The following is a 110,982-nucleotide window of genomic DNA, read 5'->3' as shown; positions in this document are numbered from 1 at the left end:
CCATAATACAGGCAGAAACAACGGGAGATTTAGAAGAATGAATATGGACCAAATAGAAGAGCGTTTGGCAGAAGAGATCCGAAAGTATGTCCACTTGTATAACCCATCACTGACTGGCGTATTTGTCCGCCTGAAAAAGGCTACAAGGAGCCGCAGTAGCTATGTAAATAAACAATCGATGAAGAAGAAAGAAGGCGTCTCTCAGGTCGTCTTCGACGAAAAGCATTACTCCGCCTAGTGTTCTGGCGCGGAATTGCTTTGTAAGACGCGCAACGGTTGGGGAAGCATGAATGACAACGAGTCTTGCGCCACAGCGGCGTGAAAAGACACAGACGCAGTCGCAGAAGCATGTTTCAGGCTTTACTCTTTGGTCAACCACCATTTCGACACCCTATCTACATACACACACACACTCACATACACATCTTTGTTAGTTAGTACATTTGTTTAGTAATTTGTGTTTTTATACTTTATTATGTTCATAATGAATGTTTTTGTTCACAAATGTTCTTTCATTAATGTTGCATAAGTGAATTTTGCCAACCGTTACACTGTTAAGAACTCTATAACCTTCACTTTTCAATATATAATCTTCAATAGTAAAATATTGAGATTTCTAATTGGACTAGATCTAAATGAGACTGATCTTAATCAATAAATTGGCTATCTTTTCCCTTCTTTGAAGGATGGTGGCCCGAGAGGTCTTTAACCAACTAAAGTTATGATTTAATATTAATATTAAAAATATTAATATATTATTTTTTATTTTGATAACCATATTTGTTGAAGGCCTAAGGCACACCATTCTATGGTAACACCTTTAAGCACTATTGCACAACAGTATCTTGCACAAGGACACTTCGGCATGCACCTGGGGAAGACTGGGATTGAACCGCCAGCATTTCCCCTATGCACACTACACAATAGCTTCCATATGAGTGCAGGTATCCATAATCATATCCAGGCATCATGCATGAATGAATTTGCCTTTTAGCTTTGGGCAGGAACAACTGTGCTTATTTGTGGGACCTCAAATAAATTAGCTAATTTCATTGCCAATTGAACTTCTAAGTTTGCCTGTTGAATTCCTTCTGTATTATTTGGAATGAGAGTAGTTATTGTTTTTGGATATCCACAAGTGATATGCAGACACAGTTGTTCAGATGTATCCATATCAGCCAATCCCAGCTTGTAGTGTTTGGACTGTTGGCAAGCTGTAAATGACATCTGCAGCAAGGATGTGACTGAATTCAAAGCAACTTCTGACTGCGACTCTTATCCTCCCAGAAAATCCCATAACTCCATGGAACAATGAGAGACAGGCTTGTTACAGACAGCCCGACGCTGTGAGGGTTTCAAAACTTCATCTGTATCTTCCTTCAACACGCTGTGAGGATTTGGACCGAGACTCGCAGACAGAGGATATAAGGTACAAGTACTTAGTGCTGATGATCGGGAAACACGCTGTTACAAGTGATAGGAAGGCAGACATCTGCATCAATTTCTTGAACTGTTCCCTGGACAACATCTTTCACGTCACATCTGTGGTTTTCACCCTTGTTTCCAGAAACTACAGCAGAGCTCCAAAACAGGTCTCAGAAGTGATGTCATTTGGAGGGTGTGGAGGCAAAAAAATATTTTCCCCAAGAAGGGCCATGCCCACTCTGCCTAAATGGAATCTGGTTTATCCCTGGAATCTAGCAACTGCAAAATAAAACAAAAATCTCAAAGAGCATGAATTTACAGGATATTCTGTAAAAAAATTAAAACACTATCATACTTAACTGTACACATGGAAGAAAACAGGGATGTTGTATAAAACTTGTATGGTTAACAACCTTTTCAAACATGTCCTTACAGTCAGAAAAGGGGCAGCTGGTCCCAGTCTTCCCAATTCCACATGCCAAAGTGTCCTATCACAAGATACTGAACCCAAATTAACCCTGACGGCTGTGCCGCTCTTATGCACTAAACGTGAATGAAGAAAACCTGTACTGTAAAACCCTTTGCGTGATCATCAACTTTATGGACTAAGAGTCATAAACTGTACTTGTGGCCCTGAGACAAAGTTCATTAAATGGCACAATTATAAAGTGACACATTCACTGAGAGTTTTGCTCAGTGGCCGTAGGAGAAATGCCTCTGGTTCATCAATCAGAGGACATGAATGTGTTCAGTAAATGTTTTGGAATCCTACCAGTCATATCAAAAGCTAATGAAAACTTTGACCAGACAAAAGGAGTTTCCCTTAGTACTATCATCCTCTATGTTCTATATCCACAGAATATTAAAGTCCAGAAGTCTAAACACAGACATCTACACTTCTATTTTCACAGTAGTTATTTAGAATTATTATATTATTACTTTATATTTAGGGTAAAACCCTTTAATATAATTAAAGTTGTAAAACTAAGGTTCACAGCCCTGTGACAGTGAGTCACTATGAACAGCGTGGACTGAAGCAGCTAAATCGAATTCAGCCATTAGAATACATTTTATTTAAACAAACACTATTTGGTGCCATCTTTTTTAAATATTGAAATTTGCAAATTTACGTTTTAACTTTTAATATTAAATTTCATGTACATGAGAACCCATACACAAATGCACAGATCTATTTCATGTTCATTTAAAAAGGTTCATATGAAACCGACTTTGAAGTTTGTGCGGGTGTAAACCTCAATTCAGCAGGTAGCCTTTGTAAAGTTGTGTATTTTATCAGCAGAAGGAGAGGAATGAACTTTATGACAGTGTAATTAGTGTCTGTCCAGTGGTAAGACAGGTTCCTGGCCTATAAAAAAGGTTTTATGTAAGAGATTTTATGTTTGTGTGCTCCTTGTAGGCCTTCAGCAGATAGTCATCATGTTCAAGAACCTGATGTCAAACTAAAGAACACAAGAGACCAGTGTGCAGCACTCCACAGCACACCACAATCACCCTCCGATGACATCACAATGGAGGACTCATAAACTGTGAAGAAAAGAGGACAGCGGGGCACTGAGGAGTAAAGTGATTGAGCCAATCTGCCCGTAAAGAGCCTCCACACAGACCAGGCAAAAAAGAGTGATGAGAAACCAGCCCGAGCTGATAAGCGCTGCAGCTGTCCGAAGATAGGGGCCCCACGTGGGTTCAAAATATGAGCTCCATAATGACAAAAAACGCCCAAAGAGATACATTTATTGATAACACACAATGAACAACTTCCATTATAAATCCCCTTAATCATATTGGTTTATCCCAACCCTTTCATCAGTGGCTGTCTGAAAGGCAGGGACAAAAGCTAGTCTACCACCAGCAAAAAAGTAACGAGCTTTAACATTTAACATTTCAGAGGGTGATTCAGAATTTAAGGAAAACAGGGGAATGTTTTAAATAGTTAAAACTGTAAATCAATGGAGAATCATTTAATGATGTTTCTGTGATCATCTGGAAAATACATGGGCACACAATGACAGAGTGTGAGCCTGTCACTTTCTGCAAACTGTAAAATCAAACATGCTGACTCTTTTCCCTTCATGGGACATGACCGCTTCAGCTCAAAGAAACTTGATCTGTGTAGACATTCTGCAGTATTCCAGAGGTGTGCACGCGCTTATCGTTCATAGCGTGTTGTGTCTGTGTAGTGTCTTGCTTCAGAGCTTCTCTCAGTACAGAGGTAGCAGATCATACACCACACACTGTGCTCCGGAGAGATCTGGACTCCACTGCTGCTCCGAAAAGGCCTCAGTGCACAGGAGCCTGTCGAAGGGATCAAGACCAGAGTTACCCTTTCAGCTCATGCCACACATGTGAGTAACTCACAACAAACAAAATGATAAAAGAAAGAAAAGAAAAACCTCAAAATAAACAATATGTCATCATACGTCAATATGATACGTGAGATAATAGATTAAGGGAGAATTCTAAATACCAAGTAATAATGATATCATGAAAATAAAAGTACAAAAGTAGTGCTCCAGTAGTAATTATTAGGACTGTGTTGTGTATGTTCTGTAGTATCTTAATGAAAATGTATCTTATTATAGATTCTAGAGCTCATAAGTTCCATTTAGACTCTATTTATTTAATACATTTTATGTGTGTTTATCTAGAATAAATGTCTTATTATTTGTAATTTTGACTCACCATGTGTATTTTAATTTATCATACTTTCATTCGTTTCATCCTCTGGGCTTCCATACGGTCATATAAAAAGTCCATCAATAAAATCGCTCAACAGAGAAAAACACTATTGGCGATCTAGTTTAGGCACTTGTGGAGAACTTCAATGGTCAGTAAATGGTGAAGGGTCTCTATATATGTAGAGCTTTATGCTTGATGGCCAATCAAGGCCCTTTACAGTACAGTTTTGCCATTCACCCATTCACACACCCATTCATACAGAGCATCTCTCCTAGCACAGCCATCAGGAGCACTTTGGGGTTCAGTATGTATATGGGGGGTGACTGTGATCGATCTGCCAATCCTCTGGTCAGTGGATGACCTGCTCTACCCCCTGAGCCACATCCTCTCTCACTTACTCACTTACTGAGATGTGATATACACCATGTTTGTACAGTGAATATGAAGCCACAGGAGAGTGTTACTTCAGACTGAGCAGAGCCTAACACACCTTGTACAGACGCACAAATCCCAATGACATTTGCTGTGGATGTGCATGGTCCCCTGAGGCTGAACAGTAATGATTTTTGGTGACCACTGTGACCTTTTCTTCTAATGCAACAAGATTAATATCTCTGCTTGTCATATTTCCATTTCCATGGCAGTACAAAGACTTTCAATTGTAATTATCCCATGGATATTCTTTTGATACTTGAACTACGACATGCACTTAAAATAATGCACACTAGAATGAGCTGCCTGCTCTAATGTTTACTAAGTTCACCCACGCTTTTCAGAGCATTACCAATGATAAAGTATGCAGCAGCACTGAGGGAGAGGATGATGAGGAAGATGGTGCCTGAACCCAGATCCCCCATGGTACAGGCATTTGGACAAGCACAGGGGCTCTCAACCCAGATATGCAGGGGCTCCTCACTGCTGAGCCTCTGGTCCCGGATGAAGGAGGTGGACTCATTTGGATTACAGTGGTAATGCACCACTGTCAGTGGCTGCTTCTCAACAGCTAGGACAGGAGGAGAAGAAGACTGGGTGTCAGGTTGCACTATACTGACAAAATGATCAGTAGCATTTACTATATGTAGAGTTTTGCTCACCAAAGTATGAGACAGAAAGCATCTTCAGGGTGTCATTGTAGTGGAATTCATTCCCTTCATGTCTTCCATAGCCAATACAGCGACTACTGTATGTGTCGAGCCTTTGATACCTGTTAACACAGACATGAACATATCACATAAAAAGATGTTTGAATTTGTGAGTCATCTGCAAATGAGTAGCCTAATGTAGACACAAGTTTAAGCAATCAAATTATATTTGTTAAGCCCATATTCACAAATCACAATTTGTCCCATAAAGGGCTTTAACAAGGGGTGACATCCTCTGCCCTTAACCCTCAACTCAACTAAAACTACCAAAAAAAACACAGTATAAAGACCCACATATGAGTGATCCCTTTCCCAGGATGTACAGATGCAACAGCTGACCCATGCAGTACAGCACGTCAACAAAATAAAAATATTTACATTGACAAAAACAGCTTCTAACATTAATGGAGAGGTGAATCAATGTTTAAAGGAGAAAACAAACAAATGCCAAACTCCGAAATATGTATGTCGTGTTTAGGGCAATCGGTCAAAATGTTTTGAGGCCTTTTTCGCCCCATCTCAGTATCTCTCACACAGATACACAGAAACTGTGTACACAGTTTCCATATATTTCATAAACGATTTTAAAATCCGCTTTGATAATAGCACAATGTGCATCTCAATCAATTCAAGTAAGTGAAAAAAATTAATGTACCAGTTAAAACTAATAGTCTCATCAGCAATTTTTTTTTTTTTTTTCAATTATTGGAAGCTGCTTTGGATGTCTTCACTTTTCTCCGTTTGTGTGTTTGGGGGCCCCCTGGTGGCTCTTCGACCATTGCCTCAACAGCTGCCTATAATTTGAACACGATGACACTGATGACACTAAGACGCAAAGGGAAGTTATGACACATGACATATGGAGCTTCTCTTTCCAGCTTATCCTTCCTCTTCTTCATCCCTATCACATTGAAGTAAGTCATATCTCATCAGTACATGTTACTGACTTGACCCCTTCCCCGAGTCCCTTTGCTTTATTGCCCGGAGATCCGGGCCCGCTGTGGCTGAGGGGTAGAGTGGTCATCCTCCAACCTTGGGCAAGATGCTGAACCCTGAATGGCCCCCCATAGAATAACTAAGTGCTCCCAATAGATGCACTGTATGAATGTGTGTGTGAATGGGTGAATGTAGAACTGTACTGTAAAGCGCTTTGAGTGGTCATCAAGACTAGAAAAGCGCTATATAAATACAAAGCCATTTACCATTTACCATGGATTACGATTGTGGATCGCGCATCAGAGGTCGCAATGGTGGATCCAGTATGGCGGACTCTATATCTTGCGGGCTGATCGTAGTGGTAATGGCGGATCCTGTGTCACGTTGGCATCATATACTGGTGGTGGACTACGACCGAGGTCGGCGGCTGATGATGGATCCTAATACGCGGCAGTGGACAATGACTGTGGACTAAAGTGGATCCGATCTGGATGGCGGATCATGATCTTGCTGGCTGCTGACCATAGACTATGATTGCAGCAGGACTTCTTGACATATAGTATTGAAGTTATCCTTCAAAATGTTTACCCTCATCAAAGCTGCTAAAAACTTTAATTTTGATGATGTTTTCCTACACTTGACATCTATTGCACATCTGTCCGTCCTGGGAGAGGGATCCCTCACATGTGGCTCTCTCTGTATTTTTACCCTGTTAAAAGGGTTTTTAGTAGTTTTTCCTTACCCTTGCTGAGGGTTAAGGAAACAGGATGTCACACCATTTTAAAGCCCTATGAGACGAATTGTGATTTGTGAATATGGGCTATACAAATAAAATTTGATTGATTGATTGATTGATTAATGAGATCCCAACCTGCACAAGTTTAACCTCATATTTAAATACATTATTCAGTAAGTCTGCTTAGACTGTCAAAAAAACCATTAAAGATCAAAACTGTGGTGTTTCTAATCGGGGTTACAGATGTATTTGAGTTGTTAGCAGTTCCACCAACAAATGATTTAACATCTAAATTTCTTAGGTGTTTCAAAAAAATAAACACTAAAAACCGCAAAGAGAAAAGAAATAATTCAGAAATTCAAAACAAAAGTATCAGAAATTCTTTCACCTTGTAACCTAACAGATTTATCGTTGGCCCCTTTGAAGGGGCCCCATCCTCAGGCTGTGCACCACTGGACTACAGATTCTGAATTATATAAGAAGTAGTTTAAACTAGCTGCACTGCAAATACCATGAAAAATCCAATCCAATATTGTCAAACAGCATATATTAGTCACTGTGTGACTGCATTTTGACTGAGCTGATAAACCTCTGGAACTATTTTACAATGTGGTGTTGTGGATTTATAACTTCCACTGTATTGTCTAAAAGTAGAGGAATGGATACAAGTCACATGAATTTGAATAAGTGATGATTTAATATTTCATCTCTCAGCTTTAACACTAGTTACCATCGACTTCGCTCTGATTTTCCGAGTTATAAAGAGTGAATAAAGAGTAAATTCTGCATTTAAGCCTCATGATTAAAACACTACGTCAATATTAGTCCACTGATGATAAACCTTGCGGTAACATTTGACAACCTTGAGCTCTGAGCATTTGACTGAGGATCTGAAGAGGAATTTAGCTGATGCCTACTGAGCAGAGGCGGCTATAAAAGACACTGAAGAGCCTCCAGCTGTTTCCACTGTCCTGCGTCAGTTAAAAGGAACTGTGGACGTCAAGACAAGAATGTGGAAGACCATGAAACCTGCCAGATAAAACTGCACATCTGCTGGGCAGGCAAAGGCGATTTACATGTGCCTGCAGAGGAGCTGCAGGAAGGTTGGTCTGTCACACGATTGGTGGAGCAGTGCTTCCCTGTCATCAGAGGGAGCCCTCACCTACAACCACATCACAAAAGTCAACATTTGGAAGCTTCATCCAAGGTGTATAACAAGGAGTAGCATGTGATGAGAACACCTTGTCAACTGCTAAGCATCGCATTAGGCTGCAATATTTTCTATTATATATTCTGCTTTTGGAGCAGGCAGGAGACACTGGTCAGACGTAGCGAACAGAAGGATTCCACTAAATGGTGTTCAGTCAGTCAGTCAGTGCAATGTGAGGGAAGGGAGCTTGGTTTCTGCTACAGGACAATATTTCAAAAGCAAAACCTCAAAATCCACTATCAACTACTTCAAGAAACAAGCTGAAAATATCTGTTTCCTCCTGAACTACATCTGTTTAAAACTACACCGCCCCGCTCAAGGGTATTACTGTGTCTATTTTTTTAAACAATCGATTAACATTATTTGACCGGCTTTATTATAATTGTTTAAAGTTCAATCGCCAGTGAGAATGAGAGGGTCAAGATTTTAAGACATGCAAGTGTGTGTTCAAAGCATTAGGCTTTGAACTAAGCTGTGTAAAAACCTTCATTTCCAATGGCAAACTAATCATAGGGAGACGTGTAAAGGAGATTCTCACAATGTCTGCACAGTTAAGGCATTCAACAAAGTCTTCAGGGGCAATTTTGAACCGGTAACACTACACGCTCATAAAGTGTGAATCTCAGCATTACTGTACCTGACGATGAGACATGCAGCGATGTTGGTACAGTCTGCCCCTCTCAGGTCCTCTGGCTGGGAGAAGGGCTGGCAGGGGCTGAACGACAGGAGGATCTCAGTGTTGACGGGGATGTTCTCTGCCGACACCGGCTTCAGATACCCCAGGAAACCATCTGCGTCCCCCATAGAGTTCAGGTTTATCACCCCACTCCCATCTTTCATGATGCATTTACAGTTGTTGACTTTGAAGCAGCCTGACTTCTCTGCGGAGCTTGGATGAGGAGCGAGAGACGGAGAAAACAAGCTAAAACAAAGTGGCAGTGTGAGCAAGACACTCTGAATGCTCATGGTGACAGAGCACCAGAGCAGAGAGCAGTGACTGTTTGTTAGGACACTGAAGAGCAGCTGACAGAATGGTGATGGTAGGAAAGTAATTAGAAGAAAGGTGACTGTCATTCCAGGCATTCCCGAGACCCACTGTGCTCACACATGATGCCCACACAATCCAAGAAGGTATAAGAATAAGCTCCAGTGAAACCTGTAAGACACACAGACATGATGCAGCGAGTTTACACATTGTCAATTCTTCGAGAGAGAAAATTCCATTAGTCTCCACTGAATTGGGATGAGGACAAAAATAAAACCAGACTTATCTGCATGACAGAATTTAATGGTGGCAAAGTTAAAAATATCAGTATCAATATCAGGAACAAACAGAACAAACAACAGTTAAAGATATAGATGCAAAAGTGAAAGGTGTTTGCACTCATTAACTACAGCACTAGTTTGTGCTGTCTCTCTGTTATCATTATAATTATCGTTGTTGTTACCGTTATTATGCTTGTTATGGGGCATTGAGGTGGTGCAGTGGTTAGCACTCTCAACTTACAGCAAGATGGTTCAGGGTTAAAATGTTCATTGATTGTATTATGATACACACATTACAATCCGAACAGCTGCACCTGTTTGGGACTAATAGAAATTCATAGAAAATGAATGGGGTACTTCGGCAATTTATACCGTCAGCAACAACATGACAATCACTTCATATTTTGTAGGTCCCCTGATACTATGAAAGAAGCTCAGTCCATCGAGGTATGGACTCAACGAGACTCGTGGTATCTGGCACCAAGACGTTAGCATCAGATCCTGTAGATCATATAAGTTGTGAAGTGAGGCCTCACATTTGTTTTTCCAGGACATCCCAAGCTTGGTCCGATTGAGGGAAGGCAAATGTGGACGCCAGCACCTTTACAAGTTAGTCAAACAATGATTACAAACTGTTCGCAAAGCTGCTGGTTTCGTCACTGTGCTTATTGACTAAATATAATCTTTCATTACAGACCTAAAGGTAAAGCTCTTCCAGAAATACAGGAGACATCCTACAACTGTCTTCATAGAATAGATAATTATTATCATAATTATTCTAGGTTGATATTATTACTGGGAATACACAATGAATGGGTGCATTTTTTAATCATCATCATTGTTAGCATTATTAATTAGTGCTACATGCTATTATCATAAAATTGCTGTTGTTGATAATAATAGTAGTTAAGCGTCAGAATTATTATGATAAACCCTGGTGGTGCTAAAACACAACAGTTACATAACTGAAAGAACTGCAGACACTTGACAATCTACCCTGAGCACAAGATATCAAGTTTTCATGTCATCTATTTTATTCCAAGAGGTTAAATCTCAGTGTTGGGTGGGTTTGTTCCATGGCTTATCTCAGCACCCTGGGTGTTACTTTGTAATTTGTTCAAAATCTTTGAGACAGAACCAGAGTTCAAATCCAAATAAAACACAAAATAAGTCAAGAGTTTGCACTTTGTTGTACAGGAAGTGCAGTGGATCATACTGTCAGAAATTAAGGTGTTTTATCATAATGTAGAGTTCTTTGTAGTATTCAAACCAACAATGTTAACTTCCTACTACTAGCACCATCATCAAGTCCCACTCCTACGAAATATTTAATTTATCTGGGTCATTTTGGGTAACTTGAATGCCTACAGCACATTCTGTGTAATATTTCTTTTGACGACTCTATCTGATTGAACTGATGGAACAACGCTCCACATTGCAAAAAAAGTTAAATCAAATTTTTAAATGTCCAATTACAGAAATACTGATAAATGTGAGTGGGGGGGAAAAAATCAATGTTATGCTGACATGTGGATGGATTACATAATAAAGTGACATCCCACAGTATCCCAGCATGAGTAACTATCTTAGTTAAGCTGTTCACAAAGTAAAATTAAATAAACAATGGTATATAAATTGTCTTTCCATAAATTAAAACTGCACAGCTTTGTAAGGTATCATAATTAGGTGACATTTACAACAGCCTGTGTGGCATCTGTTAAAATGTATTGACAGGAATATTTTGTGAGTGTAGGTCCGACTGCAATATATTAACGCTTTCTTTTTTAGAAATTTAACATTGGCGAATAATACAGCCATATTTTACTGTCAAATGTCTGGATTGAAAAATCTGTTGATTTCATGTGCTGCCCTCCTGTGGACAGATTCTTTAGCAATAGGAAATTGTTATTTAAATTTATGATCTATATTTGTATCAAGACAAGTCAAACACTTAACAATTCAGGCGGCTTCCCAGGAGAAAAGACTGCAGCTGATGCAGCTACCCCGAATAGTTTTTCATTAAATTTTACATCCAGAATCAAAATGTGTTCTAACAGACCAGGAGTCCAAAGCCACATCGGCAAGGCACTTTCTCCATTCTGCAGGTCAATCCTGCTGATCTGGAGTTTAATTACAACAAATTCTAATAATGCCGACATTTACTTCTGTGGAATTTACCTCCTTTTAAGTGTTTTTGGACAAAATCTTGTAACCAGTCCCTGATGGCTGAACAACAGTGAGTGAATGGAGTGTGATGAAAAAGGTGCTTCCTATAGAATGATCTGAATCTGTAGCAGTTTGAGTGGTTTGCAAGACTAGAAAAGCCCTTAAGTAGAGTTAATTTACCATTGATGCTTTGAGGAAATACTACACAACAGACAGTCTTTTACACAGATTTTATTTTTTCAATAGAAAACGCATCCAAGCTTTGACAGTTAATATGCGGATTGAGTAGAGGAGGTCCTTCCTCTGCCGTTTCTTGGTCCGTAGAGACTTTTCGTGCTTGTTGAGCCGGCGGCACAAGGCTCTGGTCTTCCTTGGCCTCAGATCCAGGGGCTTGTACTTTTTACCCTTTAGGAAATCAAATTGACTTTCAGTACAGCTGAGTGTTATGATTTGGTGCTATACAAATACAATTGAATCATGGCAGTTTTGCTCCATTTGCAGGTAGGCTAAACCCACGTTGGGCAATACATTTTTTAATCCCCTCTAGGAATAAATCATTTTGTCTTGAATAAGTTAATATTTATAATTACTAATTCACTTTTTGTACTTTAAATAAACAGTCTAATTTGCAACCCCAGTGAACATCCAAAATGAGGTCTTATTTAGAATTACTACAGTCAAAGTAAACAGTCGCCCATGGGAACATTCATGGTAACTCGTCTCAGTCTTTTGGTAAGCAGTTGAGAATGCATCAGCAGAACATCAGCTCAACAATATCATCATAGACGAGAACCAAAGAGGAGACATTCCCAAGTAGGCAGGTCAGAGTTTTGAATGAAGAGCTAAGTTGGTAGACACCACGGCTGCTGGCTGATCTTACCTTGTAGAAATTCCTCAGGTTCTCCTTTTATGTCTGGTTGATTACAGTCAGGACTCTGGCGATGGACTTACGGACAACACAGCTGTAAAGACAAGCAAAGACAGACAGGTGGTCTAGTTTATTGGCAAACCACCACAGTAATAGTCGTAGTTACCCAGTTGAGATGTATCAACAAAAATATGTGCTGTATTTTTACCGAAAATGACATAATGAGTGCATAATATGAGGAATTTTAGTCCCAAGCACTTTGCACAAAAGCAGGCTTAACATGTTGTCAATAATTAATTTGCAGTCTCCAGGACAAGTGCTGCACCAGAAGGACAGAAGCTCATCTTTCAGTTTTACATTGACCGTAGGCTCCCAGTGTAACACATTCATCCGAACAGGGCGGTTGCAGGACTTTCTAAACCTTACATCCGTAGTTCAAATTCTATTGGCAAAGCCACGGAACTTATTTTCTCTTGTAGCCTTTTTGTAAATGTGTCCGTTTTTCATGTACGATCAATCATTTTACCCTTCTCTTTAAGGACTACCATCAAACTACAAATAAATGGTCAAAACGACTTTGTGACCTCTGTCTCGAATAATTATTATAAAGTGATGCTGACCTCATCAATATCAAAACATCTATACACACTTTTATTTTTCACTATGACAGCCAGCCTGACAGAGCTCAAAGATCAGAGTTAAATACTGATCTTGGTCTCCCTCCAACTACATCTGTCTTCCAATTTTCTTAACTCACCCCAGCCAGTCGAGGCCGGTGGCCGCTGACATAACATTTGAGTGTTATATTTATTGATATACAAATAAAATTGAATCATGGCAGTTTTGCTCCATTTTCAGGAAGGCTGAACCAAAATAAAGTTGTTTTGAATAAGTTAATATTTATAATTACTAATTCACTTTTTGTACTTTAAATAAACAGTCTAATTTGCAACCCCAGTGAACATCCAAAATGAGGTCTTATTTAGAATTACTACAGTCAAAGTAAACAGTCGCCCATGGGAACATTCATGGTAACTCGTCTCAGTCTTTTGGTAAGCAGTTGAGAATGCATCAGCAGAACATCAGCTCAACAATATCATCATAGACGAGAACCAAAGAGGAGACATTCCCAAGTAGGCAGGTCAGAGTTTTGAATGAAGAGCTAAGTTGGTAGACACCACGGCTGCTGGCTGATCTTACCTTGTAGAACTTCCTCAGGTTCTCCTTTTATGTCTGGTTGATTACAGTCAGGACTCTGGCGATGGACTTACGGACAACATAGCTGTTAAGACAAGCAAAGACAGACAGGTGGTCTAGTTTATTGGCAAACCACCACAGTAATAGTCGTAGTTACCCAGTTCAAATATCCACAGAAGCCTGTTATATGTACTTGGTATACTATTCAGTTAAACAGCGATGTTAGATTCGTAACTAGCTGTGGTATGCTGAATCTTCCATTAGCGTAAAGCTAGACACTGAGCTGAGCGGTGTCGGTCGGTAGCAGCGCTCTGTAATCTAAGGTTATATTCAATTTCTGTAGCAGCCTGCTCATCAACACATGTATGATCGACCATCTAACAAGCTTATGTGTCCGTATGACACATATTTGATGGGATAAATGAAGTTGAGCATGATCAAAATCAAAATTAACAGCAGAGTGTCCGCTCCTCACCATGTTGTCTCTCGATTCCATGTTGGAAAGGGTAGGTGCAGCGCGTGCTGTCAATAAGTAGCTTCCGGAGAATTTCTTCTTCTTAATTTAAATGTAACTTTGTAAAGTAGTAAACAGCGCCACCAGCGGCTGGAGCAGCAACGGACGACACAGGGATCAGAACATCATTTGTGGGTAAATTAATAATCCGTGTATGATTCGTTCTTTTCATATTCAATTACAAAACCAAAATTGGAAAATTGAAAAAAAAATCATTATCCTGTTATTTATTTTTTGTTCCAATTTCCCAAAAATAACGGTTTGTTTTTCGTAGTTTTTTTTGTGTTAGGATCGGAAATACGAAATGAAAAAACAGGTCACGGGGCGAACTTAATTATGATATGTAATGTGTATGATTTCGGTGACCCGGAAGTCAGATTACTCGGGTCATAAATCTTAAGCAAAACTTTGTTAAAACACAAGCCCCTCTTTCTTACCGCAGTAACGTAGACAACAGGCTACAAGCCAGTTTTCGGTGAGTCTTCCTCTGAGCTGGGAACAGACAGGCAGAGTGCACAGGGACCGTCTATAAGTGCAACACCAAAAAGAGATGTTACAAAAATATTTTCTAACTTCACTGTAATACTGCATATTCTGACCAAAATCGAGTCATAGATCTAGTTTATCATGTTGGTTATACTAGTTTACTCAGTTTGGAAACATAAAATGTTGCATAATTCATGGGATGATTTGTTGTGCAAGTTATTTAATAACCTCACCCCGTGTATTCTGGACAACACAGCTGTAAAAACAAGTCAAGTAGACACAGGTTGTCATAGTAGCAAACCACCACAATAAGTCTGCTACCTCTTCAAATATTCACAAAATACAGTGCCTTGCATAAGTATTCACCCCCCTTGGACTTTTTCCCATTATGTACTGTTACTAACTGGAATTCAAATAGACTTAAATAAACTTTTTCCCATTTGATCAACAAAACATGCATAGTACTTTGGAGGTGCAAAATACATTTTATTGTGACACAAACAATAATGAGAACAAAAAAGTTGACATCTGTTGGGTGCATAAGTATTCACCCCCCTGTGTCAATACTTGGTAGAACCCCCTTTCGCTGCAATTACAGCTGCAAGTCTTTTGGGGTATGTCTCTACCAGCTTTGCACATCTAGAGATGGAAAGGTTTGTCCATTCTTCTTGGCAAAAAAGATGAAGCTCAGTCAGATTGGATGGAGACCGTCTGTGAACCGCAATCTTCAAGTCTTGCCATAGATTCTCTATTGGATTGAGGTCTGGGCTTTGACTGGGCCATTTTAAGACATTAACATTCTTTAATCCAAACCATTCCTTTGTAGCTCTGGCTGTATGTTTAGGGTCATTGTCCTGCTGGAAGATGAACCTCCGCCCCAGTCTCAAGTCTTTTGCAGACTGCATCAGATTTTCTTCAAGGATTTCCCTGTATTTGGCTCCATCCATCTTTCCCTCTATTCTGACCAGTTTCCCTGTACCTGCTGAAGAGAAGCATCCCCACAGCATGATGCTACCACCACCATGTTTCACTGTTGGGATGGTGTGCTCAGGGTGATGGGCAGTGTTGGGTTTTTGCCACACATAGCGTTTTGCATTGAGGCCAAAAAGTTCAATTTTGGTCTCATCTGACCAGAGCACCTTCTTCCACATGTTTGCTGTGTCTCCCACATGGCTTCTGGCAAACTCCAAACGGGATTTTTTTATGGATCCCTTTCAACAATGGCTTTCTTCTTGCCACTCTTCCATAAAGGCCAGATTTGTGGAGTAGACGACTAATAGTTGTCCTGTGGACAGATTCTCCCACCTCAGCTGTGGATCTCTGCAACTCCTCCAGAGTAACCATGGGCCTCCTGGTTGCTTCTCTGATTAATTTTCTCCTTGTCCGACTCTTCAGTTTGGGTGGACGGCCTCCTCTTGGTAGGTTTGCGGTTGTGCCATATTCTTTCCATTTTCTTATGATGGATTTTATGGTGCTCAGAGAGATGTTCAAAGCTCTGGATATTTTTTTATAACCTAACCCTGCTTCATATTTCTCCACAACTTAATCCCTGACCTGTTTGGTGAGCTCCTTGGTCTTCATGATGCTGTTTGTTCAGTAATGATCTCCAACAAACTCTGAGTCCGTCACAGAACAGGTGTATTTATACTGAGATTAAATTGCAGACAGGTGGACCCTATTTACTAATTATGTGACTTGCAAATGTGACTTGTGAATGCAATTGGTCGCACCAGATCTTTGTTAGGGGTTTCACAGTAAAGGGGGTGAATACATATGCACTCAACACTTTTCAGATTTTTATTTGTAAATAATTGTGAAATCCATGTAATATTTCCCCCCACTTCCAAATGATGCACTATTTTGTGTTGGTCCATTACATAAACTCACGATGAAATAAATTTTAATCTGTGGTTGACAAAATGTAGAAAAGTCCAAAAGGGGTGAATACTTATGCAAGGCACTGTATGTGTCCTGCAAAACAGACCCGAGGAGTCCAAAGCCACATTGGCACCTTCACCATTCTGTAGGTCAATCCTGCTGATCTGGAGTTTAACTACAACAAATTCTAATAATGCCCACATTCGCGTCAGTGGAATTTACCACCTTTAAAGTGTTTTTGTACATAAAGTCCCTGATGGCTGAACAACAGTGAGTGAATGGAGTGTGACGAAGTAAAAGTGCTTCCTATAGAATGATCTGTATCTGTAGCAGTTTGCAAGACTAGAAAAGCACTTAAGTAGCTCATTTACCATTGATGCTTTGAGGAAATACTACACAACAGACAGTCTTTTACACAGATTTTATTTTTTCAATAGAAAAAGCATTTAAGCTTTGACTGCAAATTTGCGGATGGAGTAGAGGAGGTCCTTCCTCTGCTGTTTCTTGGTCCGCAGAGACTCTTCGTGCTTGTTGAGCCGGCGGCGCAGAGCTCGGGTCTTCCTTGGCCTCAGATCCAGGGGCTTGTACTTCTTACCCTGTAGGAAATCAAATTGACTTTTAGTACAGCTGAAAGCTGATTTTTCAGTGTGAAAGCTTCAGAGAAACTCAAGAAAATGTTTGGCAACTATTAAGATGTAGAGAAGTTTGATATGTATCAACAAAAATATGTGCTGTATTTTTACCGAAAATGACGAGTGCATAATATGAGGAATTTGTCCCAAGCACTTTGCACAAAAGCAGGCTTAACATGTTGTCAATAATTAATTTGCAGTCTCCAGGACAAGTGCTGCACCAGAAGGACAGAAGCTCATCTTTCAGTTTTACATTGACCGTAGGCTCCCAGTGTAACACATTCATCCGAACAGGGCGGTTGCAGGACTTTCTAAACCTTACATCCGTAGTTCAAATTCTATTGGCAAAGCCACGGAACTTATTTTCTCTTGTAGCCTTTTTGTAAATGTGTCCGTTTTTCATGTACGATCAATCATTTTACCCTTCTCTCAAAGGACTACCATCAAACTACAAATAAATGGTCAAAACGACTTTGTGACCTCTGTCTCGAATAATTATTATAAAGTGATGCTGACCTCATCAATATCAAAACATCTATAGACACTTTTATTTTTCACTATGACAGCCAGCCTGACAGAGCTCAAAGATCAGAGTTAAATACTGATCTTGGTCTCCCTCCAACTACATCTGTCTTCCAATTTTCTTAACTCACCCCAGCCAGTCGAGGCCGGTGGCCGCTGACATAACATTTGAGTGTTATATTTATTGATATACAAATAAAATTGAATCATGGCAGTTTTGCTCCATTTTCAGGAAGGCTGAACCAAAATAAAGTTGTTTTGAATAAGTTAATATTTATAATTACTAATTCACTTTTTGTACTTTAAATAGACAGTCTAATTTGCAACCCCAGTGAACATCCAAAATGCGTTCTTATTTAGAATTACTACAGTCAAAGTAAACAGTCGCCCATGGGAACATTCATGGTAACTCGTCTCAGTCTTTTGGTAAGCAGTTGAGAATGCATCAGCAGAACATCAGCTCAACAATATCATCATAGACGAGAACTAAAGAGGAGACATTCCCAAGTAGGCAGGTCAGAGTTTTGAATGAAGAGCTAAGTTGGTAGACACCACGGCTGCTGGCTGATCTTACCTTGTAGAACTTCCTCAGGTTCTCCTTCTGTGTCTGGTTGATTACAGTCAGGACTCTGGCGATGGACTTACGGACAACACAGCTGTTAAGACAAGCAAAGTCAGACAGAAGATCTAGTTTCGTGACAAACCACCATCGGCGGTGAAGATAAGAAAAGAAATCTCCAAGCTCTTTGGTAAAACTGCATATGAATGGTCACAACTACAAATAAGGGACGGCAGCATGATAGGTACTATTGCAAGGTATGGTTGTATTAGCTGTCATTATTTGGGGCTTTAGTATGCAGTCTGGTAAAAGACAACATCTGTTCAACATGTGGTTAACTGTAGATATGTAGTAGGGTTTCAGGCTTTTTGACCCTGCAACTCCACTGTGTCATTCCTTCTCGTGTGGAGGTGAAATGTACCAAGTTTCCTATATAATATGTATATCAACTGAACCTGACACGACTATTAAAGTAGTACTGTATTAAATAAATCAAATTTTAAGACCTTAGTTCTAATCTAATTGATAAAAATGCAGAAGGTACGGAACAGTTGAAAGATGCCTACAGGCTACTTCAATGACACTAGGCTCGACTAACAGCATCTCGCCCTGCCGGGAACTAAACCACCGGGGACTGTTTGGTCCAGCAGTATTTAGGCTCTGTTGGAACCGTCTCTTTCAGTACGTACATCTTTGAGAGCTTGGACGCAGCTCCGCCAGTAACTTTGGCCACGCGCAGCTGGGACAGCTCATTCTTCAGGTCGTCCAGCTGTTTCAGCAGCTCTTCCTTCTTCTTGCCCCGCAGATCTCTAGCCTTTATCTTGGCCTTGGACGAACACAGAAGGAAAACACCTTAGCTGGTGACGGCACATTGATCTCTAGTGGCCCGACACGAGTCTAACAGCCCGTTCGCGTTAACATACAGATTTCACTTATTCTATTCTGCCTGGCCCGACACCGTGTATCCCTGTTAATATTATTTTTAGTTATTAGTTTCAAATATTCACAGATGCCCGTTATATGTACGTGGTATAGTATTCAGTTAAACATCGATGTTAGCATACTAGCTAGCTGTCGCTTCCATTAGCTTAAAGTTAGCAACTGAGCTGAGCGGTGTCGGTCGGTAGCAGCGCTCTGTAATATAAGGTTTTATTCCATTTCTCTAGCAGCCTGCTCATCAACACATGTATGATCGACCATCTAACAAGCTTATGTGTCCGTATGACACACATTTGATGGGTTTATTGAAGTTAGGCATGATAAAAATCTAAATCAACAGCAGAGTGTCGGCTCCTCACCATGTTCTCTCTCGCTGCCCTGTTGGAAAGGCCGGACGTACCTCGTGCTCTAAAAAAGTAGCTTCCGGAGAATTTCTTCTTCGTCACTTAAATGTCACTTTGATAAGCAGCAAACAGCGCCACCAGCGTCTGGAGCCGCACGGACGACACAGTGATCAGAACAAGATTTAATAATCCGTGTATCATTCGTTCGTTTCATATTCAATTAGAGAACAAACATTTTAAAATAAGTCATTATTTCGTTATTAATTTTTAATCTGATCCCCCAAAAAGAATAACGGTTGGTTTTTCTTAGTTTGGATTTCTTGCTAAGATCGCAAATAGGAAATGAAAAAACGGGTTACGGGGCTAACTTTATATTGATATTAAATGTGCATGTTTTCGGTGACCCGGAAGTCAGATTACTCGGATCCACAAGTCATAAACGAAACTTTGTTAAAACACAAGCCCCGACTCTTCCCTACCCCAGTAGAGCAGACTACAGGCTACAAGGCAGTTTTCATCAATTAGTCTCCTCTGAGCTGGAGACAGAACATTGGTCTCTATGTGCAGGCTATGAGACGAGTCTACAGGTGCATCTCAATAAATTATAATATCATGGAAAAGTTTGTTTATTTCGATAATTAAATTCAAAAAGTGAAACTCATATATTATATAGATTGATTACACACAGAGTGAAATATTTCAAGCGTTTATTTCTTTTAATTTGGATGATTATGGCTTAAAACTAATGAAAACCCAAAATTCAGTATCTCACAAAATTAGAATATTGTGAAAAAGTTCAATATTGTAGACTCACGGTGTCCCACTCTAAACAGGGAATTATCTCAAAACACCTGCAAAGGTTTCCTGAGCCTTTAAATTGTCTCTAAGGCTGGTTCAGTAGGCTACACAATCATGGGGAAGACTGCTGACTTGAAAGTTGTCCAGAAGACAGTCATTCACACCCTCCACAAGAAGGGTCAGCCACAAAAGGTCATTGCTAAAGAAGCTGGGTGTTCACAGAGTGCTGTATCCAAACATATTCATAGAAAGTGGAGTGGAAGGAAAAATTGTGGTAGAAAAAGGTGCACAAGCAACAGGGATAACCGCAGCCTTGAGAGGATTGTGAAGCAATGGCCATTCAAGAATTTGGGGGAGATTCGCAAGGAGTGGACTGAGGCTGGAGTCAGTGCATCAAGGGCCACCAAGCACAGACATATTCAGGACAACTGTCGCATTCCTCGTGTATAGCCCCTCCTGAACCAGAGACAACGTCAGAAGCCTCTTACCTGGGCTAAGGAGGATAAAGGACTGGACTGTTGCTCAGTGGTCCAAAGTCCAGAAGAAAGTAAATGTTGCATTTCATTTGGAAATCAAAGTCCCAGAGTCTGGAGGAAGAGTGGTGAGGCACAGAATCCAAGTTGTTTGAAGTCCAGTGTGAAGTGTCCACAGTCTGTGATGATTTGGGGAGCCATGTCATCGGCTGGTGTTGGTCCACTGTGTTTTATCAAGTCCAAAGTCAACGCAGCTGTCAACCAGAACATTTTAGAGCACTTCATGCTTCCTTCCGCTGAGAAGGTTTCTGGAGATGCTGATTTCATTTTCCAGCAGGACTTGGCACCGACCCACACTGCCAAAAGTACCAATACCTGGTTTAATGACCATGGTACCACTGTGCTTGATTGGCTAGGAAACTCGCCTGACCTGAATTCCATAGAGAATCTATGGGGTATTGTCAAGAGGAAGATGAGCGACACCAGACCCAACAATACAGATGAGCTGAAGGCTGCTATCAAAGCAACCTGGGCTTCCATAACACCTCAGCAGTGCCACAGGCTAATCGCCTCCATGCCCCGCCACATTGATGCAGTAATTCATGCAAAAGGAGCCCCGACCAAGTATTGAGTGCATATATATGAGCATTATTTTCAGTAGGCTGACATTTCTGTATCAAAAATCCTTTGTTTTATTGGTCTTATGTATTATTCTAATTTTCTGAGATACTGAATTTTGGGTTTTCATTAACTGTAAGCCATAATCATCAAAATTAAAAGAAATAAATGCTTGAAACATTTTACTCTGTGTGTAATGAATCTATATATTTTATGAGTTTCACTTTTTGGATTTGAAATATCGAAATAAATCAACTTTTCCATGATATTCTAATTTATTGAGATGCACCTGTATAAAGTGCAACACCAAAAAGAGATGTTACAAAAACATTCTATGACTTCAATGTACTACTGCATATTCCCACCAAAATCGAGTCACACATCTAGTTTCTCCTGTTGGTTTAAATACAATACTCAATTTGGAAACATTTAATTTTGCATAATTTTTGGAAAGTTTTATTGTGAAAATTATTCAATAACTTCACTCTAATACTGGTTATCTGGAGCCTAGATTTGTAAAATAATTTTGGTGAATATGCAGTATTAAAGTGAAGCTTTTCTGAATTTGGTTTTCTAATTAATTTTCTAATTAAAAATAAAAAGAACGAATGATACACAGATTAAATCCAGTCATTTATCCTGGTTACGCATCTACTGTATTCACTTATCTTATTGCGATGAGATGTTTTCACGAGCCCACTCACCCAGGAAAAAAATTTCCCCACTATTATAAGAAAAATATTAAAGCATGAATAAATATAAAATAAATAAATAGAAATTATAACGTGAAATGTTTATATACAAGTACAAATAATGTTGAATGTGTGTATACATTACGTTAAAGCCTGAGCCCTTCATACGTTAATATGAATGCTAACATATTTCAACAGTAGCATTCATAAGCATTATTGGAGAAACATAAACCAAACATTATTTTCTCACCAAATACGAAGGATATGGAGACAGAAGAGGTGATTTTATCATTTCAGATTTAATATTAGGAAATGGGAGAAATGAGAATCCAGCAGCCATCAAAAGCAAAATACACAACTGCTTTGGTGATTGTAGAGTTGTGTTTCAGGGTTTCAAGTCAGCAGAATCAATCGGTTAAAAAGTGCATTGATTATTTCATTTGATTCTCATGAAGACAGTATATTACCCAGCAGAGTCTCAGTTACTACATGAGTCTGCTATCTCTCATTAGTATCACGCAAGGAAGACAGTTTTGCATTCACAGATGTTCTCGTGCATCTAGGTATAAGACACAGAATGATGATAAACATATATGATAAAACCACACGTGGAATACACACATGGGTAACACAGTTTTCTGTGATTTATCATTTTCTGCAGACACCCTCAATGTGTTTGTTTGACATTCTATGTATACAACAAGCATGAAAACAAATGCAGAATACCCTGACATTTGGAAACAAATTTAAACTGTAAAGGGGGGCCAGGCTCAGGGAAGGATCCAATGATTCAGCAGGCATGCAGATTCCCTGGGCTTCTCACTGATGTAAAAATAAATATGATAATGTTGTGACTGAAATCCCACTGGGGACAATGGATAGTGATGGGCAGTGGGATTGAGTGACAACCGGAGGGGAAACCGATGTATGGGCTCTGGTAAATGTTGATAAATACTAGAAACTGAAATCTTCAAATCATTTACATCCACTGATTTATAAAGTTCTCGATGCATACCATATGTACATATTTCTATACATATATAGACATGTGGAATGTAATTTCATTTACATTAGCAAAGGCAGGTAAAGGTAGAGCATGTCTTCCAGTCAACACATACATTGCATTCATATATTTTACCACACTGCTATTATTAACTAAATGGTCAGACAAAGTCCACATCATTCATATTGGTGTTAAAGGATTCTAAAACAGTCTACATGAACAGATTGTTTCAGCTGTGGCAGCCATTTTTGTTCCTCGGGTACCAGTACAGACGAGAGAAAGAGAGGAGCGACCCTGAACTGAGCTTCACAGGCACTATCTCCAAACTACAGCTCAGTAGTCAAATCTTTTAGCTTATAGTTGGTTTAGGTTGGAGCGATAGTTAGATTGCAGTCTGCCAACAAAGAGTATGTGAGAGACAAGGTTTGCTGGGAGGCTCAAGTCATAGCAGCAACAGTCCAATGCAGCTAGATTTTGATATCAACTATAAATAATAAATCATCAGTTCTTAATAAAAAGATAGAGCTGGCTACTTCTGGGCTATCACAGATACATCAGCCCGTCAGCTGCTCTACAGAAATACAAAGTATGTGTAATGTCATTTAGAAAAACTTATGTCTCATAGTTGTCTAAAGTGCAGCTGGCAAGTGTAACTTACAACTGTAGAATATCATGTCCTGTCCATCACACATCTTGGCTACATCTTGATTCTTTTTTGGGACCCTTAGCAAAATGTTGGTCTTTGTAATATGTTTATATTATATTAAAATGAATTTTATCAGATTCTTTTAAAACTCTTAAATTTCAGTTTTGGATTTGTGGCCTACAAACCTGTCAATGTCTCTAGTTTAGACCATAGATCTTTAAATGCTGGTTTCAATTACACAGTGAGAAGCAAAATTATGAAAACCTTTTATAAAGAGAGATGAAAGAAATTACATTTCACATTTTTTTATATGATTTGAAACTCGATCCAGTAAATCATGGCTGATCATCAGTCAATCAATAGTCAATCAAATGCCATCACTATCATTTCTCAATTAAACTCTGGGTTTTGATGGTGCTACTGAAGAACGATCCTTGCCTGTTTTCTTTTGATTGTTCACAGAACTTTGTCATTTTGAATCTAATATTTACTGGCTTCAGTTCGGGGGAAACATATAGACATAGTGACATTGATACAGTTTGGGCCTTTTGACATTAGTGTCCATAAATTCTCATCGCTACTGAAACAAAACTTGCATCAGAATGAAAAGGACACTGTTTCATGAGGAGATCCCCTGTGATTTAAAGGATAACCAAGAAACAGACAAAAGGCTCCTTCAGAAATCACAGCATGAACCTGCTGTCCAGTGAAGACACAGCAAAGTCAGGTTGCTTTTTGTTCCAAAACAAACAGATTTGCCTTGTGCAGTTTGAATCTGGGCGGAAACGAGGCATTTCCTGACACAGTGGTCTAGTCAGTTTGTTAGTTCTCTTTGATGATAACAAAGGGAGAAAAATGAAACTTTCTATTCAAGAGCGAATGATGTGTCTGTCATTTTACTCTATAACATTAGGTATAAACACAGTCTCAGCCCTCAACCATTAACAAGAAAATAATGTCATTTTGAAATCAACAACTGATTATAAATAAGTCTTTATCCCATAACCTGTGGAGCCCTTCTGTGTCCCCGAAGAGCAGGAAACAACAGTCCTTTCCACTCAGTTTTCAGAAGAAACTGTGGGAGGCTATTCAGGTTTAAAGCTAGAATCCTGCTCAATGGTGGAAGCCAAGCAGGAAAGCCCTTTTCCTCCCGGAGGGTCCCTAAGTTCCTTTATCTCCTTCACTACAGCTCTTTCTGCTGCTCATCAACTCCAGTTAGTTGAGGCGCCTGAGAGTGAAGGTCGGTTGATGCCTTTAGGAGAAGGCTTGGATCCAAACCAGGACATCTAGAAAACAAAAAACAAACAAACATACCAGTCATCAGGTTAGATTCATGAATATATATAAAAATAAGAAAATAAACTTATAAAGGTGCATTTTGTGTATATTTATTTTAGAGAGGCATTTGGACTTCTACAAGAATGTTCTCCTACTTAAAGGGATAGTTCACAGAAAAATGAACATTCACTCATTCTCTACGCACCACTATGCAGATGGAGGTTTGGGTGAAGTGTTTGAGTCAACAAAACACTTCTGGAGTCTCAGGGGTAAACAGTGTTGCAGTCGAATCCATTATAATTACACACAATCGTGATCTCTTCTTCAGATGTAATAAAACCGAAAAAACTCAACATGTCTCCATACTGCTCCTGTGGTGTCCACGCACACCGAAATTCGGCACGAAACGGTGTCATTTGAACCATGTTTAGCCTAAATGTCCTATTCATGGGCTTGTGGACACTTGGATGACACCAGACGAGCAGTATGGAGGCATGTTATTTTCTTTTTCTGTTGTTTCATTACGTCTGAAGAAGGGGTCGCCTTGGCTGCAACACTGTTTACCCCTGAGGCTCCGAAAGTGTTTTTTGGGCTCAAACACTTCACCCAACCCTCCATTGGCATAGTGGTGAGTTGATAATGAGTGAATTCAACAAATTTTCGTTGAAATATCCCTTTAGCTCATGTTTCAATCTGGATTGACCTGCCAACTCATTTACCTGCATTAATTTGTTGTAAATGGCTTGTGGTGAACTGCACATTTGTGAGTTGTGATTATTATCAGCATTGAATCCTCTAAAACTGTTATATATGACTACCAGTCTCACAAACTTAAAGATAAGTTGTGACACTGCCACAAGTGTGAGAGTTGTAAGAAGTTTATATGTATTTTAGATGGTTGAGTGCTGAATCCTTGCAAGGTTAAACCTCTATCCTCATCACATGTGCTGTCACTTGGCTGTTCTGTGTAGTTTCCTGCTGTCATCACTCTCACAGGTGATTTCTACTGCCAGTTCACATCTGTAAAGAGGGGGCTTAGGAGAACAGAGAGTGGTGAATTGTTTGGGGGATACAGGAGGTTTTTAAGAGAGGAGGAATATGGAAAAGAAAGGATATTTGTTTCTTTTTATTGGTGATATCTTACACACCAGGTATTTGATAATGCAGCGTGAGTGAGGGACCATAACCACTGAGCAGAAGGTTATTTTTTCCCAACTCTTTGTTGGACTGATTTTCCCCTGTTCCTCTGACATCCTGGTAAGTTTGCTTATTTTTGGGGCTTTTTGTTTTTGCAGAGCATTGCGTTTCCTGAGTTATGTTTTAGCATTTTGAAGGGAGGACCTTTACTGATTTGTTTCTTTCTTTTTGTGGACATTTTAAAGGGACTGAGTGAGCTGCCCAATGTTTATTTTTCCCTTGTTGGATGTACCTTAAGGACATTTGAGGGGACATTCATTATTTTCTGTAAACTTAAAAAATTCTCGCTTGACCAGGCCTGATAAACAGGCCTGGTCAAGCGAGAATGACAGGCTCGCTTGACCAGAAATGAAGCAGAGAAACCTTCATGTAAATAAATTAAATTAATTGCTGCCTCAATCCCCCGTAAGCTTGTATTCTACGATGAAGGAAATGTTAAAGACTTTTTAACCCCTTTACAGAAGCAACTTTATACTGACAAATACAGAATTTCAAAGGGCAGTGGTCTCTTTAAAACATATTCGAAGCTGAAGACTTGTGAAAGCGAGTGTGAAACACAAACCTTGTACTCCAGAGTTTGCTTCACCATGTCCTCTTCGTCTCGAGTGAAGTTCAGCAGAACTGATACAGCTCGTATTAGCTGATATGCCTGACAGACCAAGACACACAACAGAGATTCAGACTGCCTTCAGAGCCCATATCATAGATGTATCAACCCCATAGCAGGCAGAGCTGTAGTGCTATTCACAAAATACATGACTGGAGTCAATTTACAAAAAGTGCACTTACCTCAGCTTCTCTGGATGACATAAACTTGAGGACGACATGTTTGAGATACTCAAAGTTGATTTCTCGTGAGTCGTTGAGGTCTGACGTGTTGGTCACGGTGGTGTTGGATGTCGGGGGGCTCAGAGCTGACATTGAGGGCGGCTCTAGACAACCCCGCTCATGTTTTTCTGCTCGGTTTTCTACCAACTTCTCCTTCCCTTCAGATTCTGGCTCAGGCTTTAGCTTCTGCAGTGCAGAAAAGGAAATACTATGAGAGGCCTTGTTAGAAATAATTCATACTTGGTCTCACACAGCATCCTAATCTAACACACACACACCAGTATACTCTTACATAAACACTAGTATACTCCCTAACATGCACCACTATAGTCTTACTAACACTATTATTCCCCTCTGTGTGAGAGAGTATGATTAAAAAGGAAGTGAGTTTGTCCAAACAGGAGGTCAGTTTAATTTCTTATTCCCCGACTGGCTTACAGCCATGATTACAAACCCTGAACTCAGGGCACTGCTAGCTAACCAGGATTAATTATTTCTCATTGGTCCGTTCATAAAATACACACACCAAATGTACCTATATTTACACTTGTTGAGCAGAAAAATAATAAGCTAAAGTAAATTTTAACATTGAAATAGTCTGCATAAGTAAGTAAAAAGGGAATGTGCAGGCCACAGATGCCAGCATAATCCTTAAAGCATATAAAGAGAACAATGAATCATATAGTAAGAAACATGATTGATGTATTGTATGTAGTATCAAAATTATATGAAGACAACACCTGATCTTTCTCAGTATAGTCCAATTTGAGATTATAATTTTTGGTGCCAGGCAGGGTTTGATTGAGGTTTTAAACTATAGGCTGACAGGATAGTTAGTCTAATTAGTGACATTTTTGGTTCAACTGATGAAAACATTTTAACATTTGAAGAGCTAGATGATAATTATAATATCCCCATAAACACGTCTTAAAATTACTTACAATTTAAGAGCTTTATTGGGTCTTCTCAAAAACAAGCTATATAACTGGTTAATGAGAATACTGCACACCAGAAAATCCCAAAGTATGTTACAGGTGTTGTAAGGAAAAAGGGAAATTTTTCCATTGAATATGGAAATGTCCTAAGATGGGAATTTTGGGAAGACTAGTAGATCAAGAGATGTTATCTATTCAATTAGCTGTAGAGCCTAAATTCTTTGTTTTGGCATCTATCCCAAGGGTCATAAAATAAAACGCAGTGAACAGATCCTTATAGACATGTGCCTTTTAAAAGCAAAAAAATATATTATGCTTACGTGGAAAAGTATTCATAAACTAAGAATTGGGCAATGGCTTAACGAATGAAATCACATACAAACCGAAGATAAACAAGACATGTTTCAATATACAGTATATATGACCATTAATTAATCATTTTAGGAATAGGGATTTATCTTGTATGTTTGACGAATCTGGGCATATATAATTATAAGTTCTGCAATGGAATTCTCTTGAATCTCTGGTGACACCCCCTGTGTATTTATATGTTTTTTATTTGTCTTTTTTGTCCGTGTGTGTCTGTGTGTGTCCGTGTGTTTTAAATTATTTTTTAATTGGTTTAAGTTAAGTTCATCATTATGAATATATATATAAGCAAGCATATATTAAATAAAAATAATGGACTTTGTAAATACGCATACAGCACATTTTATATATTTCTATTTTATGTTCTCGGTATTTATATATTATGTTGGAAACTCAAACCGAAAATAAAATAAAAGATTTATTGAGGCACTCTAGTGCAAGTGAGTCGGATGCTATATGAACTTAGATCATTTTATCAGTACGACGAGCAAGGAATCTAAGCAGAAGCTATTGTTTTGGCTACATCTACACTACTACTACTACTACTACTACTCTTGGTTTTGATTAGTTACAAAAAAGACTATGAATGAGGAACAACCATGAGTCATGACAAGAACCATAAAGGAAATTAATGCTTGCAACTTTGTTATCGTTTCCAAATGTCTCAGCTTCTGACCGTCAACTACTTGAATCCAGACATTTCCAGCATGCAGTTGGCTCCCAACAACAATACCATGATTTTGATTTAGTTTGTCTTACCAGTTCTTTCTGCAGCGTCCTCCTCAGTTCTGCCAGTCTTTGCTGCAGTTGCTTGATGGTCTGCAGGACAAAAACCAGCATCACACTGACTCACTTCAATGTCTTTCAATCTAAAAAAATGTATCTACTTGGATGGAAGTGACGTTATTAGAAGCCAGATTAGAAGTGACAAGAACAGGTGGCCGACCTTGTTCTTGTCACTGAGTTGCTGCTCCAGCTCTCTGTTGACTTTCTGAATGTGATCCAGATCATCCACCGTCACGCTGCCATTTTGATCCTCCTCGCTCACTTCCGGACTGTGAAGCTGTTCTGTCAGGGTTTCCACCTCCACCTCCAGGTACAAGATCTAGACACACACAAGTCATGGCTGATAAGAACCAATCAGGAAGCAAATGCTAGTGACTATGTCATAAAACAGGGTTAACAGCAATTCAAAACTTCCCTTGATTTTAGGCATAAACGTAGCAGCAGTGATGTGAGTTAAAACTAAATCATAGTAGTGTGGATGTACTAAATCAGTCAATCAAATTATATTTGTATAGCCTGCATTTAAAATTCACAATTTGTCTCACCGGGCTTTAACAAGGTGTGACATCATCTGCCCTTAACAAGAGTAAGGAAAAACAACAAAAAGAAAGCAGAAACCTCACAGACCCACATGTGCGGGATCCCTCTCCCAGGACGGACAGAAGTGTAATAGTAGAACAGAGTATTTAAAGCATTGATTAGAATAACAGTTTGTAGAATAATGGAAGGTAAATGATGTGATGGATTATTGTTAGTAATGGTAAAGAATCTGAGTAGCCATATTGTACATCAATCAGTCTTGTTGAAAATAATAGTCTGTGGTCAGCTGCCACCACGATCAGGGTCCACAGTCACGATCTAATGCCACCATATTCCACAATCCATCAACATAGGTACAGATGATGAAAGAGCAGTTGTCACCAGTAGTGCTTACAGAGTTTTCAATTAATGTCAGCTGTCTGCCAGATGGCCAGACACAGGTGACTACTTTGTTACTTTTCAAGTCACAGTCACTTTTTATAACCTCAAAAACTCTTACGCCGGGTTGACACCGGACGCGGAAGCGACGCCTAAGCGCAGCGCCAAGCCAAAAAAGCCAGCTAGCTCCCATCCACTCCCCTGTTAAATCTTTGTGCTGTTCAAACCGGACGCTGAAGCGCCGCGCAATGCCAAGGCTGCCTAGCGCCGTGCAGCGATCGTTTCGGCATCGAGTCTATTTTTTCCGCTTGACACAGGAAATACACTGAAAAATGATTTTAAATGATATCGATGACATATATTATATGATATAAATTATCAAATATGCATCCCATACTTTATTATTAAATGTCCCCCTCTGCTCATCCACTGCAGCCAGACAAGCAGTATAGATAAAAAGAGAGAGGGGGGGGCTTCGTATTCTCCACATAGGCTTGAGTGGAGAATACGTAATTTACCCTCCACACCCGACATTGACCGGGGCAAACTGCGGAGAAGTTCTTGAGGATGGATGACATTAAATTAATAATTGAAGAGGAGAAGTACAGTGAGTTGTATGATCCTCAGCACATATGAGACAAAAAGACACATGTTGGGACGCTGTTGCAGTTAATGTTGGAGCAACAAGTAAGTTTAAGCTTGAAAAAAATTATTGAATGCCGTTTTTACTGTAGGCTGATAACAGCAAAAGTATGTGATATTGTTATCTTCAGCGTCCGGTGTGAACAGCCAAGCGCCGGCGCGCTAGGGATTTGCGCATCTCTTTGGCGTCGCTTCCGCGTCCGGCATGAACCCGGCATTACAACTTTAACCTTTATCTGGATGAAGGATTTTAGTCATTGGGTGTATGAATCTTAAAGGATCAGAGAAACAAGCTGAACAAACAGCTCCTCTTGCATCCCCTCTGGTGTCTGCAGAAGAGCATTGGAGGAAGACTGATTCTATAGCATGAAAGTGTTGCTTTTTTATGAGCGCATGTGCAATACTTTCACAGAGTTTTAAGTGAAAGCGTTAATGCTGACCCGCGCCTGGCAGCTATCCAGCTGCTGTGTCTGGCTGAGCAGCTCCTTCCTCAGGTTGATTAGCTGAGAGTCTCTGTCCACCTCCATCTGCTCAAGCTGGGCTTGCACCCACTCAACCTCCTTCTGCAGCTGGACCTGTGATGCCTGTCGACTCTGCACCTCTGCAACACACAGGACAGTAATATTACACATCAGACTACAGCCATTTTCAGACATGAACTCCAGAGAATAGCCATAATTGTTGCCAAACTTTCTCTGGATATTTCCTTTCACATATGAATAACAAAGCAAGAGATTCATCATTCAAGCATGTTTCCCCTACAACACAGAAACCTTTGGTGCGTTCTGGTGAGGGTTGGCACAGCAGGCAGAGGCAGGACCTAACAGTTTTACTCCGCTACCAAAATCACATGGTTTTGTTTACAGTGTTGGCCCTCATAATTAAAAGGACTCTTGACATATTCGTTGGTGTCTTCCATGCGTATGGCACTGATTTTCATCATGAGATATTTGTATTCTTTATATTTATATTTTTTTAGTTTTGCATCTGTAACGTTTAAAAAATCACCATCAACATGACCATTTGCTCGCAGTGATTCTTCCTGAGGATATCCTGTTTTCTCACATGAGCTCACTCTGATATAATTCCGACTTTTCCGAGGTGGCTGCCAAGAGAAACTCCGGAGAATGTCAGGAGATTCTCTGGAGTTCATTGCAAATCTGAAAACAGCTTATAAGAAAGCCAAAATTCAAAGACAATGCTCTTAACTGAAATGCATCCTAATATAACAAACGCACTTTTGTGCTTTCTGCCTTTAAGGCAACATTAACACTGGTCATGTGATACATGCATAAACACAATCACAACTTATCCATACAATATATAATTAAATAGCATCATAATCCCTTATTTTAGCGTTGAACCACATAGTGTGTGATAAAAAAAGTTGTGCTTATATCTATTTTAACCCAATATCCACCATGTTAATTGAAAGCCATGATCTCCAACTTCTGACTTCAGGCTTCTGTGATTTGGTAGAGCAGGGGTTCTCAAACTTTTGCAAGCTGGGCCCCCCCAAAGCTGGTTAGGGGTAGTTGGGCCCCCCCCCCACCCACCCGCCGCCCGCCACCGCCGCCCTCAACTACACCTCCATAGATAGATAGCATATTGTTATTGATAGGCCTGACATGTCAAGGTTAGGCTATTGTTAGGCCCATACAGACAATTATAATTACTTTTTTAACTATTTATTATTATTATTATTGTTATTATTATTATGATTATGATCAGTAGTAGTAGGCCTGTTAATAGGCTATTAATATTAGCAGCTATGTGGGCCTGCATGCTTTCTTATTATAATAATCATAATTATTATCACCATCATTATATTATTATTATCATAATAATAAGTGTTATTATTGCTATCATTAGGATACTGTTATCATTATGGGCCTCTTGTGATCATTGTGAGACATGAGCCGGCTTTGCCTTGCAAAGGTCCTCAAATCTTTGGGCAATATTTGACACACATATCCTCAGGTCATCCTCGATCTATGCGTGGTTGCGATATTTAGTTTTGAACGCAGTCAGTCTTGAAAAGCCTGCCTCGCAAAAATAAGTCAACGCGAAAGGGAGGATCATTTTTAAGGCTATGTCGCAAAGCTGAGGGTATTCCGGCATCAATGCTACCCCTAATGAAGCAAGAGAGGAGGTGGAGGCAGATGCTTTAGTCTACTGTCACTCTTCAGCTCAATAAGCTGCTCCTGCATTTCTATTGACAGCGCGTCTGCTCAGCAGCGAAATGGATCCCGAACCCAGGCGAATAAACGGTGGTCCTCTTTGAAATAGGACCCAAACTGATTCTTCAGCGCTAAAAGGTGATCAGCAGCTGATTGGAGGAGAGAGGAGAAATCAGTGCCACGTGCATCGGCAATTAAGTCTGCAAGGCTGGGAAAAATGTCGCAGTTTCCAGATCTGATGCGACCATGCCAGAGAGCAATTTTTTGCGTGAAGGCATTCACTCTATCAGCGAGAAGCAGAACGTTAGATTTGCGGCCTTGCAAAGACCGGTTAAGGCCATTCAGCCGGTCAAAAATAGCCACCAAATAGGAGAGAGAGGCAAGCCACATGGCATCATCCAGGTGCGTCGCCAGATCTGTTTGACTTTCAGTCAAAAACAATTTTACCTCCTCTCGCAGCTCATACAGCCGTTGTAACACCCGCCCCCTGGAGAGCCAGCGAACTTCAGTGTGCAGCAACAGCTGTTTGTGCCCTGACCCCATCTCCTGGAGGAGGACCCCAAACAAACGGTTTTGCTGCATCGCGAGGCAAGTGCCTCGCGATGCAGTATGTCCATTGCACAAGTGGAGCAACTTGCTGGACGTGAGCTACGAGGCCACGCTCACGCCCTGTCATCGACCGCGCTCCATCTGTGCCGAGGCCAATACACTTTCCCCAGCCCAAACCACTGTCTTGGATGAACGAGTCAAGGACATTAAAGATTGCCTCCCCTGTTGTACGGGTCGGAAGAGGCCGGCAAAACAGGATGTCCTCCTAAATTTCCTTTTCCCGCACATACCTAACGTAAGTGAGAAGCTGGGCCTGTCCAGCGATGTCAGTGGATTCGTCCAGCTGCAGTGCAGAGTAAGGACTGATTTGAATGTAGTGTATAAGTTGCTCTTTGATATCACTAGACATTTCTGATATTCGGCGTGACACAGTGTTATTTGACATAGGTATTGCGCTGACTTTAGCAGCTGCACTCTCTCCTATAATTATTCGGCAATTGCTGAAACACGGCAAAATCAGTGTTTCAGCAATTGTATGGGGTTTGCCAAGCTTAGCAATTCTATGAGCAACTACATACGATGCCTCCAGACACTGCTTGGAGACAGTGCTATGCTTGGAGATGGTGGATTGTTGTGCTGGAGGCCATCACGTTTACCTTTTAAAGAAGTCCACAGGCTTCTCTTTCAAGTCGGGGTGTTTGGTGTCGAGGTGCCTTTTTAATTTGCATGGCTTCATGCTGTCATTTGCCAGCACCTCGGCACACAAAACACACTGAGGACATTTCTCAGTCGTGCCAGTGACGGTGAAACCAAACTGCAAATGGCTCTCGTCATATTTGCGAAGCTTTGGCTTCTTCGCAACTGACTCATCGGTTGCCTCACTTTTACGAATCAGAAACTTGTCCATGGTTGTGTTTGTTTGCTGATACAGTGTGTGTGATGTTAATAAAGTTGTAATTGCAGCGTCGTGGTCTTATGAGTTTGTTTGTATGTGTGGCTGTGAGCGACTTGCACACGAATAATGAATAAGGCTGTGCTAGGCAATGGTTCCTAACAAAACGAACAGTACACAATGTAGACAGAGACAGGACAGAATGGAAATGAAGGACTGAGTCTTTAAAAAGACAATAAAGCAAGCAATGAATATCTGAATAAAAGAGGAAAACAAGAGCAATCGCACAAGCTCTGCAGGGTGTTGTCTCAGTGAGGGTGAGCGCTGACCATGCCTGCAGTTACTTTTATACTCGGAAGCGTACGTCTAACTCGCGTTCAAATGATAACACTCCTATTTGAAACAGTATTTGATTTGTTTGTGTCAGTCCAGACCCTAGCATTTTGCCACTGAGGGAGCTTTTTTTTTTTTTTTTCACCTCTGACATCGCGCCCCCCCTGGGGAGTGTCCACTTTGAGAACCACTGGGGTAGAGGGACAAGAATTGCTGATACACTCAAAGGTTCGTGTGTAGAATTCAGTGACACCTAGTGGTGAAATTGCATGTTGCAGCTGAATACCTCTCACCTCAGGATGCGCTTCCAAATATGAAAGAGAACCTGTGGTAGCTTCAGTTGTTATATAAAATCAAAGGTGTTTGTTCTACTGTAAAAACATGGCGGCCTCTGTAGAGAGGACCCTCTCCTGATGTAAATAAAAAGTTTTTAAATATAATGGGATAAAGAAAACAACAATTTGTTCAATTTAGATGAAACACACCAGCAAAACCAACTCGAGGATTATTTTATATTGAATTTCTGCCAAGAGATCCTTTTCACCTAAATCTTACACAATGAATCTTGAAGAAGTGAACATCTCTGCTGAGTGAGTAAGGGCTTTAGTATGTATTGTGAGAAGGTGTGTGTGTGTTTGTGCACACCGTTCTGGAGAGTTTTGATTTCTTCCTCTCTTAGTTCTAGCTTCTCAGTGACAGTGGACACTTCCTGCTGTGACATCTGAAGGGACATGGCTTGCTCTCCAACCTGACACCAAGAAAAAGATAAACAGTACATGTGTTTACAATCGCACACAGAATTACAAACCAGCTCTGAATTTCCTCTACACTGTTTCACAATCTGTGAGTTAGCAATTTCCAGTCAAAGGATAGACATGTTGAATGTAGTGTCTGTGATTGTTCAAGAGGGAGCTGTTCATAGTATGTTACTGTGAATACTACCTGGTGAGTGTTAATCCACAGACCTGTGTTTGCAGCTCCTCCTTCTGTCGCCTGGTTTCTTCGAGAGCTTTGGCGATTTCTGTGCTCACTGTCTGCCGACTGCTCAGCTCCAACTGAGGGAACACACAGAAACAGGGAGTGAGGACTGATACTAATACTCTCTGCTTTCCTATATGAAAATCACCTTGACAGAGTCCATGACCATTATTACTGAATTTTTTAGAGCAGAGCTTAATTTTTATATTCTTATTGAATCCAATTTTAGCAGATGTTCGTATGTGGCATGTGGTTTCAGCCCATTTCATTGTATACTGGGACTCCATTAGACTCCAGACAAAGGATTAGAATCAAGGGATTTTATATTATTTTCTTTAACATTGTGAGTCAGAGCATTTTTCAACATTTCACTTATTTTCCAGGGCTTTGACACAGGTATGCACTCTCCATACTTACATTATTATTTGAATCTTTGGCCATGTTTTATATGGACATGCAAAATTGTAGCTTGTCTGTTGTTTTAAGATATGAAGAAGAGTTATTTTTGAACTTACTCTGCATTGCTCCAGCTCTTCTATCCGCTGCCTCAGTGTTGAGTTCATGTCATCCTTCTGCCTCTCCAGATCAGCCTACAGCCCAAGAGCAAGAAATAAATTACTAGAATGAGTACATTTATATGGACAATTATTATACTGCTGATTGAAAAAAACAGTGTGTGGGATTTGATGACATCTAGAGGTGAAATTGCAGATTTCAACCTACAGAATACCCTTTCCCTTCCTTTCAAGTGCAAAAAAGAGCAATTCTTCATTTCAGGTATTTAAGCACTAATAAAAACTAGGGCTGTCATAATTAACGTGTTAACGCGGGATGATAAATTGGTGGAGTACCCGCCACCACTCACTCGCTCAAAGAGAGACATGCTGTGAGATCAGAGCTCGTTCACGTGAAGCAGCCGGTCAGTGACTTTGTAGAAGAACAGTGAAACACAGATTTTCTCTGGTCACAGCTGCTCAGTGACCAGCTGCGTCATGATCGGAGCGAGGCTGCAGTTGGTGTGTACCGTTTCCTCGTCCACTCTGCTCTCACTTGAACTAATAAACGCTCATCACTAGTTATCAGGACCTGATCCGTACATGAAGTCACTTAATGTTTGTTTGATTGGCTCCAGAGTTTATGAGGCTGCATTTAAACATGAAGAAGATGACTCATCGGCGAAAGAGAGAGAGAGATTGGGGGGGACATGCATAAATGGCCCCGGGTCAAAATCGAACCCAGGCCTGTGTAGGATAAGGCCTAGCCTCGATGGGGCGGCAGCTCTACCAGGTGAGCTATATGCCACCACATAAATAATTGTTTTTAATATATGAGAAGTGGAGAACATAAGCAGAACAAACCACCGTGTCCTGCAGCGTCTGCTTATCGGTCTCTAAAGCGATAATGCTTTCTTCCAGTCGGCCGACCTTCTCCTCACTCTGCTGCTGTAACAAATACACCTGCTGATCCAGAAAAGCTTTCTCTGCACTCCACACTCCTTCCTGAAGCAAACATCAAATAAATGAAATGGACAATGTTAATTAAATTGTAGCTAAACAAAAAATGGCAAAATGCATGGTGTAAATGACCTTGTTTCGAGTCAAACGTAATTTTTCGGGGCTTGTGGACACTTACAGTGCCTTGCATAAGTATTCACCCCCCTTGGACTTTTTCCCATTATGTACTGTTACTAACTGGAATTCAAATAGACTTAAATAAACTTTTTCCCATTTGATCAACAAAACATGCATAGTACTTTGGAGGTGCAAAATACATTTTATTGTGACACAAACAATAATGAGAACAAAAAAGTTGACATCTGTTGGGTGCATAAGTATTCACCCCCCTGTGTCAATACTTGGTAGAACCCCCTTTCGCTGCAATTACAGCTGCAAGTCTTTTGGGGTATGTCTCTACCAGCTTTGCACATCTAGAGATGGAAAGGTTTGTCCATTCTTCTTGGCAAAAAAGATGAAGCTCAGTCAGATTGGATGGAGACCGTCTGTGAACCGCAATTTTCAAGTCTTGCCATAGATTCTCTATTGGATTGAGGTCTGGGCTTTGACTGGGCCATTTTAAGACATTAACATTCTTTAATGCAAACCATTCCTTTGTAGCTCTGGCTGTATGTTTAGGGTCATTTTCCTGCTGGAAGATGAACCTCCGCCCCAGTCTCAAGTCTTTTGCAGACTGCATCAGATTTTCTTCAAGGATTTCCCTGTATTTGGCTCCATCCATCTTTCCCTCTATTCTGACCAGTTTCCCTGTACCTGCTGAAGAGAAGCATCCCCACAGCATGATGCTACCACCACCATGTTTCACTGTTGGGATGGTGTGCTCAGGGTGATGGGCAGTGTTGGGTTTTCGCCACACATAGCGTTTTGCATTGAGGCCAAAAAGTTCAATTTTGGTCTCATCTGACCAGAGCACCTTCTTCCACATGTTTGCTGTGTCTCCCACATGGCTTCTGGCAAACTCCAAACGGGATTTTTTTATGGACCCCTTTCAACAATGGCTTTCTTCTTGCCACTCTTCCATAAAGGCCAGATTTGTGGAGTAGACGACTAATAGTTGTCCTGTGGACAGATTCTCCCACCTCAGCTGTGGATCTCTGCAACTCCTCCAGAGTAACCATGGGCCTCCTGGTTGCTTCTCTGATTAATTTTCTCCTTGTCCGACTCTTCAGTTTGGGTGGACGGCCTCCTCTTGGTAGGTTTGCGGTTGTGCCATATTCTTTCCATTTTCTTATGATGGATTTTATGGTGCTCAGAGAGATGTTCAAAGCTCTGGATATTTTTTTATAACCTAACCCTGCTTCATATTTCTCCACAACTTTATCCCTGACCTGTTTGGTGAGCTCCTTGGTCTTCATGATGCTGTTTGTTCAGTAATGATCTCCAACAAACTCTGAGTCCGTCACAGAACAGGTATATTTATACTGAGATTAAATTGCAGACAGGTGGACCCTATTTACTAATTATGTGACTTGCAAATGTGACTTGTGAATGCAATTGGTCACACCAGATCTTTGTTAGGGGTTTCACAGTAAAGGGGGTGAATACATATGCTCTCAACACTTTTCAGATTTTTATTTGTAAATAATTGTGAAATCCATGTAATATTTCCCCCCTCTTCCAAACGATGCACTATTTTGTGTTGGTCCATTACATAAACTCACGATGAAATAAATTTTAATCTGTGGTTATACCATGACAAAATGTAGAAAAGTCCAAAGGGGATGAATACTTATGCAAGGCACTGTAGATGACACCACACGAGCAGTTTGGGATCGCCTGGGCTAAACACTGTTTAGCCCACTGTTTTGGACAAAATCACTTCACCCACCCCTCCATCAGCATAGTGGTGAGTTGATGAGGGAATTTTCAGAGACTATGCCTTTAAGGCAGCCCCTCCCGCTAAAGCCCAGTCAGCTCTGATTGGCCAGCTGACTCACCATTTGATTGGTCAAACTCTTTATATTTTTTAGATAAGTACTTAGATAGTGCTTCTTCATAATGAATGTGCCTCAATAATATCACGGTCCTCACCAGTTTATCCATGTGTCGCTGCTTCTCTGTGATCTGGTGCTCTGCACTCTTAAGTCTCTCACTGTTCTCTATGATCTGCTGCTCCAGGTTAGCAACCTGAAACAAGAAAATATTTCAATGACTGACAGTGTACTTCCACATCATGACAAGACTGTCCGTGAATAGTCACATTTTCTTCTTGTTTTTATCACTTTTTCAGGATCTCCTCTGGACTTTCTGCAGACTTTATACTAGGAGGCTAGCCGGAGAGAGTCCGCAGAAAGTCTGGAGGATCTCATGAGTTCAGTCTGACATAATTATGAAAAATAAATGGAGTGAAAAACAACACCTGAAGAACAAACAAACATGATCTTCTACTCTCAGCCTTGAATCCTTGAGTAACACATCAACCATCCAAATGAGAGACATCATTACTTTATGTTTTTCCTCTGACTTGTCTCTAATTACTTACTTGTGTGTCTGTTCTCTCTCTGTAGGCCCTTGAGGAGTCCTCTTTGTGTCGGAGAAGGGTCTGCAGCTCAGTAATGCTGCCGCTCATTCTGGATACCTATGTCAACATACATATACAGTCAAAATTTGGGTATGAAACTGGATTGGAAGTTATATACTATATATCAGGATGGGATTGGAAGAAAGGGTGTACCTGTTTTGTGAACCTATTTTGTTAACCTGTAGCAAAGTTTAATATTTCATATTTATTCATTTATTGAAATTGTGAATAAGATCAAAGTGGGGCTTAAGTGGGCATTACATCATTGCAGAACAATATTCTCTCTGAGTAACATGACTGTCATTCTACTTCATTAACAGAAATTACATCTACTCATATTCACAGGGTTTGCAGATGGGTGACACACAGTATGATAATACATACAAGGACGTGACCTAAGATAATGGTATACACAAGAGCAATTGCACTGATTTACCTGGGCCTCCAGAGAGCTGACAGTATCAGCATGGTTAGTCCGAACAGCCAGCAGCTCTGCTCTGGTCCCTTCCAGAGTTTGCTCCAGACTGGACTTCTGAAAAGCCAACAGCAGCACTGATAAATAGTTGCTCAGCTTCTGTGATCGATCGATCCATCGATCCATCGATCCATCCATCCATCCATCCATCCATCCATCCATCCCTCCATCCCTCCATCCCTCCATCCCTCCTTCCTTCAGACTAAAGTCAGCCCTGGTCTAGATGTTCTTCACCTCCTGGAGAAGCTCCTGAAGATGCTCATCCTGACTCAGGTTCCCATGTAGTCGTCTCTCCAGTGAAGTTACTTTCTTCTGAAGGTCCAACAACACGCGCTCCTTGTCCTCCTCCGTTACAGCAGCCTAATGGTACAAAGAGAAGAAAGTACATAATCCGTGTTTCCTCCTTTATAAATGAAAAAGAATGTTTAAAGCTCTGTTTTAAACCAGGATTTCTTTAATCTTTAACACAAGGCTGATTCCTGATACTGTTCTCAAAACAATCAGCTACATTGTCCTAATTTCCTTTAATGTGGCCAATTTTATTGTCTTTTACTGCCATGTATACATTATCCATACTGAATTATCTGAATTAGGCTAAAAATAATAACTTGTACTGATGTGTATGTTCTCACCTTTTGCTGTTGCAGCTTCAGGGCATCCTGGTCAATCTGCAAATCATGGAGGGACTTCTCTAAAGCTGACACCATACTCTGTGACTGAAAAACAGAATTGCCCACACTTGCATGACCAAAAACGTGCCGTGACAAATGATCAATGAATAAATAGTGTTTTTTCTTAATTATTTTTGAAAACTTTTGAAAAGAGAAGTTGTGTTAATGAAGTGTGATTATTTGTTGAAGCTGACCTTCTGGAAGTCTTCAGAGACCTGCTGGATGACTGACTGCAGCTCCTGGCATTGTCCCTCCAGCTCAAGGATCTTCTTGTCAGCCTCCTCTCGAAGCAGCAGCAGTTCCTCTCTACACAAATAATTTGAAAAACACTCAATGGTATTCTTTCACCAAAAAAACAGGCTATGACCTTTGATAATTATTTTGTTTTACAAACATTTGCCCTATTTATACTTTTAAAATAATTCTTAGTTAACTTGGAAAGCTAAGTCACAATTTGTTCTACATTGTAAAAGTCCTATGATAAAACATGTAATTCTGAAATTCCACTAGGATATTTCCTCCCCACAGAAGCTCATCATAATGGTATAATTCCATAAACCTAACCTTTTTTTCTTTAGTCCACTTACCGCTCTATTTCAAGCTCAGATTTGAGTGTGCAGCTCTCTTTCTGCTGCTGTTCAAGAAGCTGGAGATTCCCTCGAGCCTCAGACAGCTCTCGCTTTGTTGACTGAACTTCTGCCTCTTTCTTTTGGAGCTCTCGCTCCTGCTGGCTCAGCTGCTCCTCCTTCCGTAGCAACTGATAAACATAAATGGGAAATAAATCATAAATGAACATATCATACACAAGTGCTGCTTAGACCCCTGGTCACAACAACAAACAGTGCTTTCAAATGCTAACAGTGCCAAAAAGACTTTCGTATACGTCTTTCCAACTCATCTCCAATTTTCAATTCAGTTAAAAAAAAAAAAAAGTGGCATACAGAATCACTGTTTTTAGTCTAACTAAATCTCTCCACATGAACACACCATGTGTTTAACCTTAGCGAGTTCCTGCTGCTGAAAGCCCTCCAGTTCATCCAGGTCATCCCTTTTCTGGAAGAGTGTTAAGCTTTGCTCCATCATTTCTTCTAGTCGGGCTGAAAGGACCATCTTCTCCTAAACAAACACAGCAGTTATTGCAATATACATGTGCATTGTCCATTTTCAGGATGTGCACGTTAAAAGAAGCAACAGTTTAAGGTTACTATGGAGTTTTCACGTCTAATAGCACTCTGGAGCCATATGATATGAACTGAAATTTAAGAGAAACATATTTTATTCGCAATGTAAAATAATAACTTTAAATATTAACTATTTGTATAGTACTTATTTAAACGAGGTAAGGTTGGGACCTCAAGTTTGTGAGAAAACCCAACAGTTCCCGCAATGAGCAAGCACTATGGCGACTCAGGAGAGAAAAAACTCATCATTAACTGGGAGAAACCTCTGGCAGAACCAGACTCAGTGTGGGCAGCCATCTGCTTCCAACCGTTTGGGGTGAGCAGAGAAAATGGGTAAGAGTGGAGATGGGGGGCATTGAGGGAGTAGAAAAGAGACAGATGGGGGATGGGAGAGAGAGATCAGGAACATCAAACTTTAACTCTGTAAGACTGGTTGTTGTAATGAAAATGGGAGGGCTGCCTGCTAGCTGGTCGGGACCGAACTATTCAGTTTTATTGTTATTTAACTGAAGTAAAGTAACATCCATTCCTTAATGGTGGATAGGGACTCTGTTAGGACACTCATGTGGATGACGTTGTCTGGATTGAAGGACAAGTATATTTTTGTGTCATTGGCTTAGGAATGGTATGATATCCCATTATTCTTTAAATTAGCCGCCAACCTCTGAGCTGTAGCTGCCCGTTCTTGTGTTGACTGGTTACAAACCCAGAACCACAAGAAGCAAGAAAGTACAATTTCTTCAAAAATAAAGCAAAACTACAAAGTGCTATAAGTAAGTGCTATTCAAGTGCTACTAAATTGTTAGTTTAAATTTTTTATTTTTTTTTATATTTGGACAAGTTCGGGGGGCCGGATTAAAAAGCCCAACGGGCCGGATTAAAAAGCCCAACGGGCCGTATACGGCCCACGGCCGGAATTTGCCCATGTCTGAACTAGATTAAAAGACTCTGTAATGTTTCAAAATGTTGTTCCAAATTAGGTTGGGTCATCAATGTGGATATTAAAATCACCAACAATGACAGTTTTATCATAGTTTATAAAAGATAAAAATTCAGAGAGATTGGGGCAAAATTAACATTTGGTTTAGGAGTGCAATAAATTACCAGATCAAGGATTGGAGCAGTGTTGCAAATTCTGAACATAGTCTCAAAACTAGAAAATTTCTCTGTGGTAATGGGGCAGCAAATGAAACATCTTTTAAAAACATCAGCTAGGCCACCTCTCCGGCCATTATCCATGGGAGTGCTTAAATATTCAAAGTTATACGTGTTTTGTTTGGCCTATAGTAGCAACAACAGAGTGATAAGTGCCTGGTGTGTAGGAGAGGGGCAGAACTTGCTGTACATATGTGGGATATGTGGGTGGCTGGCATGGCCGTTTGGGGGAGCTAGTAGGGCAATACTCCCTGCGATGATTGGTGGAGATTGCTGTTACCATCGAAATGTTAACCAAAACCACGTATATAATATTGGCTACAACCAGATGGTTCAGTGTTACATTACTTTTACCATGGAGTAACCAAGATTTCCCTTTCTAACCTGCTGCAGTTCTTTAGATATGAGGAAAGAGTTCGAAGGGGTGAAAATCACTACTATGTTAAATAAGGAAGAAGCGCTGGAAGGAAACTTTGCAAGGATTTATGGGATGTGAGGTGTCTTTGCTTTTGAGATATTTATTCACTGTCGAGTACCTCAGCCTTTTTTCTGCTTGCAAATATTGTTTTCCTTCCAATCAAATGAATGGGAAATTAACATACAGAACCAGACCCATTCTTAATAGTGGTATGTCACTGTTACGCTCTATTCCACTGATGAACAAGAAATGAAGCATTGCAATGGTTTAAGCCATTCTGGATTTCATGTACTTTAAGAAATCATCTTTGAGGATGAGGAAGAAATTAACTCAACACATCTGTTAAAGCTCATGGATGCACACAATATGTTTTGGTGAGAAACACTAAATCAAAACATAACTTTAGTTAAGAAAAAAAAAAAAAAGTCACCAAGAAACTCCTACCTTTTCCACACTGGCCATCTTCTCTATCCATTCCTGCAGGTGAAGGACAGTAAGAGATAAATGCACAAGCCAATAATCAGCACTGCCCTGGCCGGTGGACAGAGTGATTTACCTGATCCTTCTTTTCCAGAGCTAAAGCCATCCCTTCTGCCATTTTGGCTCTGTTGGTCTGGTGAGACTCATTCTGGTCCTGAAGTTTCTTTATGGATGCTGAGTCATAAAAGTGTAAGAGAGAACCAGAAAGGGATACAAAGGAATATGGGAATCATAGAGAAAGGTTTATATGCAAACAAAGACAACAAAAATCACAGACAGTGAAACCATTAGTTGTTATGGGTCAGACTACCACTATGTGCGATTATCTCTGAAGCAAAGACAAGCAATGCATGGCAAACACTAGAATGCAGGCTATTGAAGCTTGAATCACAATATATATTTCAGACAAACAATCCACCCTGGAGAAGTGAAACCAAAAGGCCATTAAGTTCATTACTACTCACAATGTTTACTATATCCTCCATCCCCCCTCCCCGTTGCAAGTCATGTTTAAAATGTATGTGCTTATGTGCTGAGGTGTTTTCTTCCTGTTCCCACACTGTACTCCTCTAGGAGCATAGTCTGGGGGGTTGTTTTTCTCTCCTCCCTCCCCTCATGTTATGCTGTAATCTTTCAAACTTCTTGCCATTTCGTTGCCTCTGTACCTGTACTCTGTGTAATGACAATAAAGTGAATCTAATCTAATCTATCACAGCATTAATACTTGAGGATAAACCTCTTTCCTACATGGCTTTTTGGAAAACAGTATAACACCGCATTAATCTTCTGGCTCAACGGATTTCAACTATCTAGCGGCAACAAAAAAATGAAATGCATCATCAAATATGAATGTCGATCCATTTTAAAGATTCAAATAAATTTCCAGCATTCAAAGATGCTGGTCCAATGTATTAAGATAATGTAGTGTGTAAAGAGTTGTGAAGAAACAATCTGGTTATCCTGTAGACATTGGCTGGAAAGCTAGAGGAGCCATCTGCATAAAAAAAACTGCTGTGAACAGTGGACATGAGGTTTCGAATACAATATTTCTCATGCAAAGATCTAGATTTTAGACCAGAGACAAAGTCAGGGAGTCCCCAAAAACATTAGGGGTCACCCTCAAGACCAACAGTATAGCCCAACATCGACAATCCAGGGGATGTAACAAAAACATAAAAAAATGAAATACCAGTTTCTCCACTAGCATAATGCTCAACAGAGCAGAACAAAGACAGCTAAAAGAGATGTTAACATTTAAATAAACAGGTGTTGTTGTTGTTATACAGATCTTTAGGAGTTGTTATCACTCATCAATGGTAATGTAGGCAACTGTAAGCTAAAGTAGAAGTGTGCAGCAGGTGGAAGGAACCTGACTACACCAACAAAGTGACAGTGCATAAATAACTCTGAAATCGGTGTGCTCAATAAATTGTAAAAGTTCTGAGTGTGGATGTTTACATTTAAAAGGAAAAAAGCATCCAGTGCTCCCAAAGCAAACCTCTGAAGCCCATGATATTAGTATCTAGAAGAAAACTCTGTCTTTGCAGGAGAAAGTGATGATGCACAAGGTGATGCTCGTTACAGCTGTCAGACAGATGATAGAAAGGAAGCTAGGAGGAGAGAAGAGGTACGTACAATCCTGATGGTTTTCTAATGCAAATTCAAGCTTGTCCTTGGTCGTCTGCATAATTCGTAGCTGCTCAGCGTAGTCTAGTGTTGGGAAGTTAGGTGAAAGAATGGGATATTAACAGCACACACACACACACAGACACAAAGACACACACACATACACCCACACATACCAACAGATGACAACACAAACAAAACACAAACAAGAAGGAGGAGGAGGAAATGACAGTAAAGACAGAGTGAACAAAAGGAGAGGGGGGAAAACAAAAGGGAAAACATGATTGAGAAATAATGGAAGGTAAAACTAATAATGATTGTCTTTTCTAAGAAACATACATTAGTTAAAAGGTTGCATGAAATTGTGCAATCTTTAACCATTTTTACTGTGCAAAGTCACATAAGCCTCCCACTGGAAAGAGGAACTAGGGGATAACTAGAATTCCTGCCACACAGTTGAAAGCCTTAACCAACCTATCAAGTGGCAGGAAATATGGTCAACATCTCCCCCTCTGTACCTGCTCTGGCGGCCAAAGCTTTTTTGCTTTAGTTGTAAGGCTGACCTTTGACCTTTTGGATAAAGAATGTCTCGATTTATTCATTTTATTTTGTTGGTCATTTGTGTGAACTTTATGATTAGTGTTATGGCCAAATACATGTTTTCTGAGTTCACGGTGAGCTTGGATTTTTTACCAGTTCATCCTTATCAGATTGCTAGAAGAAAACCCCCCCAGATATCACATTCACAAGAATGGGAGACACAGACACCAAAACAAGAAATTATGGAACTAATATACTATAACTTTGTCCCATTGAACATACACTAAGAGTACAAACAGCAGTACATGATCACATCATTATGAGACATAAATAATAATAGCCGTTAACAAGGAAGATGATAACAACCATGGCTAACACCCGTGCTGCATTTTAGAACATGCAGAGTATTGGTATTTGAAGGTACGACACATAATGTGTAATGTTTGACTACATGTTTAGCTGGTCATTTTTCTCATTATATGCATTTGCAGAGAAGAAAAGATACAGGCCGTGGTTTTATTGTGTGTTTGTGTTGTTTACCATTGCACACTATAGGCAGTATTCTTCATTTATGAAATTAAGTAAAGATGTTAAAAAACTGAATTTCATATAAATGTGCATGATGACCAGGAGGCGAAATAACCAAAGATGCTTTCTCCTCTCAAAAACAGAAAAACGTGATAATTAAAACTGCTAAAATTAAAAATAAAGAACTTTTGACATTTAAGCTCTATGATTGTCAGACAATACTCGACAGGATAAAAGTTTAAATTTTTTAATGGGACATTAGAACTAGGCTGTTGGAATTGCTTTAAAAGGGAATATCCTCGGGTACCAGTGTTGAATCAATTGACCCTGTTGTCTTTACTAAAAGCTTTGTGAAATTAAATTCTGCAGTTTACAACGATACATGTGCTTACATGCATGGGAGATGAGCTATATATCAACCAATCTGCGACAATTCCCCTGTCCAGCAAGACACACTTTCATTCCTGTTTATACATGCTCACTGTAAGTGTGTGGTCACGTGATGTGTGTTAGTATGGACAGGGATTAAAACTGATTACAGACACAAGCTACACATGGATTCAAATTTTCCTCATCCTGGACAATGATTTCTCCTGAAAGCTACAACCTCATTCCTCCAGCTGCTTATACTGTCCTACCTGATAGCTTCGCCTCCAGCTTCCGGATTTGATAGTTCCTTCTGAGGAGCTGGGTTGGCAGGTCATCCCTGGAGCTGCTGCCATCAGATGCCTGAAGACACACACACACACACACACACACAGCATTAGGCATCACTTGTTATTCTATTGATACTGGTTATATAAGGTATGGCCCATTCCAAATATCCGCCCTCAAGGACTCTAAGACTTGCACCATGCTCCTATTTGAGGGCTTTTAGGGCTGTCCCACTGGAAAATCATCCAATGCACGAGGCTCTCTTGCAGACTTTTTGAGGGCCATTATGCACAATTCATCAGCATTTCTGCAGACTTTGCCAAAAGGAATTACCCATAATTCCTAGTGCTGTGACAATAGTAAACAAACCAAACAATCATGGAAGGAGGAACCAATCCCAATTTTGACATTACAATTGACATACATTGACAAATCCACTCTGTCTCCCACCCTACACAATCACAACCTTGGAGTTGTTTGTGACACTAACCTCTCCTTTGAACATCATGTCAACCAAATCACGAGAACTGCCTTTCTTCATCTCAAAAATATACCTCATTCCCAGCCATACACCTGTCCTTCAGGAACTTCAAAGGCTTCCTGTAACACATTAGATCTAATTCATTCTCCTACCTCACTGACATGCTCCATCACCACACTCCCTCCGCTCCTCTGACCTCCAAACAGGACCAAGCACCGGACATGGGGCAACAGAGCATTTCCATAGCTTCCCTCTCCCTCTGGAACTCTCGACCCAAACTTATCAGGAGACTCTATCAACCTGCCAACTTCAAAATACTACTCAAAATCCACTTCTTTAGGACTGCTCTTAATGTATATCCTAGTTATTTGAGCATCATTAAACACACTAGATAAATAAAATGAATTATTAATATGTAAATAATAATCCAAAACACGTTTTCATATAAACAGATAGCTGAGCTATTATTTTTAAATTTTTGCAGATGATGCCATTGACTCAAGTGGAGTAAAGTAAATCTTGAACACTCTGTAAAGCAGGAGCCTGGAACATGGTGATATCAGGCAGCTGGACACTCAGGTGTCTTGGCCATGAAGTACGTAAAGAATGTATATAAAAAGTACTTAATTTGCCAAATTAATCCACATGTTTTGGCATTGTCAAGGTAATGTAATATGGTGCAATATGCTTTCCCATTCCTATTTATATGTTTTACCTTTACCTTTTAAAACTCTTCTACGTTTTGCACATTTTATTGGGCTTTAGATTTCAATTCAGATAAAATTGCACAGCAGCATTCAATATTTTGGTAAATGAAGGCTTTTAATTTTTGATATTAGATTTTTTTTTTAAACATGGATTTTTGAGGGGTAGAATAATGAGCAAATTAGTAATTTAACAATTTACAATTAAATCGACAACACAATAAAGTGCGCAAAAAGGGCTCAGAATACTTTCTGAGGCCAATGTATCAGATGACAGTTCTATTACTCAGCAGCTTCACTTAATAATTTATCCAAGTGCAACCGAGATGCCTCTACAGCCTCAGGAGTCAGGCTTTCCCTGTGAAGTATTGCACTGTTCCTTTTAGCTTCATTGAACACATATACAAATTTCATCTACAAACAATGAAATGAGCATTACTCTTGGAGACCTGACTAAAGATTTACCCAACATTAGCAAACCAATATGAGCACCTTCATATAAACCAACTTCACCGAAAAACACTTTGCAAACAAACTAAATTTCTCTAACCCACTGTCCACCATCAACGACACCATCTCTTTTTTCTCTTATCCTTCTTCTACCTCCTCTTCCTTTCTGATGTAGGCGTACACACTGTTTGGGGTAATCTGAGTAATATGCCCGAGCCATACAAAATAAATCAAGTGCAAATGACTGAACAGGGCTTCATGTTACACTGGTTGGTCTTAAGACTGAGTAACACAGTATCCAGCCTCCATGCATTTAATACAAAAGAAAAAAGTCTCATCACTATTCTTTTGAAGTGTCAGTCACAACCATGCCCTTTTACCTAGAACGTTCTGACTGATGACAGCCAAGGTTCTACTCAATAAGACAGATCTCAGATTTTTCTTTGATTTTTCAGAACCAATCCACAGTGACAACTGTGGGGCTGCTGCGGCTGAGGGTTAGTGCGGTCGTCCTCCAACCAGAAGGACTCATAGAGAAAACTGCTGCCATAGCACTGTATGAATGGGTGTGGGAATGGGTGAATGGGAAAACTGGACTGTAAAGTGCTTAGAGTGGTTATCAAGACTAGAAAAAGCACTATATATATATATATACAGACAGTGAACAAATCACAACTGACCTGTGACAAATGATATGACAAGAAAATCCATATTTGATTACCTTATAATATATTTACTCTTTGTTAAAATTATTTATCATTAGGGCTGGACTGAAAATAGTTTGAATGGAATCAATATATGAACAAAGATGAAATGAAATCTCATACTTTTGCTAGTAGGGTACTGTTCGGACAATACTGTGATATTTAATGAAGCTCTCAAAAAACTAGTCATATTCATGTGTTTATTTTGCCCTTGTGTAATGAAACAACATGCAGAAAGAAAAAATAGAGCTTTCAGATTTTATAAAGTTGGTTGGGATTTAACTCCTGCTGCTTTATTTCATTTGAATTCTCATTCAAGAATTTAAAGTTATTCATCTCATCATGCTGCTATTTATTTTTGTGTGAGAGGAGATTTGATACTGAACACCTGTAAATTTGGAAGTGATGTTGCACAATGAGCTGGTCCCTGGAGTTCAATTACACAGGAGGTAGGCAGTAAAAGGCTCTTATCGAGCCACACATGGGATTACTAATGCAGCTGGACCAAGGCCATCAGCATCATCAGGAGCTGCTGCAGAATCTCTACCATTTAGACAACTGGCCCTAAATAGCACAGAGCTGTCTCACAGCACATACAAACTACATTTACAGTAATCTAAGAATACATTATGGGGTGGTATCAAATACTTAATGCTCAATACAGCGCAGTGGCAATTAAGAGTTATTGATTTGTATAGCTGCAACCAACTAACTATTTTCCCTTGTAATTAATCCATCAATTATTTTCTTGATTCATTGGTTAATTGTTTCCTCTACAAAATGGCAAAAAAAAAGGCCAAAATGTCCAGGAGTTTCATAAAGCCTAATGCGATTAAATCGTGTAATCTTTTCAACGAACAATCCGAAAAACAAAGATATTCGATTTGCTGTCATAAAAAATTAGAATCCCCAAACTTCAAGCGAGAACACACCGTTGGGTACAACCAGACTATGAAGGCACACAAGCAGGAGACATGAGCAGCTGTGGATGTGCAGCCCAAAAGTAAACAAACGACTCAGGCGAGCATCGCTGGAGCATCGCTAGTATCTCTCGCTAGTTGCTCTCGCTAGTTGCTCTGGAACAAGCCCCTGCCCTCTCCTGTCTGCATCGGTGGGACGGATGTGGAGGTGGTACCTGCATATAAGTACCTGGGTGTCACACTGGACAATAAACTGGACTGGTCCACCAACACAGAGTCCGTCTACAAGAAGGGCCTGAGCCGGTTTTACTTCCTGAGGAGGCTCAGGTCCTTCAATGTCTGCAACAAGATGCTGCAGATGTTCTACAAGTCTGTTGTGGCGAGCACCATCTTCTTTGCTGTGGTGTCCTAGGGTGCGGGCATCAAGGCAAAGGACACCAACAGAATGAAAAAACTCATCAGGAAGGCAGAGTCTGTGGTTGGCTCTAAGCTTGTCACCCTGGAGGAGGTGGTGGAGGACAGGATGCTGGCAAAACTACTGGCAATCATGGACAATCCCTCTCACCCCCTCCACAAAACACTGGACAAGCTAAGGAGCAGCTTCAGCCACAGACTCATTCAACCCCGCTGCTCTAAGGAACGATACAGGAAATCGTTCCTCCCAACCGCAATAAGACTATACAACTCCTCTACCTCTGTCAGAGCCACCATCACAGAACTGCACTAAATACAACAACACTCCCCTCCATATAGTGGAACACTTACTTCACATCATATGTGATATGTGTTAATATAAACCATATTGATATTATATATCATTTATACAATAATATTGTCTTTTGCACACTCTGTCTACATATTCTTACACTCATAGTATATTATCTATTGTATAGTCAAATACTTATATTTATACCTCTACTATATATCATATCATATTATATCACTGTCTAACAATAACATTACCATCATATCATCAGTACTATTACCATCATCTTGCCACTGCACCTTATCTACCTATTTATCTTGTGTCTCTGTTTTTTATTATTTCTACCTCAATATTTTTATTTTATTTTATTCTATTGTATTGTATTTTTTTGTATTCAAATATACCGGCTGCTATGACGATTTAATTTCCCTTCGGGGATGAATAAAGTAATCTATCTATCTATCTATCTATCTATCTATCTAGGGGTTATCAATATGACAAGAGAAAAAGCAGTGGATGAAGAGTACTGATGCGGTTACATATCCTTGCCTGCGATGTATGAAGCATGCTGCGACAAAGTAGCATCTGGTGGAGATTTTTGCCTCAACTACGGACCAGTGGTCGAGCCGAACCACGAAAACCATACATCAGCCTGACAGTGCACTACATCGACAACGACTGAAAGCTGCACAACTCCTGCCTCGTGGCTCACACGGGACAAAATATTGCGAGTGGAAGAGGACAAACAGTGTGTGACAACAACATCGGAGCCAACGTTGTCTTAACTAACGCTCTCAATAACTGGACCAGACTGTCAATTCTCTGCCGATCGTCTGTACATTGCTATTGGTAAAAATCTAAACTTGTAATTTATTTTTATGAGAAATGTCTGTCACTTTTCTTCAAAAATCAAGCAAGAACAAATCCAAAATTCATAATCTTCTCTTTTATAACCCTCACGTCTTTTCATAATAACATGCAGTCCGAAAACAATTAATGTTTTTGGACTGGTCATATTTGCATGGGAAATAATTCCTGCCTTAAGTTAATAAAAATGTCTGTTTAATTTTGTCCGATAGATTTTATTGATGTGCTTTCATTTGTTTATTGCACAGACCTGATGCTGAAGCCATGGGAGGAATCTGTGATAAGAATATCTTAAAAATGTGTTCACCTATAGCTTTATGACAATCTGATTTGCTAAAATATCAAAAAAGATCATCGGTCACACTAGTGTGTGTGTGGGTGTGTGTGAAAGGGGGGGGGGGGGCAGAGAGAGAGACAGAGAGAGAGACTAACTATCTTTCTTTATTCCTTCACAGGAGTGTGAAGGACCCCAGGATTGAGCACCAGTGCGAGATGGAAAAAAGATTGTGGCTGCCTTCGCTCAAAGCACGAAGCAGTGGGCACTCCGGGATGCTCAAGTGGAAATAGGCATACCTCAGCACAAACTGGTCACCGAAAGACAAAAAAAATTCCAGAGGATGTTAGAACAAGAAAAGGCCGTCACCAGGTCTTATCTGCTAACAGGTCAACCAGACACCTGGTGCAAATGATGCAAGAAGGAAAAGAGGGATGGGAAATGCCGCTAATTTTGTTCACACTAATAAATGCTGCTGCCTCCAAGTTGCAATCACAGATAAAATGTTGTTCATAATTTTTTTTCATTATCGTCATAAATATTGTTTCCTTGAAATATCGCAATATAATTTTGTGCCTATGTCTCCCACCCTTAGTTTGTTGTACACCAGCAATAAAGCAAACAATCAAAGGAAGCACATGCTTGTGACTGGCAAGGATTTCACAGAGTACTTACAAAGTCATCGCCCAAGTCTGCTCCCACTGAGGTGATGGATTCCTTACTGGTGGTGCGTGGTATACGGACACCACTCCGAGGCGCTGTGGCCGCCTCCTCCGCAATCTTCTTCTTCAACTTAGCAAACATGTCTAGCCTGTCAGTGTCTCTTTTGTGGTACAATTTGCAGTGTCTGTAGAGTAAATTACTTCACGTGACGCATGGAGTTTAAGGCTCTGTGTTCAGAGGGTGGAAACAAAGCCCCGTCCTGGTGCAGTACCACTCAAAGAAAGATTGTGCTGGTTCTTCCATTCTCTTACTTCTAGAGAAAGAAAAGAGACACTTATTAAAATCTCCCAAACAGTGGTTACTTAGCTGCAACAGTCACATTGATGTAATGAGCCCAACAATACCTGCTCTTTTTTGAGCCATTATTATGTGTGCTTATGCATGCAATGCATTGGCCAAATATTACTATTCTTTATACTTATTGTTTGATTACTTTTTATTCTCCTAACGTATACAATTTTGTCCCGCTACACCTCACACAGTTTTCGTCGTACATGCACTCGTTGTTAAAGGGCTTTGCTAGAGTGTAGCCTTCTCTTTTCCAGTGAGCTTGGCCAGGAAAGATTATTTCGATGTCTAAGATGTTGCGATTCAAGCTTGGATTGGCTCCCAAGGATTTGTATCTGTCTCTGTCTCTCTCTCTGAAAGAAATCTGTGTGTTCGGAAAAGTCTTGGGATTCTTATGTCTTTATTTCACAGATAGGACTTATAGTTTTTGAGTAAGAAGCAGTTATTCGAGGACTACGCCTAAGCATAGAGCTGTCTCTGCCCTATTTGGTCTAATGTTAATTTTGAGAGGAATTTTCTGGAAGGAGTCACACTTTTCTATGTTGTGACTATATATTTGTATTTTCGGCAACGTCTTGGGATCCTCATAGAGTTTTTATTTCACAGATAGGACTTGTAGTTTTTGAATAATCGCACATTGTTTGAGGGCTTTGCTAGAGTGTAGCTTTCTCTTTTCCAGTGTGTTTGCCAGGAAAGATTCCTTTGATGTCGTAGATGTTGCTAATAGCAACTTGCTATTCAAGCAGTAGCACGTTTTTAGAAGGTGAATAGTTATTGATGTTGACTATTGAGCGGGCTACATGGCAGTCTATAGACAGTCATACAAGCCAATAGCAAGTTGGATTTATCTTTAGCCTTTGCGTTTGTTACTGTTTTTGTTTGTTGTTGGCTATTTGGATTGGCTCACAAGGGTTTGGATCTCTCTCTCTCTCTGGCACAGTCTCTGGCACAGTCTCTCTCTCTCTCACCAACCTGAATCATGTTATAAACATGCAGCTTTTATTAATCTCTCTCTTGAGCCAGCAGCAAGCACTAGGCACACATTCCAATTTCTCAGCAGGAGGATTTTTTTCTAGTTATGTGTGCAGTAGTGCAATGCATTGCACATATATTATTATTATTATTATCATACAAGATAACAGGCAGGCAATTCTGACATATCCATTACATACAAATGTTAGCAAATGTTTCAATACAAATCCTGTAAGCTGAAAATAAATAGATAGATAGAGCAAGAGCATACAATGTACATACTGTAACCCCCCCATCTCACCCACCCATATTTAGCCATTAGCACGTCTATTTAGTGTATATTTAAGTACTCTGATATTAACACTTTGCCAATACAGCAGATTCTGATTCTGACTATAACTATCATTTGGTCTTTCCGATTGCAACTCAGATCCTGAATTGCCAAAGTGCTGGATCACCGTATCTAAGGGCTCGAAACAGTTCTGCAATTATCAAACTATTGCTGATGATGTTGTTACTCGAGGCAGATGCTCCTCTTGTCATGCAAACGGCACCTGAGTGACAGCCATATGCTCCCACAGAGCTAGGGCGATGCAGCTCATCACACATGACTGCAGTGGAAAGAGCAAAGCCAGATTTTCAAAAGGAGTATTCAGAGTTTGTCACTGGATTTGTTCCTATGGCTGAGCTGCAGTCGATCCCAACTCTTAACTCGATCTTCTTGCTAATGTGTTAAGTAAAGTCACAAACTGCTGCAAAGTAAAAGACTCCAGAATGGTTGCGCCATTAGTAAATATACAAATACACTGTGTTTTGACAGACAGCTAGCCAGCTAACTCTTTTAGCCACAACAATGAGAGTTAACGCTACCACCACCGGCTGTTATTAGCAGTCGTTAGCTTGCTCGTTCTCTGAAGTTGCCTTTCTCTTACCATATTAAGTCCGAACAATATCCGCCTGCGAGGTCTCCAGCTGCTCAGTGACATAGTGCTTCATTTTGTTTTCTTAACACACTCAAAGAGCCGCGGTGGTGACGTTAGGTAGGATCTTGGTGGCGGTGTACGGTTGAACAAGCTAGCTGCTGCTGCTGCTGAGCTACACGTCATCACCCCGACACACGTGACTGCTGACGTCAAGGCGGTGCATGCGCCGCGCACAGGTCGGAGAAGGAACAGCAGCAACACACCCCTCTCAGTTGCAAACGGAAATGTTCAACCCGTTATAGGAGAAGTTATTTATTATTTCCATTGTTTTTACTTTTTCTGCAGAGCTTCATTTAACACTGCCATGTATCCATAATATGACAGAATACTCAACTATTATATAATAATGCTAATTCTAAAATAGGCATCTTGTCAGTATGATGTTGAAAACTTAGTATCTACCCTTAACAAAGCCCACCGTTTAATTGAGAGTCCTGAGCCATCTCCTCAGGAGAACAAATAAAATCCTGTGTTGGTGCAAATAACTTGGAGGACGTCAGATAATCCTTTCTTTCTTATAAATACTGCCCAAGACTATCCTAAAATTCAAACCCTATTTGGCAGAATTTAGGTAAAACTCTCAGAGAACAAACAAGTCACATGACCTGTTCGAAAAATGACCTGTTCGAAACATGAATAATACTTCTTCCCATTACATTTATCCAATTTTAGTCTGTGATGAAGCATGGTGCACTTTCCCCCACTCACCCGGGTACGGCTATCTGACTTTTTACAATTCTTTGATTTCTTTATTTAAAAACAGTATGACACACAGAAAAAAAATAATTAAAAGAGCTGATTCAAAATCTGGAGATTACAGACAATTTTCTTTAAGGTACCACAGAGTTAACAATCCTGAAACGTCTAACTAACGGGTATAATCAATATTTTATACATCAACTCTCAGGTTTACATGTTTAGTTGTAAGATCACTTGATAACACAAACTGTATAACTTCACTGATACTGGTGAGAATCAATACAGTTTTTGCTTTTATGCAGCACCTACACGCAGCTCTAATACATGAACAAATTTAAATGAAACATTGTGCACAACACTGCACCAGCCATTTGCTCAGCAGAGTGACTTTTTATTGCAAAGCATAATTGAGATTTGTAAATATTAACATTTTACAAGTGTTATTTGACTTTTGTGTAACGTTAATCCTTCCTCTCAAACATATCAACAGCACAACGATGCTACTAAGCTAACTTGCCTCACTGTAAAGTCTCAATTTGATTTATGCTTTAGAATAATGGCTCTATATGTACAGACTGGGGAAAACAATTGACAGTTGGCACCAAGAAATGTACTGTAAATCCTCTAAATGCACTGAATTCACATGGGTTCATAAGAACTGATGTCACTATCCTGTTTAGTATCTGTGCACTGACCAAATGGCTGCGTTGTTTTAGTTTAAGTGCTTACAGGAAATACGGTGTTGTTGTTCGGGGTGGGATGACTCTTTCAGAGTCGGGCACTGCTCTGAAGAGCTTCGGCTCTCTCGTGTTAGCATCTTTGAAGACCATAATGGAGGCGATGTTGCCACAGCGATAGCAGTAGTTAGGAGCTGACCACACTGTGACCAGCTTCTCATCAAACATGAACTTGTAGCCTTCATGGACAAGTTGGTGCGCTCGGCAGATCAGCTTAAGGTTATTGATGTGGACAAACTGCAATTTTTGGAAAGAAAAAGAGAAGAAGAAAGTGAAAAAAATGATATCCAGATGAAATCAGTAAACAAATGCTATATTCACATCATATCAGAAGACTTGAGCGAATGGGTCAAATTACATGTGATCATCTCTGAATTTATTTATGTATTTAAACATATTTTTGATTTGTATGGAATCCTGGAACTTTCCTTATATTGTAATAAAAGCTTTTTCTTTACTATTACTATCAGTATATTTTTGTCTAAACTACTCAAGGCAAGATGGTCCACCATTGATTTTGCATTGCCATGTATACATTAGCATGACAAACACAGTTTACCAAGATTGGCTGAACCAATGTTGTTGCAGACAGGAGAAAAAAAAAAAGTGACCTCTGAAAAATAAAATATAAGACACATTTGTCAGAGTAAAACTTTGCTCCGCTTAGAGCAGTTTCTTATTGTTTTACAACACCTGCACGGTAACTGCTCTGAAATCAATGTAAAATTCCCTTTACATTCATATTGCATCAACGTTTTCACATTAAAGACCTTCTCTCTTATTACTACTTTTGCGAATAAGGATGGTGAATGTGTAGGAATTCAACTTATTCAATGCAAATTGATGAAACATTATGTTGAGCTGAATCTAATAGTAGTAAACGCCCCCTACCTCATTTGTGACCTTTGCACCAAAGAGCCAGCCAGCTCCTCTTGGACTGATAGCCCAGGTGTCAACATCTTCAGGGTCAGACCACACCAGATCACAGAATGCTCCTTTGTGGGGGATCTCCTGGTTCCGCTCAATGGTTCGAATTTGATCTAGGGTTTTAATGTCTGGGGACAGGCCTCCGTGGACACACAGGATCTGCTCGTCCATTAGCTGACAGAAAATAACACATGTTAATAGGAATAGGACATCACAAACTATATCATACATTTGATGAGAGCTAGAAGAGCTACTGTGACCTGCTGGTCTCTAGACTAACACCATCCTCTCAAGTAAATGAACAAATATATTAAGTTAAAGCATGTTTAGATGGTTGTGCTATTGTTTGTAAAATAGAAAACATAGTGATCTCTTGGACAACATGACAGGCCATGGAAAACTGGCTTTTTCTAGCAAGAGATGTTTGGTTAAATGACAACACAGTTACAATGATTAGTACTGTGGCTTCTAACAGGTAAGAGATACAGCATCAGGTAAGAAATATGGATAATTTTATACATCTGGCTAAATCAGGTGAGGGACCAGACGGCCACTGTGTTAGCTAAGATAAATGCAGTAAAATGTGCTCGATTGGTGGGTGATACCAGAAGGATTGGTTCCGATCTGATATCAAGTAATTTAGGGCCAATATTGCAGATACCGATACTTTTTATTATTAAAACAAAGGACAGTTTTTAAAGGCAAATGCAGAAAAAAAAAATTACGATTGTAAATTGAAGTACATTCATGAAAAACATTCAGCCATTTTCATAATTATTGTTTGAGGTATATTATTTTCAGAGGTGGCAAGTAACTTAGTGACAACATCGAGACAGATTTCAAGCTAAATGACAGTAAAAGAAAAGACTATTCCTTTTTGTGTATCTATCAGTGCGTATCATGCACAACATACGTACCATCGCTTAAAAGATAAATCAAGACCACATAGACACGATAGGGAGTCTCAACCGCGAAATTATGTATTATGTTTAGATGGCTCTTTTCATCTACTTTTCAGATACAGAAAAGAGAAACTGAAACGAATCCCTTTGTATTGATTCTATTGGTGCTAGTTTCGATCCACACAAGGAGTACTGAGGAGTTGTAGTATCAAACTTTTGGGATCAAACCACCCACCCCTAATGTGCTTTACCCAACATTTCATGACATGTTGTTCTGCCCAAAACTGACAAGATACAATCTGCATCAAAACAAATGGATCTGGGAAACAGATCAGTGGTTACTGAGAAGTAGTAAACATGTAATGTGATAACGTTTATTTTACATTGTCGATCTTTTTAAGACTGACACAGTATGGTGGTCTAGTTCTTGAAGGATTCTTGTGGTGCAGATGGGATAACTGAAGAGTGAATTGTTAATATACAAATACGAATAACGGAACAGAAACCTTACCGCAAAAGACAGAAGCATGAAGTTATTTATAATAATAATAACTGTATTTGTATAGCACTTATCATAATGAGATTACAAAGTGCTTCACACAAAAGTCCACAGTAAACTTAAGATTCAGTCTAATTTAAGAGCCAAATCATAACATAATAAGGTTAAGACCTTAGTTGATAGAGAAATCCAACAGTTACCACAATGAGCAAGCAATTTGGTTATTGTGGAGAGAAAAAACTCCCTTATTAATGGTGAGAAAGCTCTAGAACCAGACTCAGTGTGGGCGGCCATTTGCCTCGACCGGTTGGGGAGAACATCAGCATTATCAGGTCAGATCATCGATCTTATTACGTCAATACAAGGAACAACAAATAACTGTAAGTGCAGAACAACTTCAATACTTACAGCTGCAACGGTTAACATATCGAACACTTTGGTGCAGTAACGCCATGCATTTGCATTCCCATACTTGGTCTGGCACTCATCTGTAAGACAAAGAATCCCCGGTTAATTATTTCTAGTGAAAGTGTGCATTAGTGATAATGAAAACTGCAGCTGGCCAAACACTGAATATAATCGTCCGTAAATCACGTCACCATAAAATCCATAAACTTGGGTGATCTGTCTGCTCTCGTGGTTTCCACGTAGAAGAGTGATGCGGTCAGGCCATTTGGCTTTCAACACCAGCAGGTAGGTGAATGTCTCCAGACTGTAGTATCCTCGGTCAACAAAGTCTCCCTACCAATAATAGACACGTGTTACCAATACTGCAGTTAAATAAATCTAATGTTTCTCAGAATGAAACATATTTAAATATACAAACCATGAATATGTAATTTGTGTCTGGAACTTGGCCGCCAGTTCGGAAGAGTTCGCAGAGATCATAAAACTAAGAGGCAAAGAGATTAGATTCACATTTTATATGTTGTGTCGGATCAATACATGTTGCTTCGCTATGCTAAGGAAAAGAAGATGAAACTTGTAGTGCTCTTGTGCTTCCTGCTCTTTGACATGGTTTTTACCTGTCCATGTATGTCCCCACATACTGTTACAGGAGTAGAGACAGGCTGAACGTTGGACTCCTCCAGCAGGAGATCACACACGTAGTCACATAACCGCTGTACAGAAATAAAAAAAATACACATAGAGACATAAGAGATGATCATTAAGTGACATCATATAATGCTTTGAAATGATATTTCTCCACAACAGTTTTAGATATTCAGTGTTTTCTTTCAAATGCTCTTCTAATCAGGGAAAAACACACTAAAACATCGTATTGGGACAAGACCCTAAATCTCTACACTGTAAGACAGAATGGCAGTCGTCGGTTCTGGGTTTCCACAATGAGTTAATACAGCTGCGGTTTAGGTCAGAATCTGTGATGTGATTTGCACTGACCAACATCCCACTCACTCCAGAGTAAGACCCTGTATCAAATCACAATCACGTGCTGGGTAGATGACACAAATTATAGTCAGGCCTAGGAAATCACGATGCCACTCAGAGTGTCGGGGGAAGGACTTGGGATCATATGAACAAAAGAGGTTCTATGTGTCTGAAGCATAATTACTCACCGCAAATAGTATGTGGAAAAGGTTGGGAAATTAATAATCACTTTCATCACCATGCAACGTTAGGAGACAGAGGGTAAATTCTGATGAAGATAACCAAAATCATTGTTATATCTGCTTGAACTATCTGACTTGGCTATTGGTTCATCCTCTCACTGCTTGCCTGAAACCTTGGAGCTGACTCTACTAGAGTTCACTGGTATCTGTTATATTTCAGAACATAAGACAAGATGGTGAATGTCCCTTGCACATTTAAAGGTCCTAGTTTTGGTAGTCACATATGTATAATACATGTATTTATTATTTTAAATACATTAACCACATTTATTCTGATAATACTGTCAATTATTTACTGATCTATTCAAAGTGACCATAGCGGCGTGTATGGGCTGAACATTATCCCCACATCTCTCTGAGCTGTTCCTCGGAGGGGAAGTTTCTGATCGGGAACTGAAGAGGACTTTGTTAATGGACGACAGGGAAATAATATAGTTATAGAGTAATATGGGTTGTGGCCTTGTTGTCCCTCAACTGGAGCGCTGCTAATAAACAATCCGCTGTCAACCTAACATCAGGACAGTCCGCGTCATCAGGTCACCAGCAGGAATAGGGTCGATTTAACATGAATCGTCCTGATTCCTGCCTCTGTAATAAGAGACGGAGCGACCGGAGTCGTCTTGGACTGCTGCAGCTGAAGTGTGTAACTAACGGTTTGCACTTCCTGACCCACAGATGAAATCATCAGGCTAGCTAGCAGAAGCAACTGTTACCAGAAGCTAACGTTGGCTAATTCCGAAGCTGTAACATCACACTGCCGCGAGCTAACTCCACGGTTACAACGTCATCACACGTCGTCGTCAATTTTTTTTCCATAAAGTCACATTTACCTTGAGGTCATTTTCTGGGAGGTATTTACACTGTTTGGCGATCTCGGCATATTTATCCAGATCTAGAGGCGCCATTGTAACTCGCTGGTCGTCGTGCGCAACTTCCTGAAAACACTCAAGAGGAGAACGATCACGGAGGTGTTGTACTCTCACACTGCCACCTGTCGGCCAATGGACCCAGTGTTCCGTTCATCTCCTGAGAACACAGTGTTGGAGCTGCTGTTCAACTCAGCTCCAGTCTTCTGCTCCAGCCAGCCACACTTCGAATCACTTCTAAACAACCTGGTTCTTCAAAGCGGGATCTTAGGTAAACATGTTGCTGATTGATTAACTACGGCTCCCAATGGAAATTTCGGCAAAACTATTATAATAATACATTTTATTTATAGGCGCCTTTCACATCACTCAGGCAGATATAAGAACAACCCAACAGCACAGTGTCAATGTATCTAAAGACTAATAGAATTCACAGTGAATAAAACATGATGTAGGTTGGCCCCATGGAAAATAATCAGATCCATCTAAAAAAAACTAGACAATCGCAAAACTTAAAATTCTGTCACTTATGGGGCAAACTGAAAACACATCTGCATCTTGAGTAACGTCACCGTTTAATCCCTTGTAAATCAAACTGGATGATGGGGAAAACGGATGGAAATCGTTCTGAAAAAAACGCAGACACATGTTACAACACAATGTAACCACTAGAGGGCAACAAGTACTCACGACAGATGACACAAGGTTTCCAAAGTGGTGTCAAGTCAGAAATAAAAGTATAGAGACGCTTCTGGTAATGAAAAGTAAAGGTTTGAAAAATAAAGGCGTTACCATCGCTGATAGATACGCAACGTGACGTGCATAAAAACCCTCGATAAACACGATAAAAATATCAAGGCACCGTTCAGTCTGTGGAGCTGAGGTGAAACTAACAAAACAGTGATCACAACAGGGTCGGGTTCAGTCTGCTCTGTTGGTTCAAGATGAGATGAGACAATACTTCAGACTTCCAGGTATCCAAATGTAATATACATATATATATATATATATACATATCAAATATATAATTATCAATCAATCAATCAAATTTTATTTGTATAGCCCATATTCACAAATTACAATTCGTCTCATAGGGCTTTAACAGGGTGTGGCATCCTCTGTCCTTAACCCTCAGCAAGAGTAAGGAAAAACTACTAAAAACCCTTTTAACAGGGTAAAAATACGTAGAAACCTCAGAGTGACACTGTTGAATAAACATAGGCTAAGAACAGGTATAAAAGCATCCATCAAGCAGCAGCGTTAGCACGTAGGAGAATATCTGTGCTGTTAGTGCCACACTGCACAATTCATACATGCACACCATCTTTACAACTCATTTAGTTATCATGTTTGTGAATGGGGCCAGTCGTGTTTTGATCATTTTCAGAGGAGTGACAGCGTCTGATGATTTACTTACAGTATATTGTCTCCGTGGGGCGTTACCCCGACCTCCATGTAGCGAATGAACGAGTGCCCACCGGCATTCAGGTCGGACTCCCATTGGCTCCAGAGCACGTCAGTCTCGTGCGGCTGATGGTAGGTTGCAGAGCAGGTGAAGTGTTGACTGTGGTTCACGGGGCAGCAAACAGCAGCGGACCCGCCAGGGGACATCAATGGTGGAGTACGCATCCATTCAGGGAACGGTCTGACAGAGACCATTACTGGGGCTTACATGGAGAGCTGAAAGTGATTATGAGGTTAACGTCCTTAATGATGTACATAGCTCCGGCTCTCATAGTTATTTTCTATGTATATATTGGATTTTCTGAAGCTGCACCTCGCATCAGCCCTTACGATGCGGCAATCTCCAGGAAGCCAGGCCCAGCCCCCGACACCTGGGAGAGCCTCCACACCGACATGCCTCCTTCTTTAGCCGTGAGCAGGTTCGCACCTGGCTCTCATAACGGACCAACGCCGGCGCCTGCCATCGTTTCTGCCGGCCCGGCCGACCCGATCGGCCCCGTATCTAAGATTGCGACCACCTTCCAGCCTCCTACAACGGACCCGAACGCCACCACAGCTACCGCCACCGATACTGGAATAATTTCAGCCAATAAAGAGCAAATAACTGCGCCGATCTTTAGATTAAGCGGTGCACGCAAAAGATCCACCGATGTACAAACGTCACTTTTTGCTCCAGACAAAATGCTGCAGACCATGGTGTCCATGGTTTCCCAGCGCACTGCAAACGATGCCTGGGCTGCGGATAATACTGGCTCCTCTGTTACCTCAATAGAGAATAGTCAAGGTGAGTACCTCAATGAAACCGCTACCAGTCGTTTCATTTTCAGTTTCGGCCCTGCAATCATATACATAAGGAAAAGGTAGTCCACGACTGCATGCTTTTATTTTCTGCATTGATTGAGTGAGAGTGAAAAGAAGGCATCCAGGCTGCTGGATGGTCGCGCTGGGCTTTTGACGCAGAGAGCGACCGAATAAACCTCATTACAACAATAGACAGAGCCTCAGATTACATGGTGCAACCCTTTAGATAATTACCACATCCCCTTCTCATCAAAAGATAAAACTGTTATTCATGAACAAATCGTTCAGAGTGGATGTTGTAATGTGTCCTACATTATATTCCACAGGCCTTTGATTATAGACGGATGTGTGCCACATATTACATAGGGCTTGAAAGGGGGGTGTATGAGAGGGTGTGATGTTGATCCTGTTGTTAAGTGAATTTATCCGTCAGTTGCCATAGCATCCTCACAGACCATGGTGCTTTTGTGTTTGACAAGACATGTTTCATATGAACAAGAAATCGCAAGGAGATTCTAAATTAGCAGCTTCGTCCTATCTATTGTTGTTTGCATGGCATTAACAGAACAAGGCCATCCAACCAAAATGGCCAGGCAGGCAGGGTGAGCCATGAATGACAACGGAGCCCCTCCTCTTACACACACACACACACACACACACACACACACACACACACACACACACACACACACACACACACACACACACACACACACACACACACACACACACACACACACACACACACACACACACACACACACACACACACACACACACACCAGTATCCATGTGGAGGTGTTGTTCCCCAGCCTGCACAGCAGCATAGGCTGAGATGTCCCATCCAAAATTGTGCTTTAGTCAAATATGTGCTGTTAGCAGAGCAGATGAGAGGATGTTTATCCTTATAAATTCTCCAGAACACAATGATGAATTCACATCCTGTCTAAGAACATGAAGGATACAGGTTAAAAAATGGCTCCATGTGTGGTTTACAAAATCTTGAACGCTATTTTCTTACCAAACCACATTGTTTTGTAGGTGCTGCCTCAAGATGTCCCCAGGTCAGATCTAAAATGACTTGCTTTAATTGTTATTTTCCAGAAGGTATTTACCCCTCACATCAGGGTCCAGTCCAGTCATGATCTTTGCATTGTACATTTGTTCTCCTTACTGTTCTACACTCCTGTCAATAATAATCTCAGTGGATAATAATAAACTGATCAAAATGACTGATTGTGATACCGGTATGTGTTTGGATTTGATAAAGAGTGGGGTCGGAAGAAAGAAAGCGGTCCAGCGCGCTGATCGGTCTGTTGACTGTGTAACCTGAAACATGCATTGAGTGGTCCATTAAAGATCCAAACCCACATGTTCAGTGGAATATTTTTTAAACAAGGTTTGACGCTTGTGAATTCAGTTTAATTATGTTTTTTATTCATATGCAGTGATTTAGAAAGTTGATTAACAGTGAAGTCAGTTTGATTCTAGTAAAAATCTTTTTCAGCCTCTCCATGTTGAAGATTTGATGCTTTCCTTTGTCCCATGTGTCAGTGAACACAAATAGAAAACAAGCGATTTGAAGGAAGAGGTTTTAGATGGACATTTCTCAAAATGTTCTCATATTAGCCTAATCGATTTGATGACAATCTCAGACAGGTTAATTGATGGTGAAAATAATAGTCAATTGCTGCTCTGCTTTCAGTTTATTCGTTTATGTGTCAGTATCGTAGATGAACTAAAATGGCTTCGCGTTACGCTGTTCACTCAATGTTATTTATTGCTGTTTATTTGAATCACAAAGACTAAATGGTATTGGTTCCCTGATGCCAGATCAAACATGAAAGCTGTATTGGAAGCTTCCCCAGCACTCCTCATTGTTCTTGTGTAAAGACAACTCACATGATCATTTCAAATCAACATGGGCGTCACCAGGGCTTACACCTCGCCCCGCCACCAATATACATTGTCTGGCAGAGCAGGGGCCTGCCAACGGATACAGTATCAGGTGTACTTTCATAGAGGTCAGGTTCACCTGTTATCGGAACATCTCCAATATAATTCCTAATATCAAAAGCAAGGGACTTTGGTTGAATGCTTGAACCAAAGTAGAAGGGTAATTATTTCTCTGCACCCACAGCTCCTGCTGCACTCGTTTCTCCTGTAGTTGCACAGACGTGCGACTGATGAATTGAGCAAGAGTGGAGTTCTGTGATGTGACTTGTTCTGAAACAACCTGCCAACGTCAGTGTCTGGATACCAGCCATGCTGTCACACCACTTTACGGCATTTACAAAGATAGGAGGTGGGTTGAACTCTGCTACAGGGTCACCCATTCTCTCCCCACTACACACAGATCCAGTCCAATCTACATCAAACCTGTTGTAAAGTTTTATACATCACTCCACAGAGTCCTTAGCCCACACCTAGAGAAAGCCTGCCTTGTGTGTGTGATAAGCTAGATCTCAGACATTCTTATGCCTGATCTGGACCGACAGTTCTTCAGTGGATGTCACTGTAGCAAAGGGTCTAACAATATACTCCACAGGCTTGCATAACTACAGGCTTTTCTTCGTTACATAAAAGTCCAAGCAACGGTGGAAGAGCAGCAAAATCAGAGTGGGACGCCAAGGCAGGAATATATTAAATACGTTCATTTGTCCTGTCTTCTTTGTCTAACTGCTAGATGAGGCACTGTGTTCAGTGTGTGTGCATACCACATTGGGAAAAACATTTTTGTTATTCTCTTAGATCTCTTATCTGCCTGTTTTTCTTTGTCTGTCTGCTAAGCACAGAGTGGAGACATGTCAGGCCTGCAGTCAACAGTCGCCACACCTAACCTAAGATCAGATGAATAATAGATTGCTACTCGCTACTCAACAGGGTCATCCTCAAGTCTCTCGTAATATTTATTTTGACCGTAATACTTCATCTGTAGTACACACATTCTTTTGGAAAGCAAACATGTTTTCTGAAAATCAGCAATATTATTTCTGTACAGTAGAGGAAGCAGGTTGAGGACTTGTATTTCTGACTCCCTGGGTTGGTGAAAGAAATCTGGACAAGGAATGTGTTTTTAGTTTCTATTTTCCCTCTGCTTTTTAATTTGCACTGGGCAGCTCCCATCTGCACAAAAGAAGACTGTGTGACACGAGGGAGCCTTAAGTTAGTGATAATGGATCTCTGGTTGTACCTGAAAGCTCCCAGTGTTACTGTTTCTTGGTATGGTCACACCAACACACTATCCAAACTGAAACTCCCTGTATGCAGCCCTTCAAAGTATGTGATGTCACATTTCCAGTGCGAATAATGACTACATTTTTTATTTTTCTGATGGCATAGCACCAGAAAGTGGACTTCTTCAGTTCCACACAGTGTTTCACTGTTTCTACAGTGCAAAAGTGAAAGTAAACTCACCTGCCTGGAGAGTGCAACAAACAAGAAAGGCTCTGAATTGGACATCCAAAAGTTCAGACATTGCTGCTATTCAGCTGTATTTGCTAACTGTTTGTGTGTTAGCTTGGGCAATTCTATCGATGAGATGGTTTCAGCTAATTTTCCGAATAATGACACCTGCGTACATGACCTCCGGGCAATTTCAATATTTGTTATATGAGGTACGTAACTACGCCACTGCAGCATAACTATGATACTGAGGCTCGTCACTACATTGTTCAGCTGCATGTTCAAGTGCAGTCTATTATATGAGGGCAAGGTATTTTGTTGGACATAAACAAGGACCAACCATTAATGATTACTATAGATTTTAAGGCAATGGAATCAAAACAGATCCGCATGAAACAAGTCTCTTGAACTTTATACAATAAATGTTTAAATTTAAGTTAATGGCAGTTATTGAAATAACAAGCTTTGTTTATGTCAAAGACACTGTTATAGTTTATTTCCTAGAAGCTTAATATTTGCAATTATTTTCATTATCATTTTGATCAATATTTAGTTTACCCTGTTCTACACAATGTTTGACCAAAAGTCTAAAGCCCAAATGTATTAAATTAACAATGATATTTAATAAAGATACCAAAAGTGTCAGCATAGCATATTTTTTTCATACTAGATACCTCCTTTGAGCCCAAAGAGTCATTTTTTTTTTTATAAAACCACCCTAAATGCACACACACATAGACATCAGTCCCCTAAATATGCCTGATTATATTTATCAAGATCCTTCATTGTAATGTGGTTCATTGGTGAAGTGATAAAAAAAAGGGCAATAAGTGTGATTTTAAAGAAAGTAATGATTCTAAATGTTGAAGAAAGTGAAAAAAATATCCTGCATCTGCCCGTTTGTCTGTATCCACGCCAAACTTTAATGGGTTCCAACTTTCCACCAAGTTTTGTAGAAATCCGTCCAGTAGTTTTTGAGCAAATTCTACTGACAAATAAATTAATACACACACACACAGCCAGACAAATAAAACAATGGGTGGAAGTAACATTAAAAGTAAACATCACAATGCCCAAATCCTTAGTTTATATCAATGCCAGTACATGTCACAGTGTACTTACGGTCTCTCTCCCTTCCTTTTCATGGTGACAACCCCGTCCATTCTCTCAGAGGGCCTTTGTAACTGCAGCAGTGGTGCGGAGGGGATTTTGGATTCGTACGAGTGTGACCTGGGCACCGGTCAGTGTTCGTGTCTGTCGGGATACACTGGTCTTCAGTGTGAGGACTGCGAGGAGGGCTACTTCACCAATGGCACCAGCGGCTGCCTGCCCTGCGCCTGCGACTCCTTTGGTGCAGTCAACCACCTCTGTGACAGGTAAGGCTGCTTCCCCTGCTTCCTCTTGAAGAACTTTAGATTGAAGTAAACTGCTGTGGTAGCCGTGTTGGAGCTGTTTTTTTGTTTATTAACATGATTGACATGAGACATTACTTAATTTCGTCTCGCAATACTCCAGGCGGAGGAAAACAGCAGACATTAAGGGATATGTCGTAAATGACCCCGTGCTAAGTAGAATATGAACATTGTGGCTAACGTACACTTGGATGATGGCAGGAGCAGTATGGAGGCGATTTTAGTTTTTTTCCGTTATTTTTTTTTTTATTGAAGAAGTGGTAACCAGTTACTTCAATTGTATTGGATTTGGTTGCAACGCTGTTTACCCCTGAAACACCAAAAGTGTTTTGTGGACTCAGTTTTATCAGTTTTACCAACACAAACTTGATATATTTGAGTATGAGCCTTAGCATATCATTACGTTTAACTATCATAGTAAATGTATCATGTTTAGACATAAACTACCTATCCAAAATACAATGGTGTTTGTCTAACAACTGTATTTGTTATGTATCAGTTTGCTGATCCAAGTTGTTTGAGTCTTTCTGAGTTCGGCAGCTGTGACAGTTTTACACATATTTTCTCCCTGGTTAATTTCTGCAGTAAAGAAGTTGTTTTCCCTCATGAATTTATTACCCTGTGGTGGCAGAACATGTTACAGCAGCCTTCATCAGCTCATGCAGTTTAATATTAACTCAACAAACACTTAAAGCGCTGACTCAACCTGAAAAACTAAACAGAAGATGGACTCTAACATACACACTCACTAGCCTAACAACATGAAACGCTATGAAAAATAACGTAATGCTCGACATTGTTGAAGATTGCCTTTCTCTAATACGCTCTCCATTCACAATTAATATTTAAATAATGACCACATTACTGTCTCGTCCTTAAATATAAAATGACCTCCACTTTTCAAAACAAATTTACAGATAAAGAAAATGTCTTATATTCAGGTCAATACAGTATCCTTTATCGGCAGAGGGGGAGAGAATTCTGAGCTCTCTTTTTATTTTTTTTATTTTGGGCTTATGAAATCACAGAAATGTTGTACTTATGTTGTATTATGGAAGGGAAACTCTCATTTATAGCCTGTTGTAGGTGTTATGTTTTTATGACAAAGATATCCAGATATCCAGATATGGCCTCTGGAAGATGTGCGATACATCAAACTGGTTGCAGTTTTCTAAAGAGGTACAACCTTTAGCAACACAAGTACTGTGGCATGCCATGCCATGCCGAAAAACAATGTCTATTGTCAATCAGTGTTTGTGGTCTTGGCCTCAGCTTTTCTCAGGCATTATGTTATCGAAAGCCCATAGCCCTGCAGAATCATTGATCCACCTAGTTAGCCAAACCATCATCCCACAGGCCACCTTGAAGGCAGCAACATGTTCAGTGCTTACTCCTCAAATTCAAAGCCAAACTAGGGCTACGTTGTAGCACTGGCGGGCCCGAGCACCCGCACGTTGAAGCCTGTTGCGGTCGGTGGAGAGAGCGATCGATGACCAAGCGCATGTCTCCGCGTTGCATCCATTTTGCGCTCTGCGGCAGTAGGTTTGCCAGTAGGTGGCGCCATCACTATTATTACACACAGACATATAGATCTGTTCAAGTAGCCTCTCTGATGTAGCGTGAGCAATTTTGTGTCAATCGGACAATTTTACCACAACGTAATTTTCACACTGATCAGTAGGTGGCGCTATGACCCTGAACTAATGTTTATATATGGAGCTGTTCAGATCAGGATTGTGATCATAGGTCAGAAGTTTGGAGCCGGTTGGATAAGGCAGAGTGGATTAACAAAGTACTTCCTGTTTCATGGATAATCAGTAGGTGGCGCTATGACACTGAGGTAATATTGACACATAGAGCTGTTCAGGCTTGTACTCTTATCATGTGACAGAAGTTTGGTAGTGATAGGACAATGCACAGTGGACTTATGAAAACATCGTGTCCTTTGGCGAAGGATGATCCTTCGCCGCACCTCAATGTTTAAATGGTTTGAGGAAATGTCACAATTCTGACCTTGATTCAATGACTTGACTGAGCTCATTTGAGCTGTATATCGTAAAGCAGCCAGGAGCAGTTCATCAAAGTATAAAACATGTCACTTCATGTTGCCACTAGGGGGCGCTGTGATTTCAAGTCTTAATTTCTGTGTAGATGTCATCAGGCCGGAACTCTTGTCTTACATGTCTAGTTTGGACTTGATTGGACCATGTACAGTGCCTTGCATAAGTATTCACCCCCTTTGGACTTTTCTACATTTTGTCATGGTATAACCACAGATTAAAATTTATTTCATCGTGAGTTTATGTAATGGACCAACACAAAATAGTGCATCATTTGGAAGTGGTGGGAAATATTACATGGATTTCACAATTATTTACAAATAAAAATCTGAAAAGTGTTGAGTGCATATGTATTCACCCCCTTTACTGTGAAACCCCTAACAAAGATCTGGTGCGACCAATTGCATTCACAAGTCACATTTGCAAGTCACATAATTAGTAAATAGGGTCCACCTGTCTGCAATTTAATCTCAGTATAAATACACCTGTTCTGTGACGGACTCAGAGTTTGTTGGAGATCATTACTGAACAAACAGCATCATGAAGACCAAGGAGCTCACCAAACAGGTCAGGGATAAAGTTGTGGAGAAATATGAAGCAGGGTTAGGTTATAAAAAAATATCCAGAGCTTTGAACATCTCTCTGAGCACCATAAAATCCATCATAAGAAAATGGAAAGAATATGGCACAACCGCAAACCTACCAAGAGGAGGCCGTCCACCCAAACTGAAGAGTCGGACAAGGAGAAAATTAATCAGAGAAGCAACCAGGAGGCCCATGGTTACTCTGGAGGAGTTGCAGAGATCCACAGCTGAGGTGGGAGAATCTGTCCACAGGACAACTATTAGTCGTCTACTCCACAAATCTGGCCTTTATGGAAGAGTGGCAAGAAGAAAGCCATTGTTGAAAGGGATCCATAAAAAATCCCGTTTGGAGTTTGCCAGAAGCCATGTGGGAGACACAGCAAACATGTGGAAGAAGGTGCTCTGGTCAGATGAGACCAAAATTGAACTTTTTGGCCTCAATGCAAAACGCTATGTGTGGCAAAAACCCAACACTGCCCATCACCCTGAGCACACCATCCCAACAGTGAAACATGGTGGTGGTAGCATCATGCTGTGGGGATGCTTATCTTCAGCAGGTACAGGGAAACTGGTCAGAATAGAGGGAAAGATGGATGGAGCCAAATACAGGGAAATCCTTGAAGAAAATCTGATGCAGTCTGCAAAAGACTTGAGACTGGGGCGGAGGTTCATCTTCCAGCAGGACAATGACCCTAAACATACAGCCAGAGCTACAAAGGAATGGTTTGGATTAAAGAATGTTAATGTCTTAAAATGGCCCAGTCAAAGCCCAGACCTCAATCCAATAGAGAATCTATGGCAAGACTTGAAGATTGCGGTTCACAGACGGTCTCCATCCAATCTGACTGAGCTTTATCTTTTTTGCCAAGAAGAATGGACAAACCTTTCCATCTCTAGATGTGCAAAGCTGGTAGAGACATACCCCAAAAGACTTGCAGCTGTAATTGCAGCGAAAGGGGGTTCTACCAAGTATTGACACAGGGGGGTGAATACTTATGCACCCAACAGATGTCAACTTTTTTGTTCTCATTATTGTTTGTGTCACAATAAAATTTATTTTGCACCTCCAAAGTACTATGCATGTTTTGTTGATCAAACGGGAAAAAGTTTATTTAGGTCTATTTGAATTCCAGTTAGTAACAGTACATAATGGGAAAAAGTCCAAGGGGGGTGAATACTTATGCAAGGCACTGTATGTCCGAGATACAGATGCTCGTGTTTTGATGGCGTGTAACCAAACTTTAACGCCACGCCACGGTCACACGGTGTGAAGGAAAAAAAATCCCTAAATCATTTTTTATCTCAATCTTGTTGTGATGACACTCATCTGAATTTGAAGTTGATCTGATGAAAGCTCTACGACAAGTAAATCAAAGTAAAAAGGTGGAATATGGCTAAAATGGCCACTAAATCCAAAATGGCGGGCTTCCTGTTTAGTCTAGCATATCTATCCAAGAGACTTATTTGTTTGTTATGAAAAGACACATGCCCAAATCGATTTTTGTACATGTCGGCCAATCGTAGTGCCGGGGCTGCCCGTTAGGGGGCGCTAGTCAGTTATTTTGCCACGCCCATTCCTTAAAACCATATGAAAATCTTCAGGAGGGGGATGTTGTTGCACACATGTAGTTTGAGTGAGATAGAACCATGAACACTGAAGTTAAAGCAATTTCGTGTTTCACGGCGAGTTGATGAACTTTGATGCCACGCCATTAATATGGCGTTTGACGAAAAGTCACAGTTATTTTATGCCTACATTATCAATGTCTTGAGACCCATTTGATACAGTTTGACATGGTTGGGCTCAGTGGATGAGGAGGAATACATCCAAGTGTAAGACAAGCAAAAAACAAGACATTTCCTGGTGCCACCAGGGGGCGCTGTGATTTTAAGTCATTATTTCTGTGTAGATGTCATCAGGCCGGGACTCTTGTCTTACATGTCTAGTTTGGACCTGATTGGACCATGTATGTTCGAGATACAGATGCTCGTGTTTTGATGGCGTGGAACCAAACTTTGACGCCACACCACGGTCACACGGAGTGACGAAAAAAAATTCCCTTGATTATTTTTTTTCTCAATCTTGTTGTGACGACACCCGTCTAATTTTTAAGTTGATCAGATGAAAGCTCTACGAGAAGTACATTAAAGTAAAAATGTGGAATTTGGCCAAAATGGCCACTAAATCCAAAATGGCGGGCTCCCTGTTGCGTTTTTCATAATGCTCCAATAGGCTTTTTTCTATGATTAGTCACGATACACCTGTGTCTTGACTTTGGTGAAAATCGCTTATGTGGAAACCTAGGGGCTGGTTCCAGGGTGGGCGCTGTTGAGCCATTTTGCCACGCCCAATTCAAATTACTCCAGAATACTAAAATATCTGCAGACCTTGAATTTTCTGCAAAGTTTCACAACTTTTTGAGCATGTTCAGAACCTGAAAAAGCCCCCCAAAGGGAAATAATAATAAAAACTCTTACAGATTCAATAGGGCCTCTCACCATTCGGTGCTCGGGCCCTAATAACACACAGCAGACCTTACATGCAGTTTGTCCACAAGTCACAAGAACTGTGACTTGTATAAAAAAAAAGCTGTGTGTGGGTTAGGAATCCGGTAAAAATAGAGGCTGTACTTTCTGCTGCTCACCGTGAATAGGAAGGCTGCTGCTTTTTAAAAGCTTGAGTCACTGTGTAAAGGATTTGTGTTGTCATGCTCTGAAAAATACGTCACAGTAGGCTTACATAAGCTAGATCTTAATGGGTGTGCTCCTTCGATGGAAACAGGTTGAGTCTTTCATATTATTGAAGCCTGTACTGCTACATCGAGGGCACAGTGGGATGTAGGTGAAGGTGAAGGCAGGAGGGTTTCCTCAGGATTTCCCACAGTAACATTCCTGACACATTCCCTCTCAGACAGTCTGAGCCTGAATACTGCTAACCCTGTTAGCCTAGCCTAGCCCCCTTCAGGAGCTTATCACTGTGAGTTGCACAGATTAGCTGCCCCCCAGTCTACTGCTTTAGGTATCTTTCCAATTAAGTAATGAGCTGAGATGGAGCTTTTGGGTGCTTTAGAAGTGTCTCCTGTTACAGGAACTGCATTGGCAGTCAAACTAGATTTGGACTTTACATTAAAGTCCAAATCTAATGCACTTATTTGTATGTTTGCATGCAATATGCTCAAAAACTGCATATACAGACTGCAGATACACCTAGATATCCCAAAACAAGAATATAAGCCTACAGTCATGCTACTGGCTTTCTGAGGCTGTATTTGAGTGCTGCTAGTGACAATGCTAAAATGCTGACATTTATATGGTATAATGTTTTTTTTAACTTTTTAATTCTAGCATGCTAACATTTGCCAATCAGCATGACATTCAGCTGATGCTGTTTGATTTCCCTTTGTGACTTCAAAAACCAAAGACTTAATGGTGAAGTGATAACAATTCATCAAGAGAGGATGTCAGTGTTTTTCAGAAGTTCCACAGCAATCTATTCCACAGTTGTTATTAATTAAAAGCTAAAAGTATCAGCCTTTGTTGCTATTTCAAATGGCCACAATCACAGACAGCTCCTTGCATCATAGAGAGAGGCAAGAGGTGAACTTCTTCAAATTGAGTCGATGTAGTAAATTTTGGACAGTGTCCACTGAAGGGGTGTGGTGTCGTCAGACAAAAGGCAGAGCAAAAAGGCATGTTTCAGAAACGTATTGACTATCTGACAAGAACTTTTGTTGTAGCATCCTGAAATATCCTGCTTTTATGATTTCACCCAGTCATTACCGTTAACAGCCATTAAAGAAGTTGATAGACATGCAAAGGGGGAAGCAGTATATCTTCCAGATATCCACAGATCTGATTGACAACATGAAATGAGAGAAAGAATTCTGTTCTGTTCTAATTATGTTGTTTTTGCTGCGACAGCACTATGTAAGTCAGTACAATATAAGGCTATGTCTAAAAGTTTATCTTTTGGTGTGAAATCCAAAGATGTTGATTTGTGTACAGCTTTGGTAATGACCTGAAGCTACATGTTCACTGCATTGCTGAGTCATCGTTTCTGTGTGGTGATGCATTTGTCTGGATAGCTAATATATCCCAATATAGATGAAGCGACATCACAAAAGAGTTTCCAGCCAAGTAGGGCTGACTGTTATAAAGGGTCTATTTTCAGGTTTCTTAAACATCACTGCATTGCTTACTTAGAATCTAAAAAATGTATATGCATCTAATATCAAGAAGAATTTGTCAAGTTTAAACAAAATGTTGTGGATTGTCATTCAAAGAGGTACAGTACCTTGCAGTTAGACCCTACTTTCCTCCCAGATGACCCTCATTATACTTAGTATAAGGATTTTAACTTGTGGCTCTAAACCATCTGTTGTGCTTTTTAACAGCATGGGTCTCAATTGGTACATCAGCTGGGACACAGCCATCCATCAGTACTAACAGGCACTCAGGTTGTTGATTAACTTACATTTCACAAGAGCTGCTGATAATGATTTAACCTATGCTCACTCCCTCAATGAGCTCCATATGTGTGTGTGGATGAGTGCAGCGTTCATCTGCCAGGGAAAGGCACTTTGATGTAGAGCTTTAGCGTAAACAGAATTTTGGTAATTCACATGTAACTTATTTTTGTTTGACACTGTATTCACCCAATTCAGTTTATTTCTTGTAGCACTCATGATATTCTGTAAAGCAACAATTTGGGAAAGTAAATTATGATGAACGGATGATAAACTCACAAATATTAAGACCAAGAGCTGTTTGACCATCTGACAAGCACTTGAACAGTAATGAAACTGATACAGTTTCATTTTATGAAAAACACTGACTTTAAATCATTGCAGATAAACCAGGTAGGTAGGATGAATGCAAAGTCTTCTAAATTCACTCTGCACTATATGACAGTTAAATAAAAAGCTCCCCACATGATTTCCAGCACGCAAACAATGAAAAAATGACAGTATCTTGTTGAACTATTTGAGGAAGACTGACTAATGACAAGGAAAACTTCTGAAGGACGCTTTGCATTGTTACCACAGGCCGAGGAAGCAGCCCACTCCAAACAGGCATGTTTAAAACAGGCACTACACTGGTATTTGCTAATTAGAAGTAAGTACAGTATAGGCTGATGGGAATGTTTTATGGGTGTTTTTTCATTAACCATAGTGTTGGTTAGTTTCGCCTTATCTATGGCCCTTGATAAAAAGTTTCAGTGTTACTTATCTTTCATTCATCGAGAAGGGAACATATTCAGACCAGATTTCATGGCAGGGCAGCAAACACTGGGATCGACCTCTGGGACAATGGTTTTCTGTAAAAAAATCTTAGGTAGCAGTTTATAATATGTTTCATTCAGGATCAAAATGGATTAGCACTGCCATCTGCAGAGCCATAACACAAGCTAAAACACAGCAGTAAAAACAAGAAACAGCCACTAGTATTGTGTTAGTATTGGGTTAATTACTCACCAGCGACTGTTACATGGTCAGATAAATGTTGCTAAACTTGACCTGACCATTTTTAAACACTTAACTTCACTGAAACCCAACTAATGCAATAGTAGGTTTGACAGCTCTTTAAACCAGATGATGTCTGTAATTACATCCTTTTCAATGATCCTCTTAACAGCCTTAATGTGATTTCCTCCTCTCGACTCATGATGTGGCATTCTTCCCAATTATGTAAATATATGTCATGCGAATCATATAAAATGTGTTAGCACAACAAACAGGGCAACAAAACACGGTCTCTTGTATGTGTTATAAAAGTTAAACAGAATTGAGGTCAGCTCCGGAGAGGGCATCATTCGTAAGACAATTTGGTTCACAATACTGTATGTATGCCACGGTCTGTAATGAAATACTGATTCTGGATGGACTTTACAGTAGATTCACCACTGCCATCTGGTTTTTACTTCATAATATATATTTTTTAACAATGATGTGGGCAGAACCTACAAAATACATCAATAAGTTTTTCTATTCTTCCTTGTCTATGAAAAATGTCTATGCCTGAAATGTCATGACAGAAACATTACATTTCAGGCATAGACATTTTTTATTAGATTTAAAGCTTGAATTTGTCTGTTTTTGGATAAAATCAAGACATCAACATAATGTATCAAGGAGCTTGTTTACAGCTTGAATATACTAAATTCAAAACAACATAACCAACTTCCACTGAAGCCCTTGATCAAGTGGAAGCAGGGAGGTGAGTCGGGATCATGCTGACATCAGAAAGCAGAAGTATACTGCAGGGTTAAAACCGCACGTCTGAGTCCTGACTGATGGCCACACTCACCGCTTCACCACACTGCCCCCCTTGTTGCTGGTTGGTCAGAGGTACAGGGCTGATAATGACATCTGATTCATATCTTTTAGTTCTTCATGTGTATAGTTGTTCAGTTTCTGTAGGATTTCTGTAAATTAATTCACTGTAGGCTGAGGCCTTTTCTACCACTGAACATTTGTGTTATTGTGGACCACTTAGCATTTTGTAAATAGTGGCAAACAACTTAGATGTCGACTGCTGTGTTGTTGCACTTTTTACCAAAACTGGAGACATGGAACGGAGAAAGATCTTCTTCATGTATTTTTAAATTTTTTTCAGTCATTGAAGTTTATTCCTTTTACAAGAATATAATAAAAAGTAATAACTTTTGACTATGGTTAAGGTGCAAAACAAGGTATGTCCCCAACTCTGAGAGATTTCCCCTTTGAATGTTGCTGCCTTTCACTTGTGTCGAGGCCTGCAGCGTCTGGCATGAACCAGGCCAGTTGAGAAGAGATCAGAAGTCCTGCTGCTTGCTTGGATAACACACGTTTCAGGATTTGTCTGCATACCCAGTAATGCATCTAAACCTGTGTCCTTCCCAATCATTCACCTCACCTCCTGGTTATTAAACTCACATTGTGCAGTTACTCCCCTCGTCATGATTTATAGCGTTGTTCTAATCAGGCACATGTAACAGACGATGGCCAGCGTTGTCACAGCAGCCGTAAATTGAGGTTAAGCTTTGTCACCCGTGTAATACTGACCTACTTGACATGCAGATCTGACGCAGAGTGGCTGGGCCAGCACAGTTCAGTGAAATCCCTGCAAAACAATAACAAACTCCTCCCCGGGCTAAGAACAACTAGATTACTGATCACTGAGGGAGAATATTCCCTCACTCTGCTCCAACTGTGGACCTGCATATGAGATGATACATTTCGAAATACGTACAGGCGAACCAGCCTTATATCTTAGCTGCTCACAGACACAGATGACAGATTGTGCTGCATTGACACAGGTTAGTTTCTGACTGCAGAGCAGGGAACAGGCCACGATGGTGCATTAAAGGACTATTTTTGTTGTTCTTGCCCATTACCTGCATTGCTCTTTAGTTTTACAGTGAGAAATCAGGATCTAGTCAATTTAAATGTAATTTTTGTCAAAGTTAAAGAAAGGCAGCTGATCCTGTTTTCTTGGAAACCTACTTAAATAATATACTTCTTATAAAAATTGTTGCTAATTAAACTCCGGCTGAGATAATTGGTTAATTAACTAATAAGAGCTCTTATGTCCTGTATCATGAGAGTATTGTCAGCTGGCAGGGGTTGTTGTTTACTATTAAAGCTGTGGTATGTACATTTCTTTAATATAAGGCTTGCATGAGAACATTGAGCAGGACTGTTAATGGTAATGTTTGTTTTCACACATGTAAGGAGTAGTACATTTTATTTAAATTTGCTATATCAGCCAAAACAATTGCACTTCTTTCTATTAACAATTTATTTAAAGATTCTGTAGTTAGTTTATATCAAAATGGAAAGGATGCATACTGATTATTGATATTATGAAACCATAAATTCTGTGATTTTATAAGATTATATCTATAATAGTTTATCAACATGTTTGTGTGAGTGAAGGTGACTCTTGTCTAGTGCAAACTGAAAATAGTTTTTACATTACACAAGCCACAGATACAGGTCTGCACAAGCAGTATTTGCATTTTGACTGCTAAAAAGGAATGGTGTAGAAACGCCACGTGGTGCACACCCACAGATAACGGAAGTAACCAGTGCAACCAATAACAACATTGCCCAGATCTTCGGAGGTGTGTCAGCTGCTGAGAACATGAGAGGAGCTTGTTCATTAATGCACCATTTATACCTGTGTATGGCTACACAAATGTATTGTGTGCACAGCAAAACTGCATTCCAGGTAAACACAGACATGACAAAGCATTAGATGACGAATGATGAGTATCAAACAATTTACAATATTCATATTGATATCTTCAAAGGCCGGCGGTTCAATCCCAGTGTTCCACATCTGCATGTCAAAGTGTCCTTGGGCAAGATACTGAGCCCTAAATGACCCATCACGAAAATAAGTGCTGTCCATATACGCACTGTATGAATGTGTTTGTCAAAAAACTGTACTTTAAAGCACTTTGAGTGGTTATCAAGACAAAAAAAGCTATACAAAAACATACCATTTACCATGTTCTACATTTAAAAAATCCTCCCATCATTCTACCTGTTGACCAGGCAAAAACAGCTTCTCGTTTATGTCTGAAAATATAAAATATTTCTGGGCATCAATTAAGTCTCATCACAACAGCAATACAGAAGGAACATTGTAGGGACAAATCTAAGAAGTTAGATTTGTCGAGTTTCTGCAGCAGAAAGAAGAAAATTTGAGTCTTGTTTGTCAGCGGCCTTTAGTAAATGAGAGCAGACAAACTTCATGTTTCAGACAGACTGGATCAAATACGCAGCTTCCAGAAACACAGCTTCTTTCACATTTAATTGGGTATGAAATCAGTTTATCAACATATCACTACATATTTTCATTATTGAGTAATTGTTGCCAAACTTGCTTCCAGTTTTAGTTAAAAATAGAACTCTTTGTTTTATCATGGTAAACTGGTATATTTGGACTTCGACTGTTTTGACTGTCTAAAGATGTTAACCTGGACTCTGGGACGGTGTAATCAGTATTTATTATTATTTGAGCAATCTGCAACATAATCAATGAAGGATTTTTGATGATTAATGACAAAAAATAACTTGCTGCTATATGTCCTCAGAAATTGCAATAATAATTTTTATATGATTAACTATGGTTAATTATTATAAATCATTATTGTTTGAAAAACATGTTGATAAATATTACTAAACTCAAGAGGTGCATATGTTGATCTCAAGACCGTCTCTGCTTAATGTTGACCCTTCAAGATGGAATCATCTGTCATTTCTGAGTTTTCTTGTCTAAATAAGCATCATGGCATTTTTGCATTAGGGTCAGGATGCTGCATATGGTTATTCGTTGTTCTCTCTATGTGTGTCTGTGTGTGTGTGAATGTGTGTGTGTGTGTGTGTGTGTGCCCTTGTGTCCGTGTGTGTCTGTGTGTAGCTGGAGGGATGTGGATTGTTGATCTCCAGCCTTGTCCTCAGTATTGCCCACGCCCCACTGAGCACTGCTGTGGGCTGCTTCATTTGCATTAAGTGCACTTGTTTCAACAAAGCCCTGTTTGTATGAAGACCCACGCACATGCTCAACGAAAGTGCTCCCAGTCACTCTTGATTTGCTTCAATTGTTTTGAAGTTATTGTCCCCAGATTATATTTGTGAGTCCATTGTCTGTGTTTCAGGGCTGGTCAGGCTTGACTTAGCGTTGTACTTCTTCTAGGATACTAATTTGAATGTGAGTGGGATTAGAGAGCGATGTGTGATTTTTCTTTGGGAATATATGTAGCCTGTCCCTGCCACTCCTGCTTCCATCATGCATAAATGAACATGCAGCGACTCTCTAATTAACAGCGAGCCCCACAGTATGGTGAGATGCTGATACGACGTTGATAACATAGAAAAAGTGTGTGTGCTTGTGCGTGTGCGTGTGTGAGTGTGTGTGTGTGTGTGTTAATGCTGAGGAGTTAAAATGTAATTGGATTTAAGTTTGCCAGAACATTCCTTAAGGCATTAGCCACTGACATTTGCTCAGCTGAGGGCAATCATACTGTTAAACACATGAAGTAAATAAACAGCCTCTATGCTCAGTGCTCTGAATTGCAATATTAAGATCTGTTTAAAGCTTGGCTGATGCTGGAATTCTGTGGCTGACATTTTGAACTTTAATATGAAGTCATAAACATAAAATATAGTATTTTTTTAAGAATTGTGTTTATGATATATACTTTTGAGGACGTTCTACTGTGTAAAAATCAACTACTCTCTATGTAAAGTGACACAATTTCTGATTTGTCTCAAACCTGGTTTGGTATTTAATGCTACAGTTTTCTAGTCACTCATCACATACATACATGGAAATGTCAGCCCTGTTGCACAATTAGAAATTTGCAGGAGGTCTTACCTTATAGGATTTAATAGAAGCCTAGCTTCTGTATGTATCCTTAAAACGTAGATGCAAAGTGACCCATTAGGATTGCAGTCAGTAGTGAAATAATATGTCCTATCTGCAGTCCAAAATACAAACCCTTTCTTTGGCTTGATATTTTGTTGCATGTTCTGCCCCTTACAGCTCAGGAATATGTGTGTGCAAGACCGGAGTGTACGGACCCAAGTGTGATGAGTGTCACCCGGGTTTCTTCCACTTCAGCAGTACTGGCTGCCGACCCTGCCAGTGTCAAAACCCCACCAGCTACTGCCATCCACAGTCCGGTGAGTCTATAAACAATATTTCTAACAGGTTGTGTTTTCTTACTCTATAGATTGTTAGTTTTTCCCTCTATGACACCACTCCCATAATCAGAAGTGGAAAGTAATACATTACATTACATGTCATTTGGCTGACGCTTTTGTCCAGAGCGACTTACAATTAGTACACTCAACATTTATGAGGGGGCATTTAGGAGTTTAGTATCTTGCCAAGGACACTTTGGCATGCAGATGGGGAAGAGTGGGGTTTGAACCGGCAACCTTCTCGTTGGAGTACGACCACTTTACCCCCTAGGCCACTCCGCCCTACATTAAACAATTACTATAAAGTTATTTGTAGTTAACTTACTTGAGCTCTCGCTTCATTCCCCTATCCTCATGTGCAGAGTGAAACATTGTACTAATATTTTACTTTTTCTTTTTACTTTTACCATCATGACCCTCTGCAAACTTGTATATATTTGCTGATATGTTACTGCATTAATAACTTCCAATAATGTGAAGCATAAATCAATATAACACTACAAAGAGCAATTCTACATAATGAGTAGTTTTACATTGATACCTAAAATAGATTTTGCTCCTAATACCTCGTTAGTTTTAGTTTACTTCATCCACACTGTACAAAACGTACCTTAACTGTTTGTAAACCCTCTCCTGACAAAGTTGCCTTTGAGCAGGAGTAGTCATCTGGATGGTGAGTCAGACTTGCTGGTTTGATCTCCATCTCCAGATGTCCACCTGTAAGCGTGTCCTTGAGCCACACCTACCTTGGGTCAGGCTGTCAATGCTGGATTACTCTGATTGGCCAGTGATCCTTATCCTAGAGCTCAAGCAGTGTTATTCCTACTTCTGCTCTCCTGCTATGGACGGTCAAAATATAATTTTTTTTTTTTAATGCTGTAATGAGATTTCTTGATGTCCGAGACTGAGAGAGAAAGAGAGCCAGCACTTGGTTAACACCTTTGTACTATGCCCTGACGATTCCTGTGTTTGAATAGAGAATATGACTTCAGTAAATATTTACATAAACAGCTTGCAAGGACTCTGCTAGATCAGAAGCAACTGTTACATAATGTTAGAAGGGTAAAATTCCACAAATCCAATGTCTGTTCGCATTTGCGTATGATTTAAGGTGGATTTATCCTCCTCTGTGTCCTTGTTCGAAAGGAGGATTGCAGCTCACCTCCCAGCAGCCGGGCTCAAAGAGTTTAAACCTCAAGCTAGTAACAGGGAAGGAGGATAGGTGGAGGGGACAGAGTGGTGATAGTGGCAGGGGGGTTGTTTTAAAGCCATATGTCTTGCCATTATAAGGAGCAGATGGAGCCCAGTGTTCTCATGCTGTGGATTAACATAGTTCAGGTTTTGACAGCTCCCTTTAAACACTGACCCTGGCCTCTCCACAGGGCAGCTTACACAACACATTGTGCAAATTCAAATTATACTGTAACCCAAACACTGTGGACCACATGCAAACATGACAGGGACTCGCCATTTCCAGCACGACTGAGACAGATTGTCTATGCACTGACTCAGTTCTTTCAACTAAAATCATTTTAAAATATTGAGTAAAAGTATTCAGAGATGATCAGTTCATCAAGAACTTTCTTCACCAGATCACAAGTTCTGTAATCTAATAGAGCCTCGGAGCTCACAACATGTACCCTCAACTTTGAGGGTACACGTTGAAACCTAGATGACGTAAATCAACCACCCTTCAACCATGAACCTTAAATTAATCTAATTTAACTCAGGAAACCCTTCATTATCAGCAACTGGTACTCTTCTCCAAGGTTAACCTCCTCTTTAGTCAAACATCGGACCTGTCATGTGGAGGAATTGCTGCAGGGACCCTCTGTTTACAGCAGCTTATTCCACTTACATAAGGAGCCCCTCTGTTGGCACACTTGTAGGTTAATAGTTGGAAGAGGAGCATGAGTTACCTCATAACTGAAACCACTGTGCCACGTGAGGCAGCCTTCAGACAGGTTTAGTCATGTCTATGTAACCTCTATCATCTATGATCATGGAGGCACAACAACTTCTACACATACAGCGACTCAACAACAAACAGCATGGCAGTGGCAGTACCTTCATAAATATTTATAATAATAGCAATGAATGAATTACTTTTCTATGTAAGTCAAATTAGCATTGCAAGAGTTCAAATCCATTAGTTTATATTCATTAAAGAAATAATCATATTGAACATCAGTCAATGATTAATTATGATTAATATAAATTTAAAACAGCAATTTAAACTGCATTTCTAAATAGTTATTCCACCATTATAATAGACAACATGATGAACAACGTAACAAGTTTTTTATTCACTAGATGGGCATGTTGATATGAATTAAATGGAAAACCTTTTGTTTTGTTTATTGATTCATTTATGTAAGTTGAAGAAGGCATGACTTCATCATATCCCCAACAGATCCACTGTGTTGAAGGAAGGAAGTGAGTCAAGGAAGTAACCTAATCATGCCACCTTTGTTCTGTCCTCCAGGAGTGTGTTTGAACTGTGAAGCAAACACCCAGGGATCCAACTGTGAGGAGTGTAAGCCTGCTTTCTACCGCAGCCCTGGAGCCGCCCTGACAGAAGCCTGTGCACCGTGTCCCTGCTCCAACTCCACCTCCACTGGCACATGTCACACTGGTCAGTCACTTCTCACAGCCACAAATTAGCCACTGAGCTTTGTTCCTTGTCCTGGATTAGCTGCAGTGATCCAGCAGGTTTGGCCTCTCTGATCTAATACTCACCATGAAGTCAGTGTTACAGCGTGGTTTCAAGGGTGGGTTTGTCTCATTGTTGAAAAAAAGACATTTGTTGGATCGATGTCTGAGATGATATTTAATACTGTCAGATTGAGCTGCAGATATGTCAACAATATGTCTTGCTTGACTTTGGGTATGTCTGTCCTGTCACAGGTTCCACTACCACTAGGGCATCCTACTGGTCCATTTAAAGTTAATCAGTGTGGTATATGAATGTGTACAAAGGTAATGGTCAATGAGGATACAGAAAGTGGAGTCTTAATTAATTAATGCCGGACATCGTCTCTTCAACATACCCCAGCTACCAGTTATTATCATATTAATCCAAATTGTTACCTTGAAGTCATTTAGTTGTGGATTAAAGAGTATTTACATATCTGCCTCACTGATTCTGTGGTGAGTTATTTAGCCTGCCGTTCACTGATATCGTCTAACTGACAGTCTGTTCCCAGTCTGCTTCCGGTGCACACAGAGCGCTCTTCATGAACAGCAGCGCTCTGCTGTTATTTGTAATACCCATGGCTTTGTCCATCAAGTCACATACAGCTCCCCCTATACAAATCCTTCAAGTGTTCCTGCCTGTTTACAGTGTTAATGCACAATAATGTTTGGTTTTGATGAGAAACTTCCAGAATTCTAACCATGCAGAGTGCTTTGGATCTCTTTTTACAGACAGTCTGTGATTTAACAGGGACCTTCTTGTGTGACCCCACTTATTTCCCCTCCAGGCTGCTGCTGCCCTACTTTCACAACACAGCCAAAGGTCTCTGTGGGGTTGAGAACTGGGTTGAACCGCAATCACTGTCATATTCCGAAACTACTTCAGTTCTCTCTGATAATGTCATTGTATATCAGCTAAACACAGCATGGAGGGCTAAACCTGATCAATAACACTGCTGAAGGAGCTTATTTTGTGCCTGGAAAATATTTCCAAAGTCAGTTCGCCACCATACTGTATTGTGTAGGATAGATTGTTGAATTCATGTTACTGCTTGCCAATGGCATGTCATAACAGAATTCATAAGAGCAGGCATATCTCAGAAGTAATCTTGAAAAAAAAGCCTGCTACACCCTCTTCACTCCAAGCTGATCTTTAGCTAATGTCTGTCTATGAAGTTGGTTTACAATGTGATTCTGTTACGGCCACAGGTCACTTAAAATCAACACGTGTATTTCTCTGCCTGGAGAAAGTTGAATTGTTGGGTTGCATTAAAGGGATAGTTCACAGGAAAATGAAAATGCACTTATTATCTACTCACCATTATGCCGACGAAGGGGTAGGTGAAGTGTTTGAGTCAACAAAACACTTCTGGAGCAACAGCATTGCAGCAGAATCCAATACAATTGAAGTCAATGATGAACTCTTCTTCACACGTAATAAAACAGAAAAAAACATAACATGCCTCCATACTGCTCGTGTGGTCATTTACACCGTGTTTTAAGCCTAAAAGTCCACAGGAAGTGGCTAAGCTAGCTGCCATAGCCACAGGATGGGGACTCCGAGGGTCCTTGAATATTAACAGCAGCAGAGTATCAGTATATTTTCTTTAGTAATCACCCCAATAAACCATTATCATAACTTTGCTATTTGAAAAACAAAGTGACAGTTTCCTGTTGCACACACAGAGTGTGACAGTAACACATTTTCTGTAGTGATACCTTTTTTCTCCAGCCAATGAGATTTGAGATAACAGTGAGTAACATGTTCAAGGCAAACTCCAGTGATTTAAGAATGCAATGTTCAGACTGCATAGATTTTCAATTTAGTGATAAAAATCTGAGAGAAGCAGCTTCTCAAACTGTTAACAGAAATTGTACATAAGTAATCAATAGATAATCAAAAAAAGTTTCTCAATGAAATGTTTGCTGATTGACTAGTTCAGTGGTCAATCAGGCACCCTGGGGGTGCGCGGACACTCTCCAGAGGGGGGCGCAATGTCACAGACAAAAAAAAAAAAAAAAAAGGTGATGAGTCAAAATGAGATTTCAACTGAGGGAAAGAGATTCCAAGAACTCTAATTCCAAGAGCTTAATTACAGTATGGCAAGTAGCCTTGTAGCCTTTTGTGGTTTTAAGATCAGGCATGACACAGCCTTCCCATGTCAAACTATACTTAAACTCTTTCTGCAAACTACCTATTGATGTTTTCATGCATTACTCACGTATTCCTCATCAGGTTATCTCACCTTGCCCTTCCCATTTCTGGACCAATCACCAACAGTGTTGCCATATCCTGACGCCCCCATTGGTGGCGGCCTGCTTGGCAACAGCCATGTATAGATGCACATAGGCTGTCAGGTTATGATTGCCCCTGCCAGGGGCGTCAGTGTAGGTTTTGCAGCGAGAAGGGAGGGGAAGTGACAGGAACCAGGCTGAGCTGTGGTGGGACAGCATGAGTGCAGCTGGGTCATTCCAGCGCCAGTCAGGCAGTAACAGACTGGGGGGGATGGGCAGCATCACATTCTCTGTTAGGACAGAAACACCACACGAAGAGCTCAGTCAAAGAGGCAACCATCAGAAACATGCTCAGGGTCTTGTCCATAGAGAGCTGCTCTTACGTTTATAGTGTGTGTGTAGTCATGGAGGATGTTGTAGCCTGAACACTGAGCTGGAGAGCATCTGAGTACCGGTTGCCCTGAGAGCGGCTGTGGCATGGGGGGTAGAGTGGTCGTCCTCCAACCTGAAGGTCTGCGGTTCGATCCCCAGTTTGACTATCTGCATGCCGAAGTGTCCTTGGGCAAGATGCTGACCCCGAATGGCCCCCCATAGAATAAAAAAGTGCTGCGAATAGAAGCACTGTATGAATGTGTGTGTGAATGGGTGAATGTAAAACTGTACTGTAAAGCGCTTTGAGTGGTCATCAAGACTAGAAAATCTCTATATAAATACAAAATCATATACCATAAAACCATTTTACAACAGTGTGAAATGAGAAGATGCCATAATGCAGTATAATTTCTCCACATTGGAGGATAGATGCTTTGGAAACGTGCTGATAAGGCCTGTTGCAGTGAATGACTAACCCTCCATACTAACACACACAGATGAGAAATGGAACATTTCAGCCGTTCGGAATGTGGGTCACGCATATTAAATCATCCATGTATGATTACATCTTTACACAGTGGTACATGACGATTGGTATCATTCAGTTTACACAGAAGTTCATCAAATAATTTAATTTCTCTTCTGCTCTTATTGATTTTCTTTTTCATGTGTGCATGCATCAGTGGGTCAGTCAGTCAGACAGTTTGCACCTGACCAGCAGTTATCAGACCTCTGTATGTGTCATAGCATAGTGGAGGATGATGGGTAAACAAGCCGGTCAAGTCCTCTGGCCCAGTGCAGAGCAGAGCTGCACATCTCATATTCCCTCCTGGTTATATAACCCATCAGGCTGGCTGCCTTTGAACACCCAGCAGAGGTTACCTCAAGCTTATCAGCAGCAGCCTACTCTGTGCTGGAATACAACACAGTCACATGACCAGACTTGATAGAAGCTGACATCTAGGCCACTCGAAGGCAGTTATCTGTGTCTAAATCATTCAACACCCTGGGGTGTACTGTGCTGGGGGCTGGAGTGTAAAGGCAGGGCATCAGTTGTTTCACAGACCTGCAGAGGAGGCTTGGTCTTCTGTTGTTGGTGTGGATACGATTTTTTTTCTTCATCCATCTTGAGGACATTTTTTATGTCCCCTCACTTATTCTTTTACTTGTAGTCAGTGAGGCCAAACCTTCCTCTCATCTTGATGACCATTCAAAGCCCTTTATAGTTAAAGTACAGTATGTCCAGCACTTTTTTCTATGAGAAAGGGGGGTTCAGTATCTTGCCCAAGGACACTTTGGCATTCGGAAGACTGGAATCGAACCGCCGACCTGCTGGTTAGGGGACGACCGCTCTCACCCCTGAGCCACAGACATGAAATGATAGATGCTGGGATCAATTCTATAGAGAAAACAGACTCCAATGTATGACCAGAATGTCCTCTACTCTTAAATCAGCAGTTAATGAGTCCCTCATTGGACCTTACTGAGCCATGAGTATGGAAAATAGTATACGAGGTAGAATTTAATTTTACTATTATATATGGTGACTGCAAAGGCATTTTTAATCATAGAAATACGGTTTGTGTTGATTTTCACTGACCCATTCCTGTAAGACGATATGTCAACTGAAGCATTTTTGCTGTGAGTCCTTGCACTCATCTATTCAGGTGTTCTCTTTAACTTTGCTACTGTCTGTACAGTGTACAGATTTTACATATACCCTATCAGTTTTCAGTATGTATGGTCCTTAACCTGTCAATCTACATGTTGTGTTTACCCACTGGCTATTATAGATATTATAGTTTAGCATGCGCCAGCCTTTGTCCCGTGACCCGCAGTGTTTTTGTTTCCAGTGTGTTCAATAGGGAGAACACTGCCCCGTGTGGACACTACCAGAACATAACTCCCCCTCGCTCTGATAACAGTCATCAGAAGCCATCTAGTGGCCCACTCTTAACCGTTCCGTTTGTGTGAAAAAAAGCACTTGAATGTTTTAATTAGTTCCTCTAGAACAGTGGTTCTCAAAGTGGGGGGCACGTAAACAGAAAATGTACATAATTAATCAATAGATAATCAAAATAAGTTTCTCAATGAAATGTTTGCTGATTGACTAGTTCAGTGGTCAATCTGGTACCCTGGGGGGGCGCGGACACTCTCCAGAGGGGGGCGCAATGTCACAGACAAAAAAAACAAAAACGACGACGACCTGTCACTGGTTAGTGAAAGCTCCGTCAGTGGCGAAATGCTAGGGGCTGGACTGACACAAACAAATCAAATACTGTTTCGTTCCTGATCCACCAATCAAAAGGGGAGTGTTATCATTTGAACGCGAGTTGCACGTCAATTCCGAGTATAAAAGTAACTGCATGCATGGTCAGCGCTCACCCTCACTGAGACGACACGCTGCCGAGTTTGTGCGATTGCTCTTGTTTCCTCTATAATTCAGATATTCATTGCTTTATAAACAGTCTTTTTAAAGACTCACTCCTTCCTTAGTAATACCTTTCTGCACTTGCAGCAGGCCTATTCTAGCCTGACGTTGTCAGACTCACAATTCTAGTCAGAATGTGAGTCTGAGACCGCTCCATTGGGCTGTGATTATGGGGCGTGTTTCAACTGACCAGGAAGTAAAATCCCTCTTCGCTCAATTGGATAGACCTACAACCAATCAGAGCAACGTAGTATGTGACGTATGCTAAGCAACGCACCGGACGCTTCAGCGCAGCGCCAAGCCTTAAATAACAGCTGGCTCCCATCCACTCCCATGTTAAAACTTTGTGCCGGTCACACCGGAGGCTGAAGCACCGCGAGGCAGCCTTGGCGCAGCGCGGTGCTTCAGCCTCCGGTGTGACCGGCACAAAGCCGTGCAGCGATCTACTGGATCAACGGGTGATATTATTAGCGCTGCCCGGCGGTTCAGCGTCGCTTCAGCGTCCGTTGTGAACAGCCAAGCGCCGGGGCGATAGGGATTAGCGCGGTGCTTTGGCGTCGCCTCCACGTTCTGTGTTCCTCTTTCAAAATGAATGCGCTGTCGATGTCTTCTAAAACAGACTCAATGGCAGCATCTACACATCTCAGCTCGCCAGCGGCAGGCATGTTTGTTGAAAACGAATTCAACCCGAGGGCACTGTGATGACGTGGTTGATTACGTCACCGTTGATCATCTGTCAATCATCGTATAAAGCCCGCCCTGACAATCTGATTGGCCCGGTCGGGCCATTATTTTTTCCCAATGGAGCGACTCCAGACCGAACTGCCCGACCAAAAATGTTGTGGGCGGGGCTAAGTTCGTCTGGCATCCAGGCTAACTCCAGACCGAACTGCCCGTACAAAAATGTTGTGGGCGGGGCTAAATTCGTCTGGCATCCAGGCTAGGCCTATTCATAATCTAAGGAGTAATTTGCTCCACAGTCTTTTTTAGAAAGCTCATAGCCCCAAGAGCTAGCCTTCTAGCTAGCTAACTTCTTCCAACTGCAGCTAGCCCTTTTCTCCTTAACACCTACCTTTACATCTTCAATCATCCATCGTGTTGCAACAAATAAAACAACAGCACTTGAATACTATTCTGTGCTGTCCCTGTCTACATTGTGTACTGTTCGTTTTGTTAGGAACCATTGCCTAGCACAGCCTTATTCATTATTCGTTTGCAAGTCGAAATACATACAAACACACTCACAAGACCACGACGTTGCAATTAGAACTTTATTAACATCACACACACTGTATCAGCAAACAAACACAACCATGGACAAGTTTCTGATTCGTAAATGTCAGGCAACCGATGCGTCAGTTGCGAAGAAGCCAAAGCTTCGCAGATATGACGAGAGCCATTTGCAGTTTGGTTTCACTGTCACTGGCACGACTGAGAAATGTCCTCAGTGTGTTTTGTGTGCCGAGGTGCTGGCAAATGACAGCATGAAGCCATGCAAATTAAAAAGGCACCTCGACACCAAACACCCCGACTTGAAAGAGAAGCCTGTGGACTTCTTTAAAAGGTAAACGCCGATTGTTGTTGCCTCCAGCAACAACAATCCACCATCTTCAAGCATAGCACTGTCTCCAAGCTATCTATCCATCTATATATTGTGGTATATTGTGGTGTAGTTGAGGGGCAGGGGGCCCTAACAACCCCTAACCAGCTTTGGGGGCGCCCAGCTTGCAAAAGTTTGAGAACCCCTGCTCTAGACCAGCGGTCCTCAACATTTGTTTCGCTACCGACAGGTTGGGTGTCAGACAATATTTTCACGGACCGGCCTTTAAGGTGTGGCTACGGAGCCTATCTACGTAGGCCCTCTGGTAGGGCCTATGGTGACATCTGTAGATTTTTTATTTATTTAACGAAATTAACGAATTTTTAATACGCGGCCTCAAATTAGTTATTGTGTGGTAAGTTACCATCAAGCCGGGGACGGACGGATACCAAAGCTCCATCACGGACACGCTACGCTTCTGTGCACGTTGGAGAGGTTTTTTTGTTATTTGAAATAAAAAATTAATTCGTTAATTAAAAACAATTCCACCAAATTTCATTACAGATATGATGTCGAAAATGGCAACAGAGTTTTTAGTGCTGTTGTGGCGATCTCAGGGTACTCGAACATACTTTTAAGGCCGCCGTCATTTGCGATCTCCAGCAGCTGATCTTCTTCTTTCACAGACATGCTGGATTCACGTGGTTTGTTGACAAATGGGTCCGATAAGTACCGTGTGGGTTTGTATTTAGCAAAAAAGTCACGTGACCAAGCCAGCGTCTTGACATGCGTAAAGCATGAGTCATAACGGAGAGGATCCGGTAATTTTTCAAAATAAAACAACGTTCAGAATCAGATAATAAATAAAACAGAACAAATGTAAGTTGTTTATTCTTTCTGTGCGGCCCAGGAAAAAAATGACCCACGGCCCGGTTCCGGTCCATGGCCCGGGGGTTGGGGACCACTGCTCTAGAACACTTACAAAAGTGAAACTGTATTTTTGAATTTATTCATCTATTAACTTGAGCTTAAGGGTGGATTTTGAGATTTACATTTAAGATAGTGATAGTTAGCTCCAACAAGGAGGTTATGTTTCACCCCTGTCCGTTTGACAGGGTTGAAGAAAGATTACACAAAAACAACTGAACAGATTTCCTTTAATCTTGGTGGAAAGATGTGGTATTGGTCAGGGAGGAACAAACAAATAATTTTTTTGGTGCGGATCAAGATCAGGGGGTGAAACCAGGATTTTTATCTATAGCTATAAAATTTGGTGCAGCTTGATTTGATTTAAGGAGACTGTAAAACCTTGGAGGTGTTTTTTTGTACTACTGAATTCTTCAAGTTGGAAGGTAGAACATACTTCAAAATATGAAGGATAATGAAGTGCAAGTTTTTAACTTCACATAAATACAGCAGAATGTAGTATTGATTAATGTCTTTGCATTGTGTGGTCCTAAGTGCAAATCAAACTTATATCTCCAGAAGAAAAACAAAAATACATGTCATGGTCCCGGTAGTGTCGTGCAAAGTCGTTTTGAAAGGCCCAGACTAGAGTATAAGCCTAGCCTTGTAACTACATCATCAGCAATGGTCAGGAGCTGAGCTGTGTCTTGTCTATTCCTTTGCAGATCCGAGTGGCTCCCCAGTGTGTGACCAGTGCCTTCCCCGGTACAGCGGCCCACAGTGTGACAAGTGCAGCGCCGGCTTCTACAAAACATCCAGATCTTGCGTTCCATGTGACTGCAGTGGGAATGTAGATCCTCGAGGCCCTGCCGAGCTCTGTCAGGCTGATACTGGCCACTGCCTCAGCTGCATCAACAACACCACCGGGCTCCAGTGCCAGCTCTGCATGCCTGGATTCATAGGGGACGCCCGAGCGCATAACTGCACCCGTCCAGGTAAAGACTGAATCACAATATACTGTAGAAACAAGAAAAGTAACATTTTCACAGCAGGCACTTTGACCAGTCACAGCAGGAAAAGCACAATTTGAACTTATAACATGTACACTGGCTCTGTTATGTTGATTGATTGATCTATCAATTACAACGGATAGACGGACAGAACGGCAGCAGATGCCACGTGTAGCTGAGCACATCAACAAAATTATAATATTTACAACATTGATAAGATGAAACAGTTTTTAACATAATGTGAAAGTCTGTCAAGTACCTAAGAAAATGTCTGATAGAGATAAAGGGAGCAGCAGTGACAGTTGAAATGGAGTCATGGCCACTAATGGTAGAATATGTGATTGAGCATATTGTAGATCAAGCAGCCTTGTTGTAATCACAGTCAACGATCAGCTGCCACCACTTCCATCTACTAAATAACTATTTGATAAATTTGACTTTTATCCAAAATAATAGTCTTTCTATATTTGGCTCTAAAACAAAGCATGGATATATTGTATGAAGCAACATTTGCTGCATGGAAACACACAAAGACATGAAACTGATATGTATTATTTCTAGTGTTATAAATTCACTGTTTGCTACTTATTTGTCTGAAGTCTGATTGTGAATTTGCAACCTCTACGGCATTCAATTTTTTTTTTTATATGAGTGAATACTTATATCAATTTTCATTCAATGGCGCATGAAATATATTGCATTTAGTAGGTCTGGAAATCAGAGGCTTGCAAACCCTGTCAGCAATGATACAAAATGACAATGATTATTAAGTGTGTAAAATGTATATTCCTTGCTCACTATAGAGTTAACCATTGTACTGAATGAGTAACTTAGGGCACATACATAACTGAATATGGTACTAATGTTCTGCAGTTGCTGTTTCAGTCCCACTACCACACACATTGAAGAATCCAAGTCACATACTAAATTATACTGACTACCTTTGGTATTGTTACCAGCATTAGTATACTGTGTGGACATTTTCAGTGCACTGCTATTTTATTCTGTTTGCATCTTTAGCTTTGAACACAGTCCAGATGGACAATGTGCAGTTATCAAATGATTGGAACAAGAAAAAAGCAGAGGACATGCTTGAGGGGGACAGTCTCTGAAATTATTACAATAACAATCTTATAACTGGAATAAAAAAGAAAGCATCAGGTGTATACACAGTAAGAGGTAGTTATATCTATTTGCCACAAGGTGTCACAAGTGACTGTGGATGTACATCAAAAACCTGGTGTTGCTTTTAAAATATTCACTAATGATCTCACTGCCTCTCTCTCCCCAGATCCGTGGAACATTCCCACACCAGCAGGTACAACCACAACAGAGGCCCACACATCGAGTACATCATTTCCCTCCACATCTACAACCAGCACCACCTTGATTCCCCCCATAGCTCGAGGTGTCCCAGCCTCCACGTTCAGCAGCAACACAAGCACTGCACTGAGCACTGCTGCCACCACCCAGACCCTGCTGACCAGCCTGAGCAGCCCCACTGACAACACTACAGCAGCCCTGCCTGAGGTCTCCTGGACACAGTTCAACATCATCATCCTGGCTGTCATCATCCTGGTAGTAGTGCTGCTGCTGGGCTTTGTTGGAGGCGTGTACACATATCGAGAGTACCAGAACCGCAAGCTCAATGCCCCTTTCTGGACCATAGAACTAAAAGAGGACAACATCAGCTTCAGCAGCTACCACGACAGCATCCCCAACGCTGATGTGTCAGGACTGCTGGAGGACGAAGCCAACGAGGTCGCACCCAACGGCCAGCTGGCACTCACCACACAGGGCAATTGCTACAAGGCTTAGCACTCCACCCATCCCCAAGCTGGACACCTAGATTTACAGACCATTAAAGCTGCTGGAAAGCACCAAATACAAAGCTCCTTCATGTATGACTGCTTGTTACCTGCTCGGCTACGAGATTTCATAACACTTGGCAAATTGCGATCAAGCAGATTTGAATACAAATATGAAACGTTTTCCTTTTTGATATGGTTTATAGTGGAATGGGGCGATCAGTGAAGATGATCCAAAGAAAAAAGTTTTTTGGTTGAGTTTTGCCTGCAGACGGCCCTGTTGTGCAGATTATTTAGATAAATGGCATCTCATGAGACAGGTGCAAAGCATACACCTGTTTTCCGAAACGATGATCCCGAAACCAGTGAGAGAACTTACAGGAGGCTAGCATTTTACATACTGTTTAAGTTATAATTGGATCACTTGGAACAGTGGTCTTCAATTGAGACAATGATTGTTATTTAATACATTTTTATTCTGTTCTTATTTATTGTTTGACGTTTCATTCTGAGGAAAAATGCTGCACTTGTATGATGTGTTTATTCATGGTGTTGTATCTTATGTGCTGTTGGATGGTGATTTGAACTGGCCAGTATGTTCACATGTATAGTTTGTGTTTTGGAGCGAGTCTTAGGGGAAGATGAAGGCTGCTGGCACAAGCTTTTTAACAACTTCACCTTATGTTCATAACTTCCTTTTTGTTAGTGTGCCAGCTCACCTGAAGTATCTAAAAGGAGTGTTTCTTTTTAAGATACTACACTCACCAGATATAATCTCTCATATTTAGTACTACTGCAGGGCTTGCGTAAACTTACTCTTAATCGCGTGTGTGTGGGCGTGTGTGCGGGAGTAGAGGTTGGGCTCTAACGCATTCTCTGATGTCTCAAACAAACAGTTTTGTAGTGTCGATACTGTTTTTGAGGAGTGAAACAAGCCTGCACATTATTAAAAAATCCTCCTACTGGTCATTGTTTTCACGTACAGTCATGTTACATCAGCTGGAACTGTGAGCTTCTGAAGAATCACTGCACTTCAAAGCATCTCACTGATTCTCGGATGTAGATCTTGTGTTCTCTATGTTGTTTTAGTTACCATTGGTCGGGTGTGCTTCTTATTACCATGGTGAATGAGTAAATCTAATTATGGAACTAACTCCTCAGGTACTGGCTCTTTCCCTAATGTGATCACTGTAAATATGAAAACTGTACAGATGAATGTGAATAGTAGCACTATTACTGTACAGGTAGTATACTGTGTGTACACTGTCACTCAACAAGCTCCAAACCTTTCACTCTCAAGGGTGTGATGCTCCTGTCAGCCCACAGCTTTTTGTATTTTTATTTCTTATTGTCAGTGGACTTTGCCATACATGCAATCACAGGACTAAAAAGCACCACCCTGAACTTGGAACAAAGAATGAAATGATGTAAATATTACCCCAATGTCAGAGCGTCAACTCTTAAATAAAAATGGGTTCAACTGTTGCCTATTTGTTTCTGCCATATCTTCAGGTCACTGCCACATTTTGAAGATTCCGTCCAGAGTTACTTGAAGACATTTTGATATATTCATTTCTGAGTAACAATTGTTTAAGATTTATATTTGACAATTGGTCTTACTCCTTGCTAGACACATGATATCTACCCCAACGTGAATTCCGTTCATAAGCTGTGTTCCAATGGAGGGGGCACATCCAGGGGCAAATACAAATGGGGGGGTCTGGTCTACTGAAGATTCCCTACTTATCCCCGGCTGCTGCTTTATTTGCAGAGTCCATATTGTTTTTTTTCACCTGCTTGCTATAAGTCAGTGGGATCCATCAATTGTTTTCAAATGCAGCCTTTAAAGGATTTGGCCTCTGATCTGATACACAGTTTAACGTAATCTGGAGTTCATGACTAACGTCTAGACTAGTTGTATTGTCACAAAATGCTGCTTGTAAATACATGCCTTCAAATGAAATGAAGACGGACACTTTATTAGAATAGACAAAATACTGATCGAACCCTGAATGTGGTTTGCATGACTCATGTTCTCCCAATAAGTCAGTCATCAGCTTTATGACAATTGAGTTTTCAACTGCTTGGACTGTTGATACTAAACTTGCTGCTTTTATTTCCTGGTGACCATTAAAAGTGCAGGCGTGGCGCTCTCTCCAGTCATTTAAATAGGACCCTGTGGTTATTAACTCAAAATAAATACTGAAGGACTTCTCAAAAGTATATGCTGCCAAATGGCTTAACCCAGGGGTCGGCAACCTTTACTATCAAAAGAGACATTTTGCCCCCTTTTCCCCCAAATTAAATTTGTCTGGAGCCGCAAAACATATTTGATAACACAGCTTATAAAGTTTTAAATATAGTTATACTATATATATTTCAACTCTAGTTTGTTGCATTTATGAAATTATAGAACGACAGTAAAGAAAACTGTTGACATTTTATTGCCATTTACAACAAAGGAAAGCACCAAACTCTTATTAAGAGGAGAACAAAATACACTGGCAATGTGAAGGCCTACTTTGAAATAAATTAAGCACAGAACTATGGAGGCCTATTTGAGTCCTCCTCCATATTTGTGGGAAATGTATAAAATACGAAGAATTACATTTTTAAATAAATAAAAAGATTTAGCTACTAATAACTTATAAAGATATATTTTAGTTGACGAAATATTAAAACAAATAGTGAGAGCAGGTCAGACTGGAGGCGGACACAGAAACTGAAGCTCGGTACAAAACCAACTGCAGCTTCTGCTCTGATCTAGAAGCTGCGGCGCTGATCTCTGATCAGCTGTGACCAGAGAAACTCGGTGTTTTATTACTGTTTCCACTGATACGAAGCAGCCGGTAGGTACGTGAACGCGCTGTGACCTCACTGTGTGTATCTCTCCTGAGCGAGTGAGCGAGGGCGGGGGGCGGAGGCGGCGCCTGTGTGTGTGTGTGTGTGTGCGCTTTCTGGGAGCACAAACACACACATTGGCCCGCTCCTGGTATTTCATACTGGCCTGATAAGATGATGATTTAAAAAATGAACGTGAGCGTGACGTTCACTCACGTTAATTGTCACGTTCACTCACGGTCACGTTCATCATATGAAAACGGATTCGTTAAGTTCACCGTTCACGCACAATTTGCGCGACATGCACAACACTGTACAGGGAGCCGCTGCAGAGGGGCTGAAGAGCTGCGGGTTGCCGAACCCTGGCTGAACCTGTCTGTGGGGACGTTCAGTTGGTCAAAGAGAAACGTTTTCCCATATAGCAGAATGGAAAACCAACCTGCAAATACACATTCTCCACAATCCAGATTAAAAAACACAATTATATATTTTTGAGTGGATGTTGTTTATTCTGCAGATTAGCAAATCTCCCGCATGTCTAAGACTGCTCCTGTACTGCTACAGGTAGTTGAAATATCTCTCTTGCACAATAGCCCCCTGCTTAAAACATGCTACTACTGCTCATTTATTATTATGACTGTGTCATTCTGGTTTAGAATTGACAGCAGTCAGCTCCCCAGTAGGATCATAGCATTCATGATTAATAACAATGATACTGGTGCAGTGTAATTATCCCATGCCCAAGGGTTGATCTGGCCATGCTATTCCCACCGGATATGAACCCATCCCAGCTGATCAGTCCAGGACTCTGCCTATGGATGTTTCCAGTGTTGGCAGTGCATCTCTCTGCTCCGCGGTCATTTCTCTGATGTTTACAACAAAAGCTATTATTATCATATTATTATTATTGTTGTTTGTTGGTGGTGGTTTCTCTCTCTTCTTTCCCCTCTCTTCCCCAATTTTGTCCAATCACCCAAACATTTACAAATGAAACTGAGTTGAACTGCACCCGGCCATGATGGGGTCAGAAGGTGGGGCATAAGCTTTATTCATGATGTGTTTCCGGACAATATCACGTTCTTCAAGCTGTGGTTCCTCTGAAGTTTAAGTATGACGGCATGTTATTAGACCTCAGGAGCGGTTGTGGACAAGTGTAACAACATGCTGTGGCAGTGATGTCACTTTCGTGTTTGAGTCACTAAATTCCCACACAGCAGAGGTTTGTAACGTGGGCGATGGGCGCTGATAAATGGAGGTTGTGTCGACTAGTGCGTGAATAGGAAACAAGCGACATGGAGGAAAGCGTGTGCTGCTGCGGTGCTGACACAGCAGTTCATTATCAAACCACCTTCACTCAACTTGTTCGCCTGAAAAAGAAGAGCCGTCAGATAATGGCTCCGATTTCAGTGGTGGTGCTCCTCCTCCTCACCTCAGCAGCCGTGGCTCTGCTGATCATGTTTGGGGGTAAGTAGTTGCGGACCATTCTCCGGACGGACAGGTAACATCTACAAACTGTTTAATATTCACAGTCCTGGATTGTTCTCAGCTCACGCAGGCGTCCAGTTAGATGCTTATCGACACGGCCATCCGAGAACACTATTATTGCTACTAATAGTAATGGAATGTTATTTAAATTATATTTTTTATATATCTATGAACAACTTATAAATGAAATGAACTCCCCCCTCTCTGTTGACTGCATGGTTCAGCCTTGTAGGTGCCGCAATCAGACAGAAGCGGAACTGACACTTTGATACCTGCAGCTGCAGCAGACAGAGTCACAGATGCTGTTCACACTGGCAGAGCTCAGAGAGAGAGAGAGAGCTCAGAGAGAGAGGAGAGAGAGAGAGAGAGAGAGAGAGAGAGAGAGAGAGAGAGAGAGAGAGAGAGAGAGAGAGAGAGAGAGAGAGAGAGAATGAATGGATTGAATCAACAAAATCGCTGGAGAGCTTTTATTTTGAAACATGTACCGAAAGTACTGCAAACGTTCATGTTTGGCTTTTGAACTGTAAATCACAACAGCTGGGAGAAAAAAGTTAAGAAGCAGAACATTTGAACAATATAAATAAACTAATCTTTAAAATATCTATTTGAATAAATAACACCCAATCGAAATATGGATACATTTACTAGCAGGTTATACTAACTAATTTGTATACATCCATCTCCACGCAGCATGTTGTCACTAATTTGTTGATGTAAAATTAACTATTGTGTTAAAAACGTTTTTATATATATTGTCCATCTCTATTGCACAACAAAGTCCATTAGTCACTTTGAACATGTTCATTTATATGGAGTGGTTATCTAGCTGTTGAAGAGTGCTTATGTAGCTCATATAGGGTTGTTCTAGCACACATTTTGTTTTTTTGTCTTCTTTCATATCCTCTATTATTTAACTACAGATCATCAATTGGGTTCTTCAAGGTGGGGGTTTAGGTTTGCCTGGGGAAATCTATAGCAGTGCCCCTGATTTCTAGCTGCTGCTGATCTGTGTATAATGTTTGATGAGAATATGTGTGTTATGTAAGATCCCTCATGTTGTTAATGGAACGGTTCATGGTATAATGAACCGTTCTCTGCATCATGCTCACAACTGTTGACCAACACAACTCATTCATTCTCGCGCTGTACAAAGAATATGTCAATATTCAGAACAGATTAATGGGAATTTTTAAAAGAAGTTTTAAACGCCTGGATTCAGATTACATAAAATTTCATTTAGCTGACGCTTTTATCGGAAGTGACTTACAATAAGTGCATGCAACCATGAGGGTACAAACCCAGAACAGCAAGAATCAAGAAAGTACAATTTCTTCAGAAAAAAAGCAATATTACAAATTATGTGCCAGATAGGGACAGAACAGCTCGTTCTTGTAAATCTGTTGGTTTAATGTGCTTAGTAACCGGATTCCATCATGTTGTGTGTCTATCCTTTAAAAATGACTAGAGCTCCATCACAAGAAAATAAACATGGAATAAAAAAGCAAAAATATGTAAAACCATTGAAATCAAAATTATTTTATATTTTGTTCTTTTTTCCTAAATATATCAAAAAATGTTCTTATATTTATTTATCTCTGTTTGTCCAAATATGCTTCTTACAGATTTATTTTGTATAGCGTTAAGCTAAAGCGTTTTTCCCACGATGACAAGACGTTTGAAATGTATCTTTTCACATGATCACTTAATGCCCCAGACACAGCTTGGATTAGCCAGTGTGTACTCACTATAATATATTGGTATATTCTGTAATAATTTTATACAAATATTGTTATTCAATTGTTATGGGATCATAACAATTTAATTTAATCAATTTAATCGATTTTCTTAGATCATATAAGCCTTATATCACCATGTTAAAGCACTATGGGACGAATTGTAATTTGTGAATATGGGTTATACAAATAAAATGTTATTGATTGATTGATTATATATATATATATACTTTACAGTAAGAAATTATAAAAGTATAAACTTAGGGTCACTGGGGTCAGTTTATTGTAATTAAAATTAAACAATACATTATCTTTTTACATAGTACATAGTATTTGTTATTGCATTTATCATAATGGGTTATTAAAATGTTTGTACCATGCCTGAAAGTTATACTAAATAAAACGGTTTGTTCCCCTACAGCTTATGAAGCAGCCTGACAGTCATTCATCAGGTAAACATCTTGTTCAATTATCTAGTGAGATTGACTTGTGACCAGGCAAGGTGTGTGAAACATCACTGTTTGAATCTCTCCTTAGGCATCAACCTCGAACAGCAGCAAATCATAAAGGTCAAGAATCCAAGTGCCATGCTAACAGGTAAACATTAGGTACATTAGGGTAAGGTAATTGCAAGACTAGCCTTTTTCAGTATCTCTCTCTCTCCCCTTTCTCTCTCTCTGTCTCTCTCTCTCCCTCTCTCTTTCTCTCTCTCTCACTATCTATCTATATATATAGATATATATTAGATTTAGATTACATTCAACTTTATTGTCATTGTACAGTACAAGTACTTATACAACGAAATGCAGTTTAGCATCTAACCAGAAGTGCAAAAAAAGGCAGTAGAAGTGCAGAGTATTGTGCATAGTGGAATATGTAAATAAATAAGAAGTACAGTAAGAAATATAAATGGAGTATGAACAGTATTAAGAGGTATGGTATGATATGGGCGGCTGTGCCTGAGGGGTAGAGTTGTCGTCCTCCAACCTGAAGGTCGGCAGTTCGATCCCCAGTCTGACCCGTCTGCATGCCGAAGTGTCCTTGGGCAAGATGCTGAACCCTGAATGGCCCCACCATAGAATAACAAAGTGCTGTGAATAGATGCACTGTATGAATGTGTGTGTGAATGGGTGAATGTAAAACTGTACTGTGAAGCGCTTTGAGTGGTCATCAAGACTAGAAAAGCGCTATATAAATACAAACCATTTACCATTACCACATAAGAACGATGAATACACTATGAGGAAGATAAATATATATAAATATGAATATACTATAGGTGGGATAATACAGTAGTAAAAAAAGTAACAGAATAGTGCAAATGATCAAATGTTAAAATGTGCAAATGTTAAAATGTGCAAATGTTCAGCAGCTGGGTGAGGGTGTGTGGCAATCCAAGCCATATCTATATATATCTATACGTACCATCAGTAAATGGAAATAATGCCTTTCTTTCTGCTCTTATTCTCACCTCCAGTTGGCAGTAACATTAATGGGAAATGCCTTAAATGGGAGAGTGATTTGGGACTTGCCCACTGTCATGGAGGTTTCAACTACGACGATGGGAACCTTGTGGTGCCCAGAGACGGCATCTACAGAGTCTTCCTGCAGATCACCTATCAGAGTTTGGATTTGTGCCTTGATGACCTGAGACTTTCAAGCAATGTATTTTTTCTTGGGGATAGTTACAATGACAGTGTGCTTTTGCTGTCAACATTCGACACAGTGAGTTGTAGCATGAAGCAATGGCGTAAATCCATCTATACGTCTGGCTTGTTTGAGCTGGAGGCTAACGACAGACTATATGTGACATCATCGAACCAAAATCTTATTGTAGAAGATGAAAACTTGGTTTTCTTCGGTGCTGAACTTCTAGCTCAGTAATCTGCTCATACAGCTAGAACCATCTAAATGAATCTTCTGTTTGCCTGCACCATCCGCTCCACAAAAACCTCTGAGAGATATCCTGGTTATCTGCCTATTAGATTTTGACATTTCTTGTTTACAAGGAGTAACCACAAAAGGTCACACTAAGCATAATAATTCATTATAAAGGGAAACTTCGACAGCATTCAAAATGTTAGTTTTGTGCTGTTGGGTCGTTCAAACCTAGATGCACTGAGAAAAACCTGTTTTGTCTAATGTGGATACTGTAGAGCCAATTAGGAATTTCAGGTCTTTTGTTGCTGTGAAAGTTAAATCCTTTGAAAGGATAATGTGAATTGTTGTGCTCACAGGATATAGTGAGCCCTGTCTCTATTTGGACTTCACAGGCATTCATATCACATGGTCTATCCCTCTCAGCTCAGGTTAGGGGATGGAAATGCAATCAATGTTTACTAGTCAAGTGATTATTCTAGTAACATGTACATTGTATATCACTAGCATGTTTTATCTGAAAGTAATAAGTATTTCAGGACATTGGTTATTCAGTACATACCACGTAACTGTGTATGTAAGCTTGTCTGGTTGGAAAAGTAATACAAGGCTGAATCACTCAGTTATTATTTGTTTTTGCATTACAATGTGTAGCGAGGCAACTTAGAGGGTTTGATTAGGAAGGTCTGAATAGTTGAACAATATTCAACAGGCAGGCTAAAACAAATAAACACACAAACCCTGCTGCCATGGTAACATTTTTGTGGTATGACTAATCAGGTTTATTAACTGCTGGGCTATTATTAGGTGATAAATGCAGAATACTTTCACCAGTGACTAAGGAAAGATTGCTACCATAGATGTGCTTTGTGTTGGAATGTTGGAAGTATTGCATTTGATGTTGTCTTCAGAATGATGTAGAATCATATTTAAAACAGCGTTATGTCGACATGACCAGTGTTTGGTTGACCCAGGCATGGCGTCAGTAGAATAGCTGCATCAAATAGAATGCTTTGTAAAAGGCAATAATTTAGGGGAAATAAAACCTGTTGTGTATGAAGGAGTAGCAGTTGTATTATTATTATTAGTTTTAGAGTCATGATGTCTAAAATCAACATATATATCCTTGGGTTTTGCCTCATAATACATTTTTTCTTTTTCTTTAATAATTATCTGTATTAGGACCATATAACATTTTCACCTCCTTCATTTGGCTAAAAAAGCTCTGTCATCTTTAAACTTGTATGTGACAGTTTTCAAGTCACTGCAGCATTCAGTCTGGGAAAGGAATAAAGTTGATGTTGGACTTAGTCCAGAGAAATGTTGAGTAACTTTCACTCTGACAGATCACTTGGTGAGGAAGTCCAAGATCTAGCCAGCGATATTAGTGTCCAACCTGAAACGCTCAATAGGCATGTGAATCAGCAGCAGAGTGATGGTTCGGATCCTGAATTCTCCTGTATGTTGGAACTTCCAGAAGTTCCTTTTCAATCAACTTTTCAGAAGAAGTGAGGTCAAACCAAGGACTGTATTCAGAGTCTTAGTATTATTATATGACAAAATACGATGTAATAAATGTGGTGATGGATTACAAAGGCATGTGTGTAGATGAATTTTTTTTCACTGTGGGGTTTATTGTAAACTGATATATAATATTGTATTATCATATAATAAATTATATATTATATTTCTCTATTTTTGTAAGTTGCTGTTGTCTTAAATAAAATTACTTAATAAGGCCAAATATTCTTGCTTTTTATTCCGAGTTCCTGTTGTACAAATTGATTGTGTTAACGGAAAACCATTGTACGAGGTGTTTCCTCTATCTGGCAAAACTTGTATGACTAGAATACCATAAATACCTGAAGGAGTGAACTCCTCTTTATTAGATTTCCGCACCACAATGTGGTGTGGAGAATTATCCTATTCACCACGTACACTATTAACATCGAAACACAATGTTGCAATGTGCAGGGCTTGTATTGTATTTCGGTTGTCTTAGAAATGTGGGTGTGTACAGCAATGAGGATTTCGATGAGTCATATTCCTTTCATTTTCTCTAACCACCACATCACAACCTTCTCTGCACAGGCCTGGCAGAATGGCCACTTTGATTTATTAAAACACTTCAACTAAAACAGACCTAGGAGTTGAAATGATGCCATTACATTAAAAGGGAAACCACAAATTATTGGTCCTGGTCATTACTTCACTGCACAAACTGTGGAAATATGATAGGAGTATGGGCAGCCTTCTGTGGTGCACTTTCAATGTGTATGTCAAAAAGCCTGCACCAATTCAATAACATTTATAAAGCACAAAATCACATACATTTACTCATCTTCTAGGAGTTCTATCCCCAGTTCCTCCAGTCTCCAATAATGATTTGCCATGATGATTTACAACCATCACTCTGTGAGTTAGTGATAACACAAGTGCTGCTTGATGTATGTGAGTGCCTGTCTCCTAAAATGCCCTGGGAGATTTGGACTTTTCAGTGATGTCAGCCCTTACACCCACAGTTCCACACATTGCCACTAGAAGCTGCACAGCAAAACCACAGTATCATCTGTTAGAGCCATGTTGCAGTGATACTGGCTCGGTATCGGTCTGTGATGGGAGAGTATCTCGCCACAAGACATCTGAACAAAAACATTTTAATTACTGGTTGATCTTCATACTGACTGTCAAATAAGCTTGAGGGGGAAACCCCAACTCGGAAGTGCAGGAGCTTGCAGTACCTGCCCCAAAATGAAAAGAGCAAACAGACATTGGCCACAACCACATGGGTGGAGCCTCTGGGATACACTCAGGACCCACTGGAGAGATGACATAACCTAGGTGGCCTAGTAGGAGCACATCCTCACAAAAGAAGTTCTTTCTGGAGATTTGATGCATGTGATATGATTATAATTATGTGACTGACAATATTTTAATGTTTACAATAGATGCTGAACTGGTCAAAGGATATTTTAACTGTTATATAAGGCACTTAAGCTTCTGTGATGATGGATGGATGATGGACAGCTGGCAGGTCAGGGGTGAGTTGGGCACTGCCTAGTGTCTAAACTGAGAAGTGAAGTACAGTGGGCCATAGTACATTACATTACATTTCATTTAGCTGACGCTTTTATCCAATGCGACTAATGGCCGGCACATGCTTCTGAGTTTTCAGGGACACGCGCCCTTGTTTGCCTCTTTTGTGCTTGCGTGCGTCGCCCAATTTTTCTGACTATACAACAAAGCTACGCAAGCCTCACTCAGCCCCCAAGGCTGTGATTGGTCTGCTAACTACATACTTTTCCGGAGTCACATTTCCAGTTTCATGCCCCATAAAACCGGCAGAAACCACGGAAGATAGAAGAACGAATATGGACCAAATAGAAGACCGTTTGGCAGAAGAGATCCGGAAGTATGACCTCTTGTATAACCCGTCACTGACTGGCGGATTTGTCCGCCAGAAATAGGCTATGAGAAGCAGCAGTGGCGATGTAAATAAACAGTCGACGACTGCCACACACCAAGAAGGCGTCTCTAAGGCCGTCTTCGACAAAAAAACGTAACGTTACTCCGCCTAGTGTTCTGGCGGTGAATTTTTTGCAACACTCGCAATCCTTGGAGAACCATGAATTAAAACGAGTCCGTCGACACAGCTGCGTGAAAAGCCGCAGCCGCAGTTGCAGAAGCATGTGCCGGCCTTTACAATAAGTGCATTCAACCCTGAGGGTACAAATCCAGAACAACAAGAATCCAGAAAGTACAATTCCTTAAAAAATAAAGCAAAACTACAAAGTTCTATAAGTAAGTGCCATTTAAGTTCTACTAAATTGTTAGTTGAAAAAAACAAAAATGTAATTGTTATTATTATTATTATTATTTTATTTTTTTATTTTGTTGATGCGGGCCAATTAAAAATGAATGGCGGGCCGCAGTTGGCCCGCGGGCCTTAGTTTGGACACCCCTGCGCTAGAGGAACACAACATATATGGTTATATATGGTCTGTATTTATATAGCATGTTTCTTGTCATGATGACCACTCAAAGTTACTGTAAGGTTTTTCCATTCACTCACTCACACACACACCCTTACAGTTCATCAGCACTTTCAATATCACACACATTCTGTCGGCACAACCATCAGGGCCAATTTGGGGTTTAGTACCTTGCTCAAAGACACTTCAGCACAAGGAATGGGGGAGACGGGGATTGAGCAGACATCCTTCTTGATAATGGACGACCCACTCTATCTCCTGAGTCATAACAGCCAGAGCTATTGTCACTGCAATTCTAAAGGGAAGTACACAGGGGGAAAAACTCCACAATCAGATGAACTCACCAGGTTCAGTGGCGGCCTCCACATCCTCTCTTAAGGGTCATTTCAGCATCTGATATCAGGCAGGATCTATATTTGCATAAAAATTATTTGATTGGCTGCTGTCCGGCTGCTCTAACAGTTCTACAATATACTGTCGTTTTTTTGTTGTTTACATGTTGTTGTTTACTTGAAGCAGGAAATCTTATAATAACAAATAACCAACAGATGAGAATGCATTTCAACACAATAAAACACAAACAGCTGTGTAGAGAGGAAGATGAAGCTGTGATGCACGGGATTAATCAGCTTAAATTGTCTTATCACTGATGTGTCTGCCTTAAACTGCACGTTTACCTTATCAGATCTATTTCATCATTGTGTTTTCACAGCCTGGGCCCCCCGAATTGGGCGAAGCATTCACTACAAGTCAAGATTTGCAGTATGGAAAATGACTCCATTGCAGCAGCATTGTGATGTTCAGGAGTCGACAGAGAAGAAAGAGGGTAAGGTTAGATTCATTAGATCATTTTTCAGTTACATGTATAAGTGTATGTTGTCATTGAACTGTGCTAATTGTACTGATTGTGTTTAAAGCTGATTAAAGCAGGACAGATGACATGAATCCATCCTTCCACAGCCAGGAGCTCACCGACCTGTGTGCCACACTTCAAATAAGACTAGAGGCTACACTGAATCTCACAGCTACACACCACAGACGTCTACACACTGGAGCAGATTCTTCAAGAACTTATCACCCAGAGGCGGCAAAGACATATGGAGGACCATACATGACTTAAGTATAAATAAATAAATAAATAAATGTATAAATAAATACAGAAATAATTGAATAAATAAATAAATAAATAATTGAATAAATAAATACAGAAATAAATAAATAAATACAGAAATGTATAAATAAATGTCTTAAATATATTTCCACATTTATTTATTTCCACATTTCCACATTGTGGCGATCACAGTCAGAACTACTGACACCAAATCATCCCAATAAAAAATAACCTTAACTAACCCTCTGAACTTGAACTAGTTCATTTTAAGTATGAACTGGCTCGACGCTGCAAACAGCTTCTGGACACCAGTCAGCATTGAGACTGGTGCACCTCAGGGATGCGTGCTCTCCCCACTGCTCTTCTCCCTCTACTACACCAACGACTGCATCTCAGGAGACCCATCTGTTAAAATCCTCAAATTTGCAGAGGACACATCAGTCATTGGCCTCATCCAGGATAATGATGAGTCTGCATATAGGCGGGAGGTCGAACAGCTGGTCCTGTGGTGCGGTCGCAACAACCTAGAGCTGAACATGCTTAAAACCGTGGAGATGACAGTGGACTTCAGGAGGAGCCCCCCAGCACTGCACCCCCTCACCATACTCAACAGTACTGTGTTGGCTGTGGAATCATTCAGGTTTCTGGGATCCACAATCTCCCGGAACCTGAAGTGGGAACCTAACATAAATACAGTCATCAAGAAGGCCCAGCAGAGGTTGTACTTCCTGCGCCAGCTTAGGAAGCACAACCTGCCTCAGGAGCTGCTGATCCTGTTTTACACTGCAGTCATCGAGTCTGTTCTCTGCACATCCATAACTGTCTGGTTTGGATCGGCCACTGAATTGGATAAGAACAGACTCCAACGGACAGTCAGGTCTGCAGGAAAGATCATCGGTGCCAACCTGCCCACCATCCAGGACCTGTACACCTCCAGAGTCAGGAAACGGGCAGGAAAGATCAATGCAGACCCCTCTCACCCTGGACACAATCTTTTCAAACTCCTCCCCTCTGGTAGGCGCTACAGATCGCTGTTCACCAAAACCACCAGACACAAAAACAGTTTCTTCCCCCTCGCCGTCTCACTACCCTGTTAAAGCCCTATGAGATGAATTGTAATTTGTGAATATGGGCTATACAAATAAAATTTGATTGATTGATTAACTACTGTTGGGGTTGTCCTTCGGGATGTCTACCCTCATCAAATGCTGCTAGAGACTTTGATTATTGATGATGTTCTCCTACACGTGGCATCTATTGCACTTCTGTCCGTCCTGGGAGAGGGATCCCTCACATGTGGCTCTCTCTGAGGTTTCTACGTATTTTTACCTGTTAAAAGGGTTTTTAGTAGTTTTTCCTTACTCTTGCTGAGGGTTAAGGACAGAGGATGTCACACCCTGTTAAAGCCCTATGAGATGAATTGTAATTTGTGATTATGGGCTATACAAATAAAATTTGATTGATTGATTGATTGACTACTGAACAGCCAACCCACTCTGGCACTGTGCAATAACTCTGGATCCTTATAATAACCAACAGTTACTCCCGAAATTATATTATATTATATATAATATATATTATAATTATATTTAATTATGTTTACTTATTTCACCCTCACTGGATAATTGTAATATGCACACCTGCACTTCTTTTCTTAGACCGTCGCACTGTTCGGACTGTTTGTATTGATTTGTTTTGCTTTGTTTTGTTTTGTTATGTTTGTTTTGTGATGTGTATTCTGTGTAAGCACCTGAGAGCCACTTTACCGAGTCAAATTCCCTGTTTGTGCAAACTTACTTGGCCAATAAACCTGATTCTGATTCTGAGAAGAAGAAGGGCTGGATCATTACACTCCTGTGACCAATCCTGCATGAGACTGTGCTTAGGCCCGCCTTTCTCATTAGCATACGGACACAGAAATGTGGAAATAAATAAATGTGGAAATAAATAAATTTTGAAATAAATAAATGTGAAAATATATTTAAGACATTTATTTATACATTTCTGTATTTATTTCTGTATTTATTTATTTATTTCTGTATTTATTTATACATTTATTTATTTATTTTATACTTAAGTCATGTATGGTCCTCCATAAAGACACAATTCAAGCATCACCTGAATAGTTTTTCACTGGCTAGGCCAGTTGTGTTTTGACAATATTTGTGCTGTATGTAATTAAAGCTTTTAAGTCTAACGTTAAATGTAGAGATGGTGTCGGCCTCCCGTATCCAGAGTGGGAGCTTTTTCCAGAGGAGAGGAGCCTGATAGCCGAAGGCTCTACCTCCCATTCTGCTCTTACAGATTCTTGGAACCACAGGGGATCCTGTGTTTTGGGAGCAAAGTGATCTATTATTAAGGACTTTGTATGCGAGGAGCAGGATCTTGAATTCTTTCCTGAATTTGACAGGGAGTCAATGCAGAGAAGCTAAGAAAGTGTTTCGCTGAGATGTTTAGGGCCAATAACTACGACCTAAGTGTTGTATGAATTTAGAAGTAAGAAATATTTGGGTCCTCTAGGCCTTAATATTCAATAAGACATTCCTGAACATTGTGATGAGATTCATCAGGCTTCATATATATGTAAAGCTGGTCGTCATCTGCATAACAATGGAAGTTTATGTGATGCTTTCTGATGATGTTGCCTAAAGGGAGCATATATAAGGTGAAGAGTGTCAGTCCAAGGACAGAACCCTGTGGAGCTTCATGACTAACTTGTGGGTGCATGGAGGAAATTAACAAAACATGAGGGGCAGGTTTGATATGGGTCTAAAATTAACTAAAACATCTGGATC

General features: G+C 40.4%; 6 protein-coding genes and 1 long non-coding RNA gene across 11 annotated transcripts; 2 read left to right on the top strand and 5 right to left on the bottom strand.

The window, feature by feature from the left end:
• Positions 1-3,424: 3,424 nt before the first annotated feature.
• LOC128438274 (uncharacterized) lies at positions 3,425-9,296 on the bottom strand. The gene is made up of 4 exons (XM_053420775.1): positions 8,784-9,296; positions 5,217-5,326; positions 4,907-5,125; positions 3,425-3,738 (listed from the first exon to the last, which is right to left on the bottom strand). Exons 1-4 carry the CDS (start codon positions 9,227-9,229, stop codon positions 3,593-3,595), a joined length of 921 nt encoding a protein of 306 aa, XP_053276750.1. The 5' UTR covers positions 9,230-9,296; the 3' UTR covers positions 3,425-3,592.
• A 2,497-nt stretch (positions 9,297-11,793) lies between these two features.
• LOC128438273 (uncharacterized) lies at positions 11,794-14,196 on the bottom strand. The gene is made up of 4 exons (XR_008338310.1): positions 14,119-14,196; positions 13,647-13,728; positions 12,459-12,540; positions 11,794-11,983 (listed from the first exon to the last, which is right to left on the bottom strand). It is a non-coding gene; the product is annotated as an uncharacterized LOC128438273 (long non-coding RNA).
• Positions 14,197-16,927: 2,731 nt separating this feature from the next.
• Positions 16,928-19,652, bottom strand: rpl35 (ribosomal protein L35). The gene is made up of 4 exons (XM_053421581.1): positions 19,533-19,652; positions 18,924-19,060; positions 18,250-18,331; positions 16,928-17,117 (listed from the first exon to the last, which is right to left on the bottom strand). The coding sequence occupies exons 1-4, from the start codon at positions 19,533-19,535 to the stop codon at positions 16,968-16,970; spliced, it is 372 nt and encodes a 123-aa protein (XP_053277556.1). The 5' UTR covers positions 19,536-19,652; the 3' UTR covers positions 16,928-16,967.
• A 2,726-nt stretch (positions 19,653-22,378) lies between these two features.
• golga1 (golgin A1) lies at positions 22,379-55,609 on the bottom strand. Of its 5 annotated transcripts, none has more exons than XM_053421676.1 (24): positions 55,417-55,577; positions 53,177-53,477; positions 47,380-47,470; positions 45,683-45,757; positions 44,124-44,221; positions 44,012-44,044; positions 41,801-41,929; positions 41,401-41,570; positions 41,008-41,119; positions 40,775-40,858; positions 40,377-40,502; positions 40,104-40,199; positions 39,629-39,724; positions 39,178-39,273; positions 36,991-37,131; positions 36,148-36,222; positions 35,620-35,709; positions 35,300-35,402; positions 31,141-31,301; positions 29,301-29,459; positions 29,114-29,173; positions 27,012-27,236; positions 26,785-26,871; positions 22,379-25,033 (listed from the first exon to the last, which is right to left on the bottom strand). In XM_053421676.1, exons 2-24 carry the CDS (start codon positions 53,303-53,305, stop codon positions 24,953-24,955), a joined length of 2,517 nt encoding a protein of 838 aa, XP_053277651.1. In that variant the 5' UTR covers positions 53,306-53,477; positions 55,417-55,577; the 3' UTR covers positions 22,379-24,952. The 5 variants fall into 5 exon arrangements, with proteins under 5 accessions (XP_053277651.1, XP_053277654.1, XP_053277652.1 ...); XM_053421679.1 differs by having other exon boundaries at positions 41,813-41,929; XM_053421677.1 differs by having other exon boundaries at positions 53,177-53,474; positions 55,417-55,571.
• A 581-nt stretch (positions 55,610-56,190) lies between these two features.
• On the bottom strand, positions 56,191-61,853 carry ppp6c (protein phosphatase 6, catalytic subunit). The gene is made up of 7 exons (XM_053421682.1): positions 61,696-61,853; positions 60,257-60,352; positions 60,058-60,123; positions 59,831-59,972; positions 59,640-59,719; positions 57,795-58,004; positions 56,191-57,140 (listed from the first exon to the last, which is right to left on the bottom strand). The coding sequence occupies exons 1-7, from the start codon at positions 61,768-61,770 to the stop codon at positions 56,892-56,894; spliced, it is 918 nt and encodes a 305-aa protein (XP_053277657.1). The 5' UTR covers positions 61,771-61,853; the 3' UTR covers positions 56,191-56,891.
• Positions 61,854-63,248: 1,395 nt separating this feature from the next.
• LOC128438910 (multiple epidermal growth factor-like domains protein 9) lies at positions 63,249-96,632 on the top strand. The gene is made up of 6 exons (XM_053421675.1): positions 63,249-63,979; positions 68,573-68,777; positions 81,991-82,130; positions 84,637-84,786; positions 93,055-93,324; positions 94,631-96,632. The coding sequence occupies exons 1-6, from the start codon at positions 63,265-63,267 to the stop codon at positions 95,155-95,157; spliced, it is 2,007 nt and encodes a 668-aa protein (XP_053277650.1). The 5' UTR covers positions 63,249-63,264; the 3' UTR covers positions 95,158-96,632.
• A 2,422-nt stretch (positions 96,633-99,054) lies between these two features.
• Positions 99,055-104,828, top strand: LOC128438339 (tumor necrosis factor ligand superfamily member 15). Its single transcript, XM_053420877.1, has 4 exons — positions 99,055-99,451; positions 101,628-101,658; positions 101,744-101,803; positions 102,684-104,828. Exons 1-4 carry the CDS (start codon positions 99,281-99,283, stop codon positions 103,088-103,090), a joined length of 669 nt encoding a protein of 222 aa, XP_053276852.1. The 5' UTR covers positions 99,055-99,280; the 3' UTR covers positions 103,091-104,828.
• The last annotated feature ends 6,154 nt before the right edge of the window (positions 104,829-110,982 follow it).

Source organism: Pleuronectes platessa, chromosome 4 (assembly GCF_947347685.1).
Source record: "Pleuronectes platessa chromosome 4, fPlePla1.1, whole genome shotgun sequence".
Taxonomy (NCBI): Eukaryota; Metazoa; Chordata; class Actinopteri; order Pleuronectiformes; family Pleuronectidae; genus Pleuronectes; species Pleuronectes platessa.
Note: the sequence above shows the minus strand (reverse complement) of the source record. Positions and strands in the feature narration are given on the sequence as shown.

What these genes read in the sequence shown, in the direction of transcription:
- LOC128438274 (XM_053420775.1), bottom strand. Translation starts at nt 9,229, where the DNA reads ATGCCTGGAATGACAGTCACCTTTCTTCTAATTACTTTCCTACCATCA. An exon ending in GCTTTCTGTCTCATACTTTG is followed by an intron (nt 5,126 to 5,216) that starts GTGAGCAAAACT and finishes CTCCTGTCCTAG; the next exon opens with CTGTTGAGAAGCAGCCACTG. An exon ending in TGCTGCATACTTTATCATTG is followed by an intron (nt 3,739 to 4,906) that starts GTAATGCTCTGA and finishes TCCCTTCGACAG; the next exon opens with GCTCCTGTGCACTGAGGCCT.
- rpl35 (XM_053421581.1), bottom strand. An exon ending in GCGTCCAAGCTCTCAAAGAT is followed by an intron (nt 18,332 to 18,923) that starts GTACGTACTGAA and finishes TTGTCTTAACAG; the next exon opens with CTGTGTTGTCCGTAAGTCCA. An exon ending in ACCTGAGGAAGTTCTACAAG is followed by an intron (nt 17,118 to 18,249) that starts GTAAGATCAGCC and finishes GATTTCCTACAG; the next exon opens with GGTAAGAAGTACAAGCCCCT.
- golga1 (XM_053421676.1), bottom strand. Translation starts at nt 53,305, where the DNA reads ATGTTTGCTAAGTTGAAGAAGAAGATTGCGGAGGAGGCGGCCACAGCG. An exon ending in CTCTGGAAAAGAAGGATCAG is followed by an intron (nt 44,045 to 44,123) that starts GTAAATCACTCT and finishes CTTCACCTGCAG; the next exon opens with GAATGGATAGAGAAGATGGC. An exon ending in TCGCTAAGGTTAAACACATG is followed by an intron (nt 41,571 to 41,800) that starts GTGTGTTCATGT and finishes TATGTTTATCAG; the next exon opens with TTGCTACGGAAGGAGGAGCA.
- ppp6c (XM_053421682.1), bottom strand. Translation starts at nt 61,770, where the DNA reads ATGGCGCCTCTAGATCTGGATAAATATGCCGAGATCGCCAAACAGTGT. An exon ending in ACACAAATTACATATTCATG is followed by an intron (nt 59,973 to 60,057) that starts GTTTGTATATTT and finishes TATTATTGGTAG; the next exon opens with GGAGACTTTGTTGACCGAGG. An exon ending in GTGCAAAGGTCACAAATGAG is followed by an intron (nt 57,141 to 57,794) that starts GTAGGGGGCGTT and finishes CAAAAATTGCAG; the next exon opens with TTTGTCCACATCAATAACCT.
- LOC128438910 (XM_053421675.1), top strand. Translation starts at nt 63,265, where the DNA reads ATGGTAGGTTGCAGAGCAGGTGAAGTGTTGACTGTGGTTCACGGGGCA. An exon ending in CTCAATAGAGAATAGTCAAG is followed by an intron (nt 63,980 to 68,572) that starts GTGAGTACCTCA and finishes CCATTCTCTCAG; the next exon opens with AGGGCCTTTGTAACTGCAGC. An exon ending in GTCAACCACCTCTGTGACAG is followed by an intron (nt 68,778 to 81,990) that starts GTAAGGCTGCTT and finishes TGCCCCTTACAG; the next exon opens with CTCAGGAATATGTGTGTGCA.
- LOC128438339 (XM_053420877.1), top strand. Translation starts at nt 99,281, where the DNA reads ATGGAGGAAAGCGTGTGCTGCTGCGGTGCTGACACAGCAGTTCATTAT. An exon ending in GCCTGACAGTCATTCATCAG is followed by an intron (nt 101,659 to 101,743) that starts GTAAACATCTTG and finishes ATCTCTCCTTAG; the next exon opens with GCATCAACCTCGAACAGCAG. An exon ending in TCCAAGTGCCATGCTAACAG is followed by an intron (nt 101,804 to 102,683) that starts GTAAACATTAGG and finishes TCTCACCTCCAG; the next exon opens with TTGGCAGTAACATTAATGGG.